Source organism: Heteronotia binoei, chromosome 2 (assembly GCF_032191835.1).
Source record: "Heteronotia binoei isolate CCM8104 ecotype False Entrance Well chromosome 2, APGP_CSIRO_Hbin_v1, whole genome shotgun sequence".
In the NCBI taxonomy this organism is placed as follows: domain Eukaryota; kingdom Metazoa; phylum Chordata; class Lepidosauria; order Squamata; family Gekkonidae; genus Heteronotia; species Heteronotia binoei.
Window position 1 is genome coordinate 45116607 of NC_083224.1, and position 144179 is coordinate 45260785.

The following is a 144179-nucleotide window of genomic DNA, read 5'->3' on the forward strand; positions in this document are numbered from 1 at the left end:
AGACCATTTCCCTCAGCCCCAGGCAACTTGAGATTTAGATCAGACCTGATGTACAAGGTGCTGCCCCTGGCTCAGAGAACCTGAAAGTTGGATGCTGATTCCTGCATGTAAGTAGCCTACAGGCCTTTCTTGATTCCCCTCGTTTGCCTGCACCCATGCTTCAGATGGCTTCACACGGGTGCCAACCATCTGATCAGCACCTCAGATGTCTCGGCTGATGCATAAGGGCTTGAGTGAGCAATCTGGCTCTCTGGATACAAGAACACACAGATGCTAGTGCTGTGTTTAGTTGTAGGAATTTATTTTAAATAACCTACAGTTGATTAAAAGGGAATTCATGATAAAAATAGAAGATACTTGTTGAGGAAAGACTGCGGGGAAACTTGTCTTTGCACCACACTAAGCTAACAAGGTCTCTAAAACTAATGGATTATAGCAAAAAAGGGTTCACATTAAAATTCTGCTTTAATTTTTTTTTTTTAAATTTTGTACACAATTACAAAAGAAAAAAAATAAAAGCCCTAAGATCTTGATTATTTTTCTGGGGTTTTTTGTTTGTTTGGACCGAAGCTCACTTCCCTCAAAATTTTATTGACCTGTGAAAGTTCTTTTGTACACAATAAAATCTTTCAAGTAAAAGAAGGGAGGGTGGAGTTTTTTAAAAAAGGGAGGGGGGGAAGCCATCTGTAAAAAAAAAAAAAAAACCAAGGAAAAAAAACCCCACAAGTGTGGATATTTCTGATATATATATTATGTACTCAGAACAAAGTATGATGGGAAAACATTTTGTTACCAATTTATCGGTACTCATAATCCATTAAAAACCCTCCCCAGCCCTTTCCTTCCTACCCTCTGCAAAATCTACATGATCTTTAAGATCAAGAAGAAAAAAAAGTTTAAATATTTTAAAATAATTAAAAGTAGTAAAAATTCACATTAACAAAAAAGAGAAGAAAAAAACCAACACTCAAGTCAGGAAGGACCTTCCCATCATGCTTTGCTTTGAAGAGATGTTGCATTTTAATTATATGTTGTATCAATACCATGATGGTGGCAAGTAAAAGTGAAAACACAACAGGGGTGTTTCCATGACGGCCAGAGCTGGTGCACGGAGGGCTTCAGTTGTGTTAAATTAATGACGGAGGAGGGGGTGGGAAATTAAGGAGTTCATTTTCTATTAAAATATAGAAGTTATTGCAAAACCCTAACTGTAAAAACGCACCAATGTCTCATTGGATTCTGTATACAGTAGTTAATGATTTCCAAGCTCTTCAGTGTCATGGGGAATTTGCCTGCTGTAAGGTTAACAAATTCCTCCCCATCTACTTGTCCTCCCGCCAGAGATAAAACACAAACCATACAGCTAGAATTTGGGTCTCTGAAACAGTTTTTAAATAAGTTGTCCATAGGACAACTGGCTCAGCTCCTCTGTAATAATTCCAGGTGTATCTTTTCTCAAAGATTTTGGGTACTTGGTCAGACACTCATTTTCCCCTCCCAATGCCCCCTCCCCCCAATAGAAAGGACAAGTAAGGCTCACAGTTTATCACTCTCCCTAAAACCAGGCTACTCCCCCTCTCTGCCTTTAAAATCCAGCCATTAATATCAGGTTAAAACTCATAGTCTTCATCTGCCATGTCAATTGCCCAGGCAAATTTCTCCCGTTGGGTTTTGTTATATATTTTCTCTATAGGTACTCCCCATTTCTTGCACCTGAAGAAAGAGAGAGAGAGAGAAGAAAGACATCAGTGGCAATTCATGCGTACACTACACAGTAAATCAACCTCTCTAAGTGTATGGGATCTCACTACCTTATTTTATACTTATGTAATATCTTCTGCACTGTGGACAGATCATGTCTAATAACTGAAGCTTTGTGTAAGATTTCTGCAGTCCTAGTCCTATTGCACTGCTTATTAGGTGTCTCATCCTCCTGACTTCATTGACTTGTATCACGTAATCTGCCTGAAGTCTCAATGAGAAAGCTGAACCATAAATAAGGGTGGGAGGGAGTGACATTTCTGCAGGACTCAGAAGTAAGTCCTGTATAGTGACACAGCTGGGGAAAACACACATGTGCCTGCTTAGCAGTACATCTGTAATATAAACCACAGTTCTGAAAATGGATCCATCACACTGGGCTGTGTGTGCGTGCACGTGCCCAAATTCAATCAAGTAAGGGGGCCAGATATCTGTTAGTTGTCTAAGCATGCAGACATATAAACAACCATCTTGACTTCAAAAGCCTGAACACAGCTGGCCACCTGGCATCTAATTTTGCAGTCTCACAAGGCACAGTGGAACTCAACCCAACCCTGCATTGCTCTCCTGTGCACTTCTATCAGCTTATCGAAGTCTGAGACCTTAAGCAGTCATTTATAAACATAATTTACACATACTGACAACCACATTCAAAGCACCCAAAAGTACAGGCAAGGACTTTTTTGACATTTTAAAGGGAGAGGCAGTAACTGTATTGAGCCACAGAAAAATTCCAAAACATAATACCTTTTAGGACCAACCAAAATACCATAAAATGGTGTGCAAAAAACAGGCTCCAGGTTGCCCTGAAGGCTACTGGGACAGAGAAAAAATGGCCACACTTCTTTCAGCCATGAAGGCCAGCTCTAGTGCTATTCAAAATGCATAGACCCAATGTAAGGAAGAGTGGGGGAAAAAACAAAACCAGGCCCTGTATTAATTTCAGATGATGCACTGAAACAGAAGACTTCACTAAGCTACTTATACCTGGTCCTACTCTGAAAGCTTTTCTTCTTCTTCATTTGTCAAAAAACCCTTTAGTGTCTGAAAACCTTTGCACTATTTTTGCACAGGGTTCAAACCTGCACACAGCTGATGTACAGTGGGTAAGCAGGACAGCCCCTATATTGGTACTCTGTTCAGACACTAAAAACAAACCCAATTTATGAAATTTCTACCAGCAAATGGCAGGTAGATGGTATCAATCCTATTATCTCACTGTTTTAAGCAGACTGTATTACACCTGGCAGGAGCTTACCAGGCAACAGAAATTCTAGGATCCAGATAATTTAGTTTGGAGGTTCCCAAGGCAATTTGCTTGTTTTCCTCTCGATCTGTAGCCTGAACCTCCAACTTCATCAACTGCTCTTCAATTCTTTGTACAGCTTTCTTCTTACTTTCCACTGACCTGGAGTGTAAGGAGAACAATACACAGGAATTGTAAATAGCTTTTCAGAACCATTTTTTGCTATGAGAATTCAAATGCAGAACACTGCCTTCCTCCAAAGACACTAGAACTTTATAACAAGCACACAGGAAGTTCTGCCAATTAACCACAGCACTGAAGTGATAATGGGACACAGGGCTGAATCCTGTGCAAAATTTCCACTTGCGCCAGAGTGCTTAAGCAGAAATGCACAACATAAGATTGTAGTAATGTCATACATTAAGTCAAACTTATTATATCCCACTTGTATTTCCACTTATGTTGTGCAATCAATTTCAGGGCATTATAATATATAGTGATAGTGATGGAAGCACTGAACATTAGGGATGGGCATGCACTGGTTAATGAGTCAAAATTCAACATGAATTTGGCCTGGTTCGGAGCCCCTGATGTTCAGAGAAGGTGCCTTCCTTGAATATTTACTGGACTTTTCTCCGGTTCGACTCTTCGGATCATTTAAACCAAACAGCTGAATGGCAAGGGTCCACAGCTGACCTGTTAGGTTTAAATAGCTGGAAGCCACTTAACCTGTCTGTTTCACTTCCCTCCAGCTTCACTGGGGGGGGGGGAAGGAGTGAACCTGGTGAGCTGTTAGCCATTTCCCAGGCAATCCCCCTTTCTCTCAGCCATGCCTTGCCATGGCTGGGAGAAAGGGGAGGGGTTGAACTGGCCAGTTCGGGACATTTTTGGCTCAGTTTGGTTCAGGAACTGCCCTGAACTGGTATTTGTAGGTTTGTGCCCACACCTATTAAACATTGCACAAGGTCTTGTTCAAGCTAAAATGTGCTAAATTCCGTTTCTGCTTCCACTTGCACATTGCTGGATCTAAGACATAATTTGCTAAATTATGCTAAAAATTAATATGCTAAAAAGTTTGAAATGCTTTTGCATGTTTGTCTTTGTCCTCATGACAACACTGTAGAGATCAGAAAGACCATGGCTGAGTAGGAAACTGGAGCAATATCTACCATCAAATAGGCCAATGTTCTTGAGGCTTTCATAGGACATTCACAGAAACGGGCAGGAGAAGTTGGAATGGAAGGCCTGTTACATGTTCACCAAATGTATATTGAGAAGTTCCACAGGACTAGCCCAAATGCACATACATTAAGCCACAAAACTGCCTGACAACTGATCTATCTAGCTCAGAACTGTCTGTCCTGACTGTAACCTGCCAGCTAATTCCACCTGGCCTCCAGCATATGCCAGCTTAGAAACGGTGTCTTACATGCTGCTGTCGGACCCAAATGGGAGGTAGCACTGCCCAGGCTGACAGTGAAAAATGCACTGCTCCTGAGCTGATTCCACCTTATCCCTCTCATGGCGCACTCAAGAAATTCTCCAAACTCCTCATCAGTGCGAACCCCTAGGACATCCCTTGGTTCTGTACCAGTTAGGCTGGGCCTCTGAGTACCAGTTCCAGGAGCACATCCATGTGACCACCGGACTTGCATACATCTGAGCTTTCATTTAGGGAAAAAGTTCCTGATAAGGATAAAAATCTGAAGGTGCACAGGCTCAGAATCAGAAATGTTCTTCCTAAAAAAGGGAAGAACAATTCAAACCCAAAGAAAATGTGCAGATAAATACAATTTCCAAGGGCTGAATTGTGTTTTTGGTATTTGAGGCCAGTGATGTAAAAAAAAAAAAAATGCAGCAAGCTCAGTCAGCCCCTATATTTGGAAAGCCACATGGTTAATGGATGCACTGAAACATGCAAGTTAACGATAGCCCTGATAGGTCATGGTATGTTTCCCAGGTTGCCTTTGAACCCTTTCCCCACACTATGCCCATTAAAGGGCATCAAGACACTTGGGGTTGATCTGACGCAGCATGAGGAAAGTGAATGCATCACAAATCTACAGAAAAGAGTATTATTCCAAGGACAGCAAAAATTCAAGGGAGGTCTCCTTTCTGAGAAAGGCTGCACCCTGCTGAGCCACTTCCATGCATGCACAGATAGCAGCAGCCAGACTTACTTTTTAGACTTCTCGTCCCTCCGGATCTTGGCATCAGCTTTGGCGCTTTTCAGTTCTCTCCTGGCTTCAACCAACTGTTCCTTCTTGGCATCAATCTAGACAAGGCAACAAAGGGAAAAAAATCGAACGAAGTAAGACTCCAGAAGGAGTAAAGCTGACAAAACTGCAAACAGCTGATAAAGAACATTTGACTGATAGAAGCATCTCAGTGGGGTGTCCACGCAAAAGGTACCCTTGTGCTGCATTTCCTAAAGCCCTTCTTCCTAACTTTATTAATAATAAAAGTTTCAGACAAACTGGCCAGGACTCATATTTCTAGACAAGCATGCAAGAATCAAGCTTGTAGAAGTGACCAGCAGGGTTCCAGACACCTACCTTAGAAGAGTGCACACTCAGTATATAAGAAGTCCGTGAGTGTGCACTGCCAGACTGAGAACCTGCAAAGTTATTTACTAGGTGCCAAAAGTTTTAACATAATAGAACATTGCTTCCAAGCTATGGTACAAATACAGAGGAATATGCACAATATATAGGCACAAGACAAGACTGGTAAACCGCTTAGATAATTCAATAAGACTTAAGCATCATCTGATGTTCCAAATAAGACTAAACTCCAAAGTACGTAAGTCCAGCGTGGCAAAAATCTTTCACAGTAAGGCAACATCTTTAAGTCTTCTGTTGTCTTTTGTCAAAATATTTTTTTGCCACACCGGACTTATGCACTCAGGTTTATTTGGAACACTGGATGATGCTTAAGCCTTAGTGAATTACCTAAACTGTGAACCAGTCTTTTCTTGCGGCTATATATTATACATATTCCTCTGTATTTGTACCATAATTTGGAAGCAATGTTCTATTGTATTTTGAAATAATGACATTTGTAGACAATATAATTTTTTCCTAATATTTATTTTTGTGCTACACAGTTGGTTCCTGTTGAATTACTTAGTACAGGCAACTGTAGATTCTAATTTCAGCTACATAGAAGTTTTAACATGGCATCTTTTGTTGTACCAGATATTTTGGAAAGGTACCAAGTTTAAGATGCAATGAATTAGTTCTGTACAACTCAAAAGCCTCCTATCTAACCCGCACAGATGGTACACCAGAAGATATCATCTGAAGAAAATTAGAATTAATGGAGCACTCTTGCTCCATCGAAGTTTTAAATCTGTGGATTTTAAATGTAGGTGCTCCAGTAACCATTTGGGAATAAAGGTAGAAGGATTATCTTTTGTATTCAGCCAGCCGAGTGGAATGAGGAATTTCAAAGCATTGGGCAAAACCCTGAGAAAGATACAGGCTACACTTTAATGATATTAACCGGGGGGGGGGGGGATCTTGGAGCTCAATAGGATTCAAATCTACAATTAAACTAAGCAAAGTCTGTAACTATATGAGTAATGGATTTCAGTGGATATGTGGTATAGTATGATTTGGCAAAACACAGAAGGTAATACAGCCAAGTAGCTGGAACACTGTCAAGATTCAGATGTGCTGTATTAGGTCACATCAGGAAATTTCTCGTGCTCATCCAGCAATGATTTTATGATAAAGGAATGAAGAGTGAGCTTTTGCAGTTTATGGCTGGCTAAACAGAGCTCTGAAGTGGAGAGCAGGGGTACACAGCTCCATTTACCTAAGCTGTACTAACAGACTCTACAACTTCTCTGACAATAACCAGACAGATGGCTTGTGGGAAAGGGCAAGAGAAAGCAGCCAAGTCATTATCACTGTGTCAGAGCTGTAGGTCCTAACAACTGAAACAGCCAGGTTAGGTGTTATGAAAGCCAAAACACCACCCCAGTGATTAATAAAACCGACCGCCTTATAGAAAGGGTTATTTCAGATTCAGGCTGGAAACCAACCTAACCACATTGACCTCATGGCTTTTTGTCAGAAATAACCTGAAAAGGAAAAGGGTGAGTTAGATGAGTGAGATACAAATGCTGAATTGTATTAAGGCTTACAACTTGAGGTGAGTGGATGGAGCCTTGCACCTCTCTATTAGAAAATACCTCAACATCATCCTCCAGTGATCAGTGGTTGAAACAGGAATTATTCATGGATTCCTTTTTGGCCACAAGGCAGAGAGGAAATCAGAGATTACAGAAAACTTCAGGAAACATCACAAAAGAATTAGACCATGGCAAAACTGTCCTTGGATTTAAGCCACTTCAGACTGAAGGCGAGTTGAGGCTGCATGTGCAAACATTTTGTTTTTTAAAAGTCTCCGCATACAGCAACCTAATATGCCAAGGAGAGAGAAGCCACTCTCCATGACATTCAGGGTGAGGTTTTTTTTAACCTACAAAGAGTTTTGATACTTGTACCCTGAATACTAGCCTTGAGTTTTTTGAGGCAACTCATGATTAAAAGTCAGCAATAAAAATGACTGAAATAAACACAACCTGGGAAAATTAACCAAAGAAGCTGTAAATAATGTTGTACACCGCGAGGTATGACTCTGAAGTTCTAATAGTTTTGATTTTGGGATTGAATGTGAGTCATGTTCCTTCCCCCCCTTCCCCGAGCCAATTAGATTGCTTATTGAACTGTACTTGATCTATGGCATATCTGATGAGCGGGCTGAAAGGGATTCTCTCTTTTTCTTCAGGACACTGGGAAATTGTTTTGTTCTATAATTCCTTATAAAAGTGCATCAGGGTTGTGGTAAGAGTCCCTGGTTCCTGGAGGGGTGTTTTTTTTTAGGTCCCTAACTGCACATTTCTGCAATACAGGAATCTTTGGAAGAGTGCACCAAAGTACTTACTAAGAAACTGATTTGATAGGATTTATAAACCACCTTCCCCTGAAGGGCTCAGGGTGGTATACAACATAAAGCTCAGTAAACATACAACATATCTCTCAGCAAACAAAAATGTGCAACATATTTGATAAAATAAAACAATACAGTACTACAGTGTAATCCTCTGATGGTGTCTGACATCAATTTATGCCCTCCCTATGAAGGGGGGTGGGGAAGAGTGAGAAAGGGCAAAAGATGGAGATGGAGGCCAGGCTTGATGATAGACCGTTGCTGTCCTCAACCATAAGCCTCATGAAACATTTCTGTCTTGCAGGCCCTGCGGAACTGTCCCAGGTCCTGCAGGGCATGGATGTCACCAGGCAGAAAGTTCGGCCAAGGCTGAAAAGTCCCTGGCCCCAGTTGAGGAAAGCCAGGTATCTTTCAGGCCAGAGATCATCAGAAGATCTTGTTCTCCAAAGCGCAATGCCCTTCAGGGGGTATATATTGGGAGAAGCAGTCCTGAAGGAATGCTGGCCCCAGACTATTCAAGGCCTTGAAGGTTAATACCAAAACCTTGAATCTCAAGGTTCTTATAACCTGGAGCCAGTGCAGCTGGCAGAGCACTGGTTGAATGTGTGCTCTTAAAAGGGTCCCCCGTAAGGGCCTGGACCATTGCATTGTGGACTAATTGCAACTTTGAAATCAGTTCCCAGGGTAGGCCAAAGTAGAGGGCATCACAGTAATCCAACCTGGAGGTAACTGTTGCATGGATTACCATGGCGAGATCGGAGGAAGACAGGAAGGGGGCCAGTTGCCAGGCCTAACTGTAAAAATGGCATCCTTACAGCAGTTATGACTTGGGTTTCCATTGATAAGGAGGTATCCAAGATCACGCCTAGGCTCTCGGTGGATGGTTTACTCGCAAATCTATTATAAGCTTGATAGAGAGAAGAAGACCATTGACTTTTCTCCTGGAGTTCCACTCAGGAAGTTAAAAATATGTCAGTGGGAGACTGTTGGACAAAGTCTCCGGGAGCAGAGAGAGACTGAACCTTCATAGGGCTGGAGGTACAAGAATCTACATGTCAAGTGCCTTTAACCTGAAGTTCAACAGAGTAACTGCTGGGCATACAGAAGCGGGGAGGGAGTTTTGCCCATTAAGCTACTCTTCAGGAATGGTGTCAGCTGTAGCCATCCACCTTGCCTCCAAATACAGGGGCACACAAGACAGAGCCTTTGAACAGGATTTTAAAAATCAGGTATGCTCAGATGGAAACCAAGAGAAACATTGGATTAACTGATTCCCCTCACCTACAGTTTCAAGCAGTAAAGTCTGAAAATACTTTTACTCAGGGCTTTTTGTGTAGGAAAAGCCCAGCAGGAACTCATTTGTGAATTAGGCCACACGTCCTGATGCCAAGCCAGCTGGAACTGCACTCCAGCTCAGAAAAAGCCCTGCTCTTACTAGAAGATTTGCTGTAAGTGAAGATAATCTAAAAGCCCCAGCTGGAATTATCTGGTCAAGGGGCTTTTTAAAAAGGTGTTCACACAACCACAAAGCTTTCCTAGTGCAATTATCCTTATGATGCCTCAGAGAAACCACAAAAGAGCTCCCCATCTTTGCTGTTATCAGTTTGGCCTCCTGCAGGCCTTAAACTATGCAACTCCTCAGCCAAGGGAACTTACGCAATGTCTTGGGAGAAAACTCGGACAGAAAGTAATAGCATGACATCAGAGACTGTTCTTCTGTCAGAAGGTAAGTTATTCCCAACTTTAACATTTCTTCATGTTTAGAAGGTAATTTGTCAGAGAGAGAGAGAGAGAGAGGTGCAATCTGATGGAAAAGACAACCTTCAAACTGTTTTGGTGTGAAAGGAAAGGACTGGGAGAATGCGAAATTTCCTTCAGAACTGTCTATAATAAAAACAAACTGGTTTCTCATTCCAGAAGTCCCAAAAACAAGCTTCACTGGTGGAGCAAGCTGATTAAGGAACACAGAGAATCAATGGGGGGTTAGTCTTAGCTTGGCTTAAAAATGAATGGGAAACAGCCAGTTACCTTAGTCTGTAAATTCATCATGGATTTTTCAAAGGTCTTTGGAGGTGCCCTCTGGTGGTTGCAGAGAATAGCAACAGCTCTATTGGCACGATTATAAGACAGGATTTTTGCGGGGATGTTCTCATCCGCTGGAAGAATTGAAAACAAATGTGAAAATGCAGTTTCTATATGACAAGGTCAAACTCTCATAGATTCTTTTTTCCCCTCACAGGGTTGTGTGTGTGCGTGAATCAGCAAGAGAGAGAGAACTGAGCTTAACTAACATCGTTACTGAGAGAAGAACTAAAAAACAGGACTCCCGATTATGAAATCTCATTTCTGCCATAAATTTGATAAGCCACTATTTTCCCCAGCCTCCCATCTGTTTAGGATAATACCACTTAGCTACCTTACAAGCTCATACATACATACATGCACATATACAAATTTTATAGGGTTTTTTTTTTTTGGTTAAAAGATGATGGGGGCATGAGAGGTTTATAAAATTACACATGGGGCAGAGAAAGTGGATAGAGAGAAATTTATCTCCCTCTATCATATTAGAACATCGATGAATTGTTGTTTATTTTTATTGTGTAAATTATTAATGTATTTTAATTCTTAATTTTATTGTTAGAATTTTTGTGTTGTGAGCCGCCCTGAGCCCACTTCGGTGGGGTAGGGCGGGATATAAATCAAAATAAATAAATTAATTAAAAAAAAACCCTCAGAGGCTCTCAATAGGCAATGGATTCAGAATGGATAAAAGGAAGTATTTCACTCAAATAATTAAAACTGTGGAATTCACTCCCAAACAAAGGCTTAAAAGGGATATTAGATGGCTTCACAGGGGATAGGTCCATCAATGGCTGTTAGCTGTGGTAACTTAAGTGAACCCGGATGTTCAGAGGAAGTAAACATCTGAATATCAGTGCCAGGAGGCAGCATCTGTGGAAGGCCTCGGCCTCTCTGCTCTGTTTGTTGGCCCGCCAACTCAACCAGTTGGGCCACTGTGTGAAACAGGAAGCTGGACTAGATGGACAACTGATCTAATCCTGGAGGGTTCTTATGTTCGCACAATGAATAATTGATATCCTGATCTGGTGTGGCCTAAGAGTTCATGACAGCCACACCCCCTGAATAGGTTAATAGTCCTACATATCTTGCAGGTCACATTCTTCACCTGGGAGTAGGTATAGGACATGATGTCAGTGATCTGCACTGAGGTCAGGCCAAACCTGCCTCTTTCATGTATCAATCATTTGCTCAGGATGCAAATTATGGGGGCCCAGGTTGGCCGACCAATTATAGCAGTCTGGTCTTGAAGACTAATGGATTGTAAAATGCTTCAGGGGACTGGACATTCTGAGTCTAGCCTAGTTGAACTGTAGTATTAACACTTATCTTAAGCTGTAGTCACAGTTCTTCCTAAACTTCTCTCACCAGTCACTGGAACATGAACTCTCGATTCAACCAACAGTTGAAGTGAATGAGGTTGCAAGAGAGAGGACTTGGCCAGAGTGAGAGTTGCTGAAAACCCAGGGTGAATTTGGATCGAGCACAGCTTAGAACTCATTTGGAGGCTTATTTTGTGGCAATGCAATGCTTCCCCTCACTTCTTTTGTGCCTGTTTAGAACTATCCATCAGAATCCTTTGTGTGAAAAATCGGTTTTGATATTGGTTATATTTTTATTCCAGCCTTTCCTCCAGTGAGTTCAGGGCAGTATATCAGGTTCACCTTTCCGGTTTATTCTCATAATTGCCCTGTGATGTAGGTCAGACAAAGTGCATGACTGACCTGAGATCACCCAGCTATCACCACTTGGAAAGTTAAGCAGCATCCAAACTATGTTTTAATTAACTTTGGCTGGTTGCATCTCCTTCTTGCTGAGGCAACTGCCATCCATGCTTCTCCATAGCCAAAAAAAATTGTGAATGTGCTTTGATACAGTGCAGAGTCTCTACAAGGGATCATTCTACAAACTAGGTTAAACGATAATCCATTTTTGTTTAGAACCAAATATCCCCTTCCTTTATTTGCACGCGAACAGAGTCTAGTAAATGCCTGAAGATCCCCACCCCCAATTACTGCCTCAGTTCTACTTTCCTGAGTTGCTTGTGCCAAATGGGAATCCTCCCCACCCCCACCCGCAATGTATCACCATAAAAGTGCCTGTTTCTTCCTCTGAGCATGAAATGAGGCTTTGCTAACAGATCACAGAAGAAGGTGCCCCAAACCCTGGTCTGGTTTGGCTCTACATAACTTGCTATAGGACGACATAAAAGATGGGAGAGAAACCTCTGTGTCCAGTGCTGTGTGAGTGGTCTATTGGAAGGTGATGTGTGGGAGATGCCTCTTCGAAAAAGGGTTAATCAGAAACGGTAACGTAGGCTAGCGTTCCTGTCAGAGACTTTTGCTGTTCCCACTTTACTTGAATTTTCACTTTTGAAAACAGATGACGGTATAAATTACGTCTTTGAAAAGCCATAAAATTTTCTGAGGATGGAAAGGAACTTTTGACAAAGGAATCTATTGTAGCACTGGCACTTTAAATCAACCCGCAGGAGCAGGTGAATCTTCAGAAGTCTGATTTGCGACGATTTATGCGCGCATGAATGGACTATAAATCTTTACGAACTCTGCAACTGATAAAAATGGAAGTCTAAATAGGGCAGTATTTGTATTGTATACTTAATGTAATTTGTGAATATTTTTGGAGTGTATCTTTGTGGCTGTTTCTATGTAGAAAATCAATGAAAAGTAGAGTGTTATACTATATACTGAGTGTATTTTTCACTAATATTCCACAGTATATTTGTTGTTTTCTTGTACTCTATTCTGTGGAACTCTAGGGTTGTTAACCTCTAAGTAGTGTCTGGAGATCTCCCAGAATTACAAGTGATTGCCAGACCAGAGAGATCACTTCCCCTGGAGAAAATGGCTACTTCCAAGGACAGACTCTGTGGTATTATACCTCATTAATGTCCCTCCTCCACCCTCCCCAGGCTCCATCTCCCAAATTTCCAGGAATTTCCCAATATGGGAAGCCCTAGCAAGTATGTGAACCCACCTTTCCTTCACAGCTAAAGCCTGCCTGGCAAGCAGGGGAAGGGTGGCTTTTTTGCTTCATGCAGTTGGGAAGAGAAGTTGGGGAGGCTACATAGGCTAAAATAGAGCCCACCCCCCCCACCCCAAAAAAGCTTTGACCTTAATGTGCTACACTGCTGCAGACCAGAGGAATCCATGACTGGCATGAGCTAGCAAGCTAAGGCAGGAAAAGGACTGTGTCATGTGCTTCAGAGCACACTCAAATAAACTACTTTGTGCAGGAAGCAAAGGGAAAGCCTGGGAAAGAAGTGGGAGGAGGGAAACAGACTCTGTTCCTTATTGGCAAAGCCTGGGAAGGAGGAAGGAGGAGGGAAGGAGAATCTTGCATTAGCAACGCTTGGGAGGAAGGGAGGAGTATGGAAGGAAACACTTTCTCTCATTGGCAGAAGACTTGTGATGGATTTTACAACCCCCAGTGCTGATTTGAGGGGCATGATAAATAACTGGTAGGACCATGCCCCTTTGTGTACCACTGTGGCTGCAGGCCTGCTTCTCATGTGGACTACTTCAATGTCCTCTACCGAGGCCTACCTGTGAAGCTAGATTAGGAGTTGTCGCTTGTGTACAATTTCACTTATTATTTATTTAAAATACTTAGTTGCTTGCCTTTCTACCCTATGATGCTCAGGGCAGCTTAAAAACCATAGATATAACACATAGCATAAAATACATTAAAAATAGGAAACCAAAATTTAGAATCACCACTCAGGACTGCTACTAATCTTAACCAAATCCAGTCCTAAATAAAACCCGCTTCAGCTGCCTCCTAAAGGTCAAAAGTGGTAGGGGAGGGGCAGGCAGGCATACCTCCCAAGGGAGGTTACTTCATAACTGTAGTGCTGCCACTGAAAAGTACCCACCAAATAAGCTTCTTTGATTGATGGGACAGCCAGGAGGACCTCTCCCAATGATCTTTATTCCTGGGCATAACATAAGGGAGAAGATGTTCCTTCAGATACCCCAGAGCCCCAAGCCACCTAGAGCTGTAAAGGTCAAAACCAGCACCTTGAATTGGGTTCAAGAGCAGTTCAGTAGGCAGTGTAATTGTTATAATGTTGGGGTCACACATGCTTCTGACAGCTGGCCCGAACCATGAGTGTAGCTGCAGTGTTCTATTACATCTATTCATGTCTGTCTGCACTGGCTGGTAATGGGCTTCTGGGCCCAATTCAAGGGGTTGGTTATCACCTTAAAATCCCTAACGTGCCTGAGATTGTTATCGGAAAAGTCTTGAATTGTTCAGTCTTCTTTGTCCACTGAAGTCAGCTCATGTGCCCCTGCTTCAGCTCCTTACTTCTCTAAAATAAAAATGTATCCATCTTGCTTGTTGTTTCTTTTATACCCTGCCTTTCTTCCCATTGGAGATCCAAAACAGCTTACATTGTTCTTCTCTCCTCCATTTTAGCTTCACAACAATCCTGTGAGGCAGGTTATGCTGAGAGTCTGGCGCATAAACCATTTCACCCAGGGCTGTCCCTAGACTGTCTGACACCCTAAGCAAGGCTAACTTCTCGCGCCCCCCACCCTGCACTGATAAAGTCACTGAGTCACATGGGAGGGGGGTGCCCAATTCAGCACCCCCAGAAGGTCAGTGCCTTAGGCAATCGCCTAATTTGCCTAGTAGCAGGGCCAGCCCTGATTACACCATGCTGGGTCTCCAAGTTAATGGAGTCTGAACCCAGGCTCTCTTGATAACAGTGGAAGATTCTATAGGAGACATGAATCCAGGCTGCTTACTGCTTTAAAGAGGATACCTAGCCTCTTGAACTGGTTCTGGATATTTATAGAGGTCTACCTAAGCATATATTTATATTCTGTAACCTTGAAAGTACAAATGTTGCTTTAAAATGCATCTTATTAACGCTAAAGGCTGTGATGTGTGGGGTGAGCAGATGAAGATGCTGGCTTGGCTCCACCAGAACATTTCTGGTCCTCTAGTCCCCAGAAGCAGCATTTTAGGTTGCTATGGGCGCCGACTAGTGAAATGGCTTGGTGTATCCAAGCTGCTTTCCCTACAGTGGTGAGGGTCAGAAGCAATTTCTTTAAAACACACAAAAACAGAATTTCTCATGGGGTTAAGTTCTGCATGTCATATTACATCCTGCAAGCTTGGATCATTTAGAATTCATATATCCATGGATTCCTTGGAATCATCCTAAATCTGCTTTTGGTTAAGCATGCAACGATTATTCTAGAACTTAATTGGTACTGGGCAATTAAATGTCAAGGAAGTTTGGAAAAACAGTGACAGAAATGGCAGGAGAACCCAGATCTTTGTGCTCTTCCTTTTGCACAAGAATATGTTCCATTCTATTATGACTGAACAGGCAATCATAAAACCGAGGAAGGGAGCCCATTTTTGCATCCCAGTCCAGAAGCTGTCCATCTCTGCTGACAACCAAATGGAGTGAAACAGAAAGTAACTAACTTCCCAACCAAGGCCTCTAAATCTGGATCCATACTAAGCTCACCATCAGGTACAGTGAACATAAAGGATGAGATGCTCTAGTCTAAAGATACTTACGGGAAGTGAGCTCCTTTAGCTGCTGCTGTAACGTAATGGAGGCATTATATGTTCGGAATACCTTGGCTGTCAGCCCTTCCATAAGGTCTTGAAGATGCTTATTTAAGATACTAGTCTAAAGGGAGGGGGGGGGGGAAGAAGCAAGAAGGGGATTATTCATCCAGTTCAGTACTAGCTGTCAAAATAGTTCAACCTAACATTTTTTAACCACCCTATTTCTCATGATTTGGGGAACTAAAAATTTCTCCCTGGGCTCACATGAGATCTTTTGGAATATGGGCGTGAATCTAGAAAGGTATGCCTCCCACCCTAAGGACTTTAAAAGATGACACACCATCTTGGAGACCGTTAAAGAGATACAGGCTTCAAGAGATATTACTTCCCAACTAACAGTGGGGTCCTAAGTAATGTTACAACCTTCTAAATCTATTCTGATCAACGTACTTAGGAGGGCATAACCTCGCTTTGCACCACAGTGTAAGCAGAGGGAAAATCTACTGCCAGAAAAGTTGAGATATTTCAACAAAGAAAATAATTGTTCATGTTTACTTTAGTGTTTGGCACAGATAGTCCAATCAGAGGCCAAATGGGACAAAGGCATCCCAGACAAAAGTTAGGCAATACAGATTTCATATTGCATCTTCCCAGCGACTGCATATCAGTTTTTGCAAGTACAGATTTCTGATTTCCATGTCAATCATATGAGATTGCTCTGATTGTAGGAAATTGATGACAAAGTTATTCCCCTTCCCATATCAATTAAGCTTTTATCTGTCACTCCACAAATTAGCCAGCTGATGCTATGGCAAGGACTCTTATGAAAATGTGAGGCTTCCAAACCCAGTAGGAACTTACATTGAGCCTATCAAAGAGGTCATCTTCAGGCTGCTTGTTCTCCATGAATAACTGAAGATTCTTAAAAACCTATCAAAGAAGAGCCAGGTAAAGACAAATTTCAATTGCAATATGAAACAAAGGAAACTGAGTAGCATGGAGGATTGGTAAATGTTCAAATTGTTCCTTGTGGGTTCCCACATACCCATCTGAACACCTAGCAAGAGGCACTACAGAATGCATGCTTGTGGATCCTGCTAGCAAGGGATAGCAAGAAGTATCAATAAGACAAATAAGTGAGTTCTAGATCAAAGCATCCCTGAACTCTTTGTAGAAGCCAAAATGACAAAACTGAGCCTATCATACTTTGGTCATATTTTCAGAAGACAAGACTCATTGGAAAGCACAATAACACTAGGAAAATAGTGGCAGGAAGACCCATGGATTGACTCCATCAAGGAAGCCATGGCCTCTCTTTGTGCAAGACCTCAGCAAGGCTGTTAATGATAGCTCATTATGGAGGCCATTAAATCACAGGGTTGCCTTAGGTTAGAAGTGATTTGAGGGCACGTAATACACATATACACACACAAACCCCAGCCATGATTCTTCTCTGAGGAATACAAATAATAACAACAAGAACAACACCCTCCAGTTTCACAACATAATCTGAGATGCAAACCAGGCAATTAGAACATCTGCTCTAGAAAAGAAATTTAAGGCATTTGGTAATATTTATCTTAAGGGAAAAAAACAGACAGCTGGCACGAGAGTGGAGAGAGCTGACATTTATAAAATCATGAATATATGGAAAGAGAAATCTTTCATTCTTATTGTTCTAGAATTTGGGGTCAACTAACAAAATTTATTGGCAGGAGATTCAGGACCACAAAACCCCAAACAAAATGCAACATCTTCATACAGTGCTAGATTCACCTATGGAAATCAGTGCCAGATGCAGCAATGGGCGCAGATTGTTTTTGTTTTGTAAGGACAAAAGACAAGAACTGTTAGACATATCCACTGTAGCTAAATGAAACCTCCAAGTTCTGTAGCAGGATACCTTTAAAGATAATGAAGGAGAGCTGTTGCCTCTGGGCAGCCCACAAACATAGAGGGGAAGCATCTGGCTGGCCCTGTTGGAATCCAGGCTGAGCAATGAAACTTTCCTATGAGTCAGCAGGACTCTTTTTATGTGCAAATGAGCACTTCACACACCCCAGATAAGGTCTGAAGAGCTATTAGAAGGGGACAGAAGTTCACAGCCTAAGGAACTTGAATCCATAAGGCTGTTACATCTAGAAATCACCCCTTTCTTAAACAATACAGGAAAGGGGGTGGGGGGGGAGAGAGAGACAACTCTTACCCTTTTTTCAACAGGGACCTTGTTGTAGTATCGGATGGAGTCTTTCCCAAGGAAGTCGAACTCTACCACATATTCCTGGCCATCCAGTTCCGGATGTAAATTAATATGCTCCACACGGAGAGAGCAGCAGCCCACTGTGTCAGCTGTCTCCCCTTCCTCTTTCTCATTACCAGCTCTCAGAGCGAGCTACAGATATAAAACAGCAAGAGAGACAGAATGAGTAGGGAGATGGTCTGCATAGCAATCAAAACCGAAGGAAGCGTTTTTAACAGCACCGGTTATCCAATGGAGGGTTTCAGAGCTTGAGCCAGGATAATGCCTATTCAAATTCCAAAGATGAGATTCAAGACACCCACAAATGCCGCTGAACTCAAAATCTTTATCATCTTGGTGTGGATTAACAGAGAAAAGTGGCTGCTACCATACATCCCCTTCTCAGTCACTAAGATCTGTATCAGACAATGCATTGATAATACCAGCTCATATTCCATTTGTAGTCAGAACAATGGACAGCAGTGTGGAGAATCCCAATCAAAAACACACTGCTTACAAGCACAGCAAAACAACAATAAGAATATTTTAGCCATACACAACAAAACACTAATTCCAAATATACATTCCCAATATATGGATACTCAAATTCCAGAAATAAATTCCAAATATACGTATATATGTGACAGCGGTGGGTCAATTTCAATTATTTAGCTTTTGTCTCTTTAATTTTAACAAACAGGACTATATATTTATTCATTCATCTTGGATCTGATGAAGTTTTGAAATGGCACTTTGGATCGACCCATCGTTGTCCACATGTATATTTGCAATTAATTTCTGAAATCTCTATATCCATATATTGGGAATGTATATTTGGAATTAGTGTTTTGTTGTGTATGACTGGCTATCACTAATATATTCTTATTGTTGTGTTGTTGTGCCTGTAAGCAGTGTATTTTTGATTCATATTCAATTTGTGGCAATAGCTAAACATGCATTTTCCATTGTCGCCCCCACAGTGCAGAACCAGCTTTGAGTTTTGATCTGAGCATCTTTAAGAAGGTCTCAAGGACTCGTCTGTTCATAAAAACCTTTGAAGGCTAAATTGTGAATCTGAATTTCAGACTTTAGGCTTAAAACTAAGTACTGCTAAAAAAGAGAGGGAGAGAAACTGAGTACTGCTTTGGTTTACACTGACTGACTTTTTTATTGCCTATCTGTTACCATTTGTTTTTATTAAAGGTGACTTATTTCAGGAATATATTTTCATTGAAAAGTCGATTATAAATCCCTCACCAAATAAAACCACTAAACTCAAATGCTGCAGTTTGTCTCAACAACCAGCTACATTCAGTACGGTAAAAGAAATCTTCTCCAGAGCAGCAGAGAGCTGATTTGTGGCCCACCTGTACTATCAGGCACCCTGGATGAATTATGGCAAAGGACTGCTTGTATAGACATTAGAAGTCTTTTACTGATTGCTCAAGGCGAAGGGCTTATTGGAAATGTGGGCAGCCTGCAGACACATTCATTTCAACTGGGGTTAAAATCACAAAATTGTCCTTTTATCAGAGCAGCCCCAATTCACAGGAAAGCACCTTTTGGACACTTACTGAGGATTCAGTTCAGTGGTGCGGCCAGCTCTCCTAGGCACTTGCTGTACAAGTAAACTTTGGAATCTTGCTTTGTTTCTTACCAGGATCTCAGAAGGCCAAGCTAAGGGCCAGAAGCCCTGCCTCTCTGTTTTAAAAATGCAGAAGCTGCAAAAGTGACTCATCCTTACTTTGTCAATGAAGTACAGTGCAACAGCCCTCTGCCGCACTCTCATCTCTTTGGACTTCCAGTCTTCTCGATATTGATTTCGAATCCTATCTACGCATTTCTTCAATCTCCGAGCCGTCTCATATTTCTGCCAGTCCTTCTCACCCTGCGGAGACAATCACAAAAAATATTGTGATGGCTCACTCCAGTGTTTCAAAACTGTAGTCTGGAGATAATGCGCCACTTGGAGTACTTTTTCAAGACATCCTTGTGGCTGTTTTACAGATATTACTCCATTCTTCCCAGTGCTGCTACTTATTTCAGAAGTGCATATGGAGGGGGTGGGCGGGGGAGAACCTGTTCAAGATTATACCAAGCAAACTACAGAATCACAAAGAGAAAAGAGTCCATTAGGAACAATTTCTCCCTTAAAGCATATTCAGTGTAGAGGAATAGTTTGCACAATTTCAGACAAATCATCACCTTGATTCTAGAGCTGGGGTTCAACATGATGTATTTAATAGATCCTTGGATGTTTTCTGTCCATGACACCAACCAAGTTACTTTGTTATCGTGCCGGACTTCTTTCCATTTATGTCCAGGGGGAGGAGGAGGAACTTTGGAATCCCTGCACAAGGCAAAATACATCAGAAAAAAACCAGAAATTATTACATGGTTGAAGAACTGACAGGCTTGCTTCTACAGAATTCTTCTACAGAAATCTGAAAGCAATCTGAGTCCACATTGCCTTAGCAACAAATAATGCAATGACTTTTTAACAATTTCTGGAATAATTTCCTCACCAAACCTGTAATGTGTATTTCAGTCACTATGTTTCATGACACCAACACAGCAAATTCTATTAAGTACCAAGTCTTTACCCTTCCTCCCAAAGTTAACTTTTTCCAGAAATCCCAACTTGCTTGCCTAATGAACTGCTTACTTTATTCCTTATCAGTCACAACAGACTACAGGTTATTCACTAAATTGATACAAACACTGGCTAACCCCAGCATAAGACTTTTGCAAGTGTGCAGGTATGCCTACTACAAAGTAACATCATGACATGAAGTCTTTTGTGAACAAGGACACTAAAGGCACATTTGGTGATGGTATGAGCTGCCATTCAGGGCTTGCATTTCCCACTGATGATACACTGAAGACAGACATTCTGGACAGAAAACATCAGACTCTCATGACAAAGAGGCTATCTGGGACAAGGGGCTAGAACCAAAAGTATTTCTTAGCTAGCACTGTAAACACTATCATGCTCACTTGCTACAATTGATGATGATGTCTTCAGGCATTATCCGTCTTTTCAGCATGCCCATTTTGGGATGATTGCCACGCCCTCTGAAGAGACCTGGAGGTTCAATCTTAAAATTGGCAATTCGTTCCTTGTGATTATCCATGATACAATAACCATATTCTTTTAATAATCGGTCATTCTCCTCTTTAATTTTCTGGGAAGGGCAAAAAGAAAAAAAAGGAGGGGGGAATAATTACAACACACCCAAAGCCATTACATAAATTATTCAACACCACCATTACAACAATTTCATTAAGCAGCATTCAAGTTATGCTCTGAGATCCCAATTGTGAGAGGCATTTTTATAAGTCAACTGCAAATTCTAGGCAAAGAAAGTGGCCATTGTCCCCTGAAGCTCTGCAAGCTATGATTTTCAGCAACGGATTGTAAACATCAACAGTGTGATCAGGTGTATCTGAAGTGGATATAATGTGTGTACTCAGGTTCAGATAATATATTCATATTCAGAGAATGAATACCAGAAGTCAATACCACGAGAAGGAAGTCTGCCCTCCCCCCACTGAATTCTAGATTTCTTTATTAGCAAGAATTCAGAGGAAGGAGAGACTTCAGGTATTATTTATTTATATCCTGCCTTTCTGCATTTATAAGGGCTACCAAGGCAGCTAATAATTTAAAATGGGCATGAGAAAATTACATTATAAAACCATCATAATAACATAACAATATAAATAAAACCATGCATCATTACAACTTTAAAAAATTTTTTTTTAAAGTTGTAACTCAGAGAAAAGTTAAAATACATCAAAAACAAAGACATCAGTTAGGAAGCAGGGATCACAGAAAAAATGCCAAATGAGACAAGTCTTCACCCACTGGTGGAAGACGGAAACCTGGGCAGATGAATCTCCTTGGGGAGAGAGTTTTGGCGCAATGACCAAGAAGGCCCTCTTCCAGGTTGTCTAATTTCAGACGGTGGGAGCACCTGAATCAGGACCTCTGAAGCTGACTATAATGGTCAGGAGGGTTCCTAAGTGATTAGGCAATCCCAAGGTAGGGCTGTCAAACTCCCAGACCGTGGACCACATGTGGCCCCGCCCAGAGCTTCAATCAGGCCCACGGCAACGTTTTCCCTTCCCCTCCTGTCCTCAGCCTTTGAAGCTCCAAGGCTGCCAAAGTTGCCAGCTCCTTCTGCCTTGTCTTTGCCTGATTCAGCTGGAAGCTCTTCTGGGCTTGCAAAGCTGCAAAAATGCGGAATGGATTTTCCATTAAGGTCTTCACAACCAGATAGACTATCTGGGACCAGAGACCTTAATGGAAAAATCCATTCCGTGTTTTCCTTATAACTTTGTCTGTGCTGCAATGTATTTCAATGCAGTGGAACTAAAGCAGTTTCACTTTTGCAGCATTTATGGCCAGTTGAAGTTCCTTGCCAATAAAGGGTCGATACTTCAAGCCAGCTTGTCTCTGCTGAACGATCCTGAGAACTGGTGCCTTGTGAGTACTCTAACCTGGGAACCCACAGTCAAAGGGAGATTACACCAGGGAGCCATTGCCAATCTGAGTAGACCCAGAGTGTATGGGGGTGGGGGGAGAGAAGCTTGCAATGCCCAGCCATTTTATGTTTTCCTAGACTTACAGCATTTTATATTTTTAGTTTCTGCTGTGGTCCTTGTGCTTCTTGATGTTTCCATTTTAAACAAACAATCACTAGAGTTTTAAGCATGTTTGTATTTTAAGTTTAAAAATATCTTTGTGTTTATCTGTATTCTTTATAAAGTTTATATCTCCACTACCTGGCGTTACTTTTTATGACACACATGGCTCAGCCGCACAAACTGCCATTTGTGTCAAATTCGGCCCTTGTAACAAATGAGTTCAATACCCCTGCCCCTAAGGTATGTTGACGCCAAACAATATAAGGCTCTGCAGGTCAAGACCAGCACCTTGAATTGGGCCTGGAAACAAATTGGAAGTCAATGTAAGAGGACTAAGACTAGAGTGATATGGTCCCTACAACCCACACCAGTCCACAACCTGGCTGCAGCATTCTGGACAACTAACATTTCCAAACACATCTTAAGGGCAGCAGAGTGGTAAAACTGCAGTACCACAGTCGGACCCCTCTGCTCACAACCTGAGTTTGATCCCAGCGGAAGCTGGTTCAGGTAGCCGGCTCCAGGTTGACTCAGCCTTCCATCCTTCTGAGGTCGGTAAAATGAGTACCCAGCTTGCTAGGGGGAAAGTGTAGATGACTGGGGAAGGCAATGGTAAACTACCCCGTAAAAGTCTGCTGTGAAAACATTGTGAAAGCAACGTCACCCCAGAGTTGAAAACGACAGGGAACTACCTTTACCTTTTTACATAGAGTGCACTGGAATAATCTAATCTGGGCATGTACCACAACCGCTAGATCTTTTCTGGCCAGGAAAAACCACAGCTGGCTACCCAATTGAAGCTGGTAAAAGGCACTCTTGGCCACAGCTATCACCTGCTTATCCTGCAGCAGGCCTGGGTTCAAGAACACCCCCCTCCACAGACTTGTTCATTCATGGAGAGTGCAACCTCATTCAGAACAGGCAATGCCTTAAATTTAATTTAATTTAAATCCCAAGCCAGACCTTCTGTCCACCAGCAGCACTTCTGTCTTGCCAGGATTAAGCCTCAGTATATTAGCCTGCATCCAGTCAAACTGCCTCCAGGCACTGGTTCAGGGTTTCTGCATTCTCCCTGGGATCAGCTGGAAGTGCAAGATACAGTGCTTCTTCTGTTGACTGTGGCTCCTCATTGAGTCCATGCACAGCAACCGAGACAGGTTTGCCACTGGGTCTTGTATGAAATTACACTAACACAGGACAAAGAGGCAAAGAATTCCCTGCCAGGAGTGCATCTGCACTCCTGCAGACATCACTCATACTGCTACCAAGCAGCAAAACAAGAATGTGCCCTACTTCTATTCCAATCTTAATAAGAGGAGGGAAAATCCATAACCCCGCCCCCCCCTAAAAAATTGAATATATAAATGCTGCAAGTCTATTCCTTGCTCACACCCACCACTGGGAAGATTTTGAGTCCTGGCATTCCAGGGCTTTAAAATAAATGAGAAATCCATTTTCCCCAGCTTCTTCAAGGCTGAGCGACTCAAAAATCATTACTGAAAGATGCCAAACAAAGGCAAGTACCATAAGCTCTTACTGAAATCCAGTTATTCAGGTGACAATATCAGCATTGCAAATAGATCAACCAAGAAACACCAAGGAGCTGGGGGGGGGAGGAGGGAGATGAGAAATTATTTTATATGTAACACACACTCCAAGGGATTTGTAAATGCCAGTTTCTTAATAAGTTTCTCTTGAATATTACCTGTAACACCCTGACAAAGTACACAGTCCAGAAACAAAACTGAAGTCGGCTGAAGCACATTAGCAAGGATCAAACACCTTCAACCTCCGAAGGCTGAGGGAACAGCAAGCTTTTGCCAGACCAGGAGATTTCAGTTAATCTACTCAGTGAAATGGAGATGACTATTTGATCCAGTGGACTAAGAACAGGTGGCACAGAAAGAAAGCATTCGGATCATAATTTATGGGGTTTTTTTGGGGGGGGGGGTTGTTGTCAAGTCACAGCTGGCTTATGGCAATCCCATAGGGTTTTCAAGGCAAGAGCGGTTCAGAGGCGTTTAGTTCCTTAGTTCCATGTTGCAACCCTGGTATTTCTTGGAAGTCTCCCATCCAAATACTGAGCAGGGTGGTCTCTGCTTAGCTTCCAAGATCTGGTGAAATTGGGCTAGCTGGGTCAGGGTTTTGTTCCTTGTGGGGGGAAACAACCCTTTCTAAGTAAAATTACCTGTTTTTCCTCCTTGGTCATTTGTTTCCTGGCTTCTGTTTGAGCTTTGAAATACTGACTCATATGGGTGAAGTCACACTTGCTGAGGCTACTAATGGTACTCTTTTCTTCTGGGGTCATTTCCTGAAAGGGGAAAAATACATATATATACACCTTGAAAGCATTCTTAAGCGTTAGAGGAAAGGAATTGCGTTTGACCCTAATTCTTAGTAAATTCAGTTTGGAAGTTGCCATTATAAAGAAAAACTACAACATAATAATACGGGTTAACTCCAGAAAACAAGTATACAGAAAAAGAATGGTAAAAAGAGTTTTTGAGGTTGCATCTTGGAGTCTTCCTGGCATTGATCAATACAACGCGCTTCACTGTACAATGTAAATGCAATGTCATGAACATGAAGCTATACGGAAACGAAAAGCTATGCACCAAAGAAAAGCTAACCCTGCAGTCACAATGCTACATTTCAAATATATTCATATCATTTAATGCTGCTTAGAAGACTTTTTGAAACACAAAATTTGTGCTCTTTTCTGGATGAGGAATGGGATGGACAGATGAAAACAGACACAGGATTGAAAGGAAGGAATCTCAGAACTACTGCCGTACTCAGCCAAGTCACACCCCTGGATTCTGGAAACTCTTTTTTGCTAACTACTGAGTTTTTGCCACACACACTGACCATGACGCATGAGGTTTTTCCCCTCTCAGTTTTTAAGAAAAAGATCTTCACAATGTCCACCTTGCCTCCTACTTCTGAGGGAAGGGTGATGAACAAAGGATTGCCAGAAGTTACTCTAAACAGTTAAACTGAGATTGGACTCATTCAAGGATATTCAAATAAGCTTCAAAGCCAACTGAGAGTCTGGATTTCCCTCATCTAGGTTTACATGCTGCTCAGTTGCTCCTGATGTGTGGTGTTACACACCACCTTGATCCTACCTCACCCATTCCTCAGTTATTGGAAAGTTCAGGCATCTCAACAACCCAGGTCATCTGTGCCAACTCAGTTAGTGTACTGGGCATATTCATTTCAGTATTAAGATTCTATTATTTTGAATTTCCTTCTTTTATATCCTACCTTTCTCCCCCATGGGGACCCAAAGTGGTTTGTGTCTGTTTTCTTTCTATTTTATCCTCAGAACAACACTATGAGGTAGTTAGGCTGGCCCAAAGACCCCAGTGAGCGGGTCTCAAACCTGGGTTTTTCAGTCTCTGTGCTTGGAGGGGGTGGGGGAGAAGAAGACCACCTCATTACAGAAGTGTTAGGCAGAAAGGTGTACCACTGGTTAATTCAACAGAAAAGCCTAATTTCTCTCACATATCTGGCAGTACTTGAAACAATTCTCAAATAGCAGGCACTAGGCTTGATGTCTCCACTGCACTCATGCACATCCAGATTTGGCTTTAAATCCACACACACCCCAGCCTGGGTAAATTTCCAGGAATTTAGGAAGCTTTCTTAAGAATCTCAAACCGCTACTTAATAGACAGAACCCTGGAAGTGACAAACAGCAATGCAATTAAGTAGTCTGCTCCTAAAATTGCAAAACAAAAACAAAAACAGCTTTAAATACAAAGACATTTTCTATTCACCACATGGAGCAGAGACACTGAATACAATACAGCCCACAGACTTGCATTACAAAAATGACTTGAAGCTTTTACCTCCCTTACCATGACTTGACATTCTTTCTGCCCATACCCCTCCTGTGTCCTCAGAGACTCAAATCTACAAGCCTGTAGCTTCCTCACATTTTTCTCCCCTTCCCATTATATGAGGTTTTCCCTCTCCCTTCTTTTCTAACCAAACTGTTTTATTACATGTTCTCTGCATCCCTCCCCAGATCACTTTCTCTTCTTCCTTGACCATTTCAAGCCTGCACCGTTTCTGTTTGATGGCTCAAAACAAGGGGTGGCTGTTGGGAAACGAGACAGGCAACATAAGCAAGATCATGTTCCAATAAAATGAAAAGAGCAGACTGAAAAGCAGAATGTTAATGCAGCACTCTAAGGGTTTCAATGAGGTACCAAGTAAGGACAAGGCATCTACTGCTCCATTAGAAGCAACAGTTACTCACTATGGACAACCAGTCAGATGGAAAATTGGACACCAGCTTTATCCCTACGCTTCCATGATGCCATACCTTTCGCCAGTCTTTAAAGAAGTTTTTCCTGAAGATGTCCTTTGTAGTGTATTCATGATCAAGCATTTTTGCAAAGAACGTGGCAACTTCTTCTGCTTTGGGACTCAGCTTCATGACTTTACCTACGACAACAAGTGCAACTGATCAGCTGGGGAGGATAAAGCGACAGCATCCTACAGACAATCAACCCCTCAACCAGTCTACTACTCTTACCTCGGAGTGAAAGGATCCAGGAACATCCCTACCCAGCGTTGGCCCTCTGTGAATATACAATGCACAGCTAGAATAATGACCCTACAAACAAGTTATCGCATATCCCTGTGTTTCAAGGCAAGGTGGGGCTCAAAAGAGGAATGCTGTAATGGAGGTCGCCTGCATTCTACTGGAGACAGCACAATTTAAAATGTCTAACCTAATATAACACATTGGCATTAGCTAAAGAAGGAGAATAAAAATGCTGTTGTTCCAGTTCAAAACATTTTCAGGACCAAGTGAAATTGAGATTTTTTTTTTTTAGGATATATCTTTTAGCTCCTTAAGAAGATACTGGAACGTGTCAGTACACTAAGATTAGAAACTGGTCTCTGGCTTGTAAATGGCAAATTCTGGATGGCCAGATCAGAGAAGATCAACACTCAGTAGGCAAGGACTGCTGCTATGTGGCCACAAAATGGCTTCATCCCTGTACTTCAACTATTTCTATAGAAGCCTTTGTCTCTTTCACTGTGTGCATTCAACATCTCTTACCTTTTCCTCAGCAGATGTACACTAAGATATATCTGCACAGACTGCAGCCAACTCATTTTTGTCTTTCCAAAGACAGCAACTGGAAACTTTAGAAATGTATTTTTACACCCCCAAACTGGCTAGACATGAAGCCTTGGGGGTGGGGGCCCCATGGCATGTCAAAGCAGTAGGCACAGGACACCAGCATGGATTGGCCGGCGGATGGGTAGCTGCTCTCATTTCAGAAAAATTAGATAAGGACATATGCATCACCACACTGTACTTCCATTTTACCCACCATTTCTATGTTATCATACATCATATCACTAGCATCAGAATCATTCACACTGGGCCAGTTTTGTGGCATGTCACGGTATATAGGTAATTCTAACTCATCCAGCTCAAGTAGTAAAAGGCTGCCCAAGCAATCTTTCAGAGATTCATGCCCTCTTTCCCCTTGAGTGAGGCAGCATAATGAAGGCTCAGCATGAAACTAGCTGTGTGGAAAAGCAGCTAGAGGGGGGAGCAGCTGCTACATCAATGCTCCACAGACCTAAGGCCTCCTTTTCCAGGTGTCTAACACAGGCTCAGGCTGTGCTACTGTTCCACTAGCTTCCACTCTCCAGTGCAGCCAGGAAAGGCTTTTGCCAGCATTTCACAGCTAGAGCAAAGGGGGACAATTATTGTACTTGCCAACGACCTTTTAAAGAGTTGGCAATATTTTGGAACGGTGAACTTGTGATAAATTTCTGCCGCTGCTCATGCTGGAATGGTTCTCTTTCAAGAGGCCTACTGCCATCTTGCAGAACTGAAAAGGACAAGTCCTTTTGTGGATCAAAAACTGGCTAATTAACAGGAAACAGAGAATGAGTATAAATGGGCAATTTTCAGAGGGGAGGGTGGTAAGCAGTGGGGTACTGCGGGGCTCAGTACTGGGTCCGATGCTTTTTAGCTTGTTTATTAATGATCTGGAGTTGGGAGTAAGCAGTGAAGTGGCTAAGTTTGCAGATGACACTAAATTGTTCATAGTGAGAACCAGAGAGGATTGTGAGGCACTCCAAAGGGATCTGTCGAGGCTGGGCGAGTGGGCATCAGCATGGCAAATGAGGTTCAATGTGACCAAGTGCACATTGGGGCCAAAAATCCTAACTATAAATACAAGTTGATGGGGTGTGAACTGGTGGAGACTGACAAAGAGAGAGATCTTTGGGTCATGGTAGATAACTCACTGAAAATGTCGAGACAGTGTGCAACTGCAATAAAAAAGGCCAATGCTACGCTGGGAATTATTAGGAAGGGAATTGAAAACAAATCAGCCAGTATCATAATGCTCTTGTATAAATCAATGTTGCAGCCTCATTTGGAATACTGCGTATAATTCTGGTCACCGCACCTCAAAAAAAAAATTATAGCATTGGGAAAAGTGCAAAAAAGGGCAACTAGAATGATTGCAAAGTTGGAACACTTTCCTTATGAAGAAAGGTTAAAATGCTTGGGGCTCTTTAGGTTGGAGAAACGTCAACTGAGGGGTGACATGATCGAGGTTTACAAGATTATGCATTGGATAGAGAAGGTAGAGAAAGAAGTACTTTTCTCCCTTTCTCACAATACGAGAACTCGTGGGCATTCAATTAAATTCCTGAGCAGTTGGGTTAGAACGGATGAAAGGAAGTACTTCTTCACCCAAAGGGTGATTAACACATGGAATTCACTGTCACAGGAGGTGGTGGCAACTGCAAGCATAGATAGCTTCAAGAGGGGATTGGATAAACATATGGAGCATAGGTTCATCAATGGCTATTAGCCACAGCATATTGTTGGAACTCTCTGTCTGGGGCAGTGTTGCTCCATATTCTTGGTGCTTGGGAGGGGGGCACAGTGGGAAGGCTTCAAGTGTCCTGGCCTCACTGATGGACCTCCTGATGGCACCTGGGGTTTTTGGCCACTGTGTGACACAGAGTGTTGGAATGAATGGGCCACTGGCCTGATCCAGCATGGCTTCTCTTATGTTACCACCACTTGAATGGGCAAAGTAGAACTAAAACAAAGGTTATAGCAACATTACAAGCATAGAGGCAATCAAGTCAGAATCTAGGAAGCTTGGGGTTAGGTCTTATGGTACAGAGGCAACAAAGTCACAGTGCATCATATCTTGAAGCTAGAGGTAATTTAAATTAGTTGACTGGTTTGTTTCGGTGATTCTTTAGTCCAAGCCTATGTGGGCTAAGTTGCTCAACTTTTTTGCTCCAAATGCTAAGTAGTTTTTAGAAGCAGGACTGCAGCAAATGAGGCTGCGATTCTCCGGCATCTGGACCAGAACAGTCATAAGTATAACAAGAAATTTGTGCTTTATAGAGTATTTTACTGAAAATCAACTGAATAAACAGCTATATTATTCCTAATTTGGGAGTCAGTTGTGCTTCTAGATAGTTTTTTCTTTCTCTCTGCTAGCTCAGGTGGTCACTACAGTGATCTGATGACACAGAGCCAGGTAAGCCATGGAGATGGGTGGACGCCAAATGGACAAGAATAGTCTCTGTTATTGAAAGTATCTTTTATTAGAAGCCAGGAATCAGCCAAGTGCAGAAACACCATTCTCAAAGGCAATGTATTTTGATGTCATCTATGAACTTGTCTTCGGTCCTTGGGAAGATAGCAAACTGCTGAACGTCAATATACCACTTTCTACCTGGCTTCAGACAAGTACTCGCTGTCCCAAATGAAGACAATGGAAGCACCTCCATCAAAAGATGCATATAGTCCATTTCACAGAAGCTGGATAAGCTCCATAAGAAGCACCTGCAGAAGCCCAATTCCGCACACAGGTCTATCCCTATCTTGAGCTGGAACAACAGTGTTGACTTAAGACTTTGAAATGAAGAGCGCTTTCAGATAAAGCATCCCTGCTGTTTCACTCTCTCCATACATAGAGAAATATAAGAAATAAAAGCAGTGTTTCTGAAAGGGTTCCCCTAATGGAACACACCATCAGCATTATAAACAGAATGGCATTTCAGCCACTTTTCCTAAAGCTTTCTCTGAGAACTTGTAATTTTCACTCCTGAACTGCTGCTGTAAATGCCCTGTGTTACCAACCCTGGACAACTGGACTATTGGTTTTTGCTTTGCTAGCCACCTTTAAAGAGACATAGGAGGATATATTTTAAATAAATCTATAAATTGTACCTTCTCTCTGTACCAGTCACACAGCCACCCTATGCCAGAAGAAAAAGGGATCTGAAGTCCTAAACAGGGTTCCTGATATAAATTGCTTTGTCCTGAGAACTTGAAGGAAGTAGAAAAGGGGTTGAGTGAACTAACACATTGTGACCTCCTGGGTCTAACCTCCATTGCATGGTTTGTGGGGCCAGGGAACCACTGGATAGCTGATATACCCAATGCTATACCAACCCCTGATGAAACCTCTTCTGGAAATCAATGGACTGCCAGTATGGAAGGGCTTCTCACAAATGCTTCCCCCTTCCTCTGAATCCTTCCTGCTGCCTACCTAGTTGCCCCATCCAAGCATCCTGAAAAGATGAAACCAGCACATAAAGGCTAGTTTTACACAGACCTGCTGACTACCCAGTTGGGGAACAGCATGATTTCCATTCTCATGCCAATGCTGAGCAAGAAAGTACCTTCCTCCCCTAGCATGGCCAGACTGTTCCATGCAGCTCCATACCCATACTGTTTCCAAGGCTCCTTTCTGCAGCTCAAGAGCCCTTTAACCATGACTAGGGTTTGTTTTGTCCCTTTTTATTCTGAAGTATGAATTTCTGGAAAAGTTTTAGACAGAAACACTTGCCTACCTTAAATAAGTAGTAGATGGATTTGAATTTTACATTCTGAGATAATGACAGCACGTACAGTTTAAGCCAGGTAAATTTAGGGAGAAGCTTTCATACTTTACTAGAAACTGACTGTGCTATCATAAGCAAACACAGATATATAGGAGGATGCCTTGAAAAGTGGTAGCTAAGCCCTGGCTGTACTGAATGTGGTACACATTTGAGCCCAATAGTAACTGATGACTAACAGTGGGTGTGGCTAGCACTTTTAAGTGTTGCCAGTCAAATGCACAACTGACTTTCTTGGTAGTGCCAGAAGCACCAAAGGATTCAGCAGTATAGGTGTATCAATGGGAAAGACTAACAGCAAATCAGCCTGTCCATTATCTACATCCTTGCAGCCCTGATACAAATATACCTATGTTTAATGTACTGATTCTTCTTCTCAATTACTGTTTTCATGACAAGAGTCATCAACAGTGAGGCATCACACACTAAAAGGGAAGCCTAAAGTTTACTTCCTGAGTTACTGATTCGTAAAGCTGCTTTATGGAGGTTTGCCTCCTGCCCCAAGCATTATGGGATCATGCTTCTTCCATATTGTTGTAAAGCAAATGCACATGTGTACACACCTACTATAACCACTCCACTTCATCTAGGTTTACATGCTGCTCAGCTGCTCCTGATGTGTGGTATTACACACCTTTGTTATAAACTCTAGAAGAGTAATGATGATGATAATGATATTGGATTTATATCCCATCCTCTACTCTGAATCTCAGAGTGGCTCACAATCTCCTTTGCCTTCCTCCCCCACAAACACCCTGTGAAGTAGGTGGGGCTGAGAAAACTCTCCCAGAAGCTCCCCTTTCAAGGACAACTTTGCAAGAGCTATGGCTGACCCAAGGCCATTCCAGCAGGTGCAAGTGGAGGAGTGAGGAATCAAACCCGGTTTTCCCAGATAAGAGTCTGTGCACTTAACCACTACACCAAATGTGTTGCAGTCACACATTCTATGAATATTAGAGATGAATGAAGTAGATTTTTGCTTTGAAAAACTCAGGCCACAACATTTTCCCCATTTAAAATCTTTTCTGCTTTTATTATAAAGCAGTGTTACACTCCTCTAAATCAATGGGCTTAGAATGGTTATCTGCTTGAGATCACATTGGATAAAATTTTTTTCCATGGAGTGCCACTTTTTTAACAGCTTACCATCATAGTAGAATTTGACATTTTCAGGCAAAGGTTCATACGGCGGTGCAAACACAGGACCTTTGTGCTCCAAGAACTTCCACTTAATACCTTCAGGATAGCGTTCTTCTTCCCACCTTTAAGACAGAGGGAAATGAAAGTGTGGGTCTATTTAACCATTGTCATGTAGATGTAAGCACTCCAAAGAATCAGACATGGATCTCTCATCTGTTCTTCAAAATCAGCCCAAGTACGCTGACTTCTTACGCTTGATTTTAACCAGAAGTTGGCAGTTCATTGAAAAATGATGTAGCAGTTACTGTTTTCAGGCATTCATTCCAGTTAAAGTTTAATCTGGACAGCTAAATGGTTGCGTAACACAATTACATCCATGCCTGGTTATTATAAGATGCCAGTACTTCTGATGTTCTTACAAGCACTGAAGCCAGACAAAACATGGCAGACTTCACCAATGTCACTTCTAGCAAAAACCAAAAAAAGGTGTATATTTTATTTTCATTACTGCATACCACCTTGGTCAAGATTTAAACCAGCTAATGAGAAGCTTCAGCCTTGGGACTGTCCCACTAATGGCAGAGTCTCCCGCTAGGATAAGGGCCTTGCTCAGAAGAGCGGTTGCATCCTGCTGGTGGGAAGGCACTTTGGATCGAAGGAAAGCTCTGCCACTAGTGGAATGGAAGCCTAGTTTCCTAACCAGTATAAAAGCAATCTGCAATGTCACTTCCAGTTAAGGAGCTCTTCCTAGAAAAAGATGAGCTGCAGAGCAAAATTAGGATTGGATCGACAGACCCAAGCTTGTAATGTTTACTGCAGCTGTCTAAAATTCTGCATGACTCTAATGATTTCAACAGAATTCTTTTTTTTGCATTAAAACAAAACCTGTACTTTTAACAAGGGCTTAAATTCTCAATACAACTGCAGAAAACTTTGGTTAAGCTTGAATACAGTTCTTCTCCAGCATGTGATCAAAGAGATATGTTGATTCCACCCTTCCACTGGAATATGTAGCTCAAGAGTGACACTGGTGGCTGTTTCAGATAATATAGGCATAAAAGCATCCTTTTCTCTTCCTCACTGTGTATACATCATATAAAAGCAAACAGCAGGGAGCTGTGATCGGCCCTTACACCTCAACAACTCCTGGTAGGTATACACAAGTGGTGATGGTAGGGGAGGATGTTTAGCTACATTAGAAAACACAGAAGAATAAAAGACATTAGCAACACTTTTAACATGTACCTACATCTATCACCTGACATATGAAGCAGCTACAGCAGGTATGACCATCTGAAAATGATACCAATAAGGATAAAAAGGAATATTGGAAGCAGCCCAGAATGCCACACAGAGCCCTATTTTAGAAGTGGTAACACTAAGTCAGAGGATTAGTGACTCAATGGTTGAGTGCCAAACTGCAGGCCTTTCACTAGACTCCCAAGCATTCTCTTTCCTCAGCTAAGCCATTCCCATCTTACAGCAGGAAACCAGACGTCAGACCTAACATTAGAGTGGTTGCTAAGAAAACCGCTTGCTTTCATTTGACTTCACAGCAGGGGGTTGGCAGCGCTCTCCTCATACGAAATCCTTTAATGACCCCCAACCAAACTGTTTCAACGCAGCCATCATCCCACCATCCTGAATGCCACTGCTGGATCATGGGCTTCCACCTAGTCTCCTTTGCATGGAGCTGGCATTACAACCTGGACATCTACATCCACATTCTGGGAATAAATCTGAGGGGATAGGCTAAATTCCTGCAGCTCTTGTCTGAAAGAAGGGTCAGTTCATGGCAGCATTTCCTGTATTTGGAATAGAGGTGTGGGAGCTTCAATAGTGAAAAAAATGTTGAGATAACCCTCTCAACAGAAGTATAACAAAGCTGTGAATGTTATCACCCTAAAATTCAAATTGTAGTGTAAAATCACTGAGATCATCTTCAGTCAGACAACTGAGATCATCTTCAATCAAAATGCTGGAGGATGCAGTTCCAGGCAGAGCTAGACACTGAGTAGATGATGCTACAGAAGAACCAGTTCCTTAAGTAAGAGAGTTCAGGTATCTCTCGACTCATGATTCTATACAGAAATAGTCCTTCATGCATTTCACAGCAAAACCCCCATGTGACTGGAAGTAGTGCCCAAGTCCAGTTTTCTGACTTAAGTACCAATAAGAAAGATACATACAATAGTCAATGGACATTGCCTGCACATATAAGGCAAGAACTTTCTAAATTTAGACATGTTTAAGTCCTGTTGATCTCAGTAGGAAAGGAAATGCTCTGTCACCGAAATAAACAGAACATTAATTTTTGAACTGTACCCATTCTGTTTTACATGTCTTTTTAAAAGCAAGTGTGTGAACCAGCACTAGGTGAAGATCAGAATGCGATCATTAGGAAAAGCCCAGTCTTGAGAGGTGAGCCAGGAACAAACACTTTTCATTAACAGCAGATACAGATGGGCCTAGGAAACAACAGCAGGGAGGCAATCTAAACAACTGCAGTGCTTAGCAAAAACACACCTCTGAGCGTACAGCTTTATTAGCCAGTCAGCATGGCTTTCGGGGATCTGGCAGAGCTAACAGGAGCCTGGCTGCCAAACCCGGAAAGCAGGAGAAAATAAGACAGAGGCTGGCTAATGTTCAAGAATGGTTATAACAAAGGGATTGTGATAACGGAATTATAGAAAATGATTTAGATGCAAAAAAAAGATGGTGAAAGGTTTCAGCTCAGATCTCCTAACTCAATCGTTTTTACATCTTCAAAGACCATTAAAAATGAGAGAGATCAAGTTATTCTATGCATGGTCCAACCTGACAGAGAGAGAAACAAGAGACTGCCACTATACAGTTATAAACCTGATGGGGAATACTGCATCTTGAAAGTAAGAAAAAAAAGATCAATGGCGAAAGGAGCAATTAGGGCCGACAATAATAAAGCAGCAGCAAATCTCCATTTGACAGGGAGCTGAGCCCCAGACTGTCATGGATCTGAGATGTAAATCTGTACACCTTTTTGTAAAAAGATTATTTACATCTTATAGCATATTTTACATTTTTAAGTGTACACAAGAAATATGAATGTTAGAAGTCAGGGCTATACACAAATCCAGCTACCAGAGGCCACTGCTGAGGCATGGAAAGGGAGGCAGCAGCTAGGCACTCTTCTGTTGCACCTGGACCAGCTCCATTAATGGAGATTGTGCTCCTTTGCTCTTAGCAGCAGTGGCAGGAAGCTTTAAAGACTGGAGAGGATACTGAAGCATTTGCTTCTTAGTACCTCTTTGGTCACTACAACTGCAGAGAAGGGAGCAGTTAGTAGTACTGTTGAAGAAGACCTTCCCTTTTATAGACCAACAACTTTCAGCAACTGATGTAAATTCAGCAAAAGTTCCAGACAATGGTGTAGAGCTTTTCACTCCATGGCTCAAAGGAGGAATACAACCACAGCAGAAGCAGCGGGAAGACCATGAGGAGAAGAGATAGGGTAGAGGAACAGTGACCACCCCAGAAGTGCACAGGTATTATAAAGTGTCAGTTGCCAAGACTCTAATGGAAGATACATTTCAGGATGAATTATAAAAGCAAAAATGGAGTATTACAGGATAAAGAAATGAGAAAGAGGTTTAAGATACGAAGCAGTGGATTCTCCCTCAACAATGAACTCTACTGAAATCAGAAGCTATTCCCATATTTTTATGGCTAGGAGGGAGAGAAAATTCAGAGTGTTGTTGTGTGCAATTGGAAACCATTCTGTATCAGCAGGTGAGATGATTCAGGTGTAATGGAAAACAGCTGGCTATTAGCTGAAATATCCCATATTGGGGGGGGGGGGAGTGTTTACCATTTCCATTTCTGTTCCTCTTCTTTTTTTGTTTTCTTCTTCTTCATATCCCTTTCAGGAGGCTTCTTATCTTTGCTCTTTATTTTCTTGGGTTTGCTGTCCTGCAAGATTGATAAGAACAAAGGAATAGACAGCAGTTATAAAAAGACATCCTTAAATACAAAACAAATGATACAAGTGCCATTTGACATGGTTTTGCACACAAAGGTTCTTGAGTATTAATCATTTTTTACCCACAGAAGGATGATGTGCTTGTCAACTAGTATATAGAGCCTACCATGGTGCACAATAATAATCTTTTCAAAAGAAACTGGAGGTATGAGAGCCTGAACAAACTGCCTAGCCAATAAAACCCAATTCTATTAGTGTGGCTCCAACTAAAACCTGATTTTTGCACAACCTGATTTATGTGACACCTCCATAAGCTAACCAGATAGCAAGAAACATGTCAGAACAGGTATGTTCCCTACATGTATCAATGGGAAAGGATCAGTCCAGACAAATGAACAAAGGCAAGTATTTAACAAAAGTGGCAAGGAGATGTGTATGCAGAGTAAAATTTATTAGAAATATTTGTTGGCTATTCCCTCTCTCAGAAAGAATGGCTCACTAAACACATTTTTTTTTAAATATACCTAATAGGCAGTATGAGAATAAAACAAAACAGGAAAAGCAGCAGTTAAAAGACAGGGACAAAATGCAAAAGGAAAGGGAATGGAGAAAAAACAGTTGGCAAATTCAGCAAAATGTCTAGGGAAATGGGGGTGGGGGGGACCTGCTTGGTGCTTAAGAGCCTAAAGTGCTTGGTGCCAGGTGAACCACTATCCAAGATCAAAGTGCCACTGCAGCAGAGGCTCCGCTTTTGTTGTCTCCCACCAATCTCAGGTAGGGACGCAGACTGCTGACTCTGACCTTAACGGATACATTCATGCAAGAGTAAATGTACTTTTTGGGACCCAGGGTACTCAGGGGTTTAAAGACAAGAACTGGCATGCTAAATTGGGCCCAGAAACAAATGCAACGCCTGGGTGCATTTAGATGAGACAGATCATCTTTTTTTGAAAACTTACTAATTGCTCTGGTGACGGGATGCTTATCAGAGCTGTACTGTATTGAGCAGTGGTATTTACTCTTTCCCATGCTCCATCTCTAAAAGGCTATTTGCTCAAAAGGATAAAGCTCAGGGTAGGGATGTGCATGTTTTTTTCTTGGTCTTTTTCAGTTTGGGTCTATGGGACCTGGAAAAAAAATTGGGATTCCTGAAATACCCCAGATCCCAATACTGGCAAAGGATTCAGGTCTTAAGATTTTTTGGAAATCCTTAATTTTTTCAGGTCCAATAGATCTGAATCAAAAATTCAGAGGGTGGAAAAAAACAGTGACAAAGCCACAGGTTCAGCTGGTGCTCTCTTCTGCAGTTTGGTTGAACAGCCCAAAAGAGCTCCAGCTGAGCCAGTGGGGAGAGTGTGCCCTCTTCAGTTGTTTGGGAGGCTGTTTTCTGCAGTCTCTTAAAACACCCTGTTTATATCTAGGATTTGGGGGAAGATTTTTTTCCATTCTCCTGAAAAATCCCAGATACATTGGGGATGCCAAAGCACACCTGAAAAATATCAATAAGGTGTTTTGGAGTATATTTCTAGTTCCAGTAGACCCAAACGCACACCCCTAACTATCACGTGGACACGTTTGTCACTTCTCCATCAAAAAGCAGTAGTTCCATAAATTGCTGTAAAGCTGGCTAAAGCATTTTCAGATACTGAAGTCCATCAGAAGCAGAATGTGTATGGTAGATGCTTGAAAGAGAAAGAAAATCCTCTTCTTGAAAGCATCTGCCCTGACCCAACCACTTATCTGTGTCTCCCCATAAGATTGTGCTCACAGTGTGCCTTTTACATTTCTTTTCCTTGACAGCAAGGCCCCCACGCCAAATCAGACAACGGTTCTCTTCTGAAGCTGTGTTACGGACCTACTGCTGAGAACCCATAAAAATCCCTGCTATGTATATTTGTCTTGCCTTGTGCACTTCTCCAGATGCGGGCCAGCATCTGATGTGCACCTTTTGAAGTTTTAAGATGAATTTGCTGCACAAAGGTTGCATTCCTTATTCCGAGTTGCTATTATAATCTAATTGTGCCATCCCTTCTACAAGAAAAGATGTTCATAGTACAAGAAAAGTATCTTCAATACCTCTTCTTCTTCTTGTTTCCTTTTCTTCGGTTTTTTGATCTCTTCAGTTTTTATCTTCTTGGGTTTATAGTCAACACTGAAACAAACCAAACAATTGAAAATAATATTTTTCTAGCTCTACATCTATATTGTCCTTTAAAAAGTTGGTGCTGCGCTGTTAGCAGATGCCAGAAACCAATGTTTTAGCAGGTCTGTGCTCTGAAAGCACTTCCACCTAACCGATCCTTTTTCCTGACTGCAGCTTCCCCATAAACCCTGCTGCCCAGCTTGAAGAATTAATTATGACTTTTGAAGCCTAGTTCCTAACTATATTAAGTGCTTTCTAGTGTCTGTTGATGAACACAGATTTTCTGCCTGCACCACAGATGACTGCATTGGACATACAGGACCTCTACTTGGTCCATGCTGAAAATGACATCAAACAATGGCAATTGTCTGTAAAAGCATCGCATTGCCCCTTGAATAGCTACTAAGCTGAATTTTCTTCAAGGTTTAATTCTCCGGGGGGGGGGGGGGGGGGTTGGGGAATGCATGACTTGAATGGCATCAGGGATATCAGATTGTCTGGCAAACATTTTTAGGGGATGAAAGAAGAATGTGGATTAATCACAGAAGATGATTGTTTTTTACATGGCTGCTTTCTACGGAATGAGATTAAAGTTTTCTACAAGGTCCATTTCCCCCCCAGTGCTACTCACTCATCATCCTCTCGGTGTCTCTTTAGAGGCTTGTAAACTTCTTTGGGAGAAGCATAGAAGCCATCATCTATTTCTTCCTTAATACGTGGTGGACTAAGGAGAGATACAGAGAACAAGTGTTTTGTTAAAAATCATGAAAAATCTGAAGCTTCTAGCTGTAGGCCCTATCCCAAACCTCCACTTCAACTTGGGCTGGGACCTTCTCATTCTTCTTACCTGTGATGTCCGGGTTGACGTGTCCCTTTCCATTCACGTCATTTCAGACCAATGGGAAATATAATGCCACCTGCCTTCCTGCAGCAATTTTTATGTGTGTGCCAGTGTGCATGAAATACAAGCACAAATCAATAGGTATATAAAAAGTTACTATTATACACCTATTTTTATTATTTGACAAAATGAACTAAAAAACCCCCTTGTTACATTCAGCAGTCTCAAGAGAACTTATCCAGAGCAGCAAGTCCAAAATAATTTAAGAGGTGGTGCTTCCATCTTCCCTAGATTTACTTTAGTAAACTCCTTTGGTACTGCCAGTTACAAATAATCTCAGATTTCTAAACCACACAAGCCTTCATAATACAAACTTGGTTAGCAATTATGCTGATGAGGCAGCATAGGATGGCGTTATGATTCGAACAGCTGAAATGCCTCAATAGCAAAGGCACACATGTTTCTGAAAGTTACAGAGAACAGATACATGCTGTTACAAAGAGCCGTTTTGTTGGATGCTGCTTTATAGAGCCACTCACAGGGCTACAACTTCAGCCACTGAAAGCTAATTTGCTAATCTTGGGTTTCCCATCAAAGTCTCTCCAAAGTCTGAAATCCTGCAATTAATTTGCATTATGGTGTTCCACAGAATGTACATGAAGCTGCAGCGAGCACAAATGTACAGCAGTCCTACAAAACCCAAGACACTACAAGCTGTGAAGCCATCTTGTGCTATAGTACCCCCTATCTTGCAAACACCTTGCTATGATCAAATCTGTTGGCAATGCATGAGCCAGTGGGAACACGGCAGCAAAACAGGTTACTTCTTGCCACCTTCCATCCCAGAATGAAGAACCAGACAGGAATCCCCTGGAGGATGGAAGAATGCCAATACCTCAAAACACTAGACATAGTATCTCTCAGGTAAGAAGCTTCAGAATCTGTGATTTTATAACTGACTGTGCTTCAGCATCAAGTCTTATAACCCAAGAGGCCACTGGAGACAGTTCACATAAGGGCAGGCAAGACAAACCTAATGGCCATTTCACCACAAGCGTATGATATACACAGCTACTGCAGGACTTTGTAAGAAAAGAGTTTTGCATTATTCAGACTGCAGTTCCAACAGATGCCTAGAGAGGGGGTCCAACTTTCCTTGACCAAATTAAGGATCCATGGAGGTCTGGAGGTCTGAACATAGTCTTAAAGTTTGGAAATCGGAGAACAGCCTGCATATTAATATACCAGACCCAGTTTAATTAGTCAGACTTTTCCCTTTCACTCACGTTTCTCCAAGCAAGCTGCATATACCAGAAATTATCCTTTACAAATAAGATCGGATACACAGTCCTTTCTTCACTATGGAACAATGGCAATATAATAATCGTTAATGCCACCCCAACTTTATACTATTTGATACTTGGAGGAGATTTTAGAAGTTAATATCTACTATAATACACTGGCTTTCTTTATCTTTCCAGGCAAGTGAACATACAAGCCATCATTTACAAAGAAGAGGTCCTTGCAACTTTCAGGATTTGCAAGGGGAGAAATTCAATTCCTTTTGGAACAAGTCATGCCTAATAATCAAATCAATCCATTTTCACACAAAACTCCCAACTGCGTACCTGGAAAAGCCATTTTCCTTTTCCTTCTTTATTTTTACTTCACCAGAAGATGATTTACTCTGAAAGACAGAAATGATAGTTGGTCAGTGTGTCATAAAAAGGCCTGGATGATCTTCTTTGTGTATCCAAATTCAAGCAACAAATGACACTGCACCAGAAAAACAGGTTTCCTACCTGTAACTGATGATCTTCGAGTGGTCATCTGTGCAGTCACACTTGTGGGAGTAGGCGCCTGCGCCGATCTCGATCGGTAAACTTCAAAGCTGTGGATTTCCGCGGGTCCGACCCAGCGCGCATGCCCAGGCGCCCTACTGCGCATGCCCACCGGGACGGCCGCGGACATCCCGCCAGTTCCTTCTGGCCGCCGCGTCAGCCCCACGGCGGGACCGGCTGCAGCGGGGAAGGTGGGCGGGTAGTGTGACTGCACAGATGACCACTCGAAGATCATCAGTTACAGGTAGGAAACCTGTTTATCTTCTTCGTGGTCTCTGTGCATCACACTTGTGGGAGATTAGCAAGCTCAAGCCTACCTGGTGGAGGGTCTGCCGGTCCATCACACTGAAACAGACTGCAACACTGCACGGCCCACCGAGGAAGCTTGTCTGCGCCGCAGGTCCAGGGCGTAGTGCGTCACGAAGGTGTGCGCCGAGGACCACGTGGCCGCCCTACAGATGTCCTGCAGGGGAACTCCCTTCATGAAAGCCTCAGAGGTAGCTACTGCTCTTGTCGAGTGGGCACGGAGCGGACCTGGAAGAGGCTGCTTCCGGAGAAGGTAACACAAGCGAATTGTCCCTGTAATCCACTTGGACAGACGCTGGGACGAAATGCGCTGCCCTAGAGAGGGCTCCGCATAGGACACGAACAACCTGACATCTTTCCTAGAAGGGGCAGTGCGATGCAGGTAAAAGGAGAGCGCCCTCTTAACATCAAGGGCGTGTAACACCCGCTCAGAGTCATTGGCTGGAGAGGGAAAGTAGACTGGCAAGTGAATATCAGAATTGAGATGAAACGAAGACACCACCTTGGGGAGGAAGGTGACGTCTGGACGTAACGTGGCCCCTTCAGCTGAGAACACCAAGTAGGGGGAGTCGCATCTGAGTGCTGCCAGTTCCCCGACCCGCCTTGCCGAAGTGATTGCCACAAGGAAGGCCGTCTTCCACGCCAGGAGGTGGGACGAGCACGTCGCCATCAGCTCGAACGGTTTCCCCGTCAATGCTTTGAGGACCAGGGGAAGGTCCCAGGCAGGCGCGGGGGCCCTAACCGTAGGGTACAGCCTTGCCATGCCCTTAAGAAAACGTTTAGTGTCCGGGTGTGTGAAAGGTGAATGGCCGTCTATCGGCCTGTGTTCTGCGGAGATTGCGGCTAGGTAGACCCTTACCGAGGAGGGCGCCAAGCCACCTTCCAACAGCGAGACTAGAAAGTCTAGTATCAATGATAAGTCCGCCCTATCGGGCACCGCGGAACGGTCTGCAGCAAACTCGGCAAACTTAGCCCATTTGGCCGCATACGATCGTCTCGTGGAAGATTTCCTGCAGTTCATGATGACGAACTGGGTCCTGTCTGAGAATCTGGGTCCAGATGCCAGGCCGTTAGGCGCAGATGAGGAATATCGTGATGCAGGACCTGCCCTTGATGAGAGAGCAGGAGATCCCGCACTTGAGGAAAACGACGGTACTTCCCCCCCGACAGACGAAGGACCACAGGGAACCAGGACTGCCGGGGCCACCACGGTGTCACCAGAATTCCTCTCGGGCGTTCCCTCAGGATCTTCTGAACGACCTTGGTGAGGAGCGGTATAGGAGGAAACAGGTAGATTATGTGATGCCTCCATGGCACCAGGAGCCCGTCCCCCAGCGCTAAGGGGTCCGCACCTCCCCTGCAGCAGAACAGGTCGCATTTTGCGTTTTGCCTGGTAGCGAAAACATCCAGCTCCGGAGTCCCCCAAAGGCGGAAGACTGGGCGCAGGAACTCCCAATTGAGCTCCCACTCGTGCAGTAGAGCTCCGCCCCGACTCAAAAAGTCCGCCTGTGAGTTCATATCTCCTGGGAGGTGGGTTGCCCGCAGAAACACTCCCCGAGAGATGCACAGCTCCCAGACCCGGAGGGCCAGCTGACAGAGCCTCTGGGACACTGTGCCCCCCTGCCGATTGATGTAAGCCATCTCAGTGGTATTGTCCGTCATCACTGCTACTGACCTGCCCTCCAGGAGCGGTAGAAAGGAGCGAAGGGCGTGAAATATGGCCAGCAACTCGAGGAAGTTTATGTGTTGACTGGCGTGGTGGCCCGGCCAGCGGTCCCCCACACACATACCCCCCATGTGGGCACCCCAACCCCACAGGGAGGCATCTGTGGTGAGGGTGCGAGTCGGCTCCGGCTTGTGAAAGGGAGCCCCTCCCGTCAGGCGACTCTTCGAGCCCCACCAGGACAGGGACGACAGGATCTCTGTCGGGACCGTAAGCAACCGGGAAGGGTGTTCCACGTTGCACCTGAAGCTCCGCAGGAACCAGAGCTGTAGGGGCCTCATCCGAAGCCTCGCGAACGTAAGGACAGAGGTCGTCGCCGCCATAAGTCCCAGAAGTCGTTGGAGTGTCCGCGCTGGAACAGTCGGATTCAGATGGAGGGAGGACACCAGCTTCACTATGGCGTCCGCCCTGTCTGAGGGGAGGAACGCCCTGCACACGCGCGTATCCAGGATCGCCCCGATGAATTGCACCTTCTGAGAAGGCGTTAGATAAGACTTCTTTAAATTTATCTGGAGCCCCAATTCGTCCACCAAGGCCAGGGTGATAGTGATGTGTCGCAGCAACTGCTCCCTCGACACTGCCACCAGGAGCCAGTCGTCGATGTATGGAAAAAGTGTCACACCTTGAAGCCTTAGGTGAGCGGCAAGGACCACCATGGTCTTGGTGAAAACCCTTGGAGCTGTACAAAGGCCGAATGGTAGGGCTCGGTACTGGAAATGGTCGTCTCCGACCGTGAAGCGAAGATACTTCCGATGCCGAGGGTGGATGGAGATGTGGAAGTATGCGTCTTTCAGATCGAGAGTCGCCATCCAGTCTCCGTCGCTCAGGAGGGGAAGGATGTACGGCAAGGATGTCATTCGGAACTTGTCGCACCTTATGAAGGCGTTCAGGGCCCGCAGGTCCATGATCGGTCGGAGGCCCCCATCCCGCTTGGGGACCGCAAAGTAGCGGGAGTAGAACCCCTGACCTTTCTGGTCCCTGGGAACCTTCTGGATGGCATGCTTCTGACAGAGCAACCTGACCTCCTCGCAGAGGGTCAGAGAAGGAGCTGTAGAGACAAACCTCGGGGTATACGGGCGGCGGCAAAATTCTATGCAGTAACCCAGTTTGATTATTGACAAGACCCACCGGTCCGAGGTGACACGGGACCAGGCAGGGAAAAATTTGGCAAGACGGATAGAGTCCAAGTCCTGTGGGCCGGAAACAACGGGAGGAAAGTCAAAGGCCCTGCTTGCCCTGCTTCGCGCCCTTCTGGCGGGCAGGTTGGGTGGAGGATGGGGAGTACTTATGCTTCGACTGGAAAGAAGGTCGAGTGAAAGAGGCCGATTTAGAGCGCCACTGTCTGTCGGGTGACTTGGAGTATGGCTTCTTTTGCCAAGTTTTAGGCCACTGACGCTTGGGTGGAGGGCGCTGCCCGGACACCCCCAGGTTTCTGGATGTTTTGATACTTTTATCCAGCTCCTGGAGAACCGAGTCCGTCGTGGAGCTGAACAGTCCCGCTCTGTCAAAGGGAAGATCCTCGACGTACGCCTGTGTGTCGGGTTGAAGTGCCGTGGATCTCAGCCATGCATGTCTGCGCAGGGAGATAGCCGATGTGAGGGCTTTTGCGCACGTGTCTCCTGAGTGTCTGGCAGAGTTTAGCTGCTGCTTTGCCAGAACCATACCCTCCTTCTGCAACTTCCGTAATGCGTTACGGCTCTGCTCAGGAAGGGATCCCATGATGGTGGAGACTTGGTCCCAGAGGGCGTATTGGTAACGGCCATAGCATGCAGCGTAGTTGGCTATTTTAACCCCCAGGGAGCCGGCAGAGTATAATCTTCTCCCCATAGCGTCCAATTTCCTGCCCTCTTTATCTGGCGGGGTGGAGTGCGTCTTTCGCGCCTTGGAGGACGACGATACGACCACCGAATTGGGTCTAGGGTGGACGTAAAGGAATTCCGCTGACGCTTCCTGGATCCTATACATATGATCCAGCCTGCGAGAGGAGACAGGTGTGGAGGAGGGTTTGTCCCAGGAAGCCTTGGCTGTCTGCAGCATGACGTTCGTGAGCGGCAAGGCAATCGCTGTCGAAGTGTCCTGCTGCACTATATCAAAAACCGTGTCCGTCACTGTAGGTTGAGGCTGAACAGTGGTGAGGGAGAGGGTCTGGGCCATTCTCCTTATAAGATCTCCATAAGATTTAAGGTCTTCAGACGGAGATATCGGCTGCTCCTCCGAAGTCTTTGCAGGCGGCGAGGCTTCAGCATCAGAGGTTCCCGATGAGTCCTCCACTGATCTGGAAGATGGCTCGGGGGAGTCGAAGGGTTCAGATCGATGCCGGGAAGGAGGCTCCTGGAGAACTGGTGTAGACTCCTTGGCTGGTGGAGAACGCTTAGGTTCCTTCTGGACTGGCCTGTCGAGTTCAGGGGGCTTCGATACTGAGGCCGACGGCTCGTTACGTTGCGTCCTATGAGACATTCGAGATCGATACGAAGTCTCAGAGGCTTGGTCCCAGTCCTTCTGTGGTTGTTGGAGCCACGGAAAGGGGTGTTGCATGGGGTAAGCCCCGTACAGGTACTGCCACTGTCTCTGGTCCCAGGGGACCTTGGTCAGCTGACGTTGTGGTGAGGGATCGTCATCTCTACGGCGAGGGGAACGGCTGCTGGACGATCGGTCCCGACGGGGAGATCGGTGCCGAGCAGGAGAGCTATCCCGACGGGGAGATCGGTGTCGAGCAGGAGAGCTGTCCCGACGGGGAGATCGGTGTCGAGCAGGAGAACCCCGGGGCTGAGAGACCGATCCGTCGATTGGACTATTCCCGGTACCGATGCGTTGGGCCGATTCGATCTCCGACTCCGAATCGGAGATAAGCTGAGTCGGCATCGATGCCAGCTGAAAGCTCGGGCGCTTGACCGGCGACGCGAAGAGCTTCAGCGGCGGAACTATCGGCGCGGTCGGATCGACCGGGGATGCTGGAGAGGACTGAGACTCCGATCGCTTTGACTTCTTAAGCTTCTTTTTCTCCGAAGGCATCCCTTTGTCCTCCTTAGGCCTCTTTGTCGGCACCGAGGACTCCGAAGCGGCTACCCAACCGGATCGCTTCTGGGGTTGGTCGGTAACGATGGGCCGCTCGGCATCGACCGGGGTCGATGACGACTGATCCATCTGGCTGGGCCCGGATTCAGTCTGGTCCGCTCGCGGGGAAAGCGCTCGCTCCATCAGGGCCGCTGCAAGTCGAGCCGCTCTGTTCTTGCGCGTCTGTTTCGAAAATTTTGCACAGTGCGGGCAGGAATCAGGCCTGTGCCGTTCCCCTAAGCACAGCAAACAAAGCGAATGGCCATCTGGTGGGGCAATCTTGCTCCCACACTTGGAACAGCGGCGAAAAAATCCCCACCTCCTTTTCATACGAGGGAGGAAAGCGGGAAGACGAAGAGAGAGAGGGGGGGGTGTCCCTACCCCGAAGGGCGGGAAACGAAAGGAAGCCCGCTCTCTCGATAGAAATAAAGGAAAACTACGCTATCTAAACTATCTAAACTACTATACTAACTATATACAGCTAACTAGAAAAATCCGAAAAAGGATAAAGTTCACCGACCGTGGCAGAGAGATCAACCGATCAGCGCGGCGGTCAGAAGAGAACTGGCGGGATGTCCGCGGCCGTCCCGGTGGGCATGCGCAGTAGGGCGCCTGGGCATGCGCGCTGGGTCGGACCCGCGGAAATCCACAGCTTTGAAGTTTACCGATCGAGATCGGCGCAGGCGCCTACTCCCACAAGTGTGATGCACAGAGACCACGAAGAAGATCTAAGTGCATTTCTGACTACTTCTTTATGAATTCTTACTAAATTATCAATTATACCAAGCCAGTCCCTCGTGTTCAAGGTGTTACATCATTAACAACAAACCAGTGTGGTTATCCATTTTGCCCAGACAAGAACAAATAGGGACATACAAAACCATCAATTATGTCTGCTCATGTTCTGTCAGGCTGGCTAAGAAGGTACACGTGTGTGCATATGTTGGTGCAAGGTGCAGAGCACCCAGGAGCCTAGAGAACTATACCTTGCATGGGAACTAGTCTACTTTACAAATTTATGATATCCATTCAAACAGTTGCATCATTATATCATCTAAAATGGCCTGATGCTGCAACTCATCTGCATGTTTGACCCAAGGCATTTCTGTTGGACTCAGACATTGGAGTGGACTAGCAGGTAACAGCTCCAAATTTTACAACCTGAAGCCGCTCTCGGATCTTCATGCACAACAAAGTACAGTCCAACACAGTCATGTCCCAACCACCATCCTGTACCTTTTCTTCCTTTCGTTTCTCCTTATCTCTGTCTTTGTGTTTGTCTTTGTGTTTGTCGTGCTTTTCTGAACTGCCATCTTTGTGTTTGGTTTTCTCCTTCTCTTTGTGTTTTTTCTCCGAGGAATCTTTGTGCTCACTGTAAGAGACAAGAGTCAGTTCAGAGAAGTGATAGCTGGGATACAGCTGGCATCTGTGGCCAAGTGGAATGACGCTTCAAGACTTAGTTCACTGTGGTAACTGCATTAATACAGAACTAAAATCAAACGGAATCATTGTCTGCTTGTGATTTTTTTTGAGACAAGGGAACACAGTAGCTAATCAGTAACACCAACAAAAATCCACGCTTCTAAGATTCCTTCTAGATGCATTTTAATTATAAATGGACAATATTTAACACACATTGCTGCTATTTTATGTATTTAAACCATTTTTCACCTCAAGCTCATCAGCACAGTCCACAGGAGGCTGCCAATTAACAGACACATTTGTTAAACCTGTTAACTCAAAAGTGCATCCAAATCCACAAGGGAAATAGTTATTCAGACCAGCAACCAGAGATCAGAGACCAGAGAAAAAAGTCTGTAGTCGAAGCACTTATATGAAACAGACACAGAGGATCACAGGATCAAACCAAAGAGCAAGCAGCATACAACAAAAACAATAACCATATCAACTGAGGAACCAGGAAAATAAGGTCAAAAGATCTAAAAATCAAATAATCTTCACACCAGGCATACAAATTACTATATTCAAAGTAACACACCTTAACCATCTTTTTTTTCCATTTGCTGTCAAGTCTAAACTGAATTATGGTGACCCCATAAGGTTTTCAAAGCAAGAGACATTCAGAGGTGGTTTGCCATTGCCAGCCTCCACGTCTTTGGAAGTCTGCCATCCAGGGCTTTTTTTGAACATGAATGCACGGGAACGCAGTTCCGGCTGGCTCAGCATCAGGGGGTGTGGCCTAACATGCAAATGAGCGCCTGCTCAGTTTTTTCTACAAAAAGCCCTGTGTGAAATAATGGTGATGTCAGGGTGTGTGTTCTAATATGCAATCGAGTTCCTGCTGGGCTTTTTCTACAAAAAAGCCCTGCTGCTACTCAAATATTAACCAGAATTGACCCTGCTTAGCTTCCATGATCTGATGAGACTGGGCTAGCCTGAGCTGACTATTTTACCTGGATATAAAGGCACGCTGGGCAGGCCATTTTAATGTGGATCTTAACTGATGGGCAGGCTTCTGTGGGAGAGGAGAGTTCATGGGATGCATGGGATGGAGAAAGTAGAGAAAGAGGTTCTTTTCTCCCTTTCTCACAATACAAGAACTCGTGGGCATTCGATGAAATTGCTGAGCAGACAGGTTAAAACGGATAAAAGGAAGTACTTCTTCACCCAAAGGGTGATTAACATGTGGAATTCACTGCCACAGGAGGTGGTGGCAGCCACAAGCATGGCCACCTTCAAGAGGGGTTTAGATAAAAATATGGAGCAGAGGTCCATCAGTGGCTATTAGCCAGTGTGTGTGTATAAAAAAAAAATTTGGCCACTGTGTGACACAGAGTGTTGGACTGGATGGGCCATTGGCCTGATCCAACATGGCTTCTCTTATGTTCTTATGTTCAAAAGCTCTGTACCCAAAACAAATTATTAGAAGGAAATGATCAGGATTTGAATTGGATCCAGAACTGACCTTGTAGACAATGCATTATTTATTTATTGTATTTTTATGATGTTGTGTCAATTTGTGAGGTATGGCAGGATATAAATTAAATAAATAAATGAAATGAATGAATTAATAAATCTAGCAATAGGGTGTCCATAACACATAAAAGCAAGTAATCTTGGCTGCTGTGTTTTGGAAAAAAACAAAGCCTCTGAACACTCTTTAAAAACTGTACATGGGTAACTGTAGCAAAATCCTGGTTCCCAAGAAATGGCCACAGTTGGCAAACTGTGGAGGTTCAGGTCTTGCCTCTCTCATGGAGCTGGCTAAAAGCTGCTCCATGAGAGAGGCAAGACCTGAACTCCTAGATTAGGATCCAGTAACACCCTCATGCTGTGAACCTGCTTTTTTAGATTGAGTGAAGCCCATCTATAAGAGGTTTAATCCTCATAATCACTGCCTGCCATACTGCTAACCAACAGCAACCCAGTCTTATCCAGACTGAGCTTTGTTTATTGGCCTTCACCTGACCTATTACCAAATCCAAGCATTTGCTCAGGACACCTACCAATTCAGGAGTAAAGGAGAAGCAAAACTGAATGTTAGCAATATACTGATGACATTTCTCTTTGAGAGAGATGGCTTCTCCAAGTGATTTCATGCTGAAATTAAGCATCTGACCCCAGCATCATCATTTGGAACTGATCAGCCATAGCACAGTGCTTCTGAGGCTTTACTTCTTAGCTAAATTTGCTTAGGATAATGACCCCTTAGTTGAAACTGTTAGTAGATCATTTTCATACTGGAGACCAACTGAAAGAAACTCCATGTATTTATAAGACAATGTCTCCTCTTTATGACTTGTACATGTATTAAATAACTTATTAAAAAGAGAGGTACACGCAAAAGGGATGTGCTTTTATTTACTCAACTCAATCATTAGCAAATCCAGCAATTAATGAGTCCCTCTATTTCATCCTTTGTACATTATCCACCTTCAGTGTGTTTCTGGCATTAATAATCCTTGTAACAGAGATGATTTTGGCCAAGCCTTGCCTCTCTCTCCCTCTCTCTCATATGAGTGGCCTGTGTCATTTGTGAGGGGAAGGAGAAGAAGCATTTCTTAAAGCTGGTTAAAAAATTCCCTTATATCATGACATCTCACTAACTGGGAGATGGGAGTTAAAGAGAAGTATTTTCATAATTAACTATTCCATGGTAGCTTAAACCATGACCAGCTACACTAGTATTTATTGACCTTCCAGTGTCACATGCAGAATATTACATTATATCCATGCACAAGATAAAGGGAGCAGAACACAGAGAACACAAATACTGAATGTGAGAAGTCAACAGCAGACTGCTAGTGTTACATTCATTAGATTTCCTAACTTCATCATCCTCCTGACCCTTTTTGTCCTCACTGACTCGGAAAGTCACAGTAGTCTGAACTCCATTTTCATCCTTGCCACTTGCTGTTGCCTTTCCATTTATTATGGCAGGATTCTAAAAAAAAACCCCCAAAAACTTAAAGGGCTGCAATGTCAATCTATCTGACTGCAAAAAGCAGTATGTGGATTCTTGATCCCTTTTGCCAAAGAGGCAATACAATGAAGCTGAATGAGAAACTATATGTAAAACGATAAATGCCATGCTCGCAAGAAACTGTGAGAACCTGATAAGAATTTGTAACATAATTTGGATATAGGCCCTTACATATTTAGACCCCCATCTATGGGATATTTATGAACCCTCAACGATGGATGGATGGATGGATGGATGGATGGATGGATGGATGGATGGATGGATGGATGGATGGATGGAGGATGAAGAGGTAGGTAGGTAGAGTGTGCGGTATGTAGAGTATTTATAGTACTAAAATAAACCCTGCTCCACCTTAGCCACTCAAAACTTGCCCTAATGAAAGAGCCACTAAGTTGCAACCCATGAATTCTGAACAGAACAGAACAGAAAACCCTCGGGAGCAGAATTGAATAATGCAGGAGTGGCCAACGGTAGCTCTCCAGATGTTTTTTGCCTACAACTCCCATCAGCCCCAGCCAGCATGGCCAGTGGAATAATTAATGGGCTGCTGCTGCCTGGATAGAAATTCACAGAAACTGCCTCTCCCCAAACTCTTGCTCCATTCATTACAATTTCTGCTAATTTCCCCCTAACACTGTAGCCCCTGTGCACTGAATCCATCCCTAATGCCCTCAGACCCTTCTCCAGCACATCTTGGCAGAAGCTGGGGAAGGGGGGGCTAGGCAGCTTCAGTGAAAGGGAAGAGAGATTCATCCAATAAACTTAGAATCCAAACAGTTGCCTCCAGAAATTGGGGTTGCCAGCTCTCAAGTGGAAAACAGTAGTAATTAAAAATACGTTTTTGTGAGGTGGCATTCAAAACTGATGGATGGTGTATTTTAGAATGTACTTTTGAAGTTGTGATAAGACAAGTCCCTTAGGTACATCTCAATAAAAGTCTGCCTAAACAGTATCCAAGGGAAACTGTTGGGAGGAAATAATGTATTATGTAAACTTTCACCATTCCAAAGTAAGAGAAATAAATTTAAAGGAAGAAAATTTGCTGTGAACAGACAAGCAGCCAACGTTCTTGTACTTTGTTGATAAAGAGAGTCACACCCTGCTAAGCATACTGATTTCAATGGACTTTGGTTGTAACTCTGCTTAGGATTTGGTTGTAATTCTTCCCAAACAGTATGTCTAACATGAATGACAAATAAAACACATGAGGTAATTCTAAGGAAAGTTACATCCCTCTAAATCCACTGGTCAATGGACTTGCAAGGTTATAATTAGGGATGTCCACACACAAAAAAAATCAGCTTTCTCCTATTTGGGTCTACTGGGCATGAAAAATATCAATATTTCCTGATATTCCTGAATTTCAATATTGGTAAAATACTGGGATTCAGGTAAACAAATGGGAAACTCAATTTTATTCCACCTTTTTTAATGCCTTCCTTTCACTTGCTGAGTCACACCATCTCAGCAACATGTGAAGAGAATGAATGCCTTCTCCAAGTTGCACTGCTGTGGCATGACTTGGCAATGTAGCTGGCCCACATAAAAGCCGAATAATATCGGCTTGTATGTAGACCAGCTGTATCAGTAATCGAAGCAGATTGTCTAATCTGCTTTCAGCTGAATAAATACTTAAAAATATCTATAAGGTTACATCCAAGTTCAGTAACAACTTAGAAACCAATAAGATTTGGGGGGAGGGGGGAATCAGCTTCTGAGAGTCAAAGCTCCCTTTGTCAGATATGAGTAGGAATGGAGACCTCTGAGGCTTTACGTATATTCCCAAATAGAAGGTGGGAGGAATGTTATAAAGATGAAACTCAGGATTCAAAGGTACAATGCATATTGTAATCAGCTTGATTAAGAGCAGAGGGGAAATGCTTGGGGCAGAAAATTAGCCTCTGTAGTGAGATAAGAATACTATGTCCCCAATCCATCATTCTGACCTTGTGAAGTTAGAATTGTGTCACTCTCATTTTGAAAGCTGCTTGGAGAGCCCTGAAATACTCTGAATGACCACAGTTCATAAACCGGCTTTGAGGCAGACGTATGCAAGATTAGCTGCTAAAAAGTCTCTCTTTGTTCTCTTAGGTTTTCTATAAAACCATCAGAGAAGGTCAGAATAAAGAAAAGCATGTATGAAGAGCCCCTCAGGTACTTGCATAAGATAGGCAGATCTGCAAAACTACATATGTTAGCTGAGGCTTTTAGTGGCAGAGCTAATTTTTAAAATGTATTTATTTAAAATACTTGTGCCCTAAGGTTTCTCACAAAGAGGGGCCCAAACAAAATTGTTCAATGGGTGACAGCAACAGACATCACATGTAGCAATTGGCTTATGAGGCTCACTGGGACTTTCCAGATGTTCATTGTGCCAAACTAAACAGAATTCCAACATTAACCACACTTTACTAATGTTAAAAAACATCAGAAGAAGAATCGACAGCTGACTGCTAATTTTAAAATATTCTAATATATGAAACTCAGACCAATTCCTGAACTGTTTACTAAGTCTCCGCAAACCCCCCACTGGGGCATGCGCTTATGACTGTAATTAGTTTTGGCTCAGTCACAGGCCTTTAAATCTCTTGTATCTTAATTACCATGACTTTTTAAATGAGATGTATTGATCAAAATCTACCTCAAAAAGGAAAACAAATTCACTTATAAGAGACATAGCAAATGTATTATTCTAACACCTAATAAACGTCAACAACAATCAGCTAAAAATATTTCTTTTTTATTTCACCCCTGCCTTTTAGATAGGAGATACATTTGTATAAATGCCACACACAATAATATTATTTGATAAAATCTAAAAATATAAGACAAGGTTGAGAATTCGCCAACTGGTCAAAAAAACAGCCATGAGAAAAACAATGAACTACGAAACACACAAGTGATGTGCCATGCTATGCTGTGTTATGCCAGTCTAAATCCACTGATTTCAGTAGCCTTAGAGTACGGTACCTCTGTATAAAATAGCACTTTAAATCATGAAATGTTGTGATCCTGTATAAAGTAGCTGCTACTATTAAGACACATATGTGTCAAGAAGGAGCAATCATTATATTTAGCAAGCAGTAGGAGGAAATTACGTTGCACTGGATTATAAAATATGTAGAGTAGCAGTTCTCAAACTGGACCAATCCATGGACCTCCATTTTAATTCAACATTTTAAGAGCACCTCCCCCTCATACCTTTCCTTCTTCCCTCACTGGCACCCACCACATGCTAGATAAGCCCTTTTCACAATCTAAGGCAAGCTGTGCATACCTCATAGAGGCTTCCATCCCCTGATGTTATAAAAACAAATCCAGTAAGAACCATGCCAACTACACTGTAAAAGCAAATTTATGTAAAATGCTTTTATTGATTCTAGCAGAGGGGCACAGTTCAGAAGACCCTGATCCAAGTTCTAATCAATCTCATCACACGCAGCAAGAAACTTCCTTAGAAGTTAGTAACTTCTAGCCAGAGGCCACTTGAAGGAGAGTGAGAAGGGGCCTGAAAGAGTTGCTCACAGAAAAAGACTGGCATCACACAAAACTACACTGTTACTGATTGAAAACTGCCACCAGTTATTTTTGCGTATGGATGCACAGTAGCATTTCTCTACCTGTACAGTGAAATCCCATTGCTTTGGAAAAACAGAGTGAAACCAGTTCAATTTTATACCTAAAGTAACTATGGCAATTGTATTAGGACTCCTTGGGGCCTCTCAATTAACTGGAATACACAGCAGTAAGCTACTGGTACAGACAACCAGTTAGCACATTTTCTGGCTAGGCAGGGTTCCAAGGCGATACAGAAAATTAAGGGTCATGGATGGGGACAGCTCCAGGAGCTCCTATCTTTCAATAGCGGGAGAAACCAGTTCCATCCCCTTCCCCCAAGGAAAAAAGGTCCTGCTCTCATGCCTAGAAAATTGATAGGGACCAGCTTTTTATGTTAAACAGGTGGCATGAGTGGGATGCAACCATTATAATTGCAAAAAACCCCTTGAGGACTCCCTGAAGTACCCTTAGAGATCCCTGGGGACCCTGGAGCCTAGTCCAAGAAAAACTGTCCTTGCGAGAACAAGCATGTAGTTCTGTTCAACCTATAGCATTTGATTGAAGTCATGACATTCATTTTTGGAAATAAAACCCAAAAGGATGGTTGAAAAGACAGATAATCTTTTTGTTTTCTCAGTGCAGGTGGTGCTGAAAATGTTAATTTGCAAAATCTTCTGTCTAGTTACCATGTATGATTTTTGCTAGTGCCTGTCATGAAGCAAACAGATGCTGACTTAAGAATGGCTATGTACCATCTGCTACTAGCTCTGCAGAAGGACAATGTACTTCTTCCTTCCTATCCCAGCCTATTTATCAAGACACATGCACATTTTATTGGTCCCCAATTAATACCAATGCTACAGAAAGAGGAAAGATGGACACAAAAGATATGGCACAAAAACTAAATAGTTAATTATCCTGCAGCATATTAGGGAGGAAAGGCTCCTGGGGGGAATATGGAAGAGTATCCTGGAAGATACAGAAGGCAACTGTACCACATTTCCTGAACAAGTTTGACTTGCAGGAATACAACCATTCTTAGGCTCAGTGTGTTTGGGTTTGCCACATTTTTCCTATAGAAAAACCTCTTCTGATTTTACATGTTATTTGCTTCCTTAACCGTGGGGCTGTTAACACAACTGACATGAATTCCTGTCACCTGCAGCACCTCAGGTATCTGTTCTGCTACTTCAGAAACAAATTCATGCACCCCACAGGTATAAAGATTGACATCTAAAAAGGCAGAGATGTAAAGTACCCGCTTAGTGACGAAAATCTATTTAGAGAACACACACACATGAAATGTCACCACAAACAAACCTCAGCAGAGGGAAAAATGCTTCTGAGAGATTTAATTTTGCAAGACAGCAGAAAAGAACAAAAAATTGCTCTGATTAATGGGACATGTCTCCTGTGAAAAAGGAACATTACACTGACTAGCAAAACCTCTAATAACTACAAGTGAAAGAAACATGCCTTTTAAAGCCACACTGTTTGGTTACCAATACTTAAGACAAGCAATATTTGGTGTGGTACTAGCCCATAAAAATGTTTGCATTGATGCCAACTTGTTATGAAGATCAACTAACATGATATTTTATGCTAGTCCATTTAAATGTAGAGAAAATACATGCTTAACGCGCTCAAAATTGGCTTTGCCTTGCCAATTCATTGCCTTCTTTCTGTAGTCCAGGAGGACCACTAGAGAACAAATCAGGATTAAGCCAAAATGTCTTCATTCAGACAATGTATGAAACCAGATCCCGGTAAAAAACCCTGGTTTGATGGTCCCTAACTCAACAACAATAACTGGAGAGGGCTGTGTTCAAACAATTTCTCTTGTCATTGTTAGTTTAATTAAACCATAGTTTTTGTGCCATTTCTGAACTTAGGCAAGGAGTCAATTATGAAGGTTGACCATATGCATAGCACTGCAACCAATGTAGAAAAGGCCATGGGAGTGGTTTCTTGATTGCCCTACTAAATGCTCTTAAAGCAGATTCAGACATCCCTCTTCTTGTTCTGGAATCTTTGGGAAAGGATCACAGTCTATTTCACCAACAGAGTGCATGAGCTTTGCCCTGATCTGAGGAGTGTCATTATTGCTCTCCACGTTTATCTTTTTGATAAGCAACAAAGGCTTGCTTTATTCTGGGAGTGGCCACTTGTCTATTAGGGAACAGCAGCTACTTCTAGAGCAAGCAAACTGCTGCTCCTTATCACCGGTAGCCCGGAGGTGGTGGTGTATGCAGTTGCTTCTCCTTTTTCTCAGCTGAAGGCAAAATGATTAGGAATATTAGCCTCATCCTGTCAGCTTTTCTTCCCCCTTCTGCTTGTGCTGGTGGAAGACCATGGGACTGAATCCATATAAAAACCATATGAATCAACCCCAATTCTGGGCTGAGATGGGATTACAGCTTGTGTTTCAGAGCCACCACTGTTTCTGTTTGCCTGCAATGGCTAGACTCCAGTTCCAAGGAAGCCAATTTTAAGACAATGTCTTCTTGGCTCAATTGCCTAGAGATCAAGAGAGCATGTGTCATTTCACAACTGAAAAAGCCAGCAAATGTTGGAAGGCATGCACCTGTCACCAGACACTTATTCTACAACCACATGGGGAAAGCAGAAACAGAAAGTACTTCCAGAAGGACAGCAGATGCATTACACAGATTCTCCCTTCACACCACTGTGGTTCTGGAATATTTTAGCATAGCAAATTTGTCTTCCCTCTTCCTTCATTGTCCTTCATTGCCCAATGTTACAAGCACCAGGTTGTTGTTGTTGTTTTTTAAAAATTAAGATAATCATGATCTCTTGCTCTCTTTCTTGCAGCAGCAATAAAGCCATTTTTTTTCAAACATATGTCCAGGAGATTCAATGGCTGAACCAATCTAGGAGAGCCAGTTTGGTGTCGTGGTTAAGTGTGTGGACTCTTATCTGGGAGAACCGGGTTTGATTCCCCACTCCTCCACTTGCACCTGTTAGCATGGCCTTGGGTCAGCCATAGCTCTGGCAGAGGTTGTCCTTGAAAGGGCAGCAGCTGTGAGAGCCCTCTCCAGCCCCACCCACCTCACAGGGTGTCTGTTGTGGGGGAGGAAGGTAAAGGAGATTGTGAGCCGCTCTGAGACTCTTCAGAGTGGAGGGCGGGATATAAATCCAATATCTTCTTCTTCTTCTTCTAGGTCCTTCTATCAAGCAGGGCCAGCCCTAGACCGGCACCCTACGCAAGGCTAATTTCTGGTGCCCCCCCTACTGATAACATCACTAAGTCATTGGGGGGAGACACAAATTGGTGCCCCCAGAAGGCCAGCACCCTAGGCAATTGCCTAGTTTGCCTAGTAGCAGGGCCAGCCCTGGTATCAAGGTTCCTTCAGCCTTGTTGTCTTTGATGGCCAGCAAGTCCTATGCAGCTGCAGCTAAAGCATGTATGGACACAATGGTAACTGTGGGACAATTCAGTAAGTTGCTGGTTCAACACACTCTATAAACCACACACTGGATCTATTGTACTCTGGCCTAGGTGACATGGAAGGTGTTGTGGGGTTTTTTGGCAGGGGGAGGTGCTATTACAACTCCTTGGAATTTTTATATAGATAGTTGATGAATTTAGATGTTGTAGATGTTGTACATCTTGAAACTTCAGCATCTCAGATGAGAACTGTTCAAACATATTTTGGTTGAGCACCATATTTAAGCAGTTACTTGAGAGAATCAGCAGGGTATGTCTGTGTGCATGCACACACTGATGAGCATGAGTTGGATCCTGCTGGTCCACAGAGTTGGATCCTGCTGGTTCTCAATAAGATACTATGAGTTATTACTGGACAACTATAGGATTTAGGGGAAGGTCAAGGGATTCCTTGGGATAAATGTCAATTGAAAGCATAAGTTTTTAAGAACCAGGATAAACCTATGTACTCTGTTCATTTCAGGAAAATCTGTTTTGCTTTGTTCAACACGCATTTTTAGAATAATCCAGGCAGGTCTCTGATCTTACACTTCAACTGTGATGAAAGCTGCTACAGTTAGGCAAAACATGGGGTCACATCTTTGGATATATAGTCTCTTATTACAGAGACTCTTCAGGAGGAAGAATCCAGTTCACAGCAGATCAGAAGAATGGTCTCCTACCGCAGTAGGGGAAAAAACTTAGACTTTTTACATCTGCTTTCTTCATTCTGCCATTATAGTCCTGGACAAGCATTACTGAAATTACTGGGCTGTCTTACCGCAATGTTTATGTGACTCTAAAAAATTTTTGGGGGGTGGGGGGGGGTGGGGGAAATCATTTTGTCATCTGTGTTCAAATAAGACATTCTGGTAATTTACTATATGCTATTTCTGACGTAACTTTACTATGGATAATATATTCTGATGACTTATTTAAGGGTTATGGTGATCATATATTCTATCTCCTGGAAGGAGTAACTCTAAGAAAAATATTTTGAGCTTGTGATCTTGAGGGATAATGTTTGATGAAACTTTAAATTATCAGAAAAAGAATTGAAAATACTGAAAAGGGAACTGTAACCTAGAAAAGTGGAAAACTAGGAATCTTGACTAACTGATAGATGTTATTTGGTGACATCTCTAGAATTCCTGTTTAATAGAGTATATAAGACGTGACTCAGCTGAACTGAACATTTAAACCACATAAGCACTCAAACACTTTTTACGTCCATTGCACTTATTGGGGCGGGGGGGAGACCCCAAATCCTTATCTGATTCAGTACAGCATTCTGAAAGGCTCTTTCCATCAATAATTCTGTGCAGAAGAGCATATAACACTTGGTAGACTATATTCTTGTTGCAGTGAAGAGTTTTAAAGTGAGCTTTCCCTGTCTTTCCCCTCTCCCTTAGAGAGATACATTGTTTTCATAAAAGCTTTTTGATTTGACTCACAGGAAGCCAAGTAGTTTGAAGATAAGTGTTCTGAGGGGGGGGGGCGGAGCAAAAAGCCCTTTACTCTAAGTGTAGAGTGAGGCAGTGCTATTCCATAAGAGGGTATTTATTTTGAGGAGACTTCAGTATAAAAGGCTTAGGCAAGTGTGACTCTCCACTGATGAGATCTCTACTTAGAGCTAAATTGTAACTTCTTGTTTAGGAGATTAATTAAGCAGGAAAGCTAGTCAAGTATGACATAACCAAGCAAATGTTTCTTTCTTGCCTTTAGGGTCTCTTTCTTTGTATCCACTTGGCAGCTTCCAACCATGTTTAGACTTCCTCTCCTTGTAAAACAAAGAAGCTGAGCACAAAGCTTCAAAGAGAAGCTGCCAAGCTGTACACAGTTAGGCCACATTTGCAGCCATCTTTTCACACAGGCATAAACATATAGAACTGATGAGATAGAAATGATGAGATCGTTTTTGTTGATCCAGCTACCTTCCTGGAATTGTTGCAAGTACTTAAACCTATGTACTTCTTAAAGAGTTGGTGTTCAGAAGCAAATATCAAAACAAAACCACAGCTTTGTTGTATGCTAAATTGGGTGTTTTATCCCTAGAACTAATGTTGTTCCTTTCCTTTGCCACGACTTTTATGATATTGTTTTATGCCTTTATTCAAGTCTGTGGGTCCTTACTGATGGAAAAGCAAGGTATAAACACCTTAAATAAATAAAAGAACAAGGAGTCTAATGTCTGCCTTTGGGGGACTGAAAGCCTAAAACACATTTAAGACATTTTAACTGATCTAGTGAAATATTTAAACCTAAAAATGAGGCCCAATGTGAGGAAAAATACAACAGGCTCTAGAAAGAGACTCTGGGCAAATGCTCTCCCCACCCTTGCTGTCTTCTCACCCACCCAAGTGAAGGCATTCACTCCCCCCCCCCACACACACATACATCTCTGAACTCTGCCATCTCGGAAGCAGTTGTAATTCTGAGTGATCTCCAGCCTTCACCTGGAAATTGGTAACAGTGGTTTCCCAGGAGGAAAAGGCTGGCTTGAAGTGTGGAATCTATGACACTGAACCTGTCTGAGGTCCCACCCTCTTCAAACCCACCCTCTCCAGGCTCCACCCCTCAAATCTCCAGGAATTTTCCAATCTGGCATTTGGAACTACTAAGCCACACTGGCTGTCCTGGGGGGCTGCTGCTGAACAGGAGCAAGCAGCCAGGCATCGTTAAGTCATGCAAGTCCGGTGGCATCAAGTCACCCAGAGGGTGTTGCCAGGCCTAGCGTAGCCAACCTCCAAGTGGAATTTGATGATCTCCTGGGATCACAACTGAACTCCAGACAATAGATTTCTCTCCTCATCCTGGAGAAAAAAAACTGCTTTGGAGGGTGGACTGTATGCCATTCTATTCACCTGATGCCTCTCCCTTTACTGACAGAAGTTAGTTGCCTAGCAACAGCCTCTGGCTAGGGAAAAGGCTAAGGAGAGAGAGTGACTGGAATGGCAGCAAGCATGGCCTCTGAAGAAATGCTCCTGACAGGGCCATGCTCCTGACAGGGCCAGGCCTTGCCACTGAGTCACATTATGGTAGTGGTGGCTCCCTGGCTTTTCTGCGGCCTTCAAAGGCTGCATGTGCTGGAAGACCATCTGTGTGGGCGCTGATGGGGCAGCAGTGGTTTGTTGCCAGCAGTGGCCACAACATCTTTTGTGATGCCATAGTAGAGCATAGTAGAGCAACAGCCCTTTCTGAGGCCGGTTGACAGAGAGGACACAGAGAAGCATCATAGATGTGTCCATCTCTGAGGTAAGACTGTTTTGGTGGTTTGTTCAATATTCCCAGCCCTGCAGTAGGCAGGGACAGGAGAGTCAGCCAATGGGAGGCCAGAGATGCTTAGTGAGCTGTGATGGGCCATTTATTTGTCAAGTGCATGGAATGCACCTATAAGCCTATGGAAGAGCTCCATTTGGCCACCATGATAGGGAAGTTATTATTATAGATTTGCCTATCCTACACTTTGCATTGTGAGGCACTGGCACAGGGAATATAATCAGCTACATTCTGATGCACAACAAGTGTACTTAAAGGAATGACCAGGCATCACAGTACCATATTTCTAGATATACTGTAACTCTGCAAAATATCAGAAACTGTTGCTATAGTTACAGAACCAAATTAAAACACTGGGTACTGTTCTTTCTGCTCCAAGCATCTCCCTATTCCCTTAAGGGGTCTGTCTTTTCCATTGACTACTTATGCATAGTCTATAAATGTGCAATACGAGTTGTTTCATATGAGTGTGCTGCAAGGTGGAAGGAGAGACAGAGAAAAACTGCTTGAACACATAGTATTAGGGAAAGTCCAGCTTCTCAACAACCTCAGCTTTTTAAAAATGTAGGTTTCTAGCCTTTGTGATTCCCAAAGATACACCTGAAAGCATTTAATTAGCAGCAGAGGGAAGGCAGAACAAAATTTCTAGCAGTCGCAAAGTTGAAGGGGCTTCAGTTCCCTGCACTGCACTATAGCTAGTCAATGCAGAATAAATGATGCAAAACGAGAGAAATTATGCAAACTGCCCATATTTTATACAAGTTCTAGGCATTCAACTTCTCTTAACAATAGTAATAATAAAAATGCACTGTATATAATATGAGCCACAAGTATATTTACAGATTGACCTGGGAGAAACACAGTTCAGTGGGGGTGGGGGACAGTCTAGACTGTGTTCATTGGCTCAAGATCATCTTGAGTATACAACTGGATAAAGAACATCTCCTCAAGAGGTGATGACTGATTAGGTACTTAAACATTCATTTAAGAAGTGATTGTGCCAAAGCTGAAGCATAGTTTTCAATTTGACCATATATATATTTATATAATAGTGAAGAGTTCCTTAGTAGACAAAGTTTCACTAAAGATACATTTGCCAGGTCACGTCCAATTGTCCACATCCAGGACAAAATAAAAATTATTCAGAAAAGTACATTAGTGGCATCAACCTTTTTTCCCCCTACAGTATATGAACAGCATATATTGAAATGGATGAGACTGCAAATGGTTTAAATTATACAAGCACTGGTAATTAGAAACCCTTCAAAGGAACTATCTGAAGGCCTATACACTACTTAAGTTTAAAGAGGAAACACAGTTTTCACAAGAATTTACAAATGCAATGAAGAAAACACATACACCATGATAAGAATGCTGCACACTTGAAGCTAGGAATGTTGCCAGGATCTGAGAAACCAGTAAAATACAAAACTGCTTAGCCAAGACATTCACAAGCTCTACCCAGACATCTGTGAATATCGTAAACTCTGAAACAATCTTGGCTTGCAAATGCCTCTTATCATACACAAATTAAAACAAAATTAAAGTTTACAAAAATGTATTCAAGTATGAATTTCAGACCAAGATATCAAGATGTTAAAACTGGCCAGACTAAATAACCACAGAAACACAACATACAATACTGTAGATGGAGGTAGGAAAAAGCAAAATTATACACTTTGTACATAGCAAAGAATTCCTAGAATTTATTCACAGGTTTTAACATAGGGCTATTTTTTCAAGCTAAAGAAAAAGCAAACACATGTTTACAATTCTATACCATGTTTGTTAAACATTTGCCAACAGAAATTGCCCCCAATTGATGTGGAAACTCTGGAAGTAGAGAAAGTCAACCACCTCTTTCACCATAGGGGAAGCACTGAAAGCTGATATCAGATGTAAATATACTTTATTTATCTACAGTTGTCAGGGTTATTATGCTACAAATCAAATCTTGTTAAATGGGCTAAATGTGGAATATAAAGCATGGACATGGTGTATTTGCCTTCTTTTGTCAACATTAGATATTTAAATTTGAATCTGTATCTCTCCCAAAATCTATACCATTGCTGGTACCATTATTGGAGTTTACAAACTGTACTGCTTCATAAAACACCAACCTCCTCATCAACTTAACAGAATTTCAGCAGAACTTCCTTATGAGGCTAGATAGGCCTGCACTCACTCATGAGGTAAGTGCTTTAGGAAATATGTGGGAAGGGAACTCAAAATTGGTTGTCAAATCCCCTGGCCCTAGCGAAACAAGCTGACATTATTGGTAAGGCTTGCATGATGTTGAGGCATCATTTAATTCAATCAGCTTTCAGTAAGCATAGCTTTGCATATCCAGATGACAATCAGCCGGCAATAACTAATGTCTCACCTGTTACTGTGCTTAGATTTTTCTCGGTCTTTCTCTTTGTCCTTCTTGTGCTCTTTGTGTCGATGTTCTCGGTCTTTGTGTTTATCTTTATGTTTGTGAGAATCTGCAGACAGAAGGAATAGGAAAAAGAAATGAAGTCAAGAAATAACCGATTTCCCACCATCTGCTCCGTATTGACTGCAACATATACCCCAACACCAATACTGAATATCACTTCAATGCATCATTATTTTCACATCTGACACCTTTCTTCAGACAGACCCAGGAACACTGCCTGCTATTGGATCCAGAACCTTATCAAGAAGAGGAATATACCAGATTCAATCCCCCACCCTTTCTATGAACCAGTGAGTATCTTTGACAACACTAACACACCATTTGTCAATACAGTATGTAACAGCACTGTGCATGGTTCTATTTGGATCAGAGCTCAAGACTTTTGCATTATGCTGCAATGTGTTTGAAAGTGGACAAATTAGCTTTTCTGTTATCACCACAGAAATGGTTCATATCTACCAGCCCACAGAAAAGCCAGCAACATAGTATCTTACCACTTTATTGAGCAAAGAGTGAAGCTTTCCCCTAAGGAGATGTCCTCCAACTTAAATGGCTCTTTCTCACACAAACTTCCTTCAGCCTAAGGTAGAATATATGCCAGGATTCTGGATCATACTTGAAAACATTAAAAAGAACTCTTGAATCCTGCCGTTCTCAACATGTTTTGTTGGATCCAACCAGCTTTTCTACTGGTGAAAAGGGGAGGAGGAGGTCCCCTCTTGACCATAAATCTACACTATAGATCAGAAGTGTCGAATTCATTTGTTATGAGGCCTGATCTGACATAAATGTCACTTTGTTAGAGGAGCCATGTGTGTCATAAAATGTAAAACCAGGTACCAGAGATAAAAACTTTATAAAAGTGATATCAGAAGTCAAATGGCAATAGCAGGTGAATGACAACAGCAGGCTTGATTGGATTAGGTTTGATATGCAGAGGGGTAAGTAGGCATAGAGATACCAGCATTGGTAATGAGACAGGACCTAGGTCTCAATTCCATCTAAGAGGATTCAGTCCATGAGGATGCAAAGAATAAATGGATCCAAGTCTGACATTAGAAACTACAACATTCAGTTGCTGACCTAAGAGTAGCAGTGCTCTTACAAACAAATTTCAAAAGATTATAGAGAGAGACTGCTGAATTGCAATTGATAATGAAGCTCAAGACAATGCATTCTCCTGGACTGAACTGAGAATTAGTTTTCCTGTCTCATTACCAAGGTGTGCTATTATCACTTGGCATCTGAAATCACTCCACTCTCCTAGATTTAAGGACAAATTCAAGTGTTCCAATTCCAAATCAGGGTCTTTTTGGAAGAAAATAAAGATAGGAACAGAGAAGTCCAATCTTTTTATATATAAAAAGGAACAACTTTTCAGAATAAGCCAAAATAATTTTCTTGATATACATTGTACTTGTCAGAAGAATCAAACCCCTCCCCCCCCCATCCTCACTCTGAAGAAAAAACATGCTTACACACAAAAGCTTATGTCTGGAATAAAATGTGGCTTGGGGACTGGATTTGAGCCTGCCTGGGACAGATGTGCCCGATGGGTCAGATATGTTTGACACCCCTGCCATAGGATGAGCCTGGACAAAAGCTGTGTGGGACAGAGGCTTAATAAGGAAGGGAACTGGGTGAGTGAGAAAATTGGTTGGATCCTACCTGATATTTAGAATAAGCCAGAATAAACAACGAACAACACTGCACTGAATTACAGTGCATCTCTGTCTTAGCAGGTTAAAGGGTAATGCTTTTCTAGTGTAAAAATGAGAGATACAGACAGCTATATCCAATGATGACATAAACAAGCATCTCTTAAGTGGTCTCTTGCCCCCATCCTGGAACCTCACCAAAGACTTCAGCCAGAGTTAGTTTCGTGATGAGCAGGAAACTATTCCTTGCTACAGGCCTCACTTCTGCCCTAACAAATGGCACTGTAATGATAAAAGGTGAACTGCCCTCTATTCAGTGACATCCTTAACTTCATGTAATGAGTGACAATATTTAGCTGTGCCTGCCTAACTGACAAGATCAGATGAGTCAACAGACCAGCTTGCCAACCCAGAGTCAAACAGAAGTACTGCCTTTTACACAATGAACACTCAGTACAAACTGACAAATAGGTCAGTAGTGATTTCAACAGCAATATCTGGAAATACAATCTCTAGAAAACTCAAGCAAGATCAGTTCAACCCACATGAAATACATGCTTTCCACAGTCATTTAGAAAGCATCTACCTCTACTGGACTGTGTTTCCCATTAATCTCCAGAGTATTTTTAACGGTACTATAGCACTCTGCAATATTACAGCAGAGAAAATCTCACGCATGACCTAACGAAGGCTTACAGGTTAAGTAGCTTTCTGCATATCTGCTTATTGAACTCTAAAGTGCCAAAATTCCAGAAAGAATAAGTAATGATGCTATGATCACAACTCAAAACTCTTGTTCACTGTTAACACTAGAATAAATGCCGCAAGAGCAATTTATTAGGAAGTAATGCTGAAAACCACCCCATAAAAAGTCTGCTGTGAAAATGTTGCGAAACGTCACCCCAGAGTCGTAAACGACTGGTGCTTGCATAGGGGACTGACTACCTTTATCTTTTTAATGCTGAAAGAGCCTTGTGGCGCAGAGCGGTAAAGCCGCAGTACTGGCCTCACTTCTGCCCTAACAAATGGAACTTCTGCCCTAACAAATGGCAATGATAAAAAGGTGAACTGCCCTCTATTCAGTGACATCCTTAACTTCATGTAATGAGTGACAATATTTAGCTGGAAGACTGCAGTACTGTACTGCAGTCGAACTCTCTACTCACAACCTGAGTTCAATCCCGGCGGAAGCTGGTTCAGGTAGCCAGCTCAAGGTTGACACAGTCTTCCATCCTCCGAGGTCAGTAAAATGAGTACCCAGCTTGCTGGGGGGGTAAGTGTAGATGACTGGGGAAGGCAATGGCAAACCACCCCGTAAAACTCTGCCGCGAAAACGTCATGATGCGATGTCACCCCAGAGTCGGAAACAACTGATGCTTGCACAGAGGACTACCTTTACCTTTTTAATGCTGTATTCTGGAAATATCATATAATATCACATCTGTATTCATAACCCCAAGTCAATTAATGTTACACAGTAAGGTTCAAAATAAATTTCTGATGAAGCAGCTGATGCTCAGGTAAGAGGTATAAGATTAGCTTACTATAGCAGACTTTTTCTTGGATCCATTCAGCAATGCAGCCCAGAGGCTGTCATTGCCATGTCGGCAGTACCTATAATCCCCCCCCCCCACACACACACACAATTTAGCACTGTTAGGGAAAATACAGTCTTCACTTGAACCAGCCCATTTAACACAAGTAGCTAGTTTTTAAACATCTGTTGGCAACTCAGGCTGTTAAATGTGGTGGAATATCAAAGCTAGTTTGCCATACTACACAGTTGTAGCTGTTTGGAATTCATTTTAAAAGAACGGTGTATGGGTATCATGCATGAGATTCTCAGATCAACTGAGTTCCACAGTCATAAAAAGAAAAGGCTGACACCATTTTAAAGGACTTTAATGAAACAGAAATAGCCAAGTACCATAATTCGAAGAACTAAAATATATCTCCAATTTGAATTCCTGCACTTGGTCTTGGTGCCTTCCAAACAAAAAATGAGATCTCACTGGCACCATTTGGGTTGACAGTGACCAAATAAGACAAACAGAAGTTCAAAGGAACCAGGTCTCTCATAGATACATTTTACATTCCAAGATTTTCATTTTAAGCAAAATTCAAAACCAGTTTCAAGTAGCAATGAAACCTTAGTTAGCATTACTGATGGCTAAGACCTTAGTGATGCCAGACAAAACCTAAACCATTATTAAGGCTGACAGTAAAACAGAGGGTTTTTGTATGCAGGGGGGGTGGATTTCCTTTGGAAATGCAGCAAGTAATCTAGCATTACTGGCTACAGGGCTTTTTTTGTAGAAAAAAACCAGCAGGAACTCATTCGTATATATTAGGAGACACCATCTGATGTCACCATTGTTTCACACAGGGCTTTTTTGCATAAAAAGTCTGGCAGGAACTCATTTGCATATTAGGCCACATCCCCTGATGCCAAGTCAGCTGGAACTGCATTCCTGCTTAAAAACAAAACAAAACCTGTGGCTATCTGTGTGGGCCATGTGACCCTAGGAATAAATTTCCCTATGGTTCGAAATGGGCCCTGAGGGTAGGGTTGCCAAGTCCAATTCAAGAAATATCTGGGGACTTTGGGGGTGGGGCCAGGAGACATGGGGCAGAGCCAGGAGCAAGGGTGTGACAAGCATAATTGAACTCCAAGAGAGTTCTGGCCATCACATTTAAAGGAACGGTACACCTTTTAAAATGCCTTCCTTCCATAGAAAATAATGAAGGATGGGGCACCTTCTTTTGGGGCTCATAGAATTGGACCCCCTGGCCCAATCCTTTTGAAACTTGGGGGGTATTTTGGGGAGAGGCACTAGATGCTATACTGAAAATTTGGTGCCTCTACCTCAAAAAACAGCCCCCCCCCCAGAGCCCCCGATACCCGCAGATCAATTCCCCATCATTCCCTATGGGACTTGTTCATGGAGGTGCATAATGGCTTTGGGGGAGGGGCTTCCCCCGCCAGCCAGCTGGCTGGGGGAGGGGGGAAGCCTGTAAAACTGGGGGGTCCCCTGCTGGGCCCTGGGGATTGGGAAGCCTACCTGAGGGGTAGGAAATCAGGAAAGATTTGCAATCTGTGGGGTGGACACAACCCACCATTTGAACTAACTGTTAGCAAAAATCACATATCACGACTGATGAACCACGATCTTCAGAGCAATCTTGGAAGAACACGTTCACAGTGAATCCTTGCACTTCTCCAAAAAAGGGTCCAGGCAAAATTGGTGTGAAAAATCTCAGCTTGAGACCTTGGAGAGCCGCTGCCAGTCTGAGTAGACAATACTGACTTTGATGGACTGAGGGTCTGATTCAGTATAAGGCAGCTTCATATGGTCATATGATCAAAGTGATTTTCAAATGCACGGAAAAGGACACAACTGTACAACACTGTGCTGTTACCAAAGCCATGATAAAGCATATTTATCCACAATAAGAGCCTTACCAACACACAAGTTGCCATTATAGCAATTACAGACAAGTAACTTTTCAAACCAGCCTAGCAACAATACACAAACTACTTTTGCCTTAATAGGGTTCATATTAAATGGGCCTGCTGTGACAGAAAGTTATATACAAACACAGATTGTATCAGAAATGAAACCAAGACAATAATAGTTAACAGTCCCTCAAGATCCTGAAAGCCTCTTGCTTCAGGGAAAGAGATTATCTGTGAGCCCAGCTCTAAAAACTTGTTTAGCACTGGCTTTATAAATAAATCATTATTAGAGGAAGTTATTTAGACAGTTGTCTATACAAATATAATGAAAAAAGTCAGGCTGGCAGCAGCAGGGATGAAAGGAGCAGGGAAAGAATAGGGGAATATGCAATAAACTGCACAGTGTTCAGATTTCAACTAAAAAAAGAGGTTTTTTATAGTACAGACGGGCATATTCTGCATTTTTGGAGGATCATTCTATTACCTAGACAGCATACAGGGACTGCAAATGTATTTTGACATTAAAAACTGACCCCTTCATGAGTGGACATAAACACGGCTAGCATCATGTAACAGTCAACACTTCACAGTTATGGAATGAATACATGTGCTCATGCTTAAGAGCACACAAACTGATATGTATGTATACATGTTACATACAAAAGCTCACAAATTCCACACTTCAGGGTTTTGTTTCCCTGTTTTAGAGCTTGCACACATTTCCCTTCTTTTCCTTGTGAGGGAAACTGGGCATTTTGTCACACCTGAATGAAATTTCAGAGGACTCACATGGGCCTAAAAATATATTACTTTAGCACTGGGATCTGCTTGTAGGCTACCAGCTAGCTCTACTTCTTTTACAACATTTAAAGCTACAGGAGACATGTGTGGAAGCTCCACGAACTTTAGCATTTGTGGATGATTATACCCAATCCAGTCCCCCAATTTCTGGATAAACTTTCTCGGGAAAAGAAGAAGAGACAGCATACTTAACCACACCAAACTGGCTCTATGCATGTGCATGTGCATGCTCTGATAACCGTTTGCATCAAGAAGCTAAAGTGTGAAATTGCTCTCTCCTACTTCCACTGTCTGGTCCAAAGAATCAGGAGCTCAGCCTTTTCTTTCAGCTCTCCACTGAAGGTTAAACTATTTAGACAAGAAGTTATGCTTGCATTTTCAGGCACTAGTTTTGCACTAGGATCAAAGCCTTCTTGTCAGATTTAACTGAAGAAAGTAAAATAAGCAGTGTTCTCTCTTGTGTGTGTATGAAGTGCCCTCAAGAGGGTTTTGAGATGTTTTGCCACTGCCTGTCTGTGTGTAGAGACCCTGGCATTTTTTCTTGGTGGTCTCCCATCCAAGTACTAACTAGGTCTGACCCTGCTCAGTTTCTGAGATCTGACAAAATCAGGCCAGACTGGGCCATCTAGGTCAGGTCAAGCAGCATAACTATGTCTTTGAATTACTTGATATTGTACTGTACCGTTTTGTGACTAGGCTCTTGCCTGGATAGCCCAGGCTAGTCCAATCTTGTCTGATTGGCTAGTATTTGGATGGGATTCCTCCGAGAAAGGCCATGGTCATGAATTGGAGCCAGGAAATGGCAAACCACCTCTGAATGTCTCTTGCATTGAAGACCCTTCAGGGTTACCATACATCAGCTATCATGTGATGGCAAAAAAAGAGGCAACTTCTTCAACACACTAGACTCTCTTTTGCTAGTACATTCTGAAAGCGCTTGACCTTCTGCAATTTCACTTCACTCTTCTAAGAATCCAAACTGCTAGCCACTAGCAGTAGGAGACATACTTCACTTCCTCCAAATATCAAGTGCACATCTGCAATGTTTTTATTATCAAATCCAAAGATGGGAATTGATGCTACATATGCCAGACATTATATTTATGACGTCTATGACTAAGAACCAATTTTGTAAAAGACTACTCTAAACACTCACAGAAGGGCAGATTTGGCAAATATACAAATATTTAAGCATTCCTCATGCTAAACCTTATTTTAAACTACAGGAGGAAACATCCTCAAAATCTGCACCACTCACAACTACAGTGCTTCACAAATTTCTGTCTCCAAGTGGCCACGGCATCTAGAAATGTTCAATGCAGCATGTAGTATTTTTAGCAATGACTGTAGAGCTGCACCTCTCAGCAATTCCCATAGAAATCCAAAAAGTTGGATTCAAACAGATTTTCCACTGGTGAAAAAGGAAGTAAAGGGGAAATGTCTCCATTTGACCACCCAAAAGGCTATTCTGGGGATCATAATCTCAAAGTCCATTCCAAATTCAAAGTTTCTAAAGAGTCCTAAAACGGAGTTTGCAGCCAGACTAACGTCTCCCGATGCTCTGCAGTAGAGTTTCACTCTGACTGGACTTCTCTTCAAGACACAGGTAACAAAGTCAATAGGATCCATGTAGTCCAACAATCTATCAATATGAGTCATTTTGATGGTTTCTCTTTACCAAGAGCTTAGATCCTTACAATATATTCATTGAGGGTAAAGTCTTACAGCAGAACACAACAGTCTTCAATGCTGACTTTGAATAATTATATTTGCCCTTGACTGTGTAGAAAAAAAGAAGATATTGGATTTATATCCTGCCCTCCACTCGGAAGAGTCTCAGAGCGGCTTACAATCTCCTTTACCTTCCTCCCCCACAACAGACACCCTGTGAGGTGGGTGGGGCTGGAGAGGGCTCTCACAGCAGCTGCCCTTTCAAGGACAACCTCTGCCAGAGCTATGGCTGACCCAAGGCCATTCCAGCAGGTGCAAGTGGGAGGAGTGGGGAATCAAACCCGGTTCTCCCAGATAACAGTCCGCACACTTAACCACTACACCAAACTGGCTCACCAAACAGTGTACATGTGTTTTCACTGTATTTTGTATTTCTTGGCACTATAAAGATAAACAGATGTATTATGACTTCATCAGAGGCAGTATATCCTCAGTTGGAACATGCATGTATGTACACACACACACACACACACACACAAAATAAAGGAGAAAATTGTGAACTATGTGTTCAAAAGGTAAAGAAAAACAAGAGGTATCAATTGGGCATTTTTATACAACATCCAAATGTATATAAGATAAACACACTGACCATAGCAAAAAATGAATAAACACAATCCTGCTTAACTTAATGCTAACAAGAATGAAAACCCATAAAACCTGTGTTCTGAGGTTTTTTCTCCATCTAGTATTAGATTATCATTAATGAAATGTTTCTCAAACTTTCAAAGTGACACCCAATTCTAAATCTACTTTTACAGAATGCTTCCAAAGTAACACCATACTACTTTCCCCTTCCCTTATTTAGAAAGCAAGCATTTCACATCAGTTAATCACTCTAAATTAGCTACTGAGCAATAAATAACAAGCCACCAAATGCAACTAGGAACTGGGACCTATAATAAACAGACACCAAACAGACACCTCCTGTACCAAAGGGAGATATCTCCATGCCTACTACCCTTCTGCATATCACGCCTAATCCAATCATGCCTGCTATTGCCATTCAGCTTCTGAAATCATCTGTATAAAGTTTCTATATCCAGTACCTGGATTGTGTGTGTAAAAGGAAGAGAAACAGTAGAGCCCCTCTCTTTGTATGGAGGAAAAATGTACCCCCAGGCTGCTCTGCTTTCATTTTCCTGTTAGTCTGAAGAAGCTGGTTGAAATACAACAGATGGTTACATTCAGCAGCTCCAGTTAGTCAATTGCTCCAGTGAGATCACAAACATGTGTGCATGCTGTGTTTATTTGACAGCTGCTATGCACGTGTGTGTATGTGTGTGTGTGCGCATGTTCAGTCTCATTTAGTGGAAATGCAGCCATTTTCTGGGGTATGAGGAAATGAAGACTGTATTCAGGGGAACTGCATTGCTGTATCTATTTATGTTTTTTTGGCGAATGGGAAAGTCTCCTGGTTCCACCCCCAAAGTCTCGTGTATTGTCTGAGTTGGACCTGGCAACCCTACAACCAAGCTTGGCTGTCAGTAAAAGATGGGGGGAGAGGACAAGGCCCTTTCCAAGCCTATTTTGGCCTTTTAGGAAGAGCTCATTGTGGTCAGTCCTCACTAGGATTGCCTGCTCCAGGTTTGGAAATTACTGGAGATTTTGTGGTGGAGTCTCATGGAAGCCTGACTTTGGGGAGGGGAAGAGTCCCACCTGAGCATAGCGACATAGAGTCCACTCTCCACAGCAGTTATTTTCTCAAGTGGGAAAGAGATCTGTTGTCTGGAGTTCAATTGTGATACCTGGAGATCATCAGCCTCCACCTGGAGGTTTTCTACCCTAGCACCCTGGTCTCCACTGGTGGACCTCCTGATGGCACTTGGTTTTGTGGCCACTGTGTGACAATGTGCTGGACTGCATGGGCCACTGGCCTGATCCAACATGGCTTCTCTTATCAGCAGCAGCCCCCCCATGACAACCACAGTGACTTGCAGCTTAATCTACCTCATAGGGTTGTTGTGCATATCAAAACAGGGGAGAGGAGAATGATGTAAACTGCTTTGGCTCACACTGTGGAGAAATATTGTACTTTTCATAGGTAAAGGCTGCAGGGACGGGGGAGGATATGGAAAGCTGAAGTCTGGGGGCCAGAAAAAGGTCAGTTGATGTTGGCTGGGAAGGAGATAGGGTTGCCAACTCCAGGTTGGGAAATTCCTGGAGATTTGAGGAATCCATGGAGCCTGGAGAAGGTGGGTTTGAGGAGGGGTGGGACCTCAGACAGGTGAAATGGCATATGCCACCCTTTAAGCCAGCCATTTCCTCCTGGTAAACCACTGCTGCCAATCTCTAGGTGAAGGCTGGAAATCACTCAGAATTATAACTACTCTTCCAGAAGAAGAGGTGTGGGTTGGTAGTTGGAGGGGGGTGGGAAAACATCAAGAGTGGGGGGAGTACAAGCATAACACATGGAATTGCCACTTTAGGCAATAAAACAGGTTGTCTGCATGATGGGTGCCATGTCTTGGCAGCTGATAGCAGAAATGCTTTCCACTGTCTATCTCAGTCTTTTTCTTTTGGTGATGGGGGACATGAACAGAGAGAAACAGCTTGTTATTCCATGTGTCTGTTATGTGATAGCTCAGCTGAACATTCAGATAGCAGAATGTGATTACGTACATACAAACAGGATTAAATGCTACTTCTTAAAGTCTGAATATCTATTCAATCTCATGCCTGGTTCCAAAGAAGGGAGGCAAAAAGTAAAATCCAGTGCAGTATGATACCTTGAAGACTGAGACACTGGCAGCTGCTGTGCACATTCAGAGCACCTCTCTGTGATTTCAGTTTGAGCCCCAATTTGATCCCATGTTCATTTTCATAGGGGAGCAAGAAAAGAAGTGTAAAGAAGAGGTATAATATAGCATCTTTCCTGAGGGTTGAAAATGGAATGGAATGTAGTGTGCATGTAGGACAGAAATCTTGGTTTTGAAGTCTGGACTCCTGTTCAGCCCCTGTATTCATTCAAAGTGATAGGAGGAAAGATAGTAGAATAGATTGTAGCAAGTGGGGGCTCATGAAATTCACAGGGAGGAATCCCATCTCTCCCCCCTCCCCCGCCACTGATGAACTGGTGCGTCCAGGGCAAATTGCTCACCTGCCATGGCAACAATGAATAGGAGTTGTTCTGAGCCTGGAGTGTCTCCTGGTGTCCACCACTGTAGCAGCTGAACCTAGGCTTCCCAATCCCCAGGTCCCAGCGGGGGATCCCCCCATTTTTACAGGCTTCTCCCCGCCCCCAGCCAGCTGGCCAGTGGGGGAAGCCCCACCCCCACAATCATCATGTAGTTGTAGAGCTCCTGCAGGTTTAGAAACCTGCAAACTGATCCATTTGTAAAATGCGTGCCTTTAAGGCTGAGCAGGAAACAGGAAGGGCTTCATGGGAAAGGGTCAGTAACAGTTTCGATGGAGAACAGCCCCTCCCTTTCCTTTGCTTTCGTTTTCACAGCAAGTAAAGTTCTGCAGAAACAAGATCTAGTAAGTATTTGTGTGTGTGAGAGAGAGAGGGGGCAGGGGATTCCCTGGTTTGGAGGCCCTCCCCCCCACTTTAGAAAGCGTGGGGGGGAGGGAAATGTCTACTGGGCACTCTATTATTCCTTATAGAGAACGATTCCCATAGGGAATAATGGGGAATTGATCTGTGGGTATTGGGGGCTCTGGGGGGGCTATTTTTTTTAGGTAGAGGCACCAAATTTTTAGTATAGCATCTAGTGCCTCTCCCCAAACTACCCCCCAAGTTTCAAAACGATTGGACTAGAGGGTCCAATTCTATGAGCCCCAAAAGATGGTGCCCCTATCCTTAATTATTTCCTATGGAAGAAAGGCATTTAAAAAGGTGTGCTGTCCCTTTAAATGTGATGGCCAGAACTCCCTTGGAGTTCAATTATGCTTGTCACACCCTTGTTCCTGGCTCCACCCCCAATGTCTCCTGGCTCCACCCCCAAAGTCCCCAGATTTTTCTTTAATTGGACTTGGCAACCCTAGCTGAACCATAAATGGTTTCTGGTGTAAGTTCAGCACAACGCCCATGCATTCACTGGGAAACTGGGTGGCCGGGGGGGGGGGGGAGTCCACAGACTTTCATATTGTACATTTTGAATAAGTAAAACTTTTCTTTAAAAGCATTTTACACATTTCAAAGAAAAAAAATTCATAGCTTTTCTCTCTCTCTTTCTCCCTCATATTCCTTAATTTTTCCATTGAAAATCCAGAAGAGACTCTCTCTCCACCTCCCCCCATTTTTTTCTTTCATCTTTTCCCAAGCCTTGACATCTCCAGCTGCTTCTCTTTTCAACACTGCAGTTTACATGTTAATACTAAATATCGATGTCACAAACCATGTCTAACCAACATTTCCTTGTTACTTGATACATGAAACTGCTAATTGACAATTTCTTCCTGGCAGGAAGTATGAGAGATCCACTATTCAAAGCGGTCAATGATATATCTTCCACAGTGCAAATAATCCTGGGGAATTTTCAGGGGTGCACAGTCTTCTTTCTTCTCCCCTCCCCTCCCATGCATTGAGATAACTTCTTATTTCTTTGCTCACTTGGGAATCATTTATCAGTCAATCTGAATTAGCATGCTATGGTTTTTATTTGCCCTTTAAACAACGATCTCAAACTGTGGTTTGCTCCCAGTTTGGAATTCTGGTTTTTAGAAGTGCAAACCACAGTCCGCCAGTTCAGTTTAATGCTATTAACTCAAGAATAACAGACTATTTCAACACATGTAAAGGGAGGAGTGAGGATGTGATCTAATTCTAGAATATCCCTCAAGCTCCTTCACATAGCAGTAAACCATAGTTTGCCATTATGTCTGAATCAAGCCACTGTCTGTAGAATGATACAGACGACTGGGTGTATATAAGACGACCCTCCAACATTTCCACTCAAAATATAGAGTTTGTTATATACTCGCCGTATAAGACTACCCCCTCTTCCGCACACCTTCCGCACACCATTGTCACCATTGTACGGCCACAGCGCGACCGCAGCGCCTCCGGCCCGCCCCTGCATCTCCCTGTGACCGGCACTAGTGCGCAAGTGCGAGCTCTGCATAGACAAGGGGCGGGCCGGAGTGCTGCTGCTTCCCGCCGAGCAGAACGGGCCGGTCACGCTGAAAAGGCTGGCGCCCCTGTCTCGCTGCTGATGCTCGCCGCAGCCACGCTAATGACCCGCTGCGGCTGCGCTGGATACCGCGCGATACTGGACAGTATGTAGAATGAGGTGGGTGGGCATTGGGAGGCCACTATGGGCACCGGGCAAGCATCAGAAGGCCACTATAGGCAGCTATGTCTATCCCAACTGAAGTGCACCCGGCGTATAAGACGACCCCCCCCCCACTTGGAGGCATGTTTTTCAGGGCAAAAAAGTCATCTTATACGCCGGCAAATACGGTAATTACAACTTTGTAGCTACATGGTTTTACTTAATGTATTCAGTCTAATTTTATAAAAGAGTGCATGTTTAGAAGTAGATAGCTTTCCATCCTTATCACTGGCTGGCTGATTATTTTGTCACCAGATGCAGGGCTTTTCTGAGCAGAAACGCGCAGGAATGCAGTTCTGGCTGCTTGGCATCAGGATGTGAGGCCTAATATGCAAATGAGTTCCTGCAGGGCTTTTTCTACAAAAAAGCCCTGTGAAACAGTGCTGCTGTCAGGAGGTGTGGCCTGATATGCAAATGAGTTCCTGCTGGGATTTTTCTAAAAAAAAAGTCCTGATCAGATGAATACTACTTAGGATTTATATAGCACTTTTGAATACATTGGAAAAAGTTGTAAGGCTGTGTTGTTAAATAAAGCCAGCGCTTATACAGTTCTAATTCTAGTACAGTCACCACCCCCCTCAGGGAGCAATGTTGGCAAATATTAATTACATCTGAGAGTTGCACATCCCATTAAAATGGGCGGCTGCTTTCAGTCCACTGTGCTCATTGCAATTCTTGTTTGGGAAAATGAAGCCTAGAACAAGTTCTCCACAGGGAAATTGTGTATACCAGGCAGCTCTGTTAATGTTCCATAGGTGCATAAAAATACTGGCACAAGTCTGCATGAACAGTAAGTCCTAGTGAAAGCTCTTTATACTGCATCCAGAAACATTAGTAATTTAAGAAATTTGTGCTGCAAAAATCATGTACTCTTGTGCTGTGTCAATTCCCAGGTACCTTCTGAAGGCTTCCTCTTGTTATCTTAGCGCAGGATTGCACTAGGCACCCTCCCTCACTTGTCCTGAGGGTAGTGCTTTAGGTTTGCCTTGTTATAACTGGTTTTATAACTACAACTGTTCTTTATCAAAGCTACGCTAAACACCATAAACCCAATAGATAAAGAGTTAAAATATCATAAGGTGGATAAATTGTCACTATGTAATGAACCATCCCCAGACATTCATTCTTTACAATACTCCTGCGGAAGTTTTTTGACAAAATGAGCCTATATCCAGGTGATCATTGGATGTAATGTTGTAATATTGTAATATACAAAAAGATTATATGACTCTTTAAAAGGTTTCACTAAATGTTGTTAGCCAATACATCACAGTGTTTGTTTTTTGTATTGCTTATTCATTCTTGACAGGCTTATTTCCAAAAAATGATACTATAATAAATACCGTATATACTCGAGTATAAGCCGAGTTTTTCTGCCCAAATTTTGGGCAGAAAAACCCCCTCCTCGGCTTATACTCGAGTCACTATTCTATCCAGCCTCCCCTCCCCGGCAGGGCTCCGGAGCGTCGCGCATACCTTCCGGCCAGTCCCAGCTCGGGGCGGGGGAAGCAGCGTCCGACCCTCGCCTGCTCGAGGCTTCTCCTGCTGCTCCACATGCCACGGGCAGCAGCAGGAAGCAGAAGGCGGCGGCGGGCAGCAGGAGGAGGAGGAGGCGGCGTTGTGCGCCCAGTGGCCGCATTCCCGCGCTCGGCAGCAGCGCCCTGGTCCGGCCTTGGCGGCGAGGGAGGGGGGGAGAAAGAGAGAGGCTTCGTGCGCGCGCCCCCTCTGGGGCACTGACGGGGGAGGCGCTGATGCCCTCTTCCTTCGGGCAGCTGGCGGCTTCCTACTGCAGAAGCCTCCCCCCTCCCTCCCTCCCCTGTCGGGGGGAGACGCCTGCGCTGGGTTCCCAAACGTGAAAGTCGGGGATGACGTGTGTGTGGTACAGGGAAAGAAGGGGGCGGGGGGGGCTCCCGGCTGCTGTGCCATTGAGAGCCGCGCTGATTCAGAAAAAAAGAGGCCCTCCTTTCCCTCCCTCCCTTTCCTCCCTCTGCACGCGCCTAGGTTGCCTAAATCAGCGGGCTGGGGAGGCCCTCCCCCTATCGGAACGAGGCAGGGGAACGCAGCAATCAAGGTGTCTTTGTGCCGCTGGTGGGAAGCGTGGAGGGGAGGGGGCAGGAGGCCAGCAGAGCGGGTTTGGCGCACGTGCTGACGTGCATCGACCCGGGTGTCTGTGGCGGAGGAACCAACCGACCGGGCGCCTGCGACGACGCGGCTGCGTTGGACTGCCAGACCCTGGGTGCGTTGGAGAGGCGAACCGGTTAGGCACGCCGAGGCAGCGTGAGGGGGAGGCGGGCCGACGACCGGCCATCCCGTCAGGTCAGGAATGGAGGGGGGTCACAGGGATCAGGAGGAGGGGGGAAGGCTGATGCGTTTTACAAGTCAAAAAATGGGAGACCCCCTCCCCACGAAGGGCTTGCTCTAAAACAAGGGCATGTATGCGTCTGTTCTGTTTCTGTTCTAATTTTATCTCCCCCCCCCCTCAAAAAAGTGTAAATAATAATAATAATGTAGATTTTAGAACTGGAAATATTCAGCCTTTGGTGAGCCAGGATCAGGACCGGTGTTTCCTGTAAGGTGAGTTAGCGTGAGCTGGTTCACAGATAGTTAGCCTCTGGCTCACACATTTTTGTCTTAGCTCAGGAAGTATTACCCCAGAGCACACTCATTTATGCAGTAGCTCACAACTTTAATGCCAGTAGCTCTCAAAGTAGAATTCTTGCTCACAGGACTTTGCAGCTTAGAGGGAACGCTGATCAGGACCACTCTCCAGCAAGACTTTGGTGGGGCTTTTTTCCTCTGAAGCTTTGAGTAAAGAGCAATGCTGTTAGGCATTGTGGGGGTGTGGGGGCCAGTGTTCCAAGTGCAGAATGTAGCACTGTTTAGAGTCGCACTGGATCAAGGAGTATCCATCTCATGTTCAGCATCCTGTTTCCACCAATGACCAGGAAAATCCAGCCAGGAAGCCCACAACCTGGAGCCCACAACCACACACATAGGCTTATACTCGAGTCAATAAGTTTTCCCAGATTTTTGGGGTAAAATTAGAAGCCTCGGCTTATATTCGGGTCGGCTTATACTCGAGTATATACGGTACTATTGATTCTTAGTGGCTAAAACATCCCGACAAAGACTAGTTTGCAAACTTTAATGGCAACTCCAGTTAGCCTACTTGTAAAAAAAGACATCTGCAGATTTACAAGAACCTGTGACGTCACCCCAGAGTCGGAAACAACTGGTGTTTGCAACAGGGACTACCTTTACCTTTTTATGATATGTTTAAGGAGCCCTGTGGTGCAGGGTAGTAAGCTGCACTACTGCAGTTCAAGCTCTCTGCTCACAACCTGAGTTCGATCCCAGTGGAAGTTGGGTTCAGACAGCCAGCTCAAGGTTGACAGCCTTCCATCCTTCCAAGATCAGTAAAATGAGTACCCAGCTTGCTGGAGGCAAAGTGTAGATGACTGGGGAAGGCAATGGCAAACCACCCCGTTAAAAAAAAAAAGTTTGCCGTGAAAACATGATGCGACGTCACTCCAGAGTCAGAAACAACTGGTGCTTGCACAGGGGACTACCTCTACCTTTTTATAATTTTTTTTTAAAAAAAAACTTAAATAGGCAAATTTAAGCAGGTCTTGGTCCCTAAAAAATCTCAGTGACTTTTCACTCACTCAGACACTTTACCCTATAATGGAATGTTTGCCACTCCACAGTATTTATTTTAGATTATTTAGGTATCTGAATGGTTTCTTCAAGTGGAGGTCTACAATTTCCTCTTTCAAAGCAGCTGTCTCCCAAAGAGACAGGAAGAGAGTTTCTAAATAATTATTCTGTTACATTATTTCAGAGGTCTGCAACATGGCACCCATGGATGCCATGGCACCTGCCAACACCTTTTCTGGTGAATGTCATGTGCTTTAGGTATGGCTTTTGCCCTGCAAGGCTTCTGACTGTCTACTGGAGATGTGATTGGCTGTGAAGATCTTTTTAAAGTGTTGGCTTTGGCAGCAGCTGACACCACAGCACAAGGATCCACAGTGTGTTTCTGAAATTAAGCTGTGGCAACCATTTTGTAGCCAGTTCCTCGTCCTAGGGCAGCCATTTTGTGGCTGAGCTCACCATGTCATTTCAGAGTTCCAAATGTGCCCACAGGCTGAAAAAGTTTGGGGACCCCTGCATTAGTCACATCATGGTTGCTGTGTACCACTGAAACTTGATGAACAAGTAAGTGAACAGTGATTGCAGCTTCTCAGGGACTATATTGCCCCAGGGTCTCCAAGCTTGTTGAGCCTTTTAGCAGTTTGAAAAAGAATAGTCGATACTATCATTAAAAGGATACCATGGGGGCTGGGGCAGTCACAGAATGTTAGTAGGTTCCAAACCAATCATCCACCTACAACAGGGGAGATCTTTATAGGCTAGTAATAAGGCATGTTGTGGGGAGAAATACAACAGGCACTAGAAATTTGCTGTGTGCAACTGTTGTGGTCAGGAAGGGCTGGGGAGGAAAGGGAAAGATAGAGGGAGGCAAGGTATGTTGAGAAGGCAGCTTTTGGGAAGCAAAATGGAGAAAGTGGGGAAATATGGGGTAGTTTATCAGAGAAGGGGATAGATTGATAAAGAAGGGATGGGGGCAAAAGTGATGGGGTAGATTGCTTTCCATTTCCCCCCCCACCGCAGCCTCTACCTAGGAAAAGTATAGTCTTCCTCTGCAGTGGGGACCAATGCAACTAACATCATTCTCCTCTCTCCGTTTTGATCTGCACAACAACCCTGTGAGGCAGGTTAGGCTGAAAGTCTGTAACTGGTCTGAAATCACCCAGTCAGCTTCCATAGCAAGAACCTGAGTCTGGCAGACCCTACTCTGAAGTGCCAACTGCCACATCACACTGACTGTCATGGGGGGGGGGGTGACCTCAACAGGGTATAATGACTCAGAGTATACCATCTTCTCCATAAGAACTCATATCTGCCCATCTGAACAGCAGTTGTAGTTCTGAGTGATATCCAGGCCTCACCTGGAGATTGGCAAGAATGGTTCTCCAGGAGGAAATGGCTGACTTGGAGGGTGGCGTCTATGGCATTGTACTTGTCTGAGTTCCCACTCCTCCTCAAACCCCACTATTTCCAGGCTCCACCCAATCTGCAGTTGGTAACCCTCTCTCCTCCCAAGCCAATCATCAGCCTATCTTTATCTGCTCCTCTGACTTCAGCTTTCATCTCCTCCCATCCCTGCAACCTGTACCTAGGAAAAGGACAGTCTTTCTCCACAGTGGGGAACAAAGCAGCTTACATAATGTTCCTCTCCCCCTTCTGATCCACACAAAAACCCTGGGAGGTAGGTTAGGCTGAAAGTATGTGGGTGTTTCAAAATCACCCAGTCAGTTTCCACAGTAGGAACCTGGGTCAGGCAGACTCTGATCTGAATCACTGATCTCCAGTGGAGCCTGAAGATTTCATGGTATCACAACTGAACTCCAGACAACAGATCTCTCTTCCCCTATATGGCATTATAAATCAGCTGAGGCCTGTCCTATCCCCAAACTCTGGCTTCTGCAGACTCCAGCACAAAATCTTCAGGAATTTTCCACCAACCTGGAACTGGCAGCTCTAATCAAGACTGGGCCTAGTGAGCTTTCAATAAGTCTCTCAGTTTCCCTTCTAGAGGAGGAAGGGGAGGAGCCCTCAGCCAATTGACAGAAGACTTTCTCTGGTTCTTTCTCTCTTCCTCCATTTCTCAGGCAATCATCAGAATGTTTTCTCTGTGGTTCTTTCACTCCTCCTCCCTCCGTCAATTGACAGAAGGCTTTCTTTTTCTCCTCTGCGAAGCAGTGTGGCAGGTGGCTCAGTCAATGGGAGAGTATGGAGAGTCAGAAACTGCCAGAACCATGGTTGCTTGCCTTTTACTGACAGAATCAACTTGGCTGGCTAGCAACAGCCACTCAGGCAGGAGAAAGGCGCAGACTCAACCAATGGCACACAAGTACTCTTGATTGATGGTGTGATGAGTAAAAGGTTGATGAAGTGCACCCCCAACCAATGGTGTGGGGTTCACACGCTTGAGCCCCCAGACCCCACAAAGCCTGAAGACAGAAATGTGGCTGGATCACGCATTTGGCATATCAGCCTGAGCCGCCCACATTGTGTCTGAAAGGCTAAAAGGGCACAGACATCTTACACTCATATTCTCGCTTCCTTTTGCTGACACATGTATTCTTGATAAATTGCTGGCTGTATCGAATCTTGGGGGCTATGAAGACATAACCTCATGCATGCTTCCTGTTTCATTAACTGCCTGAGATGTATAAATAAAACCAGGACTTGCAGAGAGCAAGCTTTCCTCACTTCCTCTATACACGTGTCGAGAGTCTTCATTCCTACAAATGGGAGAGTTCTAGTTTGCCAAAACAAAAGGACTTTTATATCTATAGGATACTCTGCAGGGTGCTGCAGCAATCATGGCACCCTGGCAAATGTACCCACATGGCACAGCTGTTTTGCAAAATTTGTTTGACACAGTCTCTCTTTATATTTTTAGCGTGAATTTTAAAATGCAGCATGTGAAATGGCCCTTTTATCTCTGATTAACAGCCTTTGGTCAACGGAGTAACAAGGGCTTGTTTTGTCTGAACTTGAAGAGTTGGGTCCAAAGCACTACAAGCAAAGCTCTACTCATGCTAGAGTTGTTCCTGTTTTTACCCCACCATGCTCCCTGAATTTCTGCCCCAGGAATGCCTAGGAATGATGTAGGAATCTGCAGAGGCAGGGAAGGACCCTCTGCTAGCAAAAGTGCATCTTAAGCTGATGCCAAACAAGAGTTGGATCCATCCCCAAATGAGCCAAGCTATTCTACTGAACTGACAGTGCAATCTTATGTTGAGTTACTCCAGACAAAGTCCATTGATTCAGATTCCACATATACATGTGTCACAAAGCACACAGCTTAACGCTGCACACACTACCCAAGCTCTCTTCTGATGGTTTGACCCACGTTCTTAAGTATCACTGTAATGAAGGCAAATCAGTAGCAATCCACAGCCAGGCAGATACAGCAACAGCCTACAAAGCCAGGCGGATAGATTGCATCAATTGTCACTCTAAGAGAAATTGCAAGAAGGAGCCCAACTGCTTCTGAGCATTAAGAAGTGAAACCTTAATGGGCTTCTCAGTAGTCATTTCCAGGGTGAAGATCAAGTAGCAAGGCAAGTGCAGAAAGAAAAATGCTCTGGCATTAAACACAGCTATAGCCATTGAACTTTCTAAATACCACTAATGCGTTAGTCACACCTCAACATACCACCTGAAGCTTCTTCATTTTCAGTTTTGATCTAGAATAAATAACAGCGGAGGGGGGCTGGGAGAGAAGAGCAGCCCCTCTTCTGCATGCATGGAGGTAAGATCTTTGAGATGCTTTGTGATCCACAATTTTGAGGGAGACAGTAGTGGGCAGGGAGAGAGAGAAATAGATTGCATTGATCTGTGCACGCTGCATTCATTTTAATTGTGACTGAGCAAGAATTTTTTTTCTAAAGAGCAAGTACTAGAACAAGCATAGGAAACCCAAATAAAACAGTTCCAGAGCTCTTTCACAAGGCCTTGAAAGGTCATGGTACCATCACAAAAAGATGCTCCATCAAAAACACTAGCCCTCAAAGTACAATTTACTACAATTTATCTTTCTTACTAACAGAGCCATAAACACAACGGAAATTCCTTTCTTCAGGCACCACTGAGTATTTCCATTCAACAATCACAATCCTATCCAAGTAGATTGACCCTCTACTGCTTTCAAATTCACCCAGGACTAGCGTTGGCCTATTTTACATTGCTTTTTCCCTAAACAACCAATGAGAACACTTCTTTCCTTAATAAAAAGCTGAACACCTGCTTTGCTTATGCATTAAATAGGTTTAGAATATATAGAAGAAATGCCCATCATCAAAGAAGCACCCCCCCCCCACCCAAATGTTTCTATCAAAACTGTTCTTTGTGATCTCTCTGCACCCAGAGTGACCGAAGGATCCTTTTGCTCCAGTGCAGGGATGCATCAGGACTGCCAATCTGCAAAAACTAGGAAGCACAGCTAACCATGAACAGATGCATCAGGGAGCCTCCTCCATGGGGGTACTTTAAACTCACGGGAGCTGAGTTACTCAGCCTCAGGCCACACTAACAGCTCTCCAATGGCACGCACACAGCAAAATACATTATTGCTACCACCATGACCACAAATTGAAAGAAAAGGCCTGTATTTGAAAGATTACACAAATAAATCCACTCGTGAGCGAGAAGCCTACAGACAGCTTTGATAAAGTTATGGAGGAGCTTAAAAAGCAGAGTTTTAACATTTGCATTGCATAGCAGCTATCGCTTATCAAGTCTCACAAATAGACAGCTGTTATCTACAGATTTCAGGCTGAGTGGTCTTACAAATATCCCCTATTAAAAAGTAACAATAAAACACAGAACAACTTTAGATAGGCATCTTGAGAAGATTTTTGATGTCCCTCTCCTCCTGTGGGTCATCAACATTTGCTAGATACAGTCAGCTTGTTAAAAAATAAACCTCTTTGATTTACTGGGCATTTATATAGCTGCTTAGTGTTTAAACACTTCATAGAAGTTCTCAGAAATCCCTACAACAACCCCATAAAAGCAAGGTATATCGGTATTACCCAATGGTTTCAGAGGCTGGCAAATAGTATCTTAAGGCTATTCTAAGCACATCTAATGAAGCCCAAATAGTCCCTTTTTAAGCTAGGGGTCAGTAACCTATTACAATGAAGGACTTGAATGACAAAAGATCAACACAGTGTATCTGCATATCTGAAACAATACAACTTGACATTATTAATAACTAACAATCCATAAAGTTTCTGCAGAGAAAACACTGATTGTTGCGAGTATGTTAGCAAGTGGCACAGACAAGCAATAAATATTCACAGGAGCACTCTTTGTTTTTGATTTAGTACACTGGCATAAGAATATAAGAAGAGCCCTGCTGGAACAGACCAATGGTCCATCTATCCCAGCATCCTGTCTCATGCAGTGGCCAACCAATTCTTCTGGATGGCCAACAACAGGGCATAGAGGCCGAGGCCTTCCCCTGATGTTGCTGCCTGGATCTGGGATTCAGAAGATTGGTGTCTTGAAATGCAGAGGTTCCCCTCAGTCACCATGGCTAGTAGCCATGGGCAGACTTATCCTCCATGAATCTACTGAATCCTCTTTTAAAGCTGTTTATTCCTGTGGCCTCACTACATCTTCTGGCAGCAAATTTCACATTTTAATCACTCTCTGTGATTAAATCTATATACATTTCACACCAGATAACTGGCAGCTGTTCACCTCAATAATTTCCCTTTGTGTTGCTTTATTTAAGTAGCCCTTAAGTCCCATAAAAATATTTGTTCACCATTTTTTTTGGCAAACTAGCAGCCTACCTACCACTATGATGTACTTTGCTTAAAGACTCGATTTTCCATTTTAAGTAGCTATATTTGGTTCTGTACTCTACAGCCATAAGTCCCAGACTTGTTTTAAGGAAAAACAGCATCAAGGCAATCTGGAGCAGAGAGTCCATGGTGGAGCAGAGAGCTTAAACATTTATTTTCTCCCACATCTCCTCAACCTTCAGCTGCTTTTCCCACCTCACATTCCCAATACATATTGTGAAGAGACATCAGAAAAGTAATGAACAAGCTAAGGGTTAGGCACCTTCCAGTCACTTGTCCATCCAAACCACCCCTTCTTTCTTTTCCTTGATATTTTTGTAGTTTTATGTGCGCACGTGTGTGCACCTGCACCTGGAAGTCATGGCAATCTATGGTGACTGACCCCTACTGGGGGGCCTAGATTATATTTCAGAGGGAGGGGATTAAGCCTGCCCCTGTCCTCCCAACTACTGTAGCACTTGACTCTGTATACTACAAGTACTTGCCAGAGTCAACCCTGCTAGTTTTCAAAATCTGACGAGATCAGACTTGCCTGAATTATCCAGATCAGGCAAACCACCCCTTCCTGAAGCTGCATTTTCTTTAAATAAATGGAAGAGTACCTGTTGTGCATACACAGGGCCCAGGTTCAATTCTCTGCATCTCTAATAAAAAAGAATCAAATAGTGACATGAAAGACTTGTACATGAGACACAGAAGAGCCACTGCCAGTCAGAGCAGATCATGGACCAGGACAGAGCAACATCAGGCTACCTGATCGCAGCATCAGGCAGTTTCATGTGTTCAAGAAAGGACTCTCAGGATTGTGATACAATGTGCTGTTTTGCTCTTGGCGAGTTTACTGCAGAGGTGACATTTGAACCAAGAACTTCTTGGTTCCCGATCAGTCTCTCACCATGCACTCTAAGAACACAGTCCTAGGAATATGCTCCACTGAACAGACTGACTAAGACTGCTCTCCTAGCCATTATAATGCAGTTGTTCTTATCAACACAAATTTGGAAGCAAAGGAATGGAGTAGAATCTGAAGCCACTGAGCGGACAACACACAAATTCACAGGAGACCCACAGCGTATGATTTGGTTTCTCTCTCTTGCCCTGTGCAAACATGACAAATTTTGTGAGGTGAGCCAAGGGACAAAAAGCAATGCCATCAGGACAGTTTGTTCTAAAGTAGGCCAACAATTTAAGTTCATACAGAGAATTCCTCCAAACCTTGCCAGGCCCCACTGCAACAAATGAAGCAGCAGGTTTCCCCAATGCAACACTACTTCTTCAGCTTGAGGAACGGAAGACGGCCCAACTCTCAAGCACTGCGAAGGTATGAAAACTCTACTCCTCACTGTGGCTGGCTGAATACAGGGAGAAGCACATAATTCTATACATAATTCTTTTAAATAAATGTTTCCAATTTTAAGCTTTCCTGGGGATGCATGGAATATAGGCAGATGTGATTTATTACAGAAAAGGACATAACATTAGGTTTAAAATGATAACTAGTTATTTTAAAATATGTAACTGTCATAAAAGAATTATCAGAGCAGTATGATTTTTTCATCCAATTTGAAAGAATGTGGTACTGAGGACAGTGGCAGGATGAATCAGAAGGCAGATTAACTTCTCCAGCCAAGACTGAGAAAGATGTTGTCGACAAAGCTGGGCATTCTTGGAATGCATTCAGTAGCACGGCTGCTATGTCTTTGCCTGAAGATCTGCCCTGTGCTTTAAAAGTTCGGAAACACTGGGAAAGGATGCAGTTCATTCACTGGTCCTTCGTCAACACCCTTCACTGCCTGCTAAACAGTAGACAAAGCAGTGTGTGGAGGGAGGCAAAGAAGTTGCTTCCAGTTATTTAGAGGGACAGCTAGGCTCTCACAGAAAGCAGCTGGTAGCTCTTTTCAATACCAGTTCTTAACACACAGCTCACAAGACATGATTCAAACAGATTCAGTTGCCAAAAAACAGGGAATGTGCCTGCAGGCATTCAGTGTACTTAAGAGGGACCATGCATGAGGATGCATATTCATAAGGTCTCTAAAGTTTGCCTTCTCACAGACTCAGGCTCTTCCTCACTACCATGTATAGACTTCCACAAGTTACTTCCACACTATTAGTCACACTTCAACCATAGATTTGTTTTTTAAGAAATATATATACCACCTCTCCAGAGATCTGCTCCAGGCGGCTCACAAAGTGATAACACAATCAAAGAAACATCCACCCTAACAAGGCAAAAGCCTGTCAGGAGAAGAAGGAAGAGGAGAGTTGGTTTTATACCCCGCTCTTCAATGCCCAAAGAAGTCTCTGAGCATCTTACAATCACCTTCCCTTCCTCTTCCCACAACAGATATACTGTGAGGTAAGTGGGGCTGAGAGAACTCTGAGAGAACTGTAACTGACCCAAGGTCACCCAGATGGCTGCATGTAGAAGAGTGGGGAATAAAACCTCCAGATCAGATTAGAGCCCACTGTTCTTAACTACAATACCATGCTGGTAGTAAGCAGCCTAAAAAGGATATCTATGGAACAGCCTTCAAGGCTGGAAGCCAACCATATGAACAGGCATAAAAAACTGAAGTGCTTCCTTTTTGGCCTGGTGCATAAAGGAAAGGAGATGTCAGGCAAACTTCAAGAACGAAGGAATTCCAAAGAGAGGCACCACCAATGAAAGAGCCCAATCTCTGGTTCCCATTGGTCTCTAAACTTCATCTGGGGGTACAGAGAGCAGTGCTTAGAAAGAAGATGGAAATAATCCTTCAAGTACCCTGGGAGCCCCTACTTTCTGTACCACCTTAAAATATAAGAATCAGCTCATTTAATGGGGCCTGTTAAAAGGGGGCAGGGACAGCGAATGCAGATCTTTCAGCAGGGAATGAGACGATTCAAGTTCTCTAGCCACCAACAAAAGCTCAGCCACCACATTTTGGACTAGCTGAAGTTTTTAAAAAAATTTCAAAAGCAGATCCTACACAAGGCTTATTTAAGTAGATTTGATCAGAGCATGGACAATTGTGGCCAGATCAATTTTTAATAAAATGCTCTAGCCCAAGCTGATAAAAAAGCACTATGTGCCACAGGAGACACCTAGGTTTCCAAGTGTAGGCCAGGATCCATCAACATGCCAAAGCTACAATCCTTTTCCTTTCGGTGGAGTACCGAAGGATAGATTGGTCAAAGTACCAAAAATCACTGAGAGTTCAGAAGAATCTATTTGGTTGCACTCCTCTGGTGAAAACAACTGGGTTAAGTTGACCAAGGCTATTACTGTTCCAAACTCAGGCCTGAATCTGGATTAAAACAGTTCTACAGTATGTCACAGAAGTAAGTGCACCCCCTCACATTTTGTAAATATTTAAGTATATCTTTTCATGTGACAACACTGAAGAAATGACACTTGGCTACAATGTAAAGTAGTGAGTCTACAGCTTGTATAACTGTGTAAATGTGCTGTCTCCTCAAAATTACGCAACACACAGCCATTAATGTCTAAACTGCTGGCAACAAAAGTGAGTACACCCCTAAGTGATAATGTCCAAATGGAGCCCAAAGTGTCAATATTTTGTATGGCCACCATTATTTTCCAGCACTGCCTTAACCCTCTTGGGCATAGAGTTCACCAGAGCTTCACAGGTTGCCACTGGAGTTCTCTTCCATTCCTCCATGATGACATCATGTAGCTGGTGGATGTAGAGACCTTGCGCACCTCCACCTTCCGTTTCAGGATGCCCCACAGATTCTCAATAGGGTTTAGGTCTGGAGACATGCTTGGCCAGTCCATCACCTTTACCCTCAGCTTTGGCCAGTCCATCACCTTTACCCTCAGCTTCTTAGCAAGGCAATGGTCGTTTTGGAAGTGTGTTTGGGGTCATTATAATGTTGGAATACTGCCCTGCGGCCCAGTCTCCGAAGGGAGGGGATCATGCTCTGCTTCAGTATATCACAGTACATGTTGGTAGTCATGGTTCCCTCAATGAACTGTAGCTCCCCAGTGCCGGCAGCCCTCGTACAGACCCAGACCGTGACATTCCCACCACCATGCTTGACTGTAGGCAAGACACACTTGTCTTTGTACTCCTCACCTGGTTGCCACCACACACGCTTGACACCATCTGAACCAAATAAGTTTATCTTGGTTTCATCGGACCACAAGACATGGTTCCAGAAATCCATGTCCATAGTCTGCTTGCCTGCAGCAAACCATCTGCGGGCTTTCTTGTGCATCATCTTTAGAAGAGGCTTCCTTTTTGGGTCAGCCCTGCAGACCAATTTGATGCAGCGTGCGGCGTATGGTCTGAGCACTGACAGGCTGACCCTCCACCCCTTCAACCTCTGTAGCAATGCTGGCAGCACTCATACATCTATTTCCCAAAGCCAACCTCTGGATATGACGCTGAGCATGGGTGCTCATGGTCGACCATGGTGAGGCTTGTTCTGAGTGGAATCTGTCCTGTTAAACCGCTGCATGGTCTTGGCCACTGTGCTGCAGCTCAGTTTCAGGGTCTTGGCAATTTTCTTAGGCTAGGGGTGGCCAACGGTAGCTCTCCAGATGTTTTTGCCTCAACTCCCATCAGCCCCAGCCAGCATGGCCAATGGCTGGGGCTGATGGGAGTTGTAGGCAAAAAAACATCTGGAGAGCTACTGTTGGCCACCCCTGGCCTAGGCCTCCTTTATGTAGAGCAACAATTTGTTTTTTCAGATCCTCAGAGAGTTCATTGCTATGAGGTGCTATGTGGAACTTCCAGTGACCAGTATGAGGGAGTGAGTGCGATAACATGCTCCCCCTTCACACCTGATACCTTGTACCACTAATGAGACACCAGGGAGGGAAAGCGGCTACTTGGGCCCCATTTGGACATTATCACTTAGGGTGTACTCACTTTTGTTGCCAGCAGTTTAGACTTTAATGGCTGTGTGTTGTGTAATTTTGAGTGGCAGCACATTTACACTGTTATACAAGCTGTAGACTCACTACTTTACATTGTAGCCAAGTGTCATTTCTTTAGTGTTGTCACATGAAAAGATATACTTAAATATTTACAAAATGTGAAGGGGTGTACTCACTTCTGTGACATACTGTAGATAACCAGTCCCAGATTGCATGAAGTTGTGTAGCTGCTATCCACTTGAGCACCTTGTCCAAGAATGGAATGTTGGCCACCAGATGATAGTGGTAACCAGATATGTACATAAGACAGGATTATGTGTTTCTGAGTTTTGGAGTCTAGAAAGAACAGTCTTTATCTATCTTCTGTTCCCTCCACAAACCTGCCACTTGTTCTCTCCTCTTCCCATAAGCCTCTCACTTGATCTGGGGGGGGGGGGAGGCATAGCTAACTCTTAGGTTCATTTACCACACATTTGATTCTCCTCCATCCAATCCATTATTTCATATACACAGCCCCACAATGTTTCCCTTCTTCTTGGCAGAGGTGTTACTAGACACCACAAAGAAAGTTCTACAGAATGTTCTGTGATAACATCAACCCTTACCCAATCTGGGCCTCACACCTGGTGGTGGCACCACAGAGTTCTCAAAGTGGAGCAAGTGTCTCTCTCCCATCACTCCTAACTGCATGCTTTGAAAGTGACAATTTGTCAACAGTTTAGGGAGTGTTTCCCTCAAACCACCCTCAACCATGACCTCACCCAAGCAAGTCACAATGCACTCAAGACTTTCTCTCTCCACCATCACAAATTAGGGATATCATTACTAGTTTATCTTAGGGGTTGCGATCAAGCATGCAAATAGTTATAAATGTTTGTAAACTATTGTTACTTTGAAAATTATATATATATATATATATAAAAAGTTTAAGTAAGATGGCAGTTCCCATACCTGGTGGTTATTAACTCTAGGGCTCAAATGCCACAACCGTGTCTGGATGAAGCTCCATTCAACTGTTTATGTTAGAATGGATTACACTGCTAACACAAGAAAATGTCCACAGAGTGAATATTTAAAGCCTCCCAGAATTACTGAAACACAGAACATTTATCAAACTTATAAAGAAACTTTTTTAGGCATGTTAAAACTGGTCCATGCCCATCCCAGTTTTTCTACTATACTCATCTAATGAGTTTCAAATATGCTTCCTAGGCACTAATCACACTAAGAATTAAAAAGACATTCAAATGAGAGACATGGGCACTGAGGCAATACTTTGTTATTTATGTCCTTCATAAATGTCATATGTCCTGCCTTTCTCACTGAGATTCAAGGTGGATATTTTCAGTCCTAAGGACTGTAAAACGTCATCATAGTCAAGCTTATTACTCTTGCCATAGGCATGCTTTTGCTACTATATGAGCAGCCTGGGAAATCCTCAGGTTGATGTGCTCCTGCCTCTCCCATTTGCACAACCAATCAATTAATTATTTCCACTCTTCCAGAATATTAGTTTGTGATTACCTCTGAACAAGTAAATTATTATTTGCCTTGCAAACTAGGAAAGCTGAACAGCTATAATTTGGCATGTCTGGATACAAACAACAAACTTTGGTTTGCTGCATAAGTAGGAGCATAAGTAGCACTCAGCTGGCTGAGTGCCAAGGAGAGAAGTATGAGAACCTGAGGATCCCTGTGCTCATTCACAAAGCAGTGAACCATAATTTGCTGTTATGTCTGAACACAGACTCAAGGCAAGGGATAGAGTTTCATGGCAAGGGATAGAGTTTCAGATTTTGTTTATGGAACAGAGCTAGATTCACAGTGAAGGCCCACGCTTCCATACAGCCAAAATTAAATTGCCCAAAAGACATTTATTCTAAGAGGATTTGTCATAGCCACTTCTTTTACAAGGCTCATAATAACCTGCAATCTAGGTGTTCCTGAAAAATAATCCCATGTGATATGAAATACTTGGAAACAGAAATGACCCAGATCTAATGTACCTTATTTCTGCACTACAAGGCCATGGCTGATCAACAAGCATAGCAAATACTGTCCTGTGCTGTGATCCTGCTCAAAGTCAGGCTGTTTACATCCTCACTGGCTTCAACTGTAAGCAGCCTAAGTGTGCACAGGGCAGGAGCCCTTGAAATCAGAACATTTAGAGAACAAATACATGCTGATTTTACTGAAGTTTTTTTCCCCAGAAGTAATTGTGTCTTCTTTCCACAAGCAAGGAGGTGGTAGTGGAAGTTGCAATTGTAGCACAGTGCAGAATGGAAATCTACCATTACATAGCCAGTTAATGTTTCATTTCTGCTTAGTACCACCACATCTGAAATTGAGTTCTGATCCCCACCCAGCCCAAAGTGATCTGTAGCTTCTTCTGACAGATTTGACTGACAGCTGAAGCTAACTAACAAACAGGAGGGCCCTTCTACAACCTGGAAGTGCAGATCTGGCCACCACCACCACACCTGGGACTGAGCTTTGCTTGCAGCCCAGCCCCTTCCATCCTTCAGCACCTCTACTGAATTTACCTGAGGAAAAAAAGCATGACTTTTTCCCCATAAAATGTCAACCTTTTATACTACACAAACAAATTATTTCTATTGTAAGCAGAAACAGAAATGTTTGCATAAGGGAAGACTGCTATAAACTGCTCTCAGCATGAAATACAGCAGATTATCTATCAAAGAAAGAAAGAAGAGCCACCAACAATGCCAACTGTGCAACACGTTTATAATACTGCCTTCTATAAATCTCACAGGAAATTCTACCTGCAAAACAAATGCCACCCTTGCAGCACTAGAATACATGTAGACCTAAGATGAAGGGTGTAGTCACCTATTTCTTTAGTTCTTTTTTTAAAAACCACTCTGAAATTACACCAGCAATAAATGTATCCTCATACCAACCTATGTTTTCATATCCCTTCTGAACTGCATCTCAACAGAACTGGGAACTGCAACCTCAGAGGAAACCAGGCAGCTGTTTCAACAAGCTCTGGACCTTGATCAAATACTGCAACATAAGCCCTTAACAGGAATGCAGATTCTCCCAATGAAGAGACCAATTTAAGCTGTGCCAATTACTTACAGGGGTCAGGGGGAGAACTGAGCTTAAGGTGACACATATAATGAAACAGACGTAATATTCTTCACTACTACAGAGAGGTATAAAAGAAAGTACATCTTATATTAAACTTTGAGCTAATAGGAACTCTCCCACAAGTCACTTTGGGATGGGCTTAAACACACTTGCTCACTTGTAGGACACACACATGATGAAATCCTCAGATTGCTTTGCCTTTCTGAGAAAAGATACAAAAAACGAGATCTGCTATGAGCAACTGGGATAGTCTATTCCAACTGGTATAGAGATTGCACTGTTAATAGGGATGAAAAACATTCAGAGTTTCATCACTGAGCCAAATTAACATTAAACTGGTTTTTTAAAACTGCTGCTTAGTGTATAACATAACAGATTTTGTCCGTTTAATCTGCATGTTGCTTTCATATGCAGAGAACACAAATAACAGGTTTTAAAAATAAAGTACAAATGAAGCCAATGCTCACCTTTCTCTAGTTTGCTTTTTAAAAAGGGGGGGACTCTTTGAAGTATTGCTATAATGTTAGGCCTTCCTATTTTTCATAAATAGGCACATGCAGAAATTTAACAGTGACATGGAAAGGCACTTCCATGTGTTTCCAATGTAAAGCGATAATCTGGCCCAGAGGTACTTCATCCTTGCGATGCCTTCTTGTGTTGGAAAAGCATTGCCTATACCAGGGGAGGCCAAACTGCGGCTCAAGAGCCACATGCAGCCCTTTCACACATATTGTGTGGCTCTCAAAGCCTCCTCCACCCTGTCAGCCTGCTTGGAGAATGCACTTAAAGTTGCCTTCTTTCCACCTCTCCCTTCATCCCCGTCTATTATCCATCCTTCCCTCCTCCCTTCCCATCTACTATCCTTCTTTCCTTCTCTCAAACATCTAATGTTCATGTCTTGCAGCTCTCAGACATCTGAGATTTAGTCTATGTGGCTCTTACGTTAAGCAAGTTTGGCCATCCCTGGCTTATACATCAATAGTAGATAACTAATACAAGCTTATGCATTCGGGCAGAATGTGTATTAAAAACTGAAGGTGGCTCACAATAAATCCAACCCAGTTTAACACCTCTATTGTGTAAAAGACAGCTACCTAAAGAGACAAAAACAACGCAGTGGGTGATAAAATGAAAAACTCTTTTAAACAGAGCTGGTTTATATAGCCTACAAAAGGCACTAAGGAAAGGGCAGCCTGGACCTCCAATGGAGATCCACTGCATAGATCCAAGGCTATCACTGATATCCTGGAATGGATCAATGCACTTCTCACCCTCCAATTGGGAGAGATGGAAAGGAGGAGTTGGCATGAAGGTTATAACCAGCACGCCGGCTCAAAAAGGGAAAGGCATTTTTTAAGTACATAGGTCTCAAGCCAGAAAGGCTTCTAAGGTTAAAATCAGCACCGTCAATTGAGCCCAGAATGGCTGATATAACCACTCCAGAACTGATTAAATACACTGGCTGCGCTGGGTTTCAAGTTAAAAAAAAAAGGGGGGGGCTGCCAGATATTGTCCTACCTACAATGTCTAGGCTGTCTTTAATAGCCTCGAGGTTACAGCAGCATGGATCAGTGACCAGTCTGGGTGGGTCTAGATAGTCAGTCAGTCATACTCTGAATTCTCTTCAGATTGCATAGTCAGTTTGTCAACCAGGTTTCAAGTGAAAGAAGGCCACACCAGTCTGTTTCTCCATCACTGCAGAAAGAGTCTAGTAGTACCTGCAGACTCTGTACCTGGTCCATAAACAATAAGTTGCAAGGCTGAAGGCTGGTAGAACAACTCTCCTCAGGCTACAGCATCTCCCACCAGCCTTTCCTGCATCTTGTCTGCGTTCAGTTTATACACTTCTGCTACTCTTCCTTTAAATTACTTTGATTGCTTTACTGCTGTAACAGGAGAGGCCAATGCGTTAACAGAGGTTTTTCCAGATGTGTATGCAAGTGCCATTGTAAAGAAACATGCATCCAAACTGATCCACTCTACTGAAATAAAAAGAAAACCACTGTAAAAAGCCATGATCACACAAGGGTTCCCACATCCAATAAATTGTGGGGCCAGGTGCAGGCTTTTCCACAAAATAATTTATTAGCAAAATATTTTGAATGGAAGAAAATGGGTTCTCTAACATTTCCCCCCACTTCTTATGCTGAAGCTTAGCGGGAACAATCTAAGAATTTACAGATTATTAGATAACCATTTTGAAATTTTAAGGGCAATTTTGCATGCCTATAGTTTTCTCTCCAATTGTATACTTTTGTCAGGTATCTTTGTAACTTTTGATAATAAAAGTTAGCAGCAAAAATATATCTTTGCTAATATTAATACATGTATGAATGATTTTAACTTAAACGCCTTATTGACACTGTAAGTATCTGTATAGCTGTTGTCAATGACTGTTGCCTTATGAGGCCAATCAACAGGAACACTAACAGTATGAAAGCATTTCAGACAGAAATGGTGTAACTGGCTTTGAACAGTTTTTATTCCACAATGAAGAAGCAGCCAGCCTAATATTTGCTGCTTCTCACTTGTTATTTTCTAGCTGAAGTTGCATAGTCTTCTGATGAGATCACAAAGTGCTGTTATAAAAATTAGTTCCAATGCCAGATTATCAAAGTTTTAGAAGATGAAGGAAAGCAAGAGGTTGTGGAAGATGCAAAACCACTGCTCACTGAAATCCCAGCAAAATCCCATCAATTTTAAATGCATTTGCTGACAATGCAATGTATTATACTAAAAGTGAATTACAGGCAATGTGTACAGCCTGAGAATAACTGCATTTAGTTTGACAATTAAGCTTTTCATGCCAGCTTGCTGATTCTTTAAGAGCCAAAGTTACAACAGATAAGTGAAAACCACATTCCTTTAGCAAAGGCAGTTTAAGCACACAGGCACTTCTCTGGAATGGAGATCAGGTGTGATCTAGCAAGACATGTGATATACCTAAGTGAGAAGCTCTGAGTGAGGCTGCAAGTGCACTCTCTTTTCCTTGAGGCAAGAACGGGTCTATATTTAGTTATCTAGTCACTCAAGTCTGCGCAAAACAGCATATCGCTGGCAAACAATTTTAACAGCTTTGTATCCTCAGCAAGCATTTGTCATCATGATGTTTTGTTTTTTTTAAAGACACTTCAGTAAAGCCCCACAAACTACTTTCTTAGGGGGCTGCTATTCAAAGAACCACTGGTGCTTGTACAGTATGAAAAAATTGTACAGTAGGAAAAAATTACCTTTTTATTCAAAAAAAATGGCTGGCTTTATTTTCTGCATTATCCATTACCTTGAAACAAAAACTGAATCTTGTCCTTAAAAAAACAATAACGATGTAGTGAAAATGAAACATCACTCTTAAATATATGCTACACAGACTCTCAATCAAAGGAGACAGTCACACTATCAGGTCCATGTTCTGAAACACAAGTTTCCCCGAAGAGTTTAAAAGGGAAAAAGTATAATACAACACTCTGAAAGCTAATAGCCAATGTAACCATTCTCTAGCACAAAAGAACTCAGCCTTTATCTGAGGTACTTTATGAGGAGAGAGAAAGTTATTTTAAATGAATGTTTGTGATAAAGCCTTCAGAAGTTCCAGAAAGGCTGCTGGTGGCTCCTCTGATCCATCTTTCCTACCCTTACATTTGTTCTTTCATTTCCGAGCATCAAGAATCAGCGGCAACCCAACCTTTAAAATAAAAAAGTATGAGCTCATACCCATTTGTTCCTCTGGTGTACTAAAATGGGGGGGGGGGGAGCTATAATCTGCAAAAGATAGGCCAAGAGAAAAGACCATAAAATTATCTGGATGTACACCAAGATATTTTAGAGAGTACACAAAAAAATTAGTGTGAAATGCCATGCATCTTAAAAGTATACTTGTCAAAGGGATAGGGCAGGCTGCAGAATATTCTTGGTGGCAAAAAATAGGTTTATTGTTGTGTAAGATGTGAAATAGTCCTTAGGATAACAGATTATAGGATTCTTCCTACATGTTATTCTCTTTTTGCCAAGTCAATTTGACCTATTACAGACCTAGATTATGAATCTGCACATACCATGATGTTTGAAGCATATATAATATACTGGACAACAAAATAAAACATCACAGACTGCCGGGAGAAGCAAGTTATGCTTCTGAAGTTTTTATAAGTGAGTCCATAATACCAGGAAATTGCCATGAAACTAGCAAAAACAAGTCACCCAAAACCAAGGGAGGGATTTTTATATATTCCCCAAGTAGGCAAACAAATATGACTTTGTAAATTTAGCAAAAGGAGGTGGGGGATATCCCTGAGGACTAAATGCACTCCAAGAGGCACAGAATGTTGAGAGTCAGTTAAAGGGAAGGGGGGGGGGAGAAGAGAGGGATAGAGAGGAATCTGGTCTCTTGGAACGTGTTTCTGCAAATGGATTTCTATCCACAGAACACAACTTCCTTGCTTCTCTACTCCTGTTGTGGCCAGAGCTGCAATTCAGACTTCAGTGGGAAAGGGGGAGGTAGATAAGAAAGTCACACTACAGACAGAAATTCTACCATCAGAGGAAAGACTCTGCTGGCTCCATGCCAATATCTCCTAATTCAGGCACTACATTCCACGTTACAAGCCTTGAGGCAGGCTCCTGATCTCAGAAGTTCTAGGTACTGGTAGATTCATACTGTACAAATTGGGATACACCTACCAATGATAATACTAACCAGTCCTTGGAACTTTTAGATGCAGTGAGATTAAGAGTCTGTCTCAAGCTTTAATATAGATACAATCGAAATCAAATTAAGTTTTTAAAAAATTTACCCTACTTTTCTCCTACACCGCGGCTCAAAGCTACTTACAAAAGAAACACACTTAACAATACAATTTTTAAAAAAAATATCCAACCCAATCTGTCCTCAGACATTTGGATCACCCTGACAGGGAAAACACCCCATCATAAAGACATACATGCTTGTATCTTACCATTCACTAAAAATTATGTGCAAAGGTAAGGAAGAACAATACATATCGGTCTGGACCCTATGAGTCTGTCAGAGACACAAGAGAGAGGAGGGGTGATTATGGCTCTTTTCCCTCCTCATTGCTTCTTATCGTCCCAATGTTTTTTTGCCCCAAAATGTCTCCTGATTCCTTGTACAGATTTATTGGGGCCAAGAGGAGCTGCCGGAGGACGGCAACAATCTGCTTTCACCAACAGAAAGCTGGTGGGAATCCAAACCAATTAAGACTAAAGAGAGGTCTTTTCTAGAGTACTGCACATATCTTAATGGGACAGGCATCATTTCTATGATTATAGAGCTAAATATCAGGACTGATCATTACACTAGGAGAAAACATGGTTTTATGAATGTTATGTTGCTCTTCCTGTCAAATCGAATCTATATAAAGTGTCATGGGCTGAATATTGAATTATGCACAGCAGTGCTATAAAGATGGGAGTGAAAAATGGATAAAGCTATAAACTTAACTGTTTCAGTTCTCATGACAGACGGTGAGGTACTCTACAAAACATAACCTAGCAGCTTTACACTTTAAGAGAACAAGTATTTCTAAAAGCTATTTAGAGCAAGATTTTCCTTTCAGAGATACAAAATAACCTCTTTCTTAGGTCAGGCGTATTCTCTCATTAAAACAAGCAGAAGAGTAACTGAGATGCCAATACATTTATAGTAATTAACCAGGTCTTGTGCAATCATCCCACAATGTATGTCAATAACAGAAGAATTGCAATGTATGTTGAGTACTTATTGTAATTTCCATATTTTGTGCTGATAATGCAGTGAACAAAACAAAACAAAAAGAAATCCAGTGGGCTAACCAGCAAATGCCTGTAGATACAAATGTATTCTTTGCTCCCATGCAAAAACTTGTGTATGTATGAAGCTTTGTTTGAATTAAAGATGGCTCTTGTAAATGGAGAGCTACACTGTAGAATGCTGATTTCACATTTACAGAAGGAAATCTTACTTGTGGAATAAGCAGGGCTCAGTTTGTGTAGCTCTTCACATGCTCATTATTGCACTTCTCAAATGCATAAAGTGAACAGAGAAATGAGCTTAAATTCTTAAACTCAAGCCCTTCATAGTTCTGGTGGAGAAATCCTCAAATAACCACCAAAGTAGATATATATATATCTGTATAAATATTATACAAACATTACTTATTTCTAAATTTGCCCTGTAGTATTTAAGCAGTCCTGATTTTGACAGCTATGGCAGATAAGTATATTAAGGCTTTTATACAGTTGCTACTGTGCCAAATACTGTATATTTTAAGATGTTGCTAACAGGAATTCAATTTGTGCATATGTGTGATAAGGGGCTAGGGTACTATTGCTATTGTAAGTGGAGTCATTCATATTTTTGCTGACCTCAGGCTTGCTACAAACACTGCCACTCAATGGGACCTGTGCTAAGAGGGCAGGTCGTATCTGATATCACTTGAACTGTGAAGAGCAGGAAAAAAAATTCTGCCCTCTGAAGCTGAGGAGGGTCTTGTTTGCTTGCTGAGGGGGGGGGGGGGGTGGCTCACTTGGCAGTCATAGAGAGCAAACCTGTGGGCACCTGTGTAGTATGCAACAAGTAGGAGAATATAAGCATACTGAATATAAAAGGGGAGCTTATACCATGGTCTGTCATGCTCAGTATTATCTACTTTATCTCCAGAGAATCAGGCACAGTAAGGTCTTTCCCAGAACCTGATATCAAAGATCCATTCCCTGGTAATACCACGGATTGAACTGAAGACTTTATGCATACAAAGGGTGATCTCTACCTCTGAACCACAGCCTCTCCTCAACAAAGTCCCATAGGTGATGTGGTGTAACCCTAGTGATCACATTCATTTTACCCAATGTGTGAGTTGCTTCTTTTTATTTTCATGAAAAGAAGCCAAGACCAACTTTCAATGATGTTGTTTCCCTTAGTGTAAATCAGTCACAATATTGACTGAGAAGAAATTGCTCTTACCCACAAAAAGGCATCCAGTATTTCTTTTAAAACTGTTCCAATGTTTGCTGGTATAGTAAGACAAATCCACAACAGTTCTCAGTTCATATGCAATCTTTGAAGGTACTAGGTTTACACAGTAGATCCCAAAAACACATCTCCGTGGCACAATGGAGTGTTCCCAGTTCAGTGTTTGCAGCACTGAGTACCAAATTCCTTACAAAGCTGCTCTATTCTATTGCATGGTAGTAGCTTGAACCATTGCAGTAAGCTACTGTAAGCCAGTGCATCTGATCAATAGTGTAATTTTCTTAAGACTCCTTAAAAAAATTCTCATACACAAGTCCAAAATTGCTGCTTGCATCTGCATAAACTGCTGCTTGACATCTGCATGTTTTGTTTTGTTTTTAGTGTCAGTATTCTGAAAATGCAGCAATTTGTAATTCATGGTATTCTGGTAAGCAGCTGCTGAAACTGGAAGGACTGAGGTTAGATTTTTTTTTTTTAATATGGAACACTGACTTTTACTCCAGAACAGGAAAGGATTCCTGGACAAAATACATACCACTGAAATGCTGCAAGCTAAAAAGACAAGTGTATCCCTATGAAGTAAGCTGTAAAAAGATGACAATGTAGACTCCTTGACACCTCTTTTAAAAGGTCCCCTTGTCTTTTTAAATGGAAAATGTGAACTCAAAGCTACCTCGCTAGCTAGCATTATGATTAGATAACATAATTCAACCATGAAGAAAACCTGTGATCACACCAATTCCCATGAATGATCTTCAGTATTTTCACAAAATTAAGGCTGCAGATGCACCTCAACCAACCTTAACCACAACTGAGACTCAAAAAGCTGAGGTAAAGAACTTAAAGCAGCTTCTCAAGGGCCACATGCTAATTCAACTGCAAATTCAGATTTAAAAAGAAGGGGATAAAACCTGGAGGGAAGAGACAAAAAAGTGCATTTCACCTGTGTGGAATTTATATTTAGTCTACCACACTTGCCATTCACAAACCTTTCAAGAAAAGAAAAGGTCTCATCTTGGACTGATAGAGGAAAGCAAAAGCCAAGTGACGTTTTCCCCAAATCATTCACTTCCTGGCAAGGCCAGAAGGAAACATTTCCTACCACAACCATAGACTATGGAGTCTAATTGATTAAAATGATCTGGACAATCTTTTAGTAGTTAACTTTCCCTTTTCTATTTAATTACTGTTTACAGATACACAGCACAATCATTTGAATATGTACATTTCATGCACCTAAAAGTCTATTTTGTCACTTTGGATCCAATATAATTTACATTAAAAATGTCATTTAGGTGTAATCACAAGCACACATTCTAAATTCAACTGAACTCAATGGGACTTCCTAGTGTACACACGTTTCTGATTAGCTGAAAAACATTCACTGAGAAGCTGAGCTTCCAAAAAGCCAAAGAGTTTAAATGATGTGTTAAAGCCTAAATATACAGAACGCATATCCCTGAATTTCTACCAATATTTTCCCCTTCTATTTTAAGATGAACTAAAGCAAAAAAATTACAAAGACTTATGTTACTTGTGAATTTTATGGAGGCCTCCCTCCCAGTAAGCTCAACAATGTTCTCAACAACAAGGAAAGACAAAAAGAGGCTGGTGCATGACACAAAAAGTTACTGTAAGGCACCACCAGAGCTGCTGCCTCATAGCTGCTTCATATCATAACTGAAAATCATCTTTCCTTGAAAAACGAGAAAACAGCCATGATTTGCAAACAACGCAGGAACTGAAGAACAAGATGGATTCTAGCAGACACACTGTTGTCAGGGGAGGAAAATGCACCCTGCTGAAACAGATTTCAAGACTTTGGATAAGATGCAATGTTGTACACATGGTTTTCCTTGGCTTGACATATTAATTCATTAGGAGAAAATTATATCCATTGAACTGTTGGAATAAATATTACACATTCACCTAATAAATTCAAGGGTCACTTGTTTTCAGATACAGGCCATGTGATCATTCAATACCACAACAGGATTACACAAGTTCAACTCTCTAGGCAATTCAGTTCTAGGAGACAGCAATTTCTGGAATTGCTTGCCATAAACTGAAAGATCTTGGGTTTAAAGAAAAGTCCAGCATTTTAAAGGAAACAACTAAATACACTGCCATATAAGCAGATAAAGCAGTAAATAATTGCTGATTATGCACGCACATATTCCCAATATTTGGGGGAAATAATTCCTCCATATCCTCAACCAGATTCTATCATTCAGAAGAGTGGGGGGGAATGCAAGGTCACAGTCCTCCTCAAGACTGTACCATTACAGGATGACAGCAGGGGAAACTGCATGCTCACGTGCCCCTATAAAGCAAGGTAAGATCACAGAGAGAAATGCAGAGTAACCTTGCTATTCTTGCTATTCCACTTTATCTGTGGAAAAAGTATGCTATGGAAGAGCATATAAACAAGCAACCTGAATTCTGAAATGGCACAATTATGCAAGAGCTTACCATGTATTCTGAATATTTTGAGTGGTTCTGAAAAGCAGCCAAGTAAAGCAATAAACACAGTACATGGTAGAACAAAGTTTGAGTCCAGTGGCACTTTTAAGACCAACGAAGTTTTAGTCAAGGTATAAGCTTTCTTTGCACAGAGATTTCTTCAAATACACTGAAATAGAAGTTTCAAGTTCATACATATAGGTAGAGGGTGAGCAGCAAATTAGGATACAACATAACAAAGATGTTTTAACAGATTCAAGCAACAAACAAGAATAACAAGCTTAGTGTATATAGTTACCATGTGTTTGGGTTTAATTCTGGGAGGAAATATAGTGAAGGAAATAAATATATCAACGCTGAAGATTGAGGGGCAGATGTACTCTTCTGGTAACTTCCATTTCAGTGTATTTGAAGAACTGTGCGATCACACAGAAGCTCATACTGTGAATAAAACTTTGTTAAAGATGTCACTGGACTCGAACTTTGCTCTGCTGCTTCAGACCAACAGGGTTACCCACCTGAATCTACAGTAATTTTGCAAACTTCTAAGCAGAAGGCCACCAAAGCATATATAGAGAAAATGAATAAGAGTATCAAGAGAATAAAATACAGTCCCTTTTTTGAAACAAAAAGAAATATCACGCAATTACATTCTACCCAACTAACTAGTTAAGTTGGCCAAGACAATCTGGTTAGGAAAGGTATTGATACCTAATGGCCGGTGATAGGCCAAGCTTATGCTTGACAGCATCTTCAACATTACTGTTTCCCAAGCCACATTAATGTATGAGTTTAGACCTATTCAGAGGCCACAATGCCATGCAGTAAATCAGCAATGTTCATTGGGTGCTCCCAATGATTCCAGAATTTCTTGCTATACTTTCCATAGCTTCTGTGATCTAAAACAGAACAAAGTAGCACAGCTATTATATTGCCTAAAATGTACTGCTGTCATCAAATGCTTCTATATTTTTATTACATACTCAGTAACTAATAAGGAACAAAAGCTGTGTTTTTCATCAGTGCCCTTAAATGAATGTGACTGAATAAATTCCAACAGCATGCTACTTTTATGTTTAACTATTTTCTTCACCTTTATAAAAAAAATGAAGGGTTGACACCTTGGAAAAGGAAGACACCCGGGGGGGGGGGGGGCAGGGGGAGAGGCAACTCCATAGCAAAAATAAAGTGCCCACTGATTTATGGATGCAACATAATTTATATGGGATTAATTCTTTGTCCCCCCTGCTTTGCCTAGAACGGAAACAGATATTTAAGACACTAACTTCAGCCTGCCACAGTCTCTGACTCAGATGTCAAAGGCACTTTGGTCTAGTGGAAGACAAAGAGCCTTCAAAGACAGGAAAGCAAATTCAGCTTTGGTGGCAAGGTCAAAAAGGACACGACTACCAGTACCACTTACTCTTTCAACAACGTGAACATTGAACAGCCTGGGATTCTATTATATCGATATTTCAGGATAACCAAAGGAAAAATGGGGCTAGCAACAGGGGGCAAAAAAGCATCATTTCAAAGAAAGGCTTCTACTTGACTTACCAGAATATCTCTATTTGTGTTTGAAATGCCTTTTAACAGATTAAAATAAATATCTCTAGTTCCCCCAAACCAAGCTGTAAGCACCAGTTGTGTGTTTAACAACTGAACAGCAAGTACTAGATTTCAGGCGTCTGGGGAACCATGCTTCTGAGAAAGACCTGTCTAGTGAACATTTTAAGTAGCTGGATGGGTCTTGCTCCCTAGAGGTCAAAATATGTCATACATGTATATCAGCTAGTAGATGGTGTTTCCCTTAATGTATTGTCTTCGCATGCATTCTATAAACTTCATTGTTGGTTAGAAAGATTTTAAGTTTGTTTGTTTTTAAATAAAAAAATAAAAATAAAAAAGCCCTTTTGCCAGAAAGATTTGAGGGTACAGAGAGAAAGGATACCGACATGCTACTGTAACAGAAACAGAAATCCAAACTACATCAAATCTGCTGTCAAGTCAGCATGCAAATACAGAATGCTGCAATGGTGGTAAAAGCAAGGCAAGGCAGTCACATAAAACCTCCAGGGTCTTGAGAGCTAAAGTGAAATTACTCTTTTTTAAAAAAAGGTGAGGGAAGCAATTTTGACAGTTAAGTCTCTCTCCCCCCTTCTCCCAGACCCTATTTCCTCCCTTCAAAGGGCTGGGAAAACTCCCCTTGAAGAAATGACAAAGGTATATATTGCAGAGTTGAAACACCCCCCCCCCCCCACCAACAGATTTGAAAAACACACTTCCAAGATATTCATCCCATAAGTGCTGTTACAATCTGACTCCCCCGCCAAAAAAAAATCAACTATGAAACTTCGAGAATAGTACCTTTTCATCACTTTGCTGAGCTGTCCACAATGTTTTATTTTTTTTTTAACATTAGGATAAAAACCCCACCCAATAAACTAAAGTTTCTGCATACAGATCTTAATATGTCACGGATTCAAAAGGATGCAGAACGTGTTAAAGAGCAACATGTTGCAACCACCTTGGGGGGGGGGGAGGGACTGACTGAAAGAAACAGCACTGGGGGAGGAGAAAAGGGTACGAGGCAGGAATAAAAGGCAGCTAAGCGACTAAGTCAAGCTTTTTTTCAAAGCTAGAGATTTCGTCTTTCCCCTGTCGGAAACGATATTTCGAAGAAGGGTAGTGGTTATTTCGCCTGTTTTCGCTGCAGGAGGCTCCTTGTGGGCAGCTCAAGGGAGGAGGAGAAGGAGAAAGAGAGACACACAGGGAAGAGAGAGAAAAAGAAAATGGCGCAGAGACTAAGTCCCGACCGTCGACAAGGCGACTTTCCAAGGGGGAATAGGAGCCCAAAAGGGACCCCCAAAAAACAGAGAAGGCCGAATCCTGGGTCTCTACTGTCCTCTCTACCGAGAAATTAGGTCAGATGGGCTTAGGCCCCTAAGATCGCGGAGCATTAGGAAGCTCGATGGGAACAATGGGGCCGGTAAGCGAGGAGACGGGACTTAGTCTCTGGGACGCCATGTCTGTCCTTTACCATCCCCAGTAATACAAGGGAAGGGGGGGGGAGAGAAAAGCCTTCTACCCTCCCAACCTAATTTAGAGGGTGGGGGAAGAGACTCACCATTCGCTCGGAAATCTGGATCGATCTATGGGGGGGGGGGGGGAGGAAAAGGAAAAAAAAAATACATTTTTTTAAAAAAGGGCTCCGGGCACAGGAATGGCTTTACAACACCCCCCCCCCCGGAAACCACAGTCCAGAGTGTAGGCAGAAAACAATCAAGACACCTTTCAATCAAAGGGTAGGGACCCAATCTAGTTTCCCTTCCTGCCCCATCCCCTCCCCCCCCACAAGTGGTGCCTTATTTTTATGGCCTTCTTCCTCGTGGGTATCTATTTATTCCCGGGGGGGCATCACCCCAAGCACCCCCCCCCCGTTCCCTACTTGTCCTCTACGAGGGAGGGAATCGACAGAAAGGGGAAGGGGGAGCCAAATTTCTCTTCCCAGAGAACCCCCTCTTTGCTAAAGGGGCTGAGAAGATATTCCTACCACATTTAAGGGGAGGCGATGCTAAGGGTGTCCATAAACACAATGACAATTTGAAAGGAGCCCTAGGGAGAGGCAAGTTATGAGGGTCTTAAGGGAGATGTGGGGGTTCGGGGGCAACAGACGAGAGTACGGAAAAATACTAAAGGCCCATGATCTTTTTGTTCTGGGAGGATAGGAAAGCAGTGGGGCTCCCTCAGAGCTTCAAGAACCCCCTCCTATCTCTTAGGGGAGATTGGAGCAGGGTTTTCCCTATACTGCCTGACATGGTGGGATCCAGACTTTAAGGAAACTAAAGAACATTTCTGAGGAAGTGGTAAATCGTGGAAAATAAGGGTGTCCCTCAATTTTCAGAAAGGAGACTGCAGGCCTTTAAGTGTCCACAGACCTCCCCCCCCCCCCCCATTAGAGATTGGAGCCTTCTTACCTGGGAGTCGTTGTGCAGCTGATCCCCACTCATGCCTATAACAGTAGGGGGGAGGGGGGGACAAGGAGGCCTAACGAAAAGCCTGCGGAAGAGCAAGGTCTGAGGCCGAAGGAAGAATGCTGCCCCCTCAATACAGCACAATCAGTTGTGTAACAGACTAAGTCCCTATTTCCTTTCACTGCGCAAGCGCTGCGACTTTTAAACCGCGGGGCGGAGCTAGGGGAGGAGGTAGAGGAGGGACCGTCGGTTGGGAGACGCCACCGCTCTCATTTGCATCCCACCGCCCAAGTTCTCCATTCTGACCAATCAGCAGCGTTTGTTGCTTATTTCCATTCTAGCAACGCCCACCAGCCCCTTGTTGGCCCCGCCTTTCCCTACAACTGTTTAGTTTCAGCCACGCCTCTTCCTTCTCCGCCATTTCCGAAAAATGCCGGTTGCTTTTTTTCCCCTCCATCCCTTTGGCGTGTCTTCCTCTGGCCTCAACAAGCCGGGTTCTATTTGCATATCCGGTCACACCCCTATTTTTTCCACCAATGAACAGCAAGAGGTCGGCTTGCTTAATTTGCATTTCCTGCTGCAAAGAAGATATACTTTCCGCAGCACATTGTGCAAGACGTGTGTCTGTTGCGCATACTCACGGTCTCGGGCTGTTTTAGGGTTCTGGGTAAGCATGCGCGGAAATTCTCTCATCCAGGGTTTTGGTTAATCGTCTGCTAGAGTAATCAATATATTAGAATGATAGTCGGGGCTAGAATGCCTCAGTGTTTATTGTAACGTAAGGCTGGCAAGTAATACTTTCTGTTACACGTCACAAACTGTAAGGTTGCTCTTGGCCGCTACCGCCGCGCTTATCTCCTATTTTATATCTGGCCTCGCCCGGAACATTGGACGTTATTTAATAAGTGCACTCATATCACACAAAGCTTCATGGAATTACATTACAAGTATGGCATGAAAAGACCATCCTGTTCGAAATACCGAGGAAGGAAGGTCGAAGTTCGTCTTCAGGATCTGTTTGAAAGTGTATTCGTGAAGCAAAATTTGCAACTCACAAGGGAGATGCCTGAACCTACAGAGAATGCAGCTGGTATTTGTCTGCTGCTGGCCCTCCACACAAGGCAATATTATTTTGATAGAATAAAGCAAGTCGCTTAGCACCTTAACACAACTAACGAATTTTATTCCAGCATAAATTTACCTGAGTCAGGGCTTATTTCATCAAATGTGTAGAATGCTTATCTTTTGTAATTGTTTATATAAAGCAAAAGAGGAGCTGTGTGTGGAGGTTTATGAAGAGAGGCCAGTCTGAAACAATAACCAATCAGAAAAAGATCATTCTATGCATGGTGAGTGAACAACTTCTAACTAGAAGATGGGCAGAGCAAGATAGCTAATCAAGGAAGGTGCATTCTAAAAACAGATAAGCAAAACTAATTAACATCTGTAAAGGGTGGGTCATGCCCAACAGTTAACACCTGTAATGAAACCCTTCTGGAGACGTAGATATATTTATGGCATGCACATATGATATATGGATCCAGTGCATACATTCAGTAAGAATTTTGTGCCTGATAGCCATCACCTAACTCTTAAACATTAGCTTTGATTCCTGCTTATTGTGTGACTCTTTTTTAAGGGCTTGGGGTGAGAAATCAGCTGGAGCGGCCAGTATAAACCAATTCTTTTTTACGGTTGTCAGAAGCCTCTGCGTGTGGGGAGAAGGGGCTACCTAAAATCCCAGATACACCAAACTGCTAAATGCCCTACTTACACTTGTAGATCACAGCCTGCGGGGTTGTGCTTGACTCCCATGGAGAATCAGTGACACTCAGCAATAAGTTCCAGTGCAGGGGTGGCCAAATTAAGGCTCAGGAGCCACATGCAGCTCTTTCACACATATGGTGTGGCTTCTGGAGATTGAGACTTACTCTTGAGTAAGTGTGCATAGCATCAGGAGCTCAGTCAGCCGCTGAGTGCTGACCCATAGGTAGGCAACTATTTCCACCATGTGTGAAGAGGGGGAAGTAGGCAGGCTTTGCAAGCTCTTCTCCACTATAGAGGTCACCCAGACACCTAGTGCAGGGAAAGAGACTGCAAGAGCTGAGAGAGGGGTGTGTAGTATTTGTCCATGTATTGTGGCTCTCAAACATCTGCCGTTTATTCTTTGTGGCTCTTACATTAAGCAAGTTTGGCCACCCCCTGTTCCAGTGCAACTGATGGGCCACTTTTATTCCAGAGTCAGTAGCCATAGGATTTTGAGCAAGCCCCATGAAAATCAATGAGACTTACACATTACCGTACAGGCAGATCCAGGTGGACAACCATATTGGTCTGAAACAGCAGAACAAATTTTGAATCCATTGACATCTTTAAGACCAACAAAGTTTTAGAAATATAATCTCTGAGCAGGCTGTGAATGCAACTAGTGCAAATGCATATAAATGGATGCAGATAAAGTGACAAAGCCTTCTGATTTTGAACCTATTAAGACAAGCCTGCTATGTCTTTTGTTACCATACAAGCATGTTGGTATTTTCATCTGTGAAATGTGAGAACTGGGAAGGCAGGACATTCTGAACACGGTTTGCTGCTTTTGCTGCTCCTGGCCCTACTGTCTACCAGAAGAAAAATTCCAGGCCTTCAGCCTAAATAGAGGATGTATGTAAGAGCTCCCTAATTTCTGTATATAAAGATAAAGGTAGTCCCCTGAACAGGCACCAGTCATTTTCAATTCTGAGGTGACGTTGCTTTCACCACATTTTCACGGCAGACTTTTTATGGGGTGGTTTGCCATTGCCTTCCCCAGTCATCTACACTTTCCCCCCAGCAAGCTGGGTACTCATTTTATCGACCTCGGAAGGATGGAAGGCTGAGTCAACCTGGAGCTGGCTACCTGAACCAGCTTCCGCTGGGATCAAACTCAGATCGTGATGAGCAGAGGGCTCCGACTGCAGTACTGCAGCTTTACCACTCTGTGCCACAGGGCTCTCAATTTCTACATATAGAAAGTAAAAATATCAAATTAAATGATTTTACTGAAATGTCATCTCTGTAGTGCAAGCCTGGCCTTTTCTGTGATGGCCTCAGTTAAATGGAATGAAAGACTAGGGATATATGTATTATGCTGTTTTATTGTATTGCCCTCTAATTCTGTATTTCCTCCTTGATTCTCAACAATGAAGGCGGACTATAAATGAAATAAACAAGTGAATCATTAAAGATGTAGAAAGCTTCTCCAGGTTTTTATTTCACCCACAGGATGCTTCCTTGCAGTACATTTATAACTCTGAGGAAAACAGAAATAAAAAGCATTTAGTGCATGAACAGGATGTGTGACATAGAGATCCTCTCTTTTCAGTGTTACTTTCCAGATAAGCATACCTAAGGTCATTGTACATATCATGCTTACTTAGCCTCAGAATGCACACTATTGCTTGTTCACTGCCCTGAGCCCGCTTGCGGGGAAGGCAGGATATAAATGGGATAAATAAATATTTATTTATTCTTTTTGGTTTAAAATGTTGGGCACTTTAGGTTATAGACTTCTGTTGGATTTGAATATAACACTGGGCATGTTGTACATAATAATGTATAAATGATAGCCATATCTATAATAGTAACTGCTTGAGTCCCCTTGTAGTATTTTCAGAACACTTTCTCCCAAATGTGACCTACAAGCTGGCTCTGTTTCCTTTATCTTTATATCTCATGGCTCTGCTGAAATCAGATGTATGGCAGATCACAAGCCAGTCTGAATTTTTGTAACTTGGTGTTGAAAATTCTGAAACCTTAATAATGGAGGCTCATCGCAGCAAGAGATTCATTTGCAGAAAGACTGAGTATGCTTAAAAATAGTCACAATCACTCTTACTTGTATTAGAGTCAGCAAGGAATGGCTAGATATAGAGCGCTGTAATGAATTTTGTAATTCTGCATTGTTCTGTCTAATATATTGTTTGTACTTTTCCCAAGTATTCTCCCCTTGTATTTATCCCTGTGTGGTAACATTAGGCTGAGAGAGTGTGACAGGCCCATCTACAGCTAGAGAGCTTCATGGCTATCAATGCACCAAGGTCAGTGTCCCACTAGGACCTGAGACAACTAGGTTTGAATTTTCACTCTGCCATGGAAGTTTGCTGGGTAATCTTGGGCCTGCCACAATGTCTCAGTCTAACATACCTCACAAGGTATGAGGATAGAGTGGAAGAGGGGAGAACAATGTTAAGCTGCTTTGTGTCCCCACAAGGAAGAAAAGTGGGATACATATTTTTTTTTTTAAATGGCAGAGTGGAGATTTGAACCTGGATCACCCAGATGCAAATCTGACTTTCACAACCACTACACTAGACTGGATCTGACCCCCTGGATGGTTAATAAACTCACTCTTACTGACCCTGTGAGAACTTGAGTGCAAAATGGCAGCCATGGAATGCTGGGAATAATCACAAAATGTTGGGATGTGGCAAGCCAAGCATCTTTCTATAATACAAGCAGCTGTTTCTCAAATGGGTTTGTGCAGACACAAAGGATTCTGTTACCTCCTGTAATGAGAGCTCGGGAACTCAGTAGGAAAACTGTGGTTGCTATGTAGAGGAAGGCACGGCAAACCACCTCTGCTTGCCTCTTGCCTGGAACATCGCATGGTTGTGGTTGTGACTCAATAACACATTCCTCCTCTTCATTTTATAAGATGGACAAAGTAAAACATTTCCTCATATCAAGGAAACTTTTTATCCAATGGCTGCTAAGAGAGTAGAGTCAACAAATTTAGAGGGTTGTAACTGTTTAAGATTGCGCTGTTAGACCCAACTACATGTTACATTTAACACATTATCATAAATGGAAGGGGCCATGGCTTAGTAAAATAGTGACAGACTATTTATTTATTAGATTTTTATACTGTTCTCCCCCATACTTAGGGCTCAGGGCAGTGTATAACATTCAAAATTACAAACATAGTCAAATTTAAAATAGTTATAAACAGTAAAACAATCTCAGAGACAATTTTAGATAGTGTCTGAGTCAATTTGCTTACCTCATGAAGGCCAGGTTAATTAAAAATGTTGCTGTCTTCAATCATGGAACATCTCTGTCTTACAAGCCCTGCTGAACTGAACTAGGCCCTGCAGGGCATAGATGTCATTTGGCAGAGATTAATACATCTCCATGTCCAATAAGTCTCCAGGTCCTGATGGCATACACCTGAGAGTTCTTAAGGAACTCTGATGTGGGACAGTTGATCTACTAACTCATCACTAAATTCAGCTGCTGTGCCACAGGTAGTGAACATTTTTTACATTTTTAAAAAGGGATCCAGAGGGGAACCAGGAAATTACAGGTCAGTCAGCCTAAAGTCTATCCCAGGCAAATTAGTAGCAACTGTAACCCAAGATAGAATTGTTAGGCACATGGAGGGATATAGCCTGCTGAGGGAAAGTCCTACCTCATCAACCTTTTGGAGTTCTTTGAGAAAGTGAACGAACATGTAGGCAATGATGACCCGGCAGACATTATATACATAGACTTTCAAAAGACTTTTGATAAGGTATCTCACCAAAGAGTCCTATGTAAATTTAGCAATCATGGAATAAGAAGATGGGTTCTCTTATGGTTTAAAAGCTGGAAACTAGTTAAATGACAGGAAGCAAAGAATAGGAATCAATGGGCAGTTATCACAATGGAAGGAAGTGAGCAGTGGGGTTTCACAAGGATTGGTACTAGGGATGGTACTATTTAATTTATTCATAAATGAGCTGGAACAAGGGAGTGAGTAGTGTAGCAGCCAAGTTTGCAGATAACACCAAGTTATTCAGGATGATAAAAACCAAGGCTGGCTGAAAAGCTCCACAAACTGGGTGAATAGGTGACGATGTGGCAAATGAAGTTCAGTTATGGTAAGTGTAAATTGATACACAATGGGACAAAAAAAATCTCAACTTCAAGTATAACCTAATAGGGTCTGAACTTGCTGAGATTGAGAGGGAAACGATCTTGGGATCTGCAGTGGTGAAAAGGGCAAATTCTATGTTATTAGGAAAGAGATTAAGAATAAAGTGGCCACAGATCACAGTCCTGTAATGATAAAACTCAAAGGCACTCAACTGAGAAGAATTTGGAGGTTAAATACTTCTATTTTAAGAGATAAAGACTTTCTTAAAGAAACCAAGGTAGAAATGGAATCTTTTTTCAAACAGAATATAACTCATGATGTAAAGATGCAAGTGGTCTGGGATACTGCCAAAGCATATTTCAGGGGGTTTGCAATCAGATATAGTGCCAAGAAAAAGAAAGAAAGAACTGAAAACTTCCAAAAACTAATGTTGCAAGCAGGAGAAGCTGAAGAGAATTTAAAAACACAACCTACAAAACAGGAGTTTCAAAATAAAGTTCAAAAAATACAACATCAACTTAATCTACTGCTGGTATAGGAAACGGAGAAAAAAATGAAGATTTGCCAGACAGAATTTCTTTGAGCATGCTAATAAAGCTGGAAGGTGGTTGGCCTATAGACTGAGAAAAGAGAATGCCAAAAGAACAATATTGGTACTGAAAGATGAAAATAATAAAGAGAAATTTCAAAGACAGGTGATGCGTCAAATTGTGGAACAATTTTACAAAAGACTAAATGAAGACAAACAAGTCCAAAAGGAAGACTTAGAAGAATATATTAAACAAAACAATCTTAATAAATTCACAGAAGAACAACAGAAAATTTTGCATGAACCAATAATGATAAGGGAAGTGGGAGACGCAATGGTATCTCAAAAGAATGATAAAGCACCGGGTCCAGATGGCTTACCTGCAGTGTTCTATAAAGCTTATGAGGATTCCTTGCTGTTGTCATTTAAACGTCTTATTAAAAGGGTTCAAGAGGAAGCTCAAATACCAGCTTTGTGGCAAGAAGCTACAATATCTTTAATTCCAAAAGAGGGTGCAGACTTGAAAGATATAAAAAAATTTTGGCCAATTTCTCTTTTAAATGTGGATTACAAAATTTTTGCTGCAATATTGGCACAATGTTTAAAGAAGGTCTTACAGATCATAATACACCAAGAGCAGGCAGGATTTCTTCCTAGAAGATACCTGAAAGATAATTTTAGAACAGAATGTAACATAATGGAATACTATGGGAACCATTCAGAGAAACAATTGGCATTAATCTGTCTGGATGCAGAGAAGGCCTTTGACAAATAAGAGAAGATGCAAGTATCAAGGGAGCGGTGATTAAGGGTGAACAATACAAACAGAGAGCCTTTGCGGTTGATCTGGTTTTTATATTAGAGCAACCAATAGATTCAATTGACTGTTTGATAAATAAGATTAACCAATTTGGCCATTGGGCAGGACTGAAGATTAATTATCATAAAACAAAATTCCTGATGAAGAATATGACGACAGAACAAATTCAACTTCTCCAACATAAATCAGGATTCTCTTATGAGAAAATAATTAAATACTTAGGTGTATACATTACAAATAAATGCAGCAGCTTAAAGATGGATAAGATAAACTGCTTAAAGAAATTAAAAAAGACCTGGGAAAAGGGCAAGATTTGAATTTATCCTTAATGGGAAGAATAGCTTCAGTAAAAATGAACATTTTGCCAAGACATGCACTTGAATAAACTATTTTGGAAAAAGAAATATATTTTGATCTTGACAAATAGGTGGTCCCAGCAACCCTCATGGCAGTTACTGTACCCAGTGATTTCTGGATGTGTCCCCTGAAGATCTGATAGAAAAGCAATGGACAGATTAAATATATTAGTAAGTGTATTAAATTGAAATACATTTTCAAATGCTAGCAGAATAAGTTTTAGTCTAAAATGGGGAAGGGAGTCCCAGAATCCTGTAGCCAAATGACATCATTTGCACCATGATATAAAAGAATATTAACCCATGCCAATTAGCATTATAATCCCATCCAGAGGTATATCTGACTCTCTAGGGTGCAAAAAAAAGTTAATTTTATTACTGTGAAGCAGTCAGAGATATTGATGTTCTAGCAAAATCAGCTACTTCAGTTACAGAGATCAGCAGAGATGATAATGTTAAAGCATCTTTATGATCGCTTTCATGCCAAGACTGCTAATATCCCGTTAAGACAAAAGAAGAGAGCCCATATGCCATATTCTATAATTTTTCAGTCTTTGCTGACTCAACATGACAACAGCATGGCATGATTATAGTTTAATCAAGTCAGGGTTATAACCTAGAGGAAAAAAGAGTAAGAACGACAAATGTGAATGAAATTATCAGTTCTGAAGGCACTTTAAAAAACTAAAAAAAGAGAGAGCAATATTCAGATAGAGATAATTTCTCTTGTTTTGACAATTCACTACGATTTTGGACATTCTTCCTTCTGTTGGGAAGCTTCAAGGCCGCATTCCAAGATGCTGAGAAGCTCCAAGGCCACCTTTTCCCCTGCTGTGCCATTGAAGGGCTTTTCTGAGGGCTATTTAAAAAACCAGTAACCTATTACACTATAGCACAATATCATCATACTAATCTGCAGCCATGATCTACTGGTTCCTTTGAATTCCAGCCTTCATTAAAGGAAGTAAGTATCTAGTTCTTTATGTTGTTGAAACCAATTTTTTTTAAAAAACTGGGAATTCAGAGGAATTAATAGATTGTATGAACAGATTACTATGATAATATTGTGCTACTGTGCTGCAGCAATTAGTCTTTTAAAAAGCCTTTCAGTGAGGCAGTGGCAGAAAAATCCAAGGAAAATGGTGGTTGATGAAGAAAGTCCACACAAAACTCCCATGTGGATTCTTTGTGTCCAGTGCAAATGGCACTGTGCTCACAGTGACAGTGAAAAGGAAACAGAGAATCCTTGTAGTGCAGATGCAACCTGAGACAACAACAAAAGCAACAGCAAATAAATTAAGTACTTCTTAGGATGGAAATCACATGACTACATGAAGCTGCCTTCTATTGTCTTAGACTCTGGTCCATCAAAGTCAGTGTTGTGTATTCAGACTGACATCAGCTCACTAAAACAAAGCAGAAGTCAAGTATTACCTTTAAGACCAATGAACTTTTATTCAGAATAAAGAAGTGTATATGCACACGACAGCTTACATTCTGAATAAAGGTTTGTTGGTCTTGAAGGTACTACTTGACTTCTGCTTTGTTCTACTGCTTCAGACCAACAAGGCTGCCCACCTGGATCTATCAGCTCACTGAGATCTTAGGCAGTGGTATTTCTGACATCCACTACTTGATCCTTTTAACTGGAGATGCCAGATATTGAACCTGGAACCTTCAGCAAGCCAAGCAGATGGATGCTCCACCACTGAACTATAGCTCCTCCCAGTCAAGAGATTACATCAGAGTAATTTGTTTGAGGGTGACATCAATACCAACATGGTGCCAATTATATTAAGCACATGTTACCATCACCTGCATAAGGCAGCCGTGTAGATAAGCCCTCTGATAGTGCCACAGCCCTTCTTTAATTACTGAGTTTCCAGAAGAACCATACATAATTACAAGTTTGGGTTTAATTGCTAATATTAGTTGTGTATTATAAAAAAACTTGAGTTTCCTTCTAGAGAATGCATTCTTTGCTCCTAGGGAAATTAGTCAGAAAGAAAAAATGGCATATAATAATGGAGGGAAGAAAACGAGGTTCTGAATAATTCTGATTGAGTTAAATAGGACTTTTAGCAAGTTATACAATGTTGCATGGTCTGTATGTGTAAATTTAACCAGGGCTGTTTTATTTTATAATGAATTGGCACATATGAGTCACTTCTATTCTTGAGTAGATGTAACCAGAAAAAGTGTTGTCTTTCAGGAAATTTCTCAGGATAAGGAATGTCAAAGGCCAAGTAGTTTAAAAAACCCATCAAGAACAATATGCATTCATGAATACCTAAAAGACTGGAAGACCAATATTTGCAGGTTAGTTCAAACTAATATGTGAAATTAAGATCTCTCCCCTGATCACCTCTCAGTCCTCCTCTCCAGTTTTCCCAGCCTATCTAACCCACTTTCTACCAATAGAATTTGCCCCAAGGTCTTAGGTAAAATCAGCTCTAGGTCTGTATTTTGGAGTCCTTCCTTGCTGAATTCCTTGTTTTCACCATGCGTTATCCTCTGCCTCACTCCTTTCATTCACCCACTCAGCCCTTTTCCTGCCGTGATGTCATGGAATCTTCGCACACTTTCAAATTCCTCAAGGGTAGGTGAAGATGACTGGGGAAGGCAATAGCAAACCACCCTGTAAAAAAGTCTACCATGAAAACATCGTGATGCAACATCACCCCAGAGTCAGAAATGACTGGTGCTTGCACAGGGGGACTACCTTTACCTTTTTAAATGGTCAGCAGTAGATGTTTACAAAAGAAGTTTCTGTGAGCAGTTTGACTGGGGAAAACCTCACATGGAAAATAGAATTAGAGGGCCAAATTGCACTATGTGTGACTGTCACAGGGACTTACAATCGACAGACTCCCCAGCTGTCAAGCACACATGGACCCAGTTTTGATCAGAACCATGGCATGTAGGGAGAAGCAGCTCCTGCCTCTCACATATGTTTTTTTCCAGACCCAGCATGGCCCTCTAGTGGTGATATTTACCTCCTTCAAAGCTGTATGTGCCCTGATGGGGCCATGTATTGCCCCACTGGGGCCATTTTGAGATGGGAGCATGGCTTAAGAGGAGGCAGGGGGCCCTTTTCTTTGAATGCAACAGTGCAAAACTGAATCAGGGCCACACACATTGGGAACTCATAGCTGATGTATCTGTGGTGGTCACATGTCAAATGAGATCAAATGGAAATATGAGAGCCCCACACACATAGGAAAGCTGGCAGTGGCCCTGCTCTTAGTGTAGTACAAGACAGCAAATCATTCCTAGGCTCCTGCCTGAATCAAAGTCAACGATGCCTATTTAAATCATGCATTGGCAACAAATGTTCTCCTGAAAAAGGGCTGTGCAACTTGAAATACCAAAGGACTTGGTTTCCAATACTGAAATAATGCATTTTCCAGGCATGGCATACTTTCATCGGTGTAGGGCAGGGATGGCCAACGGTAGCTCTCCAGATGTTTTTTGCCTACAGCTCCCATCAGCCTCAGCCATTGGCCATGCTGGCTGGGGCTGATGGGGGTTGTAGGCAAAAAACATCTGGAGAGCTACCGTTGGCCACCCCTGGTGTAGGGAATTAGTGACAGCATCACCCTCTTTTTATGTCCTCACAACCTAGGACACATCTTGCAGCATTAGTGACACACTTTGCATTCTAAACCACTGCCCAACAGCTATATGCAGCTCTGCTTTCTGTACCTCATTCCTCATCTGAAAAAGTGTGCATGCACACGAAAGTTTACATTCTGAATAAAAATGTGTTGGTCTTAAAGGTGCTACTTGAGTCCTACTTTGTTCTATTTCTGTTACCGGGATTAAAAGCTATTGTCGCTTCTCAGGCAGAAAAATAGATTTGCTACTTGTGCCACTTTTACTAGACTATCAGTGCAGTTCAGAGCATCTGTACTCAGAAGTTAATCCCGTTGAGTTCAGTGGGACTTTCTCCATAGTAACTGTGTTTAGGATGGGCAGGGCAACTTAAGTAGACTAATGATAACTAGCTCAGAGGTTGTTCCCCTTAACATAAGGATTGCTTATTTATTTATTTACTGAATTTATATCCTGCCCTCCCCGCTGAAGCAGGCTCAGAGCGGCTCACAGCAAGTAAACTATAATATAGTGGGTTCCATACAGGGAAGAGGCGAGGTGGTACTGAATCATAAGCCGGTTTGGTGTAGTGGTTAAGTGTGCGGACTCTTATCTGGGAGAACCGGGTTTGTTTCCCCACTCCCCCACTTGCACCTGCCAGCATGGCCTTGGGTCAGCCATAGCTCTGGCAGAGGTTGTCCTTGAAAGGGCAGCTGCTGTGAGAGCCCTCTCCAGCCCCACCCACCTCACAGGGTGACTGTTGTGCGGGAGGAAGGTAAAGGAGATTGTGAGCCGCTCTGAGACTCTTTGGAGTGGAGGGCGGGATATAAATCCAATATCTTCTTCTTCTTCTTATTGATTTCATCATAGTAAGGCCTAAGTATAAGACTGGGGAAGGGGCCAACGGGGCCAACCTTATATACAAGTCAGGGTTCCCGCGCTAGCGTTCTGTTGGTCCATTCAAACCAGCAGGGGGCTCGTGATTGGAGCAGGGCAGCAGGGATTTGGATCCTGCTGCCTATTGTTCCCAAGTCCCCAAGCTCTGGTCATCTGGCTCCAATGACGAAACACCCGATTCAGTTCTCACTTGAGTCCACATACATAACATCCCTCCCCTCCTAGTTCACAAGTCCTGACACACGTAGTCTCTTAAGTATGCAGGCTTGCAGTGCTCCTGTGTTGATCGCCTGGGTGCGGGAGAGGGTGGCAGCGCAGCGGTGGCTTCCAATGCGGCAAGAGGAGGGGTCACTGATACTGGACCATCTGTCAGTGGTTTGGGGTTTCTGGCTACCTCCTGTTCTGGCAGAACGGCGGGGGTCAGAATCACGGTGGCCGCCAGCTTGGGGGCTGTAAAAGTCGGGTTGACTGGCAAGTCCCGTGACCCGCTGTCTTCCTCGATCTCATCCCCAGGCGCCTCACGTGACCTCAATTTGTTGATGTGTCACCACATGGTGAACCCCCCCTCTGTGGTGATCTCGTACATTACAGACCCCAGTACCCTTGAGACCCTGGCCAGAAGCCAAGCCGCCCCCCCCAAGGTTCTTGGCATACACCTAAGTCCCCCGTATGAAACCCCCTGGGTGCTCAGACCACGTCGGGTATCTCTTGCATGTCCGGGGCCCGATCAGAGTGCATGCGGTCTAGGAGCGTCAACAGCCGCTGGCCCATGAAGAGCTCAGCCGGGCAGTGGCCGGTGGCTGTGCAGGGAATAGCATGATGGGCTAGCAGGAACTCTGTGAGGCGGGCCTCCCAGTCCCCTTGGATGATGCAGCGGAGAGACTCTTGTGGACCGCACCATCCTTTCCATTTGGCCATTGGTAGCCGGGTGGAAAGGGGCTGACCTAAAGTGCTGGATTAGATTGCAGTCGCAGAAGTCCTGGAATTCCCCTGAGGTGAAGGCTGTCCCATTGTCCAAGACAAGCGTGTCTGGAAGCCCCTGGGTAGCAAAAACTTTGTGGAGTGCTTTGAATGCAGCTCGGGAGGAACTGGAAGCCACGGGGACTACCTCAAACCACTTTGAGTGGGAGTCCACGATGAGGAAAAATGGCTGCCCATGGAAGGGCCCTGCAAAGTCCAGATGTAGGCGGGCCCACGGGTTGTGTGTGGACTCCCACTGTTGGTTTGGGGCTCGGGGTGGTGCTGACCAGGTTTCCTGGCATGGCTGACACCTCGCCACCCAGGATTCAATGGCGTCATCTATTCCCGGCCACCAAATGTAGCTGCAGGCAAGAGCCTTCATCCGCACGATCCTGGAGTGTGAGTCATGCAGTGCTGTGAGGACCCTCTGCCACAGAGTAGGGGGTACCATCACCCATCCTCCTCATAGTAGACAGCCCTTGTGAATTGATAGCTCGTCCCAGCGGGACACAAAAGCTGCAAACTCTGAGCCCATCCGGCCTGTGGGCCATCCCCTCCACACCCAGTTGAGAACCCGGGAGAGGATTTTGTCCCTGGCAGAAAATTTAGCGATTTCTTTAGTGTGAACCCGGCGGTTCGGAAGCGACTCCAACAACATTATCTGATGTGCTGGTGCTGGATCTGGGTCCCCGGAGGTAAGCAGCAGCCAATTCAACACATCCGCATGGCCCATAGCCTTCCCTGGCCAATATTGGAGATCATATTGGTACCCTGCTAAGAAAATGGACCACCTTAAAACTTGGGGTGACAGCATCTGTGCTGTCTGGCGGTCGGGGCCAAATAGGCCTAGGAGTGGTTTATGGTCTGTGAGAATGGTGAAGGGTCAACTGTACAATTAATCATGAAATTTCTTAACACCCACAACAATGGCGAACCCCTCCTTATCTATTTGTGCATAGTTGCGCTCAGGTTTTTGCAAAGTTCTCAAGTAGTAAGCCACCGGAACCTCACGCCTGTCTAGCAGCACGTGTGCTAATACTGCCCCCACCCCGTAAGGAGATACATTGCATGCCAAGACCACGGGCAACTGCTCGTCAAAATGTGCCAGCAGGCTGTTGGATGTGAGGAGGTCCTTCACCACCTGGAAAGTGGCAGCCTGCCGACGACCCCACACCCATGGGGCTCATTTGTCCAGTAAGCAGTGGAGGGGTTCCGCTACCTCCACCTTGTGGGGAAGGAAGGTGTGGTAGAAGTTGAGGAGTCCTAAGAAAGCTTGTAGTTCCGCTTTGATGGTGGGGGCGGGGGCATCGCAGATGGCTTCCACCCTTTCTTTTGAAAGGTGGATGCTGTTCGCGTCCATGGAGTATCCCAGAAAGTCAATCTTTGGAACCCCCAACAGACATTTCTCCCTCTTCACTTTTAGGCCTGCTGCGTCGAATCTTTGGAGAACTGTATGGAGGTGGGGGGCGAACTCATTGTCTGTGGTGGCGGCGATTAACACATCATCGAAAAATGGTTGGACCCCCAGGATAACTTTTAAAAGAGAGTCCATTAGGTTCTGGAAGATGCCCAGGGCCACACTGACTCCGAACTGGAGGTGCTTGACCTTGAAGGCCCCTTTATGCCTCGGCTGTGGTGGCATCTACCGACAGCTGTTGTATGCCTGGGCCAAGTCCAATTTTCTAAAAATCTTGGCCCCCGCTAGGGAGGCCAACATGTGGCTCACAACACATGGCACCGGGTAGGTGTGGTTTCGTAACGCCTTATTTATTGTATATTTATAGTCCATGCAAAGGCAGACTCGGCCGTCGGGCTTGATTGGGGTGACAATGGGCGTCTCCCAGCGGGCATTAGAAACTGGCTCCAACACTCCCTGGGCTACCAGGAGGTTGAGCTCCTCCTCTATCTTGTGTTTCAGGGTGAAGAGAACCCGCCGGGCCTTCAGCCTTATGGGCTGGACGTTTGGGTCTAGTTGCAATGACACCGGGGGCCCCATGTAAGTCCCCAGGGTCCCATTGAAAACTGCTGGAAACTCCCCACAGATGCTCTGGAAGTCCCTGGGCCGGGTAGGAACCTGGTTTAATGCGGTCACCTGGATCCCGAGGGGTCTAAACCATGTTCTGCCCAGCAACCTGCACAAGTTCCCTTCCACAACTATTAGGGGCAGTCTCTCAGCGAAGCTGCCAAATTTCACCCTTGGAAACCCCACTCTCTTTACTGCAATCTCCTGCTTTTGGTAGTCCTGGACCACGAATGGGGATGACTGCAGATGCGCTTCCCCCTCAGAGGATAACTTCCGGAAGGTCCGGAGCGAGATTACAGTCTGACCTGCCCCAGAGTACACTTCCATTTTACATGGTTTGCCCTCTATGAATATAGTCACTTGCAACTTCCCAGGAGAAGGTAGGGGAAGTTGGCATACCTGCTCATCCGAGGAGTCGATGGAGTGGAGGTCTTCCGCCATGGTGGTGTCTTGGTTTCTGCCTGCATTTTGCCAGCCAGCACTTCTCGAGGTGGATTGCCTTGGCCCAGAGCGGCAGAACTTTACTATGTGGCCTGTCTTTCCGCACTGGTGGCAGATGGCATCTCAAAATTGGTAGGAACAATGCTCGTGGTCCTCCCTGCAGCCGGCACACTCAAGAGCTGGTGCACTTCCAATAAGCCGTTTCGGCGGTTGCTTCGAAACCGCTTGCTGGAGCTTGTGTGGTGTCCTCCCCCGAGTCCTTGGATTCGGACAATGAAGCGGCAGCTCGATGTGCTGAAGTTGAAGCTTGCTCCTTCCTCATCTTCTCATAGGCCATGGCTTCCTTGAGGGCCTTGGCCAGATTGGTGTTGTCCTTACTGACCAGTTTCCTCCGCAGCTTCTCGTCCCAAAGACCAAAGATGAACTGGTCCCTCAGCACTTCGTCCAGGTCCGGGAATTCACAACGGATGGACAACCGGCGGAGGGCGGTGCTGAATTTGGCCACGGATTCGTTGGGTCACTGGCTGCGCTTCAAGAACTCGAGGTGAAACACCTGTTGGCTGCAGAGCGAAGTGAGTTGTGAGGGCTGTGGTAATCTCGTCAAAAGTGGCCGCCTTGAGGGTCACGGATGCCATGAGGCCTTGTGCCAGCTCCAGGACATCCATTCCACAGGAGCTGAGGAGCAGCGCCTTCTTCCTGCGACCTGTGACCTCGTTGTATTTGATGTGGTTCTCCAGCTGCTCTAACCACGTTTCCCATCTCTCAAGCCTGGCCAAGTCGAAGGCCGGGACTGGTCCTGGCGTAGCAGCCATCTCATCCACGGCGGTGTGGAGTGCGGTGCTGGAACGGAGGCAGTGATGTGCATTGCGGTGCTTGACTGGGCCGCTCACCAGGATCCCATTCTCGTCGCCACTATAATATAGTGGGTTCCATACAGGGAAGAGGTGAGGTGATAGTGAATCATAAGCTCTTTATTGATTTCATCATAGTAAGGCCTAAGTATAAGACTGGGGAAGGGGCCAACGAGGCCAACCTTATATACAAGTCAGGGTTCCTGCACTAGTGTTCTATTCGTCCATTCAAATCAGCAGGGGCTCGTGATTGGAGCAGGGCAACAGGGATTTGGATCCTGCTGCCTATTGCTCCCAAGCCCCCAAGCTCTGGTCGTCTGGCTCCAAAGAGCCCTGCGGAAACACCCGATTCAGTTCTCACTTGAGTCCACATACATAACATCAACCAAAACAACAAAACAATGTTGAGGGCATCCTAAGCAAAGTTAAAGCCTTCTAAACCCAGTCTACAGTGGGTGTAACTCCACTTGGTATTGCACAGTGGCATTCCATAAACTGAGAAAACCAAAGGCACACCAGCTTGAATGTTCCTGTAGGAGAAACGTGTGAAAGCAAAAAGCCCATAAAAAATGGAGTGGGGCTTTAATGCTGCCAATCAAGTACGCCAGAAGTGGTGTGTAGCCTCAGTTTTTTGGCCAGAAGCAGGCACATGCTTATTTATAGAGCAGGAAGAATCAGGGCAAGCCTGTCATCCCCTTGCAACTCCCTGCATATCCTGAGAGAGGCCCTCTTCCATTGTGAGAACTGTGGCATTTCTGTGACTTGCTTGTGAAACAAATGTTTGTTTCATTAAGTCACACTTCACTGTGACATTGGAGCCTTAGGAGGTAGGGAGGAGAACTACTGAATTACTGAATAACTCTGAAATATCAGCTGTTGTTTTCACTTCTCTTTTCTACTGAGTTTCATATGTGCCTGTGTGATGGACTAGCAGAATTCCTTTCTGACTATTGCCCAGTCTGTTGACTTCACTATCTGGAGTTTCTAAAATGACAGACAGAAAAAAAGATCCAACCTTTCTGAAAATCATAAACTCTAGCTCTAGATGTGCAAGAGCAGGTTAGAATTAAAAAGGTAAAGGTAGTCCCCTGTGCAAGCCCCAGTTGTTTTCGACTGTGGGGTGACGTTGCTTTCACAACTTTTTCACGGCAGACTTTTTACAGGGTGGTTTGCCATTGCCTTCCCCAGTCATCTACACTTTCCCCCCAGCAAGCTGGGTACTCATTTTACTGACCTTGGAAGGCTGAGTCAACCTGAAACCAGCTTCCGCTGGGATCGAACTCAGCTCATGAGCAGAGAGTTCAGACTGCAGTACTGCAGCTTTAGCACACTGCGCCATGGGGCTCCTCAGGTTAGAATTAGTGACAAAAAAGAAGAATTGCAGATTTTTACCCCACTCATAGAATTGGACACCCAGTCCAATCTTTTTGAAACTTGAGTTGTTTGATGAGAGACACTAGATGCTATGCTGAAAATCGCAAAGAGTCAGACTCAACTGTGTGACTGAACAACACCACCACCTCAAAAAACAATCTTTTTGAAATTTGGCAGTTCTTCTGAGGAGAGGCACCAATAGCTATGCTGCAAATTTGGTGCTTCTACCTCAAAAAACAACCCTGAGCCTAACCCTAACCCTTGGATAGATTCCACATTGACTATACTGGTTCCCATAGGATATAATGGAGCAAAAAGAAAAATTGGGATTCCTGAAAAATTCCAAATCCTAATATCATGTTGGTATTAGAATGTTGGTATTGGAATTTGGGATATTAGGACTACCAATTTTTTGGGGTCCAATATACCCAAATCCAAAAAATCCCTAATTCTTTTGGTGCCTATCTCTAGTAGTTTTATTGCGTTTTATTTTTTTTTCTATTTTAAGCCTCCTTGAGTTCCTATAAGGTAAAAAGGCAGCAAATAAATGTTTTAAATATTTATTTTTTTTAAAAAAAAGTTTATTCCCCAATGGAATTGCTTTCTGAGATTTTATTACATCATATTTTGATTTTGTCATTTGCCATGTAAATATTTAAAGTAATTGTGGCCTGTAATCTATTTGTGTAGATTGTGTACGTGTATGTATATTAATTCATAATTTATAGAAAATTCTAAACAATAGTTATGATGCAGTAATAAACAGTAGTGTGGGCTTCTCTGAAACTAGCTGCTCAGTAACTAAATTCCCATTTAACTCATGTATGAGATTTTGTATCTGGTGCATTGCTTTTTTTGTCTTACATTTTTTGACTTTATAAAGTTTGGGCTGATAGAGGAACTTAAGGTCCAAATCTGTGATTAGCTGCCACAATGAAGATGCTTCCAGGATTGGCCTCACTGTCAATGCCCCTCTAAGCTGTGGAGTCTTGTGAGCAAAAAATCTACTTGAGGTTTTGTTGTTGTTTAGTCGCACCGTTGAGTCCGACTCTTTCTGATTTTCATCATAGCATCTGGTGTCTCTCATCAAACAACTCAAGTTTCAAAAAGATTGGACTGGAGTCCAATTCTATGAGCCCCTAAAGAAGGTGCCCCCATCTTCCATTAGTTCCAATGAAGGGAAGGCATTTAAAAGGAGTGTGGTCCCTTTAAATGTGATGACCAGAATTCCCTTTGGAGTTCAATTGTGCTTGTCACAACTTTGCTCTTGGTTCCAACCCCAAAGTCTCCTGGCTCCACCCCCAAAGTCCTGAGATATTTCCTGAATTGGACCTGGCAACCCTAACTCTGGCAAGTACTTGGATGGGAGACCTCCTTGAAATACCAGCAGTCAGAAGGACAGGAGCAGGCTTTATTCAGCCACCTCTCTAAGTATGCTCCAGGCCCGCAGTAGAGGTCAGTCACTAGAGGTTGCCGTGACTTCTAGGTGCATACGCATACTCTCACACACACATGAACATAAAAATACTAAAATACAAAGAAAGAGAGAATCTATGTGTGACTTGGTTTTCACAGGTTTGCTTGTAGGATTTCTTGACCTTGTTAATTCTGCAGGGACTTAATGAAACTTGAGAAAGGGTACCGGGCACCACCAAAAAAAATGGCTGAGGCAGATTGGCTGTTTGGGGAAGAGAAGGTATGGTTTTAGCTCCCAAAGAACGAGAAGGGCTTGCTGAGTGCACAGCCAGAAAGAGAGATTTTTAAACCCAGCAACGTTATAAAGTCTCAGACACTAGCCATGTTGGTCTGAAGTATAACAGCTGGAGTCTAGTTAACAAGATTTTCTGGGGATAAACTTTGGAGAGTCAAAGCTCTCTTCAGCTAAACCAAGGGTGCATAGCTAAAGGCATATTTGCCCTAGGAATATTAACTGGTGGAGAATTGTCTGAAGCTCCCTCCCACACTAATTCCATTCAAGACCCATCTGATTTCATCCTCAACACCCATAAAGCAAGTCAGCAATAGAAAAATATGTGAAATTAGCATCATGTTGCCCCTGGGCACTGCCTTAGAGACCACTGCCTTAGCTTTCTCTTTTGCCTTTGTTTTGACAAACTCACTCAACCCCTGCAACTATTCTGTTTATGCTAAAGTGCTTTAGATTTCCTAAGAAAACTGGGTGAATGCAGGCCTTTGCTCCAATGTGCATGTGAAAAGGGTAATTTTTTTTCTCCTGTGGTCACTTGAACATTCTGTGATGTCCTTCAACATCCTTTGTGCAAGTTTAAGGACAAAACTAGTCATCTGTAGTATTTTACTGCTGCACAGATCTAAATAGTACATCAGTTCAGGGAATTCATACATGTGCTTTGATTTCTGGTGAGCAAATTTATGCCAATATAGATGCAAACACTTCTTCTGAGGAGTTATCAATTTAGTTGACATGTGACAATGTGCAGTGTGCACAATGACCAGGCCTTCAAAGGGCAGTGGGTTCAATCCGTTCAGTGAAATAAAACTCATGAAGCACTGAAAATTCAGCCATGTTGCAAATTCTTCAGAATTTGGGAAGCAGGAAGCAAATTTCTGGAAATCACTGAAGATCAGAAACAGTGCTTCAGAAAGCAAGGGGTTTTTATTTACTCTTTTTAAAAATAAATAAATAAATAAATAAATAAAACATTCCTTTAATTTCTGCCTCCCAAGAGTATTAGAATAATAGAATCACAGAACTGGAAGTGGCCATACAAGCCATCTAGTCCAAACCCATGCTCAGTGCATTAATAAAATCTATTTTGATGTTTGCCTGCAAAAAGTATTGAAGAAGGCTGTAACTGAAGAAGAAAGCTCATACCCTACCATAACTTTTATTAGTCTTTAAAGGGCCACTGGACTCATTCTTTTGTATTAGTTCAGTTACAGTTTGTTTTGGCTATTAGCCATAACATAAATATATCAAAATAAAGCACTAATTAATAAAACAGGATGATAAAAATTAAGACACAAATTTGGCATTAAAAACTGTAAAATTCAGAAACCAGTGGGTTAACTGCCCAGAGCATTCTGTTGCACTACTGAAAAACTTTGAAGGGAGAATGCAAAAAACCCCCCTGCTAAATTAACTACCATTCAGAAGTTTAATGCTATTTCTCATCCAGGCTGTACCCTTTCTTACTCATTTCATTTCTTACTCATCAAAGGTGTTAATATCTTGCATTTCCCACCCCTGTTCAAATGTTAATTACTTCAGTTTTACCTACCTAACTTGTATCTGCTGGATCCTGTACATCTTGATTATCTAACATGGGTTGGGTGCGCCTCACACTCTGAGTAAACTGATTACCATTTGGATTGAATCATGCTTTGACCCAGCCTCCCCTCTTTTTAGGGTTACTGACTTCCCCCTGGCCACCAGCTTGCCAGATCCAGGTTGGGAAACTCCTGGAGATTTGGGATAGAGCACAGAGACCTCAGTGGGGTACAATGCCATAGAGTCCACCCTCCGAAGCAAAGTGTGAGTAAGTATATCTTACTGGGGTATCACATCTATTTGTATGAATTGTATGATATTGAATTATAATCCAAAAATACAAAACATTCATTAATTTTGCATAATAAGAATTTATTAGAATATTGTGAACTTTATTTGTTATAATAGTCATGGTTTCTTTTTTCTACAGCTGCTACTTCTCCCGTGATTCTCTCATTTATTTTTGTTGCCCTTCTGGAGGCTGGCATCTCTGCCTCTTTTTTTTAAACATCCCCCTCCCCATTCTGTTTTGTACATAAATCAGGACACTCCCATGCATCTGAGGACTTGGGCACTCCCGTGCATCTGACTCACATAAATTTAAGCTGGGATACATTTTGTTAGTTTTTAAGGAGTCACTTGTACCCCAGACTAACACGACTGGTCACCCGGAATCTTCAGAGACCAAGTATCTTGAAACAAGTACTTCACAATAACTCATCCTGCCATCAGACAGTTTATTCAAAAGCAAGCATCCATAGCATCCAGTATAAAGCAGTGGTTACTGTTGCATATGCTTTCTATTTACTCACCCTGGGTAGGGAATTACCCATCCCCTATTTCTTGCCCCTGAGGAACTGAGGAGAGGGAGAAAAATGGCCTCCATCATCCCCAGGCACCTTTCCTCTCCTCTTTTGGCATTTTGCTGTAGGTGTATTGCAAATCTTAGTGTTAAATTGGGAGCCACGAGACCTGGGTTTGAATCCTCATGTTTGCCACAGAAGCTCTTTGGGTGACCTTGGAGCAATCAATCTCTCAGCCTAACTTACCCCACAGAGTTGTTGTGAGGATAAAAGAGAGGAGAGGAGAACACTGTTGTTAGCAGGTGGAGGGTGGGGGGGGGAAGCAGGATGTAAATATCAAAATAAATAAAGTATGGTTATTCCTGCCCTTCCACTTAGTTGGTCAGAGTGTAGCGTTGCCAGATTCCCCTTTAAAAGTGATGGTCCCTTCCTGCTGCTGCTTAGCTGGGCAATGGGAGAAAAATAGGAGGGAAATGGAGGGGGCGATGGCTAGTGGGTAGGGTTGCCAAGTCCAACTCAAGAAATATCTGGGGACTTTTGGGGGTGGAGCCAGGAGCAAGGGTACGACAAGCACAGTTAAACTCCAAAGGGAGTTCTGGCCATCACATTTAAAGGGGCAGCACATCTTTTAAATGCCTTCCCTCCATTTGGAATAATGAAGGATAGGAGCATCTTCTTTTGGGGCTCCTAGAATTAGAACCCCCAGTCCAATCTTTTTGAAATTTGGGGGTTTTTTGAGGAGAGGCATCAGATGCTATGCTGCAAATTTGGTGCTTCTATCTCAAAAAACAGCCCCCCCCGCAAGAGCCCCAGATACCCACAGATCAATTTTCCATTATACCCTATGGGAATTGGTTTCCTAGGAAATAATGGAGTGTCCAGCAGACATTTCCCTCTCCCCCCACTTTCTGATGCCCCTCAAGAGGGGGGGGGGGCTCCAAACCAGGGAATCCCCTGCCCCCACCTGGGGATTCAAGACTATTAGATAACTGTGTTGGATACGTTAAAGCTACAATTGCTAAATACTGATCAGATTACAAATACGGTACTTCTTTATGAAGTATTACTTCATAAATACTTCTTTCTTTTCATATAATGACTATATAATCATACAAAATTTCATCTGAATAAATGTTACATTGTAATTGACTCAATATAAGGTCCACTGACACAACAATAATTATATTCACACAAATGTATACAAAGGTGCCAGAGTCTCTTTCCAGAATATAAAATTTGTGACACGCTTCTGGTAAAAATAGGCATGTTTTGAAGGCAACTCTTCATCCAACAAATAAATAATTTTTCTGGAACCACAGCTCAGTTCATTATATATATAGGTCAATTTCACAAGGCAACAGTTCTCTTTAGCAGCTGGGTTTGCCGCAGTCTGATGATAATTAAATAACCTGGAACCAGTGCTGTATATACTGCAAACACCGTTATGTGTCAGTGGACTTTGTATTGAGTCAATTGCAACTTAACATTTATTCAGATGAAATTTTGTATGATTATACAGTCATTATATGTATGTTCATAAAGAAGTATTTGTAATCTGATCAATTACTACGATATAAAGAGTAATAACTGTTATAAAGTATATGGTGATACTCTTGAGCAGCAGTATTTAGCAATTGTAGTTTTAACGTTTCCAACACGGTTATCTCATAGTCTTCAACCTTTCCGTGTTCCTTTCCCTTATTTGTCACCCACCTGGGGATTGGCAGCCCTACTAGTGGGCTAATGCACTGATGTTACTTCCTATGTGATTAGGAAATGACATCAACACATCAATGGCAATGTTCTAGCATTCTGTCTATGGTTAAACATTGTTGGCAATGTTGTTATATCATTGGCGAGTCCCTCCCCCAGCAGTCAGTTTGCCAGCCTTGTAGTGGCAACCCTATTCAAGTGGTATGCATGATTCCCCTGCTTTCATCCACACAACCCTATGTAGTATGTCAGCTGAGCCAATGACTGATGGAAGGTTAACTATTGAGCTTCGTGGCTGAGTAGGTATCTGAATCCTGGTTTCCTTGATCTTAGGTATGCTAACCATATGGGTCTCATTCTACTGACTGCATACAAATCCTCCAAATGTAGTTGGTGCAACAAAGGCAGCCACATTTTGAGTAATTTTCTAACGATTATGTACAAAAGAATGACTGTAAAGTGTACTATGGACAAATAAAAGCTGTATCCGAATACATGTGGTCACAAGAATTCAAAATGTACACAGAGTATAAATATAGAGTTCTTGTGTCTGTAGTCAGTAGCACAGGTAAATACACAGTTCCAAACAGCTGTGACAAGTTTATTATCAATCCATTGTGGGTTCTGGAAAGCCTAAGAGCCTGCTCAAGTTCCACTACCCTGATCTAATCCATTGTCTAGTGGAATTAGACTGTGATCTCACGTGGTTAAAGAATCCAGATCAGTAAATATATCACAGCTGCTTTTAAGTGTATATTTACAACACAACTATATAAACTTCCTTTAGATATTCTGCTTGATTAACTCTTTTATCCTTTATAGTAATCAATTTTGGATTGCAAAAAGCCTTTGTGCGCTTAGTGAGGATTGGAAAGTTCCACTGATGAGAGATGTTGGAAAGATGGCAAATGCAGAAGCAACATTCAAAAGTTACCAACAAATTAGGGGTTGTGAGAGAGTTATAAGGACAAAGGAGTAGTATTCACATTTCCCATTACAACCACAATGATAAAAACTAGAGGCTTAGTTTTGTACAAAGGGAAAGATGGAAGCTGTTAGATCATTGTCCCCAATGTGGTGCCCATGGGTGCCATGGTACCCAATGACATCATTCCTGGAGCCTGCTAAGTGTGGAGGAGGAAGAGGAGGAGGAGATTGGATTTATACACTGTCCTTTACTCGGAGTCCAAGAGTGTCTTACAATTGCCTTTCCCTTCCCCTCCCCACAACAGCCATTCTGTGAGGCAGGTGGGGTTGCTCTTGAGAAGAACAGTTCTGAGAGAGTTATGACTGACCCAAGGTCATACCAGCAGCTGCATGTGGAGGAGTGGGGAATCAAACCTGGTTCTCCCAGATAAGCGTCTTTGCACTTAACCACTATACCAAACTAGCTCTCAGGATTCCAAAGTGGCCTACAGGCTGAATTATGTTAGGCACCTGTGTTAGATTGTAGTAATAGATTGTTATAACACTATTGTGCTATAGCAATTGTATCAGTTACCATTTAACACTTTTTGGTGGTGCTAGTGGAAATAGTGGCCCATGGGGGGGGGGGGGGGTGAGGGAAGGCAAGTGCAGTAAACTGCCTTGAACATACTCTGTTGCCAATGTGAATGCCTCTGTATTCACAGTTGCCATGAGAACTACAAGGGGAATCAAAGCTATGTGGAAACAACCCATTATTTCTTTCAGATTAAGAGTTCCAGATGATGGGAAATAATTTTTTAAGGTGCTCATATGTTAACATTAATTTTTTAAGGTGCTCATATACCAACATCATACTAAACTGGAATCAATTGAAGATTTCCATCTTCAGTCTCGACACCGCACAAGAGAAGGGAGGATTTATGGGAGCCTGACAATTGACCAGGGCTCCTCATGTCTGTTATGAACAAATTTCTGTTTGTCTGTGACATCTGAACTGGGCCAGATTGTTAGTTTGTTGGAGTCCTTGAGCACAAAAACTCTGGGTGAACGTGAACTAGAGTATGATATTCTTAGTGTTCAAAATGGGATAGGTACCATCCCACGCTTTTCCAGGTGGATTTAAAACCACCCCACTGTATGAACTGGGGATAGCTAAATGTTTGTTATGATCCACTGGAGACCCTGCTATGTCCTTAATTTAGTTATCTGGCAAAATGTAACCAGGTAAGTCCTGGCTTGGATGCTGGAAGTGAAAAGGCTGTGTGATGTAGGGTTGCCAGCCTCTAGGTGGGGCCTGGAGATCTCCTGGAATTGCAACTGATCTCCAGATGACAAAGATCAATTCTCCTGGAGAAAATGGCTGCTTTGGAGAGTGGACTCTGGCATTATGCCCAGCTGAGGGCCCTCCCCAAATGCCACCCTTCTTTGGCTCCACCCTCCAAATGTCCAGGAATTTCCCAACCCAAAATTGGCAACTCTAATCAAGTGATTTGTTAAAAAGGAGTACTAATTTGAATACAGATGTGAGGAAGGGCAAAAAGACAGGCTTATGCATCCTCCTGTAGAAGCTTATTCTGAGCTTTGGAAGTTTATTTTTTAAATATATTTTTATGCCACTTCTTTGGGATCCTGCTGGAGGTGGATTACAGTTCAGAACCAGGGTATGTAAAACACCCAAGCTACTAACAAGGCGGGGAGGGGTTTCCTTTGCTAAACCACCAAAACCTGTGGAGGCTATGGAGTGTGAGAGAGGGGGAAAGGCTCTGAGGCAGGTTCCTTCTGGAATGAAAAATATCCAATCTACCACTCTGGTCTCTCCTATAGATCCTTTACCTCAACTGCCTAAAGATTGGTAGTGTGTAAAGGATGTGTCTTTGCTGGGAGAGTTGCAGATTCCCCCTTGCCCTCTTGTCTGACTCTGGCTTTAGCTGCTCTGACCAGCTCCCAGACTCCTCTCCAGTCTCCAAGGAGCCCTCCTCTGGTCCATTGTTCCTTTTATTAGGTCAACGTCACCCCCCACCCCCACTTCTTTCAGTGAATTCTAAATACACCACCACCATTTCTTTATGGGACTGTGACTCTTTAGACTGGGCGGTGGGCACCAGGCAAATGACCCTAACCTTTGTGTCTGAGAGGGGTGGGGAGGGAAGCTCAAGAAGGCTTCAGAATGCCATCCGCCTTGGTGTATGAATGTGTGGCAGGTTATTAATATTCATCAGGACTGAAAACTGGCTGGTGGAAGAAGCTGGGGGATAAATAAGTGCATTTATGTGAAGGCCAAGGCTGTGAGTCTTGTGAGAATCCCATGGATTGGTTAGGGAATTTAAATAAATCCTGATGGTCTGCCAATGAAAATCAAGAGCCAGGGGCCTGACGTAAAGCCCAATGTAAGCAAATCCTGCTCATTGTGTTCACAGGGAAAAGGATTTGGAATAAATTGGCCTCCCACACAGCTTCTTTCTACGCCCCTTGCCGGCAACCAATGCATTCCTAAAAGGCTGACAGGGCCACTAACTTTGACCCAGAGTTCTGTGGAATTATCTGCATTGTTGAGGCTGAGGAAATACTCATGTTGAAAAAGGCAGGCATTGCTTGTATCCTCTTTAAAATTTCCAGGAGCTAAACTGAATTTGGAATCTCCAATTTACACAATCTGTCTTTTGGCAAACACTGTGCACAAAAAATCAGCCTGGTTCTTGCAGATTCTATCCCATGCAGGTAATGTTATTGATGTGAAAGCCCCTAGATTGACCAGGACCTAGCTGTCATTCTGCATGCATTTTCCCTCCTCTTATAGAAATGAGATCTCAAATTTCCTTCCTAATTTTCAGACCATTTAATCTTGGTATGTCCTACTGTAGTTAATGGGACTTGCTCCCAAAAAGATGAGAGATTGCAGCTGTAGTTTTAAACTGTTTGCTAAGTGGATACAAATCATCTTAATGCTTTAGTTTTGTTTTGTTTTTTAAGAGAGAACTCCGTGAAGCTGAGGGCTAGGGAGGAAATCCTCAACTTTCCCAAGCGATGAGTAGAGATTCAGAGATGTCAGCAATATAAATATCAATTTAGTAGGTTTAATCAGCTGGTTTAGTATAAACTCAGATTGCATGTTTTATGGGAGATCTGTCACTGGATCTTTCACTGTTTTCTTTAATCTTAAAAAGTGGCTGGGGTGGTCAGTTTTGATCATGGGGCAGAGAGGTTCCCTTTCCCTTGCATTCTTTCCACAATGGAAACTGAGAGATTGACAGAGTCAGGAGTTAAAAAGTGTCAAACTAGTATTTGGGTGTAATGTACTGAGTGACGAGACGTGTTGAAGGCAACATGCTTTATTAGCGAGTACATCACAAGAGGGGGAACGCGTGCCAGGTCCCCAATTATATACACAACCCGGAACAACCCTCTGCCTGGCCAAGTCCAATCCTGGCCAGTTAAATTTCCCGCCACAGATCTTGATTGGTGGAGCGTATTTGCGAGCTACGTCCGGTGACCAGTGGACTCCCACTGGTCACCTCTGTAGCGTTCGCTGCGTTGTAACTTCAGGACTGAAATGCAAGACACAACACTCCTCCCTCCTTTGCTCAAGACACAAAGTCAAGTAGCCTGGCGCCCTACGTTCCCTGGTTGACCTCCTCGGGGTTATTTGGGGAGTTGGAGCGGCCGGCTGCCGTGGCTGGCGGGGCTGCTGGTTCCTCGTGGTGGGGTGATGCCAGAAGAGGGCTGTCCACCACTTGTTGCTGTTCCAGAACCTCAGCTCTGGGGGGGGGGGTCACTCCCTCTGCTGTGGTGCTCTTCTGCCCACATAATTGGCGCAACCGGCATCGGTTGGGTAGCTCCCGAGGGTGTTACTCTTAGTTCTCCCCCACTCCCTGCTTCCCCTAATGCTGTCGGTTCTTCCGGCAAGGTGCGGTGACGCAGCTGGTCAATATGCCTCCTTAGGATCTGGCCTCCCTCTGACGAGACCTCGTAGGAACGGGACCCGGTGACCTGCAGCGCCCGGGCGGCTACCCACTCCAGCTCACTTGAAAAGTTCTTTGCATATACTGGATCCCCCAGAAATAATCCCCTAGCGGCTTCCCGAGTCTCGGGGGAACTGCGGAGGTCCGTAGCCCAGTCAGGGTGCAACCTGTCTAACCTAGTGATCAACTTCCTCCCCATTAGCAACTCAGCAGGGCTTAACCCGCTGACGGGGTTGGGGGTGATTCTATTCCCAAATAGAAAGGCTGCCAGGCAGTGGTCCCACTCCCCCTGTACAATGCGACCCAGGGCCTCTTGTGGTGCACACCATGCGCTCTGCTTGGCCGTTGGTGGCTGGATGGAAAGGGGCGGACCGAATGTACTGGATGAGATACCTATTCAGGAACTCCTGGAATTCCCGGGAGGTGAAAGTGGTACCATTGTCTGTGACAAGGGTCTCGGGGATTCCATGGGTGCAAAAGACCCTTTGCAAGGCTCTGACCACTGCTGCAGTGGAGGTTGAAGCTACGGGAATCACCTCCAACCACTTGGTGTACGCGTTGACTAGAATAAAGAATATTTGGCCCTGGTATGGCCCCGCAAAGTCTAGGTGTAGCTGGGACCACGGCCTCCTATTGGACTCCCAGCGGTGGACAGGGGCACTGGGCAGATCTGGCCAGGACTCTTGGCAGGGTTGGCATCTTCTAATCCACCCCTCTATCTCCTTGTCCATCCCCGGCCACCATACATAGCTACGTGCCAGGGCCTTCATACGCACTATCCCCGGGTGTGTTTTGTGTAAGGCTTCCAGCACTTGCTTTCGCAGTGCTGGGAGGGGGGGTGGGGAACCACCACCCTGCTACCCCAGAGAATGCACTCCTTGTGTATGGACAGTTCTTCTCTGCGAGATGCGAATGCCCTGAATTCTGCGTCCAGTTTGCCCGCGGGCCACCCCCTTCCCACCCAGTCCAAAACGCATGCGAGGATGCGGTCTCTGCCTGTGGCCCGAGCAACATCAGCAGCATGGAGGGGCCTCTTTGGTAGAGTCTCTATAAGCATCACATGGTGGGCAGGAGTGGGATCTGGGTCCATAGAGGGCAGCGGCAGGCGACTGAGGGCGTCAGCGTGTCTCATAGCTTTGCCAGGGCGGTGGACCAGGGCATATGTGTACGAGCTGAGGAACTGGTTCCACTGCAGGACGCGCTGTGACAGAATCTGCGGTGTCTGGCGGTCCGGGGCGAGGAGGCCCAGAAGCGGCTTGTGGTCCAAGGCAATTGTGAAATGCCTACCGTACAGGTAGTCGTTGAATTTATGCACACCCGCCACGATTGTCTAGGCCTCCTTGTCTATCTGGGCATAGTTATGCTCCGCGGGGGTCAGGGTCCACGAATAATAGGCCACGGGAACCTCTCTCCCATTCGGGAGTTGGTGCTCCAGAACGGCGCCCACCCCGTATGGGGAAGCATCGCAAGCCAGAATCACTGGTAGGGATTCGTCAAAATGGTGGAGCATTGGAAAACTAGGAGGTCCTTGACCACCCGAAATGCAGCGGCCTGCTTCTTTCCCCAGACCCACAGGGCGTGTTTATCGAGGCGCCTATGTAGGAGTTCTGCAATGGCCGCTTTGTGGGGCAAAAATGAATGGTAAAAATTTAATAACCCCAAGAAACTTTGTAACTCCACCTTGCACATGGCTGCCGGGGCGTGGACTATTGCCCTGATTTTGTTGGCTTTGGGTGGATTCCCACAGCAAACCCCAAGAACTCCACCCTTGGCACCCCGAGGGAACACTTCTCCCGCTTCAGTCCCACCATCTGGAAGCGGCAGAGTACCTCTCACAGACGGCTGCTGAACTCCTCAGTGTCTGGGGCGGCGATCAAAATGTCATTGAAAAACGGTTGCACTCTGGGGATCCCTTTGAGAAGAGAGTCCATAATGCTCTGAAAGATTCCCGGAGCCACACTAACCCCAAATTGCAACCGCCGCACCCAAAAAGCTCCCCTGTGAGTCACAATGGTCTGAGCTTCTGCTGTCTCGGCGTCCACCGGGAGTTGCTGGTATGCTTGGGCCAGGTCCAGTTTCCCAAAAACCTTAGAGCCTGCTAGGGCTGCCAGGATGTGGCTGACCACCGGAACGGGGTATGGATTGTCCTGGAGTGCATTATTGATTGTGCACTTATAGTCAATGCATATGTGCACATCTCCATTCAGCTTTACCGGAGTGACTATGGGTGTTTCCCATGCCGTGTAGGATACCGGTTCTAGTACTCCCTGGGCCGTGAGGCGGTCTAGCTCCGCTTCTATTTTGGGTTTAAGAGTGAACGGAACTTGCCTGGCCTTCAGCCTTATTGGTCTCACGTGGGGATCAAGAGGTAAGGTGATCGGAGGCCCCTTGTAGCACCCCAGGGACCCATCAAACACTTCTGAGAATTCCCAGCTTACGTGCTCAAAATTGTTTGTTTACATCTGCTGCACCCCCGTTATTTGAATGCCCAGCGGTTGAAACCAGGCCAGCCCCAGCAATGTGGTGAGCTGGTGCTTGACCACGAGTATGTCCAGCATGCCCTTAAAGTTCTTAAATTCTACCCTTACAGTGGCCCAACCCAAAATCTGTATGGGTTTTTTTTGGAAGTCCCTCAGTATGAAATCAGCTGGTCGCAACCTGGGCCAGCCATCGGGGCAAAGTTTTCTTAGAGAGTCCTCCAAAATTATGGAGATGGAGGAGCCCGAGTCCTGCTCCATTAGGCATGGAGCACCCTCGATGAGGACCAACTCCCTGACCTTATCGGGGGTGGTGAGGGGCAAGTTCATTACCTGCAGGCTAGTCGATGCGGTCGAGTAGGCATTGGTCGAGTCATGGTTGGTGGACTGGCATCTGCAGTTGGCCTTGGCCCAGCAAGCCCGCACTATGTGGCCCACTCTTCCGCAGTTCCTGCAGTCCACGTTGCGATAAGGACAGTCCCGTCGCTCATGTGGATCTCCACAGCTGGTGCACTTGGTGTTGGCTGGTCTCTCTGTCGCACGTGGCCAAGTGGCCACTCTCGGCCCCATTCCTGGTTGGTGGCAGAGCTGGTGTGCCTCCTCCTCCTCTAGGTTGTCCGGTGCCATCTCTTCCTGGTGGACAGCTTCAGCTCCCGGGTTTTGGTACGCTTTGGTTGCTCTCTCGAATGCGGTGGCTTCGTTGAAGGTGAGTTAGAGGGTTAGCTCCTTCTTTGCAAAGAGCTTTTGCTACAGTCTTTCGTCTCGGAGGCCCCAGATGAATCGATCCCTCAGGGCTTCCTCCAGCTTGTCGAAGCTGCAGTTCCCCGCAATTTGGCGGAGGGTGGCCAGGTAGACGGCGGCCCAGGTAGACGGGCGGCCAGGTAGACGGTGTCTCTCCCACCTCTTGATCCCTCTTGTGGAAGAGAAATCCGCGGGCGATGATGGATGGCTGGGGCAAGAAGTGCCCGGTCAGGAGTCTGACCACCTCTTCGTATGTTTTCTCGGTGATCTTCGCGGGGGCTGAGAGACCCTTGGCTATCTCGAATGTAGCCTCCCTGCAGACACTCAGGAGCACGTCTCTCTTACGGCTGTAGTCTGTAATCATGTTCGCTTGTAGGTAGCAGTCGACCCGCTCCGTGTAGGTCTCCCACCTCTCGGGGTTGGCAGGGTCGAACTCAGTCAGGTGGCCTGTCATCCCACTTGGGTTAGCCATGGCAACGGTGGGCGCTTCAGTCTCTTTAGACTGCATGTCTTTCTCGTCTCCGGCCAGGTCAGCGAATTCCCGCTTGGGGAGTTACCTGGCTAGAATCCCACCTTCATCTCCACTGTAATGTACTGAGTGACGAGACGTGTTGAAGGCAACATGCTTTATTAGCGTGCTGGGTCCCCAATTATATACACAACCTGGAACAACCCTCTGCCTGGCCAGGTCCAATCCTGGCCAGTTAAACTTCCTGCCACAGATCTTGATTGGCGGAGCATATTTGCGAGCTACGTCCGGTGACCAGTGGACTCCCACTGGTCACCTCTGTAGCATTCGCTGCGTTGTAACTTCAGGACTGAAATGCAAGACACAGCATTGGGAGACCCAAGTTCAAATCCTCATTCACCCATGGAAGCATTCAGGGTGACCTAGGCCAGTTACTGTCTCTCAGACTAACCTACCTCACAGGATTGTTGTGAGGTAAAATGGAGGGAAGGAGAACAATGTCAGTCAGCCGCTTTGGGTCTCCATTGGGAAAGGCAGGGTATATATGAAATCAGGCCTCAGGTTCAGTGGGAGCTCACAGGAGAGCAACTCTTGAACCTTTCTGAGAGTTCCACCTCCTCCTTCTGAGAGTTTCACCTCCTTGTCCATTGAATAGTATTGCAGTTGCATAACAATCCCTGGACGAGCTCCACCACCTATTTTTCTACAAAATGACCCCTGAATGAAATAGAGAGAGCCAGTTTGATGTAGCAGTTGAGAGTGCAGACTCTAATCTGGGAGAACTGGGTTTGATTCCTCATAGAGTCTGCCCTCCCAAGCATCCATGTTCTCCAGGGGAAATGGTCTTTGTAATTGAACATGAGCTGTATTTCTGGGGATCCCTCGCAGAACCTTTCATTGGTGTCCCTGACCAGGCCTGAGTAGAGATCCTGGGGCCAGTCTCTCTTTGCTGCAGGCTGCCAACAGCTCTTCAGGGCCTACTGGGATATTTCCCCATGAGCTAAATAGCCAATCTTCCTTTGTTGAATTCTTTGGAATAAAGGCAACATAACATAATATTGAAACAGGAAAAAGAAATCTGGCTGTTGTTTTCATGTTTGCTCCCCCCCAAATAGAGTTGCCAACTCCACATTGAAAAATTCATGGAGCTTTAGGGGAGTATAGATTGGAGAGGGAGAGAGTTCAGCAGGCATGAGATACCATACACTCCGCAGGGGTGGTCAACGGTAGCTCTCCACATGTTTTTTGCCTACAACTTCCATCAGTCCCAGCTAGCATGGCCAATGGCTGGAGCTGATGGGAGTTGTAGGCAAAAAACATCTGGAGAGCTACCGTTGGCTACCCCTGCATACAGTTTGCACTTTGACATTGCTGTTTTCTTCAGGGGAACTCTTTGGACACGAGTTCTAATTCCACAAGATCACCAGTTTCTGCCTGGAGGCTGGCAACTCTATTAGGAAATATTTGAAAAGACATCAAGGAAAAGGTTGTATTCTTACTACATACTCTAGTGCAGGGGTGGCCAAATTGTGGCTTGGGAGCCACATGTGCCTCTTTTACACATATTGTGTGGCTCTTGAAGCCGCCATTGCCCCATCAGCCAGCTTCGAGAAGACATTTCTCTTTTTAAATCACTTCTCCAAGTGCATTGGAGAATGCATTTAAAGTTAAAATTGCTTTCTTTCCACCTCTCCTCCCTGCTTCCCCATCTATTTTCCTTCCTTCCTTGAGGCTCTCAAATGTCTGACATTTATTCTATGTAGCACTTATGTTAAGCAAGTTTGGCCATTCTTGCTCAAGTGCATTATTTGTACACAGATTTTTTTTAAAGGGCTGCTTTCCATTCTGGAGATACATAGACATTTTTGAACTTAACATCTTTTTTTTTTTAAGGAGGCAATTTCTGTTCATAAGAAAAGACACTCTGTACATTTTCATAAGCCCCCAGGCCTCAGTCAGAGGTGCCTGAATTTTTGATAGCAACAGGATGTTGTTGAGACACACAGGCCAAACAATACTACTTGTCAATTTAAAAATTAACAGATATTAAGAAATATACAAAAATACATGCATTTATTTCACAATAGATTAAAAACAGACATAGGTCCTTACAATAGCCTCAGTTTTCATTGATGGTATACAATGACATCCAAAAGTGACATATATTGACCCTGATCATACGCTAAAATTTTCTGAGAGTGCATTCATATTGAAAAAGGTTGTTCCAATAATGTTTATCAGAGTAGCTTTGGCCATAATGTACTGCAGCTATTGTCCCCAGTTATAAACACAATTAAACACAAAAGATGTATTTTTGTATAAATATTGATATCTGTTAATTTTTAAAGTTAATTTTAAAGTGTATTATTTGGCCTTTTTGGTTTTGCTTTTTAAACCTTATGGTTTGTTTTGGGTTAAGTTTATTTTCCTTTTTAGTTGTTGAGACACTCCATGATCTTATGAAGTTAGTGCTGATCCATGGAAGCTTTGGCTGGAATAAATGCTGTCAGTCTTGAACTTGGTGCTTACTGGACTCCTGCTTAATTTTCCTAATTTGTGGAAGGTGCATTATTTGTTGAGAGGAAGGAGACCTCTAGTGGGCAAATCCATTAACTTCAGTGAAACCAGACATTTGCTTAAAGTATTTGCTGTTACGCTATCTGTGCTTTAAGTGTTGCTGCTGTTCCATTTCCTAAGAGTTGCGGGTCATTGTGAGGACAGAATGAAGAGGAGGAGAACATTGTAAGCTTCTTTGAGAGAAAAGGGGGAGGGGTATTATAAAGAAAACAAATAAAGCTGTGGAGTCTCAGAGAAGACGGTGGGCTAGATGTGAAGTCAGTCAGTCAATAAATTGAAACAAAATGGTGCGGCGGACTCTTACATAGAAAGGATTTGAAAGCTGTGAGTATTGTAGACTTGATGCTACCTGCTAATGGAAGTGTGGTATTGTAACCTCCCCCAAAGCTATTGATCTGTGTGATTAATTTGCTAAAGCTTTAACTGCAGATTTCAATTTGTCCCTTAATTAATCACTGGAGGATGGCAATAAGCAAAGACTCGGTACTGGAACTCTGGAAGGGCTTATTAGCTATGTATCGGTGAATGAATCTTCTTCTTCATCTTCATCTTCTTCTTCGTGCATGTGTGTGGCCATGCCTGGAAGTCGTGGTGGCCTCTGGCAACTCCTACTGGGGCATGGAGGATGTTCAAAGAAGTAGCTGGATAGCCTGCCTCTGCCTCCTGACTCCTGGTATTCTCTGGAGGTCTCCCTTCCAAGTACTTGCCAGACTCAACCCTGTTTAGCTTCTGAGATCTGATTTGATTGGGCTTGCTTGGGCTTTCCAGGTCTGGGCAAAGATTTTCCTTCTTAAAAGGAGTAACAGTTTCTTAGACCTCCATAAGGTTGGTCCACAATGAACATATGAAGCTGCCTTCTACTGAATCAGACCTTTGGTCCATCAAAGTCAGTATTGTCTTCTCAGACTGGCAGCGGCTCTCCAGGGTCTCAAGCTGAGGTTCTTCACACCTATTTGCCTGGATCCTTTTTGGAGATGCCAGGGATTGAACCTGGGACCTTCTGCTTCCCAAGCAGATGCTCTACCACTGAGCCACCATCCCTCCCCTAAGTGGTATATAGTTGTGTGTGTTTTTGATCCAGCAGTTTACTCTTTCCTGTGATGTGAACTCCGTTTTTTTGGGGGGAAAGATGACAGTAATTGGGATATCAATCCATGCACAATAGCCGATTTCCCCTCATACTGCAAGATGACATGAAAGATCTCTGAGTGTCTCATTCTCTAGCAAGGTTGCTGCACCATGTCTACAGACCACAGACATGGGACACTGTCTCCCCAACGTTGCACAGATAATGCAAATCCTTAATCTAAGGTGATTCTTTCAAGTATAAGGACACCAAGAATTTTAAATATAGAGCGGGGCCGGGATTGCCCCAAGGGCAAATGCTGCAGGCTGAGAATCTTTGCAAATCTTAGTTCCTTGGCCCCTGAGGCCTTAACTGTACTCATTGGAATCTAGAAGACAATTTTAATTCTGTTTGTTTTTAGTGAGAATTGAGCATTTGCGAGGCCCAGTGTGGGGCTGCGCATTCAGACGCTGTTGCCTGTGGAGCGGAGAGAGGACAGTTCGTATTCCAAGCTTGACCTGACACCTCCTCTGACCTGGTTGCTAGTGATGTTGATTGGGTGAACAGCGGGAGAATCAGAACCAAAGCACTGTTGACCCTCTGCCCCAGCTCAGTTCCCCTCCCCCAGTACTTCTGGAAGGCTGGGTCAGGTAGTGACCTTCCTTTTGTATGCTGCAAGAAAGGCTTGTTGTCTTGGCTGCAGACAAAGGTGCGGGACAGCTGTAGCCTGCAAGCACTAAGGGCCCTGCCCTGGTCACAGTTCTGGCTAGACTCCAGTGGGCACCTTTCTGTTCCAATCAACCTCTCTTCTCAACTGCTTCTGTGCTGCAATAATACCTGAGCTCAGTTTACACCATAAAATATTATCAGCCAAAGCTCTGATTGTAGATTACAGGCCTGATTTGAATATTATGCAGTCAAATTAGAAGAATATACCTAGATGGTGTTCTGCATTTTACATTTAATCCAGGCCCTCAGCCACTATGTTTGCAATGGTAACAGCCCGCTGTGTGGTGCCAGCCTGGGTCATAAATCCCTTGTGTGCTAATGCTGCTCATGCAGATAAAGTGATCCAGTTTAAATGAGATTCTGGGTGTATGTGA

General features: G+C 43.4%; 1 protein-coding gene across 2 annotated transcripts; it reads right to left on the bottom strand.

Moving 5' to 3' along the window:
- Nucleotides 1–280: 280 nt before the first annotated feature.
- Nucleotides 281–107816, bottom strand: TOP1 (DNA topoisomerase I). Of its 2 annotated transcripts, none has more exons than XM_060230920.1 (21): nt 107360–107816; nt 106510–106534; nt 63528–63630; nt 47652–47787; nt 41120–41178; nt 39282–39374; nt 38588–38659; nt 36397–36498; nt 32556–32671; nt 26824–26945; nt 24679–24801; nt 20838–21025; nt 20046–20190; nt 19585–19728; nt 17808–17993; nt 16463–16531; nt 15608–15722; nt 9995–10122; nt 5188–5282; nt 3020–3169; nt 281–1713 (listed from the first exon to the last, which is right to left on the bottom strand). In XM_060230920.1, the coding sequence occupies exons 1-21, from the start codon at nt 107390–107392 to the stop codon at nt 1611–1613; spliced, it is 2307 nt and encodes a 768-aa protein (XP_060086903.1). In that variant the 5' UTR covers nt 107393–107816; the 3' UTR covers nt 281–1610. The 2 variants fall into 2 exon arrangements, with proteins under 2 accessions (XP_060086903.1, XP_060086902.1); XM_060230919.1 differs by having other exon boundaries at nt 36397–36497; nt 38584–38659.
- Between the last annotated feature and the right edge of the window lie 36363 nt (nt 107817–144179).

What these genes read in the sequence shown, in the direction of transcription:
- TOP1 (XM_060230919.1), bottom strand. Translation starts at nt 107,392, where the DNA reads ATGAGTGGGGATCAGCTGCACAACGACTCCCAG. An exon ending in TCTTTAAAGACTGGCGAAAG is followed by an intron (nt 24,802 to 26,823) that starts GTATGGCATCAT and finishes TTCCCCTTTCAG; the next exon opens with GAAATGACCCCAGAAGAAAA. An exon ending in AGGGACGAGAAGTCTAAAAA is followed by an intron (nt 3,170 to 5,187) that starts GTAAGTCTGGCT and finishes CTTACACTCCAG; the next exon opens with GTCAGTGGAAAGTAAGAAGA.